Source organism: Engystomops pustulosus, chromosome 7, assembly GCF_040894005.1.
Source record: "Engystomops pustulosus chromosome 7, aEngPut4.maternal, whole genome shotgun sequence".
Classification (NCBI taxonomy): domain Eukaryota; kingdom Metazoa; phylum Chordata; class Amphibia; order Anura; family Leptodactylidae; genus Engystomops; species Engystomops pustulosus.
This window is the reverse complement of record NC_092417.1, coordinates 111831441-111954355: the sequence shown is the minus strand read 5'-3', so window position 1 is coordinate 111954355 and position 122915 is coordinate 111831441. Positions and strand designations below refer to the sequence as shown.

Sequence of the window (122915 nt, the reverse complement as noted above, 5' to 3'; positions counted from 1 at the left end):
CAATGTAAACGCCCCATGTGACCCTACCCTAAACATTCAGATAACACTTTCTTTTCTTGGAAGTATCATATCGGAATCGACTTCAAGTGATACTTTTCCGGGTATCGTATTGCACTCAGTACCCATCCACTTCACCTCTGGTGAGGAAAATTTTTTGTCAAAAACACTTTCGGAACAGAAAATGCCATAACTCTGAAAACGAGCAGAACAATGCCTACTTTGTGCTGCTTGTCCTTTTCTTTCCAAAAGGGGGAAATCATATAATAATTTTGTAAAATCACGATAACTTTAGTTACGCTTTAATAGTAGCTATAGATTCTGCTGTGGTCAGTCTGTGACATACTCGCCACACGGCTGTAGATGGCATCAGTGATATATGATGTAAGGAGTCCCTGCTAAGCTCAGCACAGACAATATAGTTAAGTAAGGGTTGGGATCAGACAACTGCATGTTCTAGTCTTCTTGTTAATAGAAATAATGGTTCTGCGAACTACTTAAAGTCTTTGTAAAATCTTTACTTGACATTCGTCCACTTATATTAACAGGGCCAAGCTTAAGAGCTCTGGTACAACATGTACTTGGTTACAACATTATTAAATTCCAGGAGCTCTCCATTTACAGAACATTCATCTATACAAACATTTCAAAAGGTAGTCAGTCAATCATCTTCGGAATGATATATAAAAGTTATAGGGACTAGTAGGACGCACATACCTTTATTACTATCTTACCTTAAAGTGAAGAAACAATTATGCAATCAGTCCTCATTTTTCTTAAACCAGTGATAAAGGTATGTGAATAGTCCACTCTTTCCCCCTACCAGACAATTCTTTGCAATTAAGAACCACTTACTACCTCTGGTGGTGGAGATGTAGTTTGCCAACAGCTGGCACACAGAAGGTTGGTCATCTTGACCAGAATGGTCCACCAGGTCATATCAAATTATAAACATAGTAAAAGACTTTCCAGTTCTGTAAATCACTGCCGTGTACACATTACAAAACTCTTTACGTTTACACCACCATACTGCATTAATCCTGTATCTTAACCAAATATTCTTTGGAATATAAATTAAGCCCTAAAAAGGTTGACATAAATCACAATTACTCGCAATCCACATTATATAAAGAAAATGACTGACCAGCAGAAGGCCACATGAATAGAAAACAATGCTCAAATACTGTATTTGTCTGGCAAAAATAGACATTTTGCAGTATGGTACAATTAGTTACAGTTTCTGCAAATACATTGATGTATAACTATAGTGCAAACCCTTTTTCCAAAGTGAAATGGAGCAAAACAGCATTTCAGGTGCCCGCTTGCTCGATAAGGTTACTGCAGCCAAGTCAATAAAGGTCGTGGCGATCCAACAAGGGCTGGATTGGGTGGAGTTACTGCCAAAATGGAACGGAATATCCCAGATGTGATAGATTAGTACCATAAGGGATAAATGTATTTCCCCATCATCGTGCAAATGCTCATATGCTGGATGTGTCCCACGCGATGGCATCTACTGTGTTTGCCAGCAGATGTTCTGTTGAGCTTGAGTTTATGAACGGAGCTTCTGGTCACTTACACACTGGTAGAGGATATGGCCATTTTGGCTCATCTGAAGCAAATACAAAATACTTGCAAATGTCTGCTATTTTAACAGTGTCTCGTTCTTTAAAAAAAAAAAAAAAAAAACACAAAGAAAATCTTCTTGCGATTCCTCCAGAGGTCAAGAGATGTGAGAAATTTGGCGGACTCGAGTCTTTATCTCTTGTCGACATAATGGACAAGTCTCCAGCTGAAGAGCACATTCCATGCAGAGATCACTAGGAACGATAGAAGAATTTCCATTATAGCCCTTTGTGTACCAAATATTACTGCCTATATTTACAGTTGTTGCTTAAGAGGCAACACAGGAGGTCCTTGTGACCCGTTAAAATGTAACTTTTACTTCGATATTCCTTAAAAAGGATCACTATATAATCATATATATGAGCCTTGACATAAAGAGACACATTAAAAGAATATGGCGGATGTGGAGAAAATCTCAATTGATATAGTATACTGGTATGAAAGGCTGGTGGAACAGTGTGACTCGCTAAGGAGTGCTACTATACCGATATACTATCGGGATGGACAGTTGTGAAGTGATCGCTGAAAGCAGCTGTATACCTTTCTGCGGTGGTGTGTGCCGAATTGTCTCTATAGGATATACCTATTCACCTCTGGGGACTAGTATATTTACACACCACAAGCAATAGCATACTTGATTTTAAGCTAAATCACACCATCCACACAACACATTCATACATTGGTAGTCGTAGGCATATATTACTGGACTAATGGTCTCTGCAGCACGACCCTAAGTCCTAAATGGGTCTCCAAATGAATCGCCATCAATTAAAATTAGGCTCAAGCAGCCCCCCCGACATGTTTCGCCATTGACATGGCGTCCTCAGGGGGTATCGGGGCTGAAATAGTGAGCTCTAGCGGTTCGTCCCATTCTTATCACTTCATGATATGATGTCATCGGGGGTGTGCGTCCTATTCACCTATCAGTAGACGATACGTCACCGAGTAGGAGGGACGGAATGTTCAACCTATCAATATCAAGTACGTCATCGAGTGAGGAGGAGGTAGGTGGGCGGGAATACCCAACCTACGAGTCCTCACTTCTGATTGGAGGATCTACGTGTCAGGGTGATAGTAACCCTTAGGATTCACTGCGCTTTTTTGGCGCAGGCGCGTGGACTTAGAAATGACTGAAGGTAAATTCTAGAGTTTCATACGCTTTATATGGCGCAGGTGCGTGGACTTAGAATGGCCGTGGTTGCCGACATTCCGAGGTAAGTAGATCGCTATCTCAGGATATTTGGATGTGTAAAGGTACCCACATTTGAGAGGAACAAATTTTTAGGAACCGCTTATGTGGGCTAATTGTTAATCGATTACTCGCCACTTACTGACCACTTGTATGGGCTACTTGACAATCGGTTGCTGAGCATAGTATCTTTATGTCTCTTTTTTTAGAGACCTAGAATATGATTTTAAAAAGTGGAAGGGAACGGTTTTGGCAAGAGTATCTTATATCAAGAGATACATATATCTAGGTTATTTTTCGACTATGTCTAGAAAGATTTTTCAAGAGTTGTATAGAGTTGCATTTTGATTTAGATAAAAGGTGTAAAGGTAAAGCCTTCATTTAGGCCTAGGGGACTCAGGGCTTTGAGTCTATAAATCCACCTCGCCTCTAGTTGCATTAGGCGACGGTCAATGTTGCCTTTTCTCGGGCCGTTTTCCAGGGTATCGATTCCCCAAAAACGAATATGTTCCATGTCTCCATTATGTTTTAGGCGTATATGTTTGGCCAGTGAGGTATCTTTACCTGTACGGGTAGCACTGAGATGTGCTGAGATTCTCCTCCTAAATTCTTGTGTCGTCTTGCCGACGTAGAGTTTGGGACAGTTGCATTTCGCCACATAGACAACGTTAGTGGTTTTACAGTTGACAAACTTTTTTATCACATACTTTTGATTGTCAGGCGGGTTAGTAAAAGTCTTTGTTTTGGTAATATATTTACAAAAGGTACATGTTCCACAGGGATAGGAACCCTTTACAATGCTCTGTAACCAACTGCTGCCTTTAGATATCTGATCAGTTAGATGGCTGTGTACCAGACGATCCCTTAAATTGTTGCCTCTTCTATAGGTGATGCTAGGGAGAGGGGGTAAGACAGATTTTAAGTCACTGTCATTACTTAGAATTGGCCATAGCATTTTTAGAAATGTCATTACATCCTGTGAGTGTGCATCGTACGTGCCGATGCATCTCACTTGGTGTGAGTTTTTTTGTTCAAGATTATTTGTTAGGAGCTTTTCCCTCTTTGTGGTCTTAGCTCTTTGGTATGCTCTGTGTAGCGTTTTTTTAGGGTATCCCCTTTCCCTAAATCTTTTGTATAAGCTGTACAAAAATCTTGAACAAAAAAACTCACACCAAGTGAGATGCATCGGCACGTACGATGCACACTCACAGGATGTAATGACATTTCTAAAAATGCTATGGCCAATTCTAAGTAATGACAGTGACTTAAAATCTGTCTTACCCCCTCTCCCTAGCATCACCTATAGAAGAGGCAACAATTTAAGGGATCGTCTGGTACACAGCCATCTAACTGATCAGATATCTAAAGGCAGCAGTTGGTTACAGAGCATTGTAAAGGGTTCCTATCCCTGTGGAACATGTACCTTTTGTAAATATATTACCAAAACAAAGACTTTTACTAACCCGCCTGACAATCAAAAGTATGTGATAAAAAAGTTTGTCAACTGTAAAACCACTAACGTTGTCTATGTGGCGAAATGCAACTGTCCCAAACTCTACGTCGGCAAGACGACACAAGAATTTAGGAGGAGAATCTCAGCACATCTCAGTGCTACCCGTACAGGTAAAGATACCTCACTGGCCAAACATATACGCCTAAAACATAATGGAGACATGGAACATATTCGTTTTTGGGGAATCGATACCCTGGAAAACGGCCCGAGAAAAGGCAACATTGACCGTCGCCTAATGCAACTAGAGGCGAGGTGGATTTATAGACTCAAAGCCCTGAGTCCCCTAGGCCTAAATGAAGGCTTTACCTTTACACCTTTTATCTAAATCAAAATGCAACTCTATACAACTCTTGAAAAATCTTTCTAGATATAGTCGAAAAATAACCTAGATATATGTATCTCTTGATATAAGATACTCTTGCCAAAACCGTTCCCTTCCACTTTTTAAAATCATATTCTAGGTCTCTAAAAAAAGAGACATAAAGATACTATGCTCAGCAACCGATTGTCAAGTAGCCCATACAAGTGGTCAGTAAGTGGCGAGTAATCGATTAACAATTAGCCCACATAAGCTGTTCCTAAAAATTTGTTCCTCTCAAATGTGGGTACCTTTACACATCCAAATATCCTGAGATAGCGATCTACTTACCTCGGAATGTCGGCAACCACGGCCATTCTAAGTCCACGCACCTGCGCCATATAAAGCGTATGAAACTCTAGAATTTACCTTCAGTCATTTCTAAGTCCACGCGCCTGCGCCAAAAAAGCGCAGTGAATCCTAAGGGTTACTATCACCCTGACACGTAGATCCTCCAATCAGAAGTGAGGACTCGTAGGTTGGGTATTCCCGCCCACCTACCTCCTCCTCACTCGATGACGTACTTGATATTGATAGGTTGAACATTCCGTCCCTCCTACTCGGTGACGTATCGTCTACTGATAGGTGAATAGGACGCACACCCCCGATGACATCATATCATGAAGTGATAAGAATGGGACGAACCGCTAGAGCTCACTATTTCAGCCCCGATACCCCCTGAGGACGCCATGTCAATGGCGAAACATGTCGGGGGGGCTGCTTGAGCCTAATTTTAATTGATGGCGATTCATTTGGAGACCCATTTAGGACTTAGGGTCGAGCTGCAGAGACCATTAGTCCAGTAATATATGCCTACGACTACCAATGTATGAATGTGTTGTGTGGATGGTGTGATTTAGCTTAAAATCAAGTATGCTATTGCTTGTGGTGTGTAAATATACTAGTCCCCAGAGGTGAATAGGTATATCCTATAGAGACAATTCGGCACACACCACCGCAGAAAGGTATACAGCTGCTTTCAGCGATCACTTCACAACTGTCCATCCCGATAGTATATCGGTATAGTAGCACTCCTTAGCGAGTCACACTGTTCCACCAGCCTTTCATACCAGTATACTATATCAATTGAGATTTTCTCCACATCCGCCATATTCTTTTAATGTGTCTCTTTATGTCAAGGCTCATATATATGATTATATAGTGATCCTTTTTAAGGAATATCGAAGTAAAAGTTACATTTTAACGGGTCACAAGGACCTCCTGTGTTGCCTCTTAAGCAACAACTGTAAATATATGAATTAAATCTAAAGGTCCGACCATAAAGTGGTCCTAGGACTATCTAAAACTACAATTTTGAAATATTACTGCCCACCCCATATGTGCAGATAGCATCCTGCTAGCCTATTTACCGTAGCTCTAGTTTATAAACCTGCGCCAACTTAGCATTTGCTCACAAATGTGCTTAATCCCGGGTGTTGGTGCCATTTTCCTGATAAAAACCTATGATAAGAGCGTGTCAGAGATACGAGGATGCTGTGAGTTCCACTCTCACCACAGGACTAACGTCCCATACTATGAAGCTGCACTTTACTGAATTTAGAAGACAAGTCTATGAAAGGAGACAGATATTTACCAGGGCTCCAGTTTTCTGTAGAACCACCAGTAATTGCGATTATTTCCCTCATTAAAGGGGTTTTCCCACAAACTAAAGTCAGGCCCTATCCAAGGGATAGGGCATCACCTGCTGATCAGTTGGGGTCTCAGTGATGAGACCCCGGCAGATCGCGAAAATGGAGAGTCCGACCAACCCCTTGCCACTCCTCAGACTAATGGAGCAGATGGCCGCGCATGACCGTTCTGCTCCATTAATCTCTATGGAGATCTCTCTCCGTCAGCTCCATAGAGAATAATGGAGCAGAACGGTCATGCGTGGCCGGTCATGCGACAGAGCGCGAGTGGTCCAACAGACCCCTTGTTATTATGTGCCCCTTTCTGCACACAGGGACACATAATAAAAATGGTAGCTTCTATTTGTTGAACACCTTACAAAGTAGTTTTTATATCTGACTGACCTGTGTCCACAAGGCTTAAGTTCTGTGTCAGCCACATCATCACAGCAAAGTGTACAACAGTTCTCACGTATGCTAACTTGTTTCAACAGTGCTAAGCGTCTGTGCCTGGATGAAAAAGGAAATCATTTATTACTTGCACATTATAATCAGCTGCACATTTCCTTATGTAAATTGAGATGAGATAATAAGAACCCATGTACACTAAAATACCGTATGTATGCCCCCAACTACTCTATATCCACCCCTTACTTCCTTCTGGTTATCACAGACAGTCAGTGATGGCAACTGTCTGTCTGCAGTTTTGCAGGCAGCTGACTGACGTCACTGGCTGTCTGCGATAATCTGGATGTAATATGAGGTGAATATACAGTAGGTTGGGGTGGGCATATTTTAGATGGTGGACCCACAAGGCGCTGAGGTGACATCAGGATCTGCACCTCTGACTCATTTACATATTTTTATACACTTAATTTCTCCAAAATATATCTATCCAGGAATTAATAAAAAAAAAAAAAAACTCTGCCATATACCCTAGAAGTAATGAGTAGGTCCTTTAATCCTTTGAGAAATACATTTCTGCCATACATTTAACCCCCTTTGCCCACTGAAGAAAAATGGTTAGCACTTCTGTAATTGTAAAAGAATTGTCTAATAACAAGAGCCAATAAGAAACTAAAGCAACTAATACTTAACTCTTTAGACCTTGCACATCACCGCCATCTGCAGCAGTGAGGTCACATTGACGTGACAGATCAACAGTGACCGTAGGAGAGTAAACCTCTTTCTTACTTTATATCAGCCCCTTATTTGATGTGCTGAGAAATCTTAGGATATATTATGTGGCTATGCTGTACCTCTACATGTAATGCAGTCTTTTGCCCTTGTTTCAGTAGACTAAAAATGAAATTCATATTATGAATTACAGAGGCATCACTTCCAATAGAGAGGAAGGGAAATAAGTTCCACAACCAAATTGTTGTCTATTTCTATCAAAGTCACCATTAGACAACCCTAAAACAGACTCCCCCCTCCCTAATGTTTTTTCATTACTCAAATGTCTTACCTTGGCAAAATGACCTTTTCTTCTGGAGCCAGGATGGCATATTCATTAAAAGTGCTAAATTTATTTGCAGGAGGATACTTAAAGGGCTTGGCTCCGAAATTAAACTCGCACTGCTGATACGACATAAAACTTGCTGCAGCAAAAAAACCAGACCTGAAGCAGAGTGTAAAAGGTTTAGTGATGCAAGTTGTATAACACAATTTTAAGATTCGTTATAGAAGAGCGCTTCTGTAGCTCATGCTTTGTGCATCTGGAAGGATCTATCCCCACTATTCACCAAAAAAACATAGCAGATAAGCTGCACTCCTTAAAGGGCTATTCCCAAGTGGGCATTTACATTTAATTGAATTCATTTTCCATATGTAAACATTTCTTCAATTGGATGTTATTAAAAAAAAATGTTCCTGTGCGAAGATAATTTCTCATAAATGTAGCCATGTTGTCCCTTAGAAACAAGATAGCTTCCTCAGATACGACCACCTCACATTTTGGTAGCGGTGACCAGACATGCACTATTCATCCCGACCTGACCACCTTGCTTCAGCGATCATTACCACAGGTCGGCTGTGGGACCTGCAAGAACTCCCAGACATTTCATAACAAAAACCTTTTGTTTCTTTGTGCAATTGCTCCAGCAGAGGTGGCCGTATCCAAGGACACAGTCTTGTTTCTAAGGGACCAGAAGACTACATTTATGAGAAATTATCTTCACACAGGTAAATTTTTTACAATGACATCTAATGAAGAAATGTTTATATATGGCAGATTAATGAATTTGAATGCCCAGGCGACAATACCCCTTTAAAAGAAGCTTGATAATGCCTTCATAGAGAGGGCGAAATGTCGCTTTTTTTTTAATCATGGTGGAATAAAAAATATAGTAGTTAAGCAGCTCTTTAAAAAAAGTTTCGTTTTTTTAAAGAGCTGCTTAACTACTATATTTTTCTGGTAAACTTTCGATGCGTCTGGATCAGCCGCTTTTGATGACTTGCACCCGACTTGATACCTACACAAGTGCTGCTCCAATTTTCTCGCTTTCTTCTCTATCCCCACTATTCATTTTACTGGCATGCTGGGAAATAAATAGGGGCGTAACGATCACAAAGGGTAAGACGGAGACCGGGCCTACAAGAAAAGTGAGGCCGCAGACCCCCTGATGCAGCAGTAGTGCAGTATCTCTTTTGCTCTAGCCAGGGCCGGTATTAGGGGGATGTAATCTTACAGTACGCTGCAAGCTGTCTGCACTAACACTCTGCTGCTGCTTCCTCCCGGGATCCTGCTCCAGACTCGTGTACAGAAAGAGGCAGATATACGGGATGGGGAGGGGAGGAGGAGGTGTGCAGGGACACTATGCTTCCCTGTGCTCCACAGCAGCTTTTCCTCTGATGCTGTAGTCTTTATTGAAAGTGTATTTTATTCATGTAGGGTGTAAATATTGTACATGCTGCAAATGTTTATATCTAAATTATGTTTTATATGGTCATGTGTATATTGAAAATTATGTGTACACTGTATTAATGCTTAATTTATAAATGTGTATTTTTCATGTATTTGCACATTAGTAAACCTGGGCCATTATATCCACATATACATATCCAGAGCGAGGCAGATTATAGAATACTGTTGCACGGTCTTTGTTAAAGGGGTTGTCCTGGGGTATAAAATAAAATTCCTGGGATGGCTGGGAGGAGGCGGGTTTACATGGGGCACAGACCAAAGAGATTGCAGGGCTGGACGCCAGAGGGTGCCGCAGAGGAAAGGACATTTTTATGTTTTTTAACCTGCCCCATCCTGGCCACCCGAGGGCTTTTTATACCATCTAACAACCCCTTTAATCTAAATTGAGTGCACCAGTTTTTTTCTGGTGTGTTCAGTTTAACAGGCGTGCGCCACACTTGCTGACATAATTATGGTGGTCGGTGTGAATGCACACTGCAACGCCGCTTTAGATGCACAGTTGTGTTATGGCGGATACAGTGCATCTGCAACACAAAAGTGGCGCAAACGCTTCATAAATACATGTGCAAGCAGTTATGTGCCCAGAATATTAGCATTAATAAAATAGAGTCATCAATAAATCTGGGCCGATGTATTAGTAATCCAAAATTTTTGTTGCAAAAGCAGCGTCAAAAAGGGAGTTTGGAGCTAAACTGTCACTTGAACCTGGGTAAATAAAGGAATCTACCTTTTCATCAAAAAATTTTGAGTTTATTCAAGTCCTAGGATTCTAACCTAGTTACGTAGTATGACACAGTATGGGGAATTTATCAAGACTAGCGTTTTAAACTTCATGTATAAAGTACAGCGCTCCGCCACCCCATATCTATTAAGGGCACGTTCACACGTGGCGCTAGCATTGCATTTGGAAGGACGGGCCTCGACCAGATTGCATATGCATTTCCGGGGATCAGTAGCCAGCACATGACATTACATTTAAACAATACAAGACACCAAGTGTTGGTTACCGATCACATGCGTTTCACGGAAATGAATTCAGGCTGAGGCCTGTCCCTGGGCGCTAGCTTTACATTTGCAGTCTGTGGAAAAGGGCCCCCATGTTGTATCAATCCTATGGACTGCACACATTTCTCAGGATGGTTACGGTCCGGGCAAGCATACGCTCATGTGAAAGAGGATTTAAAGTGCCATTGAAAACCAGGATTCATTCTCAATATTCTGTACTCAGGAATACATGCTATTCCATTACTTACAATATTTTTTATCCCATTGTGATTGTTGTACAAATTTGTTTAGGACAAAATTTCCAAAGAGGATATAATAAAAGCACACAAATCACACAGATCCAAACACATGTAGCAAGCAAAGCACTTACGTGGCGGAAGAGAAAACTTGCTTTTCGGGTGGAAGTTGGTTTCCGTTAAGAGAAAATATCATCAACTTTTTATGCAAATCCAATAAAAAGCCAACCGTATCTCCTGCAAGACAGACCACATAAAGTAGATTTAAAAAAAGGGATGTATAGGAACACATGTCCAAGAGATAATAGTGGACACAACAGTAAGTGTAACATCAAGAGTTAAACAGGTGGTCCCCTCCAGCCCCCCCCCCCCCCCGCTTAGAGCTTATCCCTGAATAGGGCACCCATAGCTCCTTGTGAGATACATGAGAAAGCCTCTCTTTTTACAAATCTATTATTTTAAAGTCACTGCATATCAATATGCAGTTTTGACTACAAGTTTGCTATAATACAGGGAGAAAAAAAAATACAAAGATCACTAACTTCATTTACATGTGTTATAGTTTAAAGCTGCATTCACACTACCATACATACGCCCCCCACCCCCACCCCATAGACAGCAATAATCCGTACACGGGGAACAGATAGGACATGTGCTATCTTTCCCCGTGTTATGGCCCGTACCCGATGCATTTCTATGGAGAGGGTCAACCCTCCTCCTCTCCACGACGCTGGACTTATGCCTGCTATTGTATAAAGGTTCCCACCTTCTTTCCAGCATGGATGTTGGTGAGCTTTACTCTTTGCGTTATACCAGATCAGCTGCCTGCAGCCATCATATGCACATGAATACTCATCATCCCCAATGCCATATCCTTCCTACAGATAAAAGAGATTGTAAGAAAAGCAATAATACGATACAGACTCATGTACCCTAGAAACTATCCACATTAAGAACACTGGCGGCTCCTTCGTCATCCCCGTACACTGGTGTCAATTTTATTGAAAAGTACTAAACCCCTTTGAGACTCTATGGGACTCACAGTGAGGCATCAAGTCAAGATAACGCCTCCATAAAAGAGAATTTATTTTCTCTAGTTCTTTAAACATATGAGACCCAATGTAGCATTAACAGTAATTTACTGAGTAACCCATATCAGGAAAGTACTCACATGATTGAGGAATTTACTGTCTTTGGTCGCCCATCCTATCTGCATAACTCCAGAGGTAATCACGGTTACTTCATAATACCAAACACCAGAGTCTACACAGAAGGTACAGCGGACACTCTCAAAGGAGGAAGCATCACACCGGGCCTACAAGAAGGTGGAAACACATAGAGGGCCTTCACACATGCTTACTGCAGTTGTAGCAAAATAATGATGTATAAAGCCCAAGCATATATTCTAAAAATATACAAACAGTTCATTGTTAGAACTTGCTCTTACCTCTAACCCATAGGGGGAGATCTTGAGGTACTCGCTCACATCATTGCTATTCAGCATCGCGTTAATAGGGGATAAATCCGCCTTTTCATAGGTCAGTTGTCTCCCTTCTTTTAGGACTGCAAAAGAGAATGAATTCATATGCAGGATGACACTGTGCGATGGGAGTGAATGTGGCTACAACATAAAACACTTACACAAATTGTCTAAGCTCCACTGGGCGCAGAAGCCCACCTGACGCTTCAGAAAATCACCGTTATTTGTCCACGTCTCAAGCAGGAGGAGACGATCGCTTATCTGAGACTCGGAAACAGTCATTTTATTTTCACCTAATAAAATAAGTCAATGATGATAAAAGTGATAACATTCACCACCTCCCACCACCAGGAGACCAGTCCTTACTTGTTTGTGAAAACTTCTCCAGTGCAATAAGTGCAAACAGAATGACCATGGGATGAAACCTGAAATTCTAGAGAACAGAAGAAGAATCACAATGACAATATTTTCATCCTTGCAATCTTGAAAATCTGCAATGGCAGCCATATTGTTTATTGCCAAGCTTTCCCTTAAAACAGATCCGGGGGAAGATATCAGCAGGTTTGGGGACAACAGATTGAAAAGGTAGCCCTCAGCAAGTTTAGCATAAGCAGGTTTGTGCATGTCTGTTCCAGGGGCATTTAGCGTTAATGTGCTATAGCTCTTCAAGAAAAGCAGGTGTTGGCTGCACACAGTCAGAGACTTCCTGCTGCATGTAAAGAGGAGGAGAGCCAAATACCGTCATCACCAGGATAAGAAGTTCTGCAGCCTTCTTCCATTGCCACACTGCACAAAAGGTGTTACAGCAGAAGTGCCCTCAACAACCACTGCAAAAACCTAATATTGCGGTCATTAACCCCTTAAGGACAGAGGCTTTTTTCACTTATTTCTCGCTCTTTAATTCAAAATTCCATAACCTTTCATTTTTTCCCATGTACAGAGCTGTGTGAGGGCTTATTTTGTGCGCAACAAATTTTACTTCTCAGTGACGTAATTTATTATTCTATGCTGTGTACTGGGAAAAAAAAATTCAAAATGTGGCAAAACCCGTCACTTTCTTGTGGGCTCAGTTTTTATGACTTACTGTGCGCTCCAAATAACACCTCTTCTATTTCACCATCTTCTAACGCCAATAACTTTTTCAGACTTCGTTGTACGGAGCTGTGCAAAATGAGCTAATGTTTTCATTGCTACCATTTTGAGGACTTTGCAACATTTTGATCACTTTTTATAAATGTTTTTACATTTGGGCGCCGTTTTCTGTTAAGGGGTTCACCGCCAATAACCATTTTTATATTTTGATATGTGATGATACCTAACTTGTTTGCCATTTTTACGTTTTCATAGGTTTATATCAGTTCTAGGGAAAGGGGGGGGGGGATTTAAACTTTTAGGTTAATTACATTATTAACTTTTTTTTTTTACATTAACCCTAGATGGTCTGATTGTTCCTACCACATACTGCAATACTACTGTACATCAGTAGATGGCATTTATGCACAGTATTCATTACAATGAGCCACTGATTGTAACAAATCTGCAGAAACCAGACAGCCTTCGGCAGATCAGCGCCCTCCTGATGATGTTCGTGGGAGTGATGATCGCCCAAGCGCCACCATCTTTTAAATGCTGTCAACGGCTTCGGAAGAGTTAATACCCGTGAGCAAAATACAGCAAAACCCACCTGTGTATGAAGAGGGCTCACCCTGTGACCCCTCTTCATAGAGTCCCCACAACTCTTCACCGTACATGTACGGCACGGAGCGCAAAGGGGTTGCAGTTATAAAAGGGTGTACGTTGCTGCATTTAGTAAAGTCTTGAAATAAGAGTCTGCACATAACCAATGCCACAATAAAACTGTTATACAAAGACTATTTCAGTAACATCACACGTCATTATTATACATCAATTATGTCACCCTCACACTTCTCTGTAGAAATTATTAGCAGACTTACCAAGCTTTCTAGCAAATATTCCAAAATCCCAGGGCCAAGCAGTGAGATACTAGCAGGACCTATACAAAAATAATATATATGTATTGCTTTAAATATTTTTTTTTTCTTAAAAAGGTGCACATGTAATGTTCATACAGCATGTGCACAACCTTGGCCTTCAGGGTACATATTGACTCCTGCCACAGGAACAGGCCCATAGTTAAAGGGAACCTGTAACATTTTCACAAATACTGCTAGTGGCAAGCTCCTATAGAGCCCTTGTAACAGACACCCTTCTTTTAGCAAAAAAAAGTTCCCCTCAGACTCCCATATATTCTGCTTCATAATTTTACCTGGTATCCAGAGATATCTATAGCTGGTCAAAGTAGGTGTGGCCCCCTAGGGCTGAATCCAGCAGCTCCTCCCCATGCAGCAGTAATGTCATGTGACCAGGTTGATATCATCGCAGGTCCTTTAGATTTCCAATATTAGCAAACTGTACACCAAGCATATACCCCATGAAATCAGAGCAAATCATATTGCATGAAATCATGGCAGCCTGCATGGAGGAGAAGTCCATGCAGTGTTTTTTTGTGTGGCCAGATATGTGCATGGTGTACAGTTTGCTAATGCCAAGAGGCTAAAGGACCTGTGATGATGTCACATGGCCACATGACATCAGACCAAATCCAGACTTGCTCTATAGATCCCTAGGTACCAGGAAAGTTTCTAACCCTGATTTTAAGGGGATCAGTGGGAAACAATTTTTAGCTAAAAGGAGGGTGTAACAGTTTCTATGGCTCTATAGGAACCTGCCATTAGCTGTATTTTTGAAAATGTGGTGCATGGTTCCTTTTAAGCACTTCTCTATAAAAGGAGATGTACAAGTGCTTCTCAATCAATCAGAAAACTTCACCTTAGACCATAAGCAGCTTGGATTGTGCCTCTCTATTTCCTCCAAACTTTGGGACCTTGATTTCCAAATGAAATGGAAAATGTACTTTCATCAGAAAATAACACATTGGAGCATTGAGCAACAGTCCAGTTCTTTTTCTTCTTGGCCCAGGTAGACACTTCTGTTGCTGTCTATTGGTCAGGGGTGGCTTCACACATTGAATGTGACACTTGTAGCCCATGTCCTAGATACATTTGTATGTGGTGGCTTCAGCAGCGGTCCACTGCTTGTGAATCTACCCCAAATTTTTGAATAGCCATTTCTTAACAATTCATCAAAGCTGCACCTTTTTCTACCACACTTTTTCCTACCTACCATTAATATGCTTGGATATAGCACTCTGAACAGCCAGCTTCTTTAGTAAGGACCTTTTGTGGCTTACCCTCCTGTTAATGACTGCCTTCTGGACATCTGTCTTGTCAACAATCACCTACCGAACCAGATTAAGGGACCTTTTAAGACGCCAAGGAAACACTGGAAAATGTTTACTCTGTTTGTAACGACTCTATATAATATAGACGTTTCACTGTTTTAATTGAATTATTGAACTAATTTATTGAGTAGCACTTGTATACATGAGGAACACAGATAATGAATTCAGGTCCAAACACTGAAGCACAGGTAGCACAAAGACTTTACAGCTTACTTTTGTATAAATCAACTACAGCGCAATATATCCCAGGGTTAGAATGCAGTGTACATCCATTTTTTACTCCTTTAAAGGAAATCTATAATCAAAATAAAGTGTGATAAACCAGGGACACTTACTTCTAGATACAGGCACCCATGACTGTGGTAATCCTTTTTATATTTGTAATCCATGGCTTTCTTCCTACTAAAATGAACATCAGGCAGCAGGGTTACCAGAGCCCTTACATGCTGTAGCTTCGGAGGCCATTACAGTCTGCAAGGAGCACTCCCCCCGTATTATGTGAGATCACAGCAGGCTGAAGGAGGGTGTTCAGCACAAAGGGGCTCTAGAAACAATCTAATTAGCATAACTGAAATGTTTATTTTAGAAGAAAGCCATAGATAAATAAGATTACCACAGTCACGGTGCCTGGATCTGCGAGTAAGTGTCCCTGGTGAATCATGCTTTGTTTTGATGGTAGATTTCCTGAAGACGCTGTTTTGTGGGGCATTACTTTTTTTTTTTTTCACAAAGCTTATTTTTGGCAGTATACATTTTTTTGTAATGACCTTACTTTAGTGCAAGTACAAGACATTTTTCTGAACGGTTTTCACCATTTTCTGCATTCTTAGCTTTGTATGCATCATTACAAATATGGCAATGTAGTAAATCTTATATTCAGTGGAGAAGGTAGAACCTAACACTCACCTGCCAATTTCTCAGCCAAGCATCCTAGAACAGCGGTTGTGTTACGGTGTTTGGCAGGATTACTGGCATCTTGGATTGCCGAGGCCCCACTTAAATTTAATTTCTCTGTCAGTTTCTGCAGGGCGTCCTGTAAAATACAATTCTTAAACTGTACTATTGCAAATCTAAGTGAACAGAGTTTTTTAAATAATAAGTGGCCTTCCGGCATCATGGCAACTGGTAAGAGTCATCAGACCACAGCAGTCTCCCAGGGTAACGAGTTTGTTTTTATCTATAAATTGTCATTAAAGCAGAACACTGGTAGAAACTACAAAAAGCACAAAATTTCTTTTTTTATATAGTTCCTGCTTGTCATCCTATTCTTCCTCAATACAAAAACCAAGACTGCGGTTATATTGGTTTTCATGGCTACACATATGGACAACCTATCCAGTGGATAGGTCATCAGCATTAGAATGGCTGGAACAGCGGATAAACACAGAACGGCTCCATTCTCTGGGTAGAGGGAAGAGGTAGATTACCTCTTATTGGAATGCAGTACACTGATCTGACATGACACAGAGAACAGAGCCGGCTGCTTCCTTTTTTCATTCTCTGGTTATAAGCTGTTGTGGGGGTGTAGGACATGCGACATCTATCTTTTTTCCTTCCACTGTGCAACAAACCCAAGGTCAGGCGTGTCTCCGGAGGTCTGGCCAACCTAGACCCCGTGGCCAAAATGTACACCTCCTAGTTCTATGCTCATGACTATGCTGCTTGTCATACCCGATGTTCACTTCAGACATGCCAAAAATGAATAAGCATTAACTTCTAGCTTCCAGGTTTTTGCTGGCAATTTTTTTTTACCCTTTGTCTTTGTGCACTTTTCCATTTAGGTTTCCCATTTAAGGAACCTCTATACCGTCATAAAAATTTTTTGTTAATGATCAAAAAAAATATGTAAAAAAAAAAAAAAAAAAAAAAAAAAAAAAAAAAAAAAATTATATATATATATATTTTCCCTTAGCCCTCCCAGCTGCCCTACACTTCCAACTAACCAATGACTTAATTTGCTGCATCGCTATTGGCATTCACTTGTGTCCCTGTACAGGTTTTATCATCATTACAGTACAATTTAGTGCTGACAATAACAGGATAACACTTACTTTTGTTGGCAGCGGACATTCATCTAGTAGCAATGTAATGACAGCTGGACCCAAAGGATCTTCTAATGGAATGACTCTAATGAGGGACTGCACCACATCCAGCCAGCCACTATCTATTAAAGGAAACCAGAGAGCAAGAGCACAAATGAAGAACATTATACGACAGCAGCCGCACACATTACCACAAGGCTGTATACAGGCAGTATCTTCTAAAATATGCTCCGCATCAGCCAGTGACCATGTTAGCCACATATGCCAGGCGGGCAGAGGGTAAACCTTATATTAGACAGACACTAATGGCACATGACTTGTAATGTGAGCAGGAATACATTAGGTCCAAGAGCAGCCCAGCCACTAAGAATGAATGCATGAGAAGTGACTTCTCACCAGCGTTGAACAACTTAGTTGGATGTTCAGTAAGGGAATAAAATAAACAGTAAGAGCCGCTGTACCAAATACCATATATAGCAGCAGAACAAAAGTATCCAATTGATGCGAACACCATACCAAATAATTATTTAACTGTGCAAAAAACAAACTTTAAAGGGAAATTGGGAACAAAAATTCATTGCCAGTATGTTCTGAAGCAGATTAACAGTGTTTTGGCATTATCCAGAAAATCAACTTTGCGACAACAAATTTACATCTTGCTACAGAGGCAAAAAGTTTAAAGAGAACCCGTCATGCAAAATAACCCCGCTAAACTAACTATATTTTCATAAACTGCCATTAGAGAGCATTGCCTCTATCCCTTCATTGTCCCTCTACATGCCTGTAAACCTAAGCAATGAGGTCCTAAAGCTGTATGCAAATGACCTGTGAAATGTCCAATGAAGCATTAGCATATTAAAGCTGTCCACTCTATTCATGAGTGGGAGGCACAGCCACACCCCCAGTGCATGACTGACAGCCTGTATAATGATGTGAGGCTGTATAATGATGTGCTTCCTGGGGCTGGTGGCCACGCCCCCTGCAGCCTGTGTGTGCATGTGTGTGTGTTTAGGAGAGATACAGCAGCTCCAGGCTGCAGCCATGTTACAGCAGAACATGTCAGATTCATGTGTAGCTGATGTCTGTGTCTCTCACCTGTATATTAGGAGGATGCAGCATGTCAGCAGATGCAGCACACATATAGCATCTTTACTATACATTACACACAGACATGAGCAGGGGGAGGGGTAACATGGGTGACATCACTGCCTCTGACCATGTGACCAGCCTCATTTACATGATAAAGAATAGATGATTTTACAATGAATCATGTAGGAAATAACTAGATAAAGGCTGGGATGGGATCCTTGTGAGCTGCTCCAACAGTTAGAGGTGACAGGACTAGTGGCAGAGACCTGATGACAGGTGTCCTTTAAAGGGAACCTGCCACCGGGGTTAACCCCACTAAACTACCAGTCCCCTCAGCTAGGGTATGAAATGTCCCTTCTAGAATTCCCACTTATGTGAAATTTCACCTGTTCACCTATTAAAAAAAAAAAAAAAATTCTCCCCAAAGTCATGAAACTATGACATTTTCACATGAAATGAGTCAAGTTTAATGGAAAAAGGGATAGTGTCACTTCAGAAGTCCCCATCTTCTGTTCTATAGTAGAAAACACACACCTAAAAATTCAGATTCCTCATTGTTCTTTGAGCTACAGAACTGAAAATACAGGAGGTTAAAAAAATAAGGGGCACCGTAATATGCCATCTACAGCTTAAATTTCCAACTATGTTTTTAACTGCCTATATCTCTGGTTCTGTAGTGCAAAAGCCATAGGGGAAAAAAAAAAAAATTCTAACCACTCCTCCCCTTTTTCCGAGTACCATATATACTCGAGTATAAGCCAAACCAAATACACCAAGGTACCCAATTTTACCACAAAAAAAAAAAAAAAACTGGGAAAATCTATTGACGGGTATAAGCCTAGGTTGGGAAACTCATTGGTCCCAGCCTCCCCCCAATATATAGCAAGCCAGCCCATGCTCCTGGTATTTAGCCAGCCAGGCAGCGAGTCGCGGTACATGGCCATCCCATGGCCCAGTACACCCAACAAATAAAAAAAAAAAAAAAAAAAAAGAAAGTTAAAACTCCCCACAGGTCTCTTCTTCTATCCGGCCACGGCGCACATGCTCTGACATCAGCTGCTGCTGCTATCATATTGTGTGTGCCTGCACATATTGATGTCAGCAGTGGCTGACGTGAGAGCCTGTGCACCACTACGTTGCACGAACCTGCCACGGCCGGATAGAAGAGGAGACGACCTATGGGGAGCATCGGAGGGATTGACTTTTTTCAACTCCGGTATATACGGTAATTATTCCTGGTGGTGCATGGCAAACAGAATATTAAATGGTGCCACTAAAAAATATAATATTACTCCCGGGTGAAAAGCCAGAATATAGCTTTGTAAACAAACAAAAATAAATAATCAAGACATTACGACTTGTGGAGGGAGCCGAGTGACAAACGGAAATGCAAAAAAAGCTTTGTCTTGAAGGGGTTAAAAGAGTATACACATTTTTGTCTGTTAAAAAAGTTGTTTGCACAATACAATCCTTAAACTCTTCAATTATTATTAACTAAAATATTAGGTCATCACCACTTGAAAGCCTTTGAAATGTTCCATGCGTCACTACGACATTTGTCAGGCAATAATACAGTAAATGGAATCATATATGACATTGTAACCATTATAAATATATTTCAGGTTTTACAAATGGAGTATACACTCCTGGAACAGATGCATGTATTTTGGGAGTTTTGAAAAACAAAACAAATACTGTACCTGTTTCTGCCATTTCATGCAATGTGATCATAGAATATGGGGGCTCCTGGTCACTGAAAGGCAATGGTATAAGAACAGTCTCAATGCGGAAAGGAAATGCAGTAACTTAGATTCATCAATAGAAACACTAAATGATTTATGAATCAGAAATATTACAGAGATAATACAAGACCAGATGCTGCACAAAACAAAGAGATAGGATTACGAGCAGTCAGATTTGTGATGGATCTGCATTACAGCACAAATACAAAGGGGGAGATTTATTGTGCCCCTCCACCCTGCTGGATACGTCAAGAGGGTTGTGCCAAGACTACTTCATCTGCTCTCTCGTAGTTATGTGCAAAAACCATGCGAGGATTCAAGGTGAATGTGCGCACAGTCACAGCCCTCCACCACAGGCCGCGCCATCCCTCACAGCCCTCCACGCCCAACTCCACCACAGGCCGCCCGCCACGCCCCTCACAGCAAAAGAGGCCACGCGCTACAGGCCGCCCGCCACGCCCCTCACAGCAAAAGAGGCCACGTGCTACAGGCCGTCCGCCACGCCCCTCACAGCAAAAAAGGCCACCCGCCACGCCCCTCACAGCAAAAGAGGCCACAGGCCGCGCCACGCCCCTCACAGCAAAAGAGGCCACAGGCCGCGCCACGCCCCTCACAGCCCTCCACCACAGGCCGCGCAACCCCTCACAGCCCTCCAGCACAGGCCACGCAACCCCTCACAGCCCTCCAGCACAGGCCACGCAACCCCTCACAGCCCTCCAGCACAGGCCACGCAACCCCTCACAGCCCTCCAGCACAGGCCACGCAACCCCTCACAGCCCTCCAGCACAGGCCACGCAACCCCTCACAGCCCTCCACACCCAACTCTACCACAGGCCGCACTGCCTCTCACAGCCCTCCACACCGCCTCCTCACAGCCCTGATAAAGCAAGACAAGGGATCTTTAGCAGTCCCACCGACGACCTGTTGTCAGTGATGGTCAAAAACGCAATCTGCAGATAAAACCTTGTTAGGATGATTCGTCTGAAGCCTTACATACATTACATAAAACATTGCTGCAATTCTTATTTTCGTGCATTTGGGTAGTTTCCAATCTAGGGAAACTTTATATGCTCATAAAATGACAAGGGGTTGTCCGGGAATTAAGTAGCTGGCAATGTGGCTAGAAGCTGTGACTAAAGCTCCCAATGAGACAACCCCTTTAAGCCCTGCCACAAGTTACAATCACAAGCCTAGGAGCTTTTATAAAGTTTAATCTTGAAATGAAGCCTATTATTGTGACTGTCCTCACAGCCAGGTTCCTCCATCCACCAGTTTACTCTATTGCACCTTTCGTTGCAATTTGTTTGCGTTACAGAGGGTTTTAGAACACATGCACGCTTCTGCAGAACCTTAAAGGGAACCTACCACCAGGATTCTACCTATAAACGTAGAACGGGTGGTAGGTGCATGTATGGGACGTGAGGATAGCCCTTTTTAGAGCCAATCCTCATGTCCCCGCTATCTTTTTGAAAACTTTATCGCCCTAATACGTAAATTTTGTAAAGCGGCTACTGGGGCGTGGAGTAGCCAGACATGAGGCTACACTTCGCAGCTACTCCACTCCCCAGTAGCCTCTTTCGCGGGCCTGCCTTCTGCGCATATAATTACTACGAGATGTCTTATTTTATTTGTACATGTTCCCCAGAATCTGTAAAGCACTACGGAATTTGATGTTGCTATATAAATAAAGATTATTAAGAAGAAGAACATTTACACAGACAGTGCCTGGATCTGTGTGTAAGCACCCCTGGTTTATCCTGCTTGATTTTCATGGTAGATTTATGTTAAAGGAAATCTCCCTGTAGCTATAAGGCAATTTACACTGAAAATACTCACTTACTCTTCTCTTCATCTTGATCCTGGAATTGGTCTTCACAAATCTTAACACACTGGGATCACCTAGGAAAAGAGCCTTTTAAAAAGCAAGTCTAAATCTGTGGGGGACGCGATGTCCAGCGCATCGGGGTGCCAATTATTCAGACCTCCTGTGTCACGGGAGAGAGAGGTATCTGGCATGCAGGAAGTGCGAGTTCACGCCTCTCGCGGGACGTCACCTTCTTCTCCCGGCATGGGAGGCGAAAATAATTAGCAGCCCCAACAAGTCCCTTTTTCAGGTTATCCTGGCGTGACAAGATTAGCGAAGACCAGCGCCAGGATCAAGATGCAGAGGAGAGTAGGTGAGTATTTTCAGTGTAATTTGCCTTATAGCTATTGGTAGATTATCTTTAAACATGAAAGGAGATTCTAAAGGTGCAGTAAATAAAAACAGACAGCACATGGATGACTGCAAGGTCTTTTTCACCATCCCATCTACTTGAAGGAGAATACAATGTAACTATACCAATTTTTTTAAATGTTCTGACCCCAATACATTGACTGAACAATAGATGGGTATCCCAGGAGTATCAATAAATCAAAAGCCTGAATCTCTTAAGAAAACAGACTCTCCACACAACAGCCGCCACAGTAGAAGCAAGATGCGAACAAACCCACATAAAACCCCCCCACTTACTTGTCAACAAGAGTCCTGATGACAGCCAAAGTATCCAGCACCAGGCCATCTACATTCGGCTTTTTTCTTCGTGGCTCGTGTGGTCCCCTTCCTCTTCGAGGAGGTCTTACTGGGTCTCTTGGACGGTTTCTAGATTCACTGGCAGGTGCAATACGGTTCTCAGTTTGCTGACTGGGTGAGTCTACAGTGTCCTCCCCCTCACTATCTTCTCTGCATACACAATTGTTCCCCATGGTACTGGTCCCCGAATGTTCATTTAAATGAACTGTATTGTGCCCAAAGTGCAACAGAAAACCTTGTACAAGGCCTCTGCTAGTGTAAAATGCAATCCAAGCGAGTACAATCATCTAGAACGTGGTACATGATGCAGCTGCATGATCAGGAAGCCGGCTTTTCTCCATCCTCCTCTTATATCTGGAAGTGCTGGGATGTCCGGTGTCCGACATTATCTGGGACAAGGATCCATGTCTCCAACACTCATCTAAAAAAAATGAAAAGATGTTCTTCCAACTAGAACTGTAATAAAACAGAAGAATTTTTATGGTACTGTATTATAAAAATCCACTCAAATGCCTGCAAATGACTGAAGTACATTTTATGAATAAACAACCAAGAAGCTATTGTCATTGTAACTAGTATTAGTATAGGCTTTCCTATACTTTGAGGAACATGAAAGAAATTACTATAAGGAATCCAAGCAAATTACAATTAAGGAAGAACATATTTCTATGGGACATTGGACCTTTACTTGGTGGTGATAGCTATTTTTGAGAGTGGTGTGATATATTTTTACAACTTTCCAAGGTAGGGAATTCAGCCTGTTATTGTTTTATTAGGCATAATTTATCTACGTGCACCATGGAGATCCTACCTGTTGTGGGGGTGATAAAGGTTGACAGTTCTTCCACCTTGGGGTTGAGCGGCAGCTTCATTATGTTGTCATGCATGGGAATTAATACTGGACCCATCATTCAACACCAAGAGGGAAGCATTTTTTGTAGGTTCATTGAGGAGAGCCAGATTAATTGCAAGGTTTAGATTAAAACCACATAAATGAGCTGTGGTAGCTGGATTTTTTTAATGGAACAAGCAATGTAAAAGGGAAGGGACTCCAAGCGTTATATACATAAGGGTGCCATACTGTAGGGACTATTTTCATCAAATATTAGGCTATACCTCAATGACCAGCGCACGTTTGTGTGTTGTTAGGCTTAGGAATGGCACCGCACCAGCCTTTATTCTTGTATATACTGGTATATCTATACCATCAAGTCTGTGTGATCCGCATTCAGTGGGGTGAGTTGAGTCATTTCTGCATCATCACAGGTGCAAAAATCCTATAATTACAGAGCCCGAGACATAACGGCCCTTATTGGGCATAAATGGTTTGTCTGGCTCCTTTGTGGGGTCCATTATGTTACCAGCAAATAAAGAAGACTTAGTTCCTCAGACTCCTTACATGACCTGCATGGATATGTCATGAGACATGGGCAATGCCTGTGCTGCCGCAGGGGTAGTCTACAAGGAACATGAGGGCGCAGGGTGCCCACCCTTACCTGGCACTTACTCTTCAAGCTTCCGTGGAGGTGGCAGCCATATGGGAGCTCCCCAGGTACTGTGCACACACTGCGTCTTCCTCCTTACATCTCACGCTGCATCTGCAGGACAAAGAACAATGACGGGGGCCGGGCGTTCGCCATGTCCCGCTGCACCCGCACACCCCCATTCACCAGCAGGTGCTATGTACATACAACCCTCTTACCGTTATAAGGCTCTCTCACTATAACGCACTTCCTGTTTCCTTCTCCTGTCTCTGTTGCTGAAGACAAGACCAATCGTGACACGACAAGCCGGGAAGTGAGTTGTGTTCTCTGCGCATGCTCACATTCTCCTGCCCTAACGTTCTCTGGGAAAAGATGCGTTCTGAAGCCTGGGCGGCCATCTTTATTTTGACTTGTGGAGATTGGTTGGACTCCATACATAGGCGAGCTTTCATTGGTACTTGGGTGATGTCAGAAAGGGTTTCATTGGTTGGAGCAGTGTAGTAAGCACCATGTTAATTGGCTATCACCGCTGTCGGCGATACAGTAGATTGTGTTGGAGAGTGAGCTGAGCGAAGAAAGGCATTGGTAAGACAGGGGTGTCTATGGAGGGGGACATGTGAGGGGCTGTGGGGGCGATGAGCAGTGACTCGGGGCGCAGATGTTTAGAAGAAATGTTCTTTCTTTAACTAAAGACACATTGTCATCAGACTGGGGCTGCCAATGTAGAACTACAAGTTCCAGTATATCAAACCTGGAAAAGTTTGTTGAAAACTAAGTCTATGCATTGTGATAGTCAGTCTGGATGAACTAAATAGATTACAAATGTAAGGTCACTAGAGGGTCATATGATGAGACCCTTGTACCCTTCAAAGATCATGAAAACAGGGGGCCCCAAGTCTTATAGAAATAAACACTAAGTGACTTGGAAAAACCTAGTTCACTTATAATTGGAGATCCCAGTGGACAGATCCTTGCCCCCTATCCTGGACTCTATGGATTCTTGCTCCATGTTCTGTGACAACTTTGAATTGTATTGGCCTCCTGTGGACACCAACACAGTTGAAAGAAAGAGGGAAATTTTGGATTATCATGGTAGCTTCTCTCCAGTGTCCCTCTGTAAAGGTAGAATCATGGGCAAAAGGAACCCTCCACAGATAATTTGGCCCTGTCCACACTCTCTTTCTGCAATCCCAAGCAGTCAAGGAGCTGTTGCTTTAAAATTGCACTGAAAGCAGCATTTTTAAGTTACTTGGAACTGAAGGAAGATTCCTTGAGTCCTTTCTGGTGAACACTGTGCTGGGTTATGACCTGGGTGCCCACAGAGAGGGCTCTGAGTGTCACCTTAGGCAACTGTGCCATAGGTTCCCCACCACTGATCCATCATGTTAATGCTGTGCATTTAAAGGGGCTTTGTAGTGTGTCTTCCTAGTTTGTGACACATTTACTGATGTCCGACACAATTCTGTCACAACAGCAAGAAGAAAAGTGCCCCAAGAAAAATAGGTTTGCACATCATGGAAACTGACCAGATTAACTAAGCCTGCAATACTATTCAGTAATTTTCATTAAAGCTGATCTTTTATTTTCATTTTGCTGCAGGTGTTTAGGATGGAAGGACAGGAAGGGGACCTTGTTATGAACAAAAGGTTTGTAACAGAGTCAGAACTTGAAGAAAAACGAAAGAAAAGGCAGGAAGAATGGGAGAAAGTACGGAAGCCAGAAGACCCAGAAGGTACTAATAAAAATGGCCTCCTGATTTCAACCCCACAGAGAAACCAGTTTAGAATTACTTCAAAATGCATGCTTGTATAGTAGTACACAAAATTACCAAATACACCCAATACCAGTACCATATATAACACTAGTAATGCCCACAACTGCAACTTATCCAATGACATCATTTACCGTAGTGAGTTGTTTTCCATGATTATATTGAAATGAGTCCATGGCTCCTGTAAATTCTAAAATGAACCCCCCCACTCTACATTGTAATCCTGTGAATTGAGTTAGCCATGTGTTCCTGAGTCAGGCTGCAACACCACTTCCTCTTGTATAAACTGCTAAACTGCAGCACAGAAAGGGGTTTGAGTGATATGTGCAGGGGGCATGTTTGGAAGAGGACAGAGGAAGAAGCCTAGACCCAGTAAAATATAGCAACAACCTGGAGGCTTAAACCTCTTACTCTTTACTAGGGGTCTCTCCAGAGAGACAGGTTGGTAACTGGAGAGCAGGGCTGTGGAGTCCAAACACACAAAGACATGGAAGAAATCCCAGAGGACCCCTTTCCTTAGCACCTTAAAAAGAGTTCTAGGGGCCCACTACAAGCTGGTCTGCAGATCACCATCAAGGGATTTGCATGCAGCATATTAGTAGACACAACACTAAATCCAGGCAACTCATGATACACTTACAACAGAGGATGCTTTCTACTGAGCGGGAATTCATCCAGAATCCCTCCCAGGCATTGGAAGCTAATTGGATTGAAGCTCAAACTTGCTTAAAGGAACATATGTTGAAAGTAGCCGAGGGTAAGAAGTTTTTCTTACTGTTACGGGGCCTGCCATGTTAGTGGGCCTGGCGGGCATGGACGAGTTATCACTTATTCATGCCGTGCTCCAGGGCCCATACCTCTATGCCCCTGCTGAGCATAATCCCTTATTAGAGCAGGGCTGCAGGCCTTGTAAGCGGCTATGCTCAACAGGAAAGTAGAGGGACGGGCCCGGGGGCACAGCATGAATAAAATATGACTTGGCCGTGCCCCCAGACCTGCACTTCTATGTCCTTGATGCACAGCTGCTGCCTGTTACACCCAGATTGGCCTGGCCAGCCCACCTCTGTGTCGGTCCCTTCACTTCTCTTCTGCCAGGCTGCGGTCACGTGACCCATACCCTGACCTGAAAATTTGAATAGAATTTGACATTTCTCCTGTATGTGATCTTGTACTGGAACTTACCTTGGCTGCCTTATCAATATTTTTGCAGAGTGTCCAGAGGAGGTATATGACCCCCGGTCTTTATATGAGAAGCTTCAGGAACAGAAAGAAAAGAAACAACAGGAATATGAAGAACAGTTTAAATTCAGTAAGATTCTTTTGCTCTTCTATATTATATATGCTGTATTTTAATCTGCAGTATATTAACTTTGCCCCTCATTTGGTATCTATGGGCATTACAGGGGTATGAACTATACATTTTATATTTATGATTAACAAGCTATAGAAATGCCATGATAGTCTACAGTTAGGAGCTCATCCCACAGTTATGCATGAATAGTACAACAATTCACATCTCCTTTTGTATTGTTTTGCAGAAAATATGGTCCGAGGTTTGGATGAAGATGAATCAAACTTTCTTGATGAGGTTTCAAGGAAACAGGAATTGCTAGAAAAGCAAAGAAGAGACGAAGAACGAAAAGAGTTGAATGAATTTAGAATATCCTTTCATAAGCTTAAGATTGTAATATTAGCACTTACTGGGGGTAATCTAATAAAATGTTGGTGAATATAACAGAGTTGGATTCCACAGATATGTCATGCTGGGTGATGTATCTGGGGTAGTTTAAAACTGGAATCATACTTTGATCAGCTATTAGTTAGCCTAGTTAAGAACTGAATTTTTTGTTGCAAAGACTGAATTTTCTACTGCTTTGTCCAGGTCATGCCCCTTTTTGGACTAGTCAAAAAATTCCCTAAAAATGGTCTATTATTATAATTTCTTTATAGAGCACAATTCCATGGTGCTTTTACAATCGGTAAGGGATTCACATACATTATTAAAAAGACAAGTACAAATGCAAGTACAAAAACAAAACTGCAGTGATCAGGAAACAAGTAGAAGGAGGACCCTGCCCGTAAGGCTTACAATGTATATGGGAGGGTAGATGGAGACATGAGGTGAGGGGCAGAGCAGTTATTGTGTGTGGTAGGCAATCTTGAACAGGTGGGTTTTCAGGTTGTGTTTGGAGGATTGGAAGGTGGGGGACAATCTGACACATTTGGGTACAGTGTTCCAGAGTATGGTAGAAGCACTGAAGAAGTCCTGGATACAGTTGTGAGAATAGCAAATGGTAATAGAGTGAAGCTGAAGGTCCCGTGTGGAACTTTAGGGACCAGGGAGAGTGTGGAAGCATTAATTGTGACTTATAGGTCTGGTGAAAGTGATGTGTTAGGTGGAGGTAAGAGAAGAGCGGTGATATATGAACCAGAAATATAGATGTACATGCCATCTGCATAGGAGTGGTGTTGAAAGCCATGGTACTTAAAACTTTGTTTTAAGAGCCCTAGATTGGGAAAGATGTCACCAGATGCTTGTTCCATTAGCTATTCCTAAGGTGACACTAGAAAGCGGGATTAACTTGCTTATGAATTTCAACATATATATTGTACCGCATACTCTGTTTGCTGCTAGAATGCTATTTATAAATCTTTTTCTAAAAAAGCACATCCTTAATTCTTTTGACATACAATGCACGGACAGTAGCTGCAACATCCACAGAACATAAGAAGAGGGATGCTGAGAAGAAACCACTGACAAAACCATCTGACAACAAGAATAAATTCTCTCAGTCAAAGTTGTTGGCAGGAGCAGTTCGGCACAAGAGGTTTGTACAACACATTATCATCAACTGAAAGGGAACCTGGCAGTGCGATTTGGGACACCTAACCATCCACAGGTCCTTATGGACCCAGTGGTTTACTGTTCCAAATCGCACATTAAATTTTAAGGCATTCCGTAAAAAACAAAACTTAATAATCACCTGGTCCCTCAGCGCTTGCCCATTCCCACAAGTGAGGCCAGAGTATTACACCCCCGCTTCACTGCTCAAGCATATCGCTGGCATGGTAGCGAGTCCGATGTTTTTTTTTTTTTCTTCATATGGAGACTTCAAAAAGTTTGATTTGGGACCCTAAACCACAGATCCATGTAGTTTGTTGAGGGTCACAAATCGACTTGACAGGTCTTCTTTAAATACATGTTTATGAGCTGTGTTACTAACTGGTAATGAACTGAAAACTTCTTTTAACCCAAGATCCATAGCAAAGCAAGTAATTATTAGGCCGTCTGAGCACACTCCATATTATGTGGAAAAGTTGTTTCATTCACTTTCTGTTCCTATTAGACTTTCATTACAGTTTAATTATTATTAGTGGAAAATAGATTCTACTAAACTTTCTTTCTTCCACTATTTTATAACAGACAGGGGAACAGAACCTGCCAAACACAGGTGTAAACTTAATCTGAGGTGAACAATTCATCCCGTTATAAAACATGGGTTGTACGATTTCTTTTTGAAGCAGCAGATGTGAATTAAAGGAACTATCCAAATAATTCATAATAAACCAAGGACACTTAATCATAGATCCAAGCACTGTGACTGGGGTAATCTTCTTATATTTGTTATCCAAGGCCTCCTTCCTTCTAATATCAACTTTTAACATTATACTAATGAGCTTATGGAGCTATGGGGGATATTATCAGAGTCCCTCTGTGCTGTAGCTTCACAGTCTGTTTCACTTTCTCCCCCAGTGTGAGAGAGGGCTCTGGTAACAACCCACTGAGCTCTTCAGCTCATTGGCATAAAAGAATTTTAGAAGGAAGGGCACATTGTAAACAAATATAAGAAGATCACCAAAGTCACTAGTAAGTGTCCCTAGTTTATGCTCGATTTTGTTTTAGATTTCCTTTGAAAAAGAGTAGCTTATGTCTTCTAAATACTCTCGCCCTTTGTGAATAAATCTCCGTTATTTTGTAAATCTCAGGAAAGATGATCCCATTATACTTTTTAGCTTCTCCATGAATTAAGTGTCTTTTTATTGCACTGTAAATATGAAGAATGACCAGTGTAACATTTCTTTTTCTCAGTAGTTCGGAAAGCTCCAGTGCAAAGAAACTAAAACTTGAACAGGAACATGATAAGTTAAAAGGTAAGTATTATTGGTCTTATGGTATAGGTTACGAATGGATTTTAGGTTATGATTGGAGCTGTTGCTTTTTCTATACATACCGTATTTACTTGCGTTTAAGCTGAGGTTCCTAAATTTCACACCAAAAACTGGCAAAACCTATGGACCTGAGTATAAGCCTAGGGTGGGATTACTAAGCCCATGCACCCTAGTATATAGCCTGCCCGCTCATGGTCCCTAATATATAGTCTGCCAGCTCATGCTCTTAATATATAGCCTGCCAGCCCCTTGCGCCCAGTATTTAGACAGCCAGCTCATGCCCCCAGTATACGTACAGCTGCCTCTGCCCGAAGTATATAGTCAGCCAATGCCTTTTCTTTCTTGCGATTCTCCAGCACCATGTCCATGCATGCTGCCTTTGCACGTACTATGAGATCAGCCAGTGGCCGACATCATGGTGCGTGCTGCAGCACCGCACAGGGACACCGAGCTGGAGCATCAGAAGAAAAAAAAAGGATCTGCCTGGGGGCGTTGTAAAGGTGGCTACGGAGTTGCTCATGCGGGTACAAAAATTGCTTTCACATTACAGCAGGCAGCAGGAGAAGAGAGACGGTGTAACAGCCTGTGATGCTACAGCACGGAGTTGCTCTAGTAACCCCCCAGAGCGCTTCTGTCTCATTGGAATCATTTTAAAAGTTTCTTTTAGAAGGACCGAGGCCATGGATAACAAACCTTAGAAGGTTACCAAGGTCACAGTTCCTGGATCTATGATTGAGTGTACCTGGTTTATTAGGCTTGATTTTCATGGTAGATTTTCTTTAAGCAGTTCATAGTTTTCTCTTGCCTATTACTGTAGTGGGAGATGTATTTCCACATATTAAATGCATGACAGTTTTTTTTTCTCTCCTCAGAGAGCCATTCTAGCTCTGTTGGAAGCTCCTCCACCAGTTCCCAAGTTCATTGTCCTCCAGCATCTGTTTGTATTGGAATCTTACCGGGCCTTGGCGCCTATTCAGGAAGCAGTGACTCTGAGTCCAGCTCAGACAGCGAAGCCACAATAAGCAATGTAGGAAAGATCGTCTCCTCCATATTTCGCTCAGGCACTTTCCTGGATGCACCTTAAAACCAGGGAAATCGATCTCTGTAAACCCAGCAATAGAACATGGACACATACTCTGAACATAAACTGCAGAGAGCCCAGACATTATATGACGTTATTTACCACCATGATAACTTCTTTCGTTTGTGCAGTGCGTTTTTAAGCCTTAGAGCTTATTAAAGAAATTAAACCAATGTCTGTTTGCCGTCACCTCAGAGGCCAATATGAGGCATTAAATCTACAAGCTTTCTGCCTGTCAATTGTGTAGATCAAATTATATCACTGCCAATTTATATCACAATGCACGTAGGTCTGTTCTAGGTCCATACAACCTCTGTTTTGTTCAGATATGTTGTGGGCCACTTGTACAGTTGTTTTATTTTTGGAGGCCACTAGTACCTCTTTATGACACCAATTTTATATACACTACCGCTGTAGCAGCCGTAGCGTTTGCTACAGCGCCCGTGAGGTTCGGGGGCCGGGGGTGCCTGCCGGATCGTGCCCCCGGGCCCCTCCCTCTCTGTTCAGCTACCGCCCACATCTCTCTTCGCCCGCCTGCTCATCTCCCTGACCCGCTCGCTCATCACCCTGCAGAGCTGTACAGTCGACGCATCTTAAGATCCTTGATGGAGGAGCGGCGGTTCTTGGCCAAAATCTATGAGTAGGCCGTGCTATCCATCTTCCCATGGATGCGGACCAGATGGCCAGACTCCTTGGCTGAGAAGCAGCCCCACAGCATGATGCTGCCACCACCATGCTTGACTGTAGGGATGGTATTCTTGGGGTCGTATGCAGTGCCATCCAGTCTCCAAACGTCACTTGTGTGGCTGGCACCAAAGATCTCGATCTTGGTCTCATCAGACCAGAGAACCTTGAACCAGTCTGTCTCAGAGTCCTCCAAGTGATCGTGAGCAAACTGTAAACGAGCCTTGACCTTACGTGCTCGTCTGGAACGTCGACCATTGCGGTGGAGTACGTTACTTATGGTATTGACTGAAACCAATGTCCCCACTGCCATGAGATCTTCCTGGAGCTCCTTCTTTGTTGTCCTTGGGCTAGCCTTAACTCTTCGGACAAGCCTGGCCCCGGCATGGGAGGAAAATTTCAAAGGCTGTCCAGGCCGTGGAAGGCTAACAGTAGTTCCATAAGCCTTCCACTTCTGGATGATGCTCCCAACAGTGGAGACAGGTAGGCCCAACTCTTTGGAAAGGGTGACCCTCCACGATCTTGTTTCTTATGGCCTTGGAATGCTCCTTTGTCTTTCCCATGTTGACCATGTATGAGGCTGTTCACAAGTTTGGGGAGGGTCTTAAATAGTCAGAAAAACAGATAATTAATCCAAACATGTGAAGCCCATTGTTCTTTGTGCCTGAACTACTTCTTAATACTTCAGGGGAACCAAACAGAATTCTGGTGGTTTGAGGGGTTGAATAATTATTGAATCACACTTTTATGTTTAAAATTTAAAATAGGCAGATACAACAGTGTAAGGAGTAGTTTAATACTGCCTCCTAGTAGCAAAGCAGTAGTATATGTCAGACATGGTGATAGTTTAATAATAGTAAATAAGTGCTGATTGGCAGTTGGATTATAATTTCAAATCCGTATCAAATGGAAGGATAACATTCTCACAGTCTCATAGGGGATCAACTATGGATTAACTATCAATCCCAGTGTAACACTAACTTACTAGCTGTAAACACACACATCAATTAACCCCTTAATGACCGCCCTATCGGGATTCTACGGCGGTCATTAAGGGTACTTCTTCTGATGCTACGCCTTTCTACGGCGGCACATCAGAAGAAGTTTGCAGGACATCGGGTCCTGCTTCTGCCGGGGTTCAGCTGTGTTAACACAGCCAAGCCCCGGCGCTAACACCCGGGATCGGAAAAGTTCCGATCCCGGGTGTTTAACCCCTTGAACACCGCGGTCAAACACAGACCGCGGTGTTTTAGTGGATGCAGAGGGAGCGCACTCCCTCTGCTAGCTATCGGCATCCTGCCGAATGAATCGGCACCCTGCCGAGTGAGTCAGAGGCACCCTGCATGAACCGCAGGGGGCTTCAGCCCCATTTTAACCCCTTAGACACCGCGGTCATACACAGACCGCAGTGTCTTAGTGGATGCAGAGGGAGCGCGCTCCCTCTGCTAACAATCGGCACCATGCCGACTGAATCGGAGGCACCCTGCATTGATTGCAGGGTGCCTATTAGCTTCTGGGGCATTGTAACCCCTTAGACACCGCAGTCACACACAGACCGCGGTGTCTTAGTGTATGCAGAGGGAGCGCGCTCCATCTGCCAACGATCAGCTGAATGCCGAATGAATAAGAGGCACCCTGCATAGATCGCAGGGTGCCAATGTCTAACAGGGGGCTTCAGCCCCATTTTAACCCCTTAGACACCGCGGTCATACACAGACCGCGGTGTCTTAGTGTCTGCTAACGATCGGCACCCTGCATGGATCGCAGGGTGCTGATATACATTTTATTTTAGATGCAGAGGGAGAACAATACCTCTGCTAACTACTAGCACCCTGCCATATGGATCACAGGGTGCTGACATCACTGAATATTCTATTCAAATAAGGGAGACCAATGAAATTGGTCTCCGACCATGTGACCACTGTGAAAACCAATCACAGTGGTCACAGCAACTTGTTGCTTTCCAGAGTTCTGTCTCTCCTCACAGTTGTTACTTTTTCTGAGGAGAGAGAGAAGCGGATACAGCGACAGAAGAAAGTCACCCCAAAACAGACACATATTCCCCCTTTTTTGTTAGCTAACTAGTGCTACGGTTAGGTTACAGTTAGGGTTAGGGTTACAAGTAGGGTTAGGGTTACAGGTAGGGTTAGGGTTACTGGTAGGGTTACAGTTAGGGTTAGGGTTACAGTTAGGGTTAGGGTTACGCTTACAGTTAGCACTCCTAACTGTAACTTTAACCCTAACCTTAACTGTAACCTTTACCCTAACCGTAACCTTAGCTGAAACCCTAACCCTTGCTGAAACCCTAATCCTTGTTGAAACCCTAACCCTAGCTGAAACCCTAACCCTAGCTGTAACCCAACCCTAGTTGTAACCCCAACCCTAGCTTTGTCCTTACTGTTGCATTTTGTTGGCTGTTTTTTGTGTAGTGTTACACTACTTGTTTTTTCGGTGTTTTTTACGTGTAATTTTTTGGTTTAAAAAATACAAAAAACGAAAAAAAGAAGAACTAAAAAAAATAGTGTGGTAGTGTCATATGTGTCATTTTTTCCGTTCTTGTGAGTGCAGTTTTTTTGTGTGTAGTTACATATCAGTTTTTTTGTGACAAAAAGTTTTACTACACGTGTACTATGGCTCGTCAAAGGTACACGGTGGAGCAAGCATACGCCATGTTATGTTCAGACTCTGAGAGCGACACAGAAACGGCGTCTGAGGTGGAAATGCTTTTTAGCAGTGACAGCGATGACAGTGATACACTCTCTCTAACTGCTAGCGCCACTGTAGCATCCACAAGCACAGGGCGTGTTGGAGGAGAGCCGCAAAACACAGATCGCTCTTCACAATATATGGAGTGGCTACCCACCTTATGCTTCCCCTAATATCCCTGATTTTACATCGGAAGGAGGGAGCCACAGCACCGAGGAATAAATTATGAAGAAGTCTTTATTGGTGCATCATCAAGGCATAAAACAGCGACGTTTCGATTCAAATGCGAATCTTTTTCAAGCATAAACAACATGACCATAACAAACATATATATAGAGAAACTAGTGATGACATCATTTCCTTTAGTGACGTGGACAAGGATTAAAAGTACATAATTGCCATAAAAATTCATATATATATTTTTAAAAAACAGTACAGAGAGACTATAGCATTCAAAGGTGCAATCTATTGTGCAATAAAGTGTAGAACAGATAAGTATATAGCCAAGATAAGGCTCCACACGTGTATCCCATTAATGACGTGGTTTTAACAATCCTCAGTATGATCGGAGCCAGCTGCCCCTACTGCGCATGCGTGGTTATTGTGGTAGTCAAGGCAACATCCTTTCTTATATGTTATTTCCGGATTCTCCGCCGGCTTCGTCCGTCCCTAATCACGTGATCTCCAATCACGTGACCCGAGCCCCAGTCACATGACTTTCTGAGTATCCGAAGGAGCGACCACCGCAGTGCCATCATTAAAGACTAGAGATGAGCGAGCACTAAAATGCTCGAGTGCTCGTTATTCGAGACGAACTTTTCCAGATGCTCGAGTGCTCGTCTCGAATAACGAGCCCCATTGAAGTCAATGGGAGACTCGAGCATTTTTCAAAGGGACCATGGTTCGGGAATAAAATGTGTTAATTAATTGAAAAAGAATGTCTTCTGATAAGTTATCAGATGTATGCAAACATCTGCAATCTATTCTTCACTGTTCCGCGCGTATATTATCTCCCGACAAGTTAACAGATGTGAAGAACAGTGAAGAATAGAATAAAAACAGTGACCACATGATCATTTAAGTGAAAAACACAGTGAAGAATAGATTGCAGATGTTCTGCACATCTGCTTACTTGTCGGGAGATACGCTGTCCCGGGATCCGCTGCTCTTCTTCCACTGAAGTCTCCCCGATGTCTCCGTGCCCCGATGTCTCCGTGCCCCTATGTCTCCGTGCCCATATGTCTCCGTGCCCATATGTCTCCGTGCCCCGATGTCTCCGTGCCCATATGTCTCCGTGCCCCGATGTCTCCGTGCCCATATGTCTCCGTGCCCCGATGTCTCCGTGCCCATATGTCTCCGTGCCCCGATGTCTCCGTGCCCCGATGTCTCCGTGCCCATATGTCTCCGTGCCCCGATGTCTCCGTGCCCCGATGTCTCCGTGCCCATATGTCTCCGTGCCCATATGTCTCCGTGCCCCGATGTCTCCGTGCCCATATGTCTCCGTGCCCATATGTCTCCGTGCCCATATGTCTCCGTGCCCCGATGTCTCCGTGCCGCTCCCCGATGTCTCCGTGCCGCTGCCCGATGTCTCTGTGCTGCTCCCCGGTGTCTCTGTGCTGCTCCCTTGTGTCTCCGTCCTGCTCACCGTGTTCTGCAATGTCTTCTTCACACATATATATTGTTCTTCACATACTATTTTGTTCGCACCGTTCCGCGCGTATCTTCCGACAAGTAAGCAGATGTGCCGAACATCTGTAATCTATTCTTCACTGTGTTCTTCACTGTGTTTTTCACTTAAATGATCCTGTGTTCACTGTGTTCACTGTTTTTATTCTATTCTTCATTGTTCTTCACTGTGTTTTTTTAATTAAATGCTCGATCTCGAGCAGGGGAAATACTCGTCCGAGCAACGAGCCGTCTCGAGTACCTTAATGCTCGAACGAGCATCAAGCTCGGACGAGCATGTTCGCTCATCTCTATTAAAGACATATTAGGTAAGTATATCATACAAATATATTGCAATAAGGATCACAAACATCTGAAGCAATTGGACAGTATATATCATAAGTCAAGTAATATTTAGATAATATCTTTATCTTTATCTTTATATGTAGTGTCCGATGCCTAGTGATCCATCGATTATATTTCTTAATCTGTGACTGCCACGTATGACATACCGTACGGCACACGATTGAATCCCCACAGTAGATAAAAAATAATTAGCAATGCAAAAATACAGTAAATTCGGAGGTCCACTCATCCATCCTATATATTCAATAATAGCTTATTATGTACCGCAGGGGATTTATAGCATACATAGACTATTCAGGCCAAATTTTAGCCAGATCATATAGATAAATATGTGCAACCCCTCAATATTTGGTACAGAAAGGAAATTAATCAGACCACACATAACGGACATATAAAGGCAAGTTCATATGGACACCGTAGGAATATATCACTACTTAGGTCAACCATATAGGTCCAAAACTTAGAGTATTCGTCCGAGTGTAGTATAATATACATAAGTGGTCACTATACAGTGGCTCTTTCAGAATAGACATACATGCACCTCCATGCTATGGAAAAAAAAAAAAAAGAACAAAGGGGGGGGGGTTCAAATTGATATGCCATACTGGTACCTGAATCACGTAGCAGTCCCAGTCAGAGGAGAGGATGGAACCGCGCAGACAAGTAGGAGGATGTCAAATATCGGTCAATAAGAGAATAAATTCATTAGATATATCTGAAAAGAAACATATATACGTGATTAAGTATGTGAGTGTAAAGTAAAATCATTTAACCTAAAAACAAGGAAGCATAATGTTCCGATAGTCACTGGGAATAGAAATTTAAATCGGTCAAAGTAAAACATATTTATTGCGAACAAGATGCATGTATCCTTCAAGGGAACCTAAATAACTCCTCCCATCTTAAATTCCCTGTTTAACCCATTTGGTTCAAGCGAGTCCAATTCATAAATCCACCTCAGTTCAAGTCGTTTTAATGATTTTTCCCTGTCACCTCCTCTACGGTGTTTTTGTACTCCGTCTATAATGCGGAATCGGAGTTGTGAGACATGGTGGTGGTTCTTGAGAAAGTGGTCTGGAAGGGGTAGATCTATTTTGCCAGTTCTGATTGTCGATTTGTGTTGGTTTATGCGTATGCGACACTCCTGTGTAGTCTCACCTACATACAGATAGCCACATGGGCATTGGATGAAATAGATAACGAATTTAGAGCTACATGTGAAGTGCTGTTTAATGTGATATCTCCTACCCGTACGTGGGTGACAAAATGTATCTCCTTTCAACATGTTATTACAATTACAACAGTTTAGACATGGAAAACTGCCAGTTCTCTCATTAGTCCGTTGACCCAGGCCTGCACAAATATCTGCGTGTACTAGACGATCCCCAAGGTTTTTTGGTCTCCTATATGCCATAATCGGAGGGTTTTGAAACTCTGTTATGTTTGGTAAGGAGTCCCTAACAATTGACCAGTTATTTCTCAAGATATTCGCCACTTTATTGCTTACAGAGCAAAAGGTGGATACAAATGGAATTCTATTGGATGCTGTTTTTTTCCTACTTTTTGGTTGTAAGAGTGTATACCTTTCACAGTCTCTGACCCTTTTTCTTGTATGGCTCAGAAGTGGTCGGGGATAACCTCTTTTTTCAAATTTTGCGCACATGTCATCAAGTTGTGAATCAACCCTATTTTCATCAGCGACATGATGTGCGCAAAATTTGAAAAAAGAGGTTATCCCCGACCACTTCTGAGCCATACAAGAAAAAGGGTCAGAGACTGTGAAAGGTATACACTCTTACAACCAAAAAGTAGGAAAAAAACAGCATCCAATAGAATTCCATTTGTATCCACCTTTTGCTCTGTAAGCAATAAAGTGGCGAATATCTTGAGAAATAACTGGTCAATTGTTAGGGACTCCTTACCAAACATAACAGAGTTTCAAAACCCTCCAATTATGGCATATAGGAGACCAAAAAACCTTGGGGATCGTCTAGTACACGCAGATATTTGTGCAGGCCTGGGTCAACGGACTAATGAGAGAACTGGCAGTTTTCCATGTCTAAACTGTTGTAATTGTAATAACATGTTGAAAGGAGATACATTTTGTCACCCACGTACGGGTAGGAGATATCACATTAAACAGCACTTCACATGTACCTCTAAATTCGTTATCTATTTGATCCAATGCCCATGTGGCTATCTGTATGTAGGTGAGACTACACAGGAGTGTCGCATACGCATAAACCAACACAAATCGACAATCAGAACTGGCAAAATAGATCTACCCCTTCCAGACCACTTTCTCAAGAACCACCACCATGTCTCACAACTCCGATTCCGCATTATAGACGGAGTACAAAAACACCGTAGAGGAGGTGACAGGGAAAAATCATTAAAACGACTTGAACTGAGGTGGATTTATGAATTGGACTCGCTTGAACCAAATGGGTTAAACAGGGAATTTAAGATGGGAGGAGTTATTTAGGTTCCCTTGAAGGATACATGCATCTTGTTCGCAATAAATATGTTTTACTTTGACCGATTTAAATTTCTATTCCCAGTGACTATCGGAACATTATGCTTCCTTGTTTTTAGGTTAAATGATTTTACTTTACACTCACATACTTAATCACGTATATATGTTTCTTTTCAGATATATCTAATGAATTTATTCTCTTATTGACCGATATTTGACATCCTCCTACTTGTCTGCGCGGTTCCATCCTCTCCTCTGACTGGGACTGCTACGTGATTCAGGTACCAGTATGGCATATCAATTTGAACCCCCCCCTTTGTTCTTTTTTTATTTTTTCCATAGCATGGAGGTGCATGTATGTCTATTCTGAAAGAGCCACTGTATAGTGACCACTTATGTATATTATACTACACTCGGACGAATACTCTAAGTTTTGGACCTATATGGTTGACCTAAGTAGTGATATATTCCTACGGTGTCCATATGAACTTGCCTTTATATGTCCGTTATGTGTGGTCTGATTAATTTCCTTTCTGTACCAAATATTGAGGGGTTGCACATATTTATCTATATGATCTGGCTAAAATTTGGCCTGAATAGTCTATGTATGCTATAAATCCCCTGCGGTACATAATAAGCTATTATTGAATATATGGGATGGATGAGTGGACCTCCGAATTTACTGTATTTTTGCATTGCTAATTATTTTTTATCTACTGTGGGGATTCAATCGTGTGCCGTACGGTATGTCATACGTGGCAGTCACAGATTAAGAAATATAATCGATGGATCACTAGGCATCGGACACTACATATAAAGATAAAGATAAAGATATTATCTAAATATTACTTGACTTATGATATATACTGTCCAATTGCTTCAGATGTTTGTGATCCTTATTGCAATATATTTGTATGATATACTTACCTAATATGTCTTTAATGATGGCACTGCGGTGGTCGCTCCTTCGGATACTCAGAAAGTCATGTGACTGGGGCTCGGGTCACGTGATTGGAGATCACGTGATTAGGGACGGACGAAGCCGGCGAAGAATCCGGAAATAACATATAAGAAAGGATGTTGCCTTGACTACCACAATAACCACGCATGCGCAGTAGGGGCAGCTGGCTCCGATCATACTGAGGATTGTTAAAACCACGTCATTAATGGGATACACGTGTGGAGCCTTATCTTGGCTATATACTTATCTGTTCTACACTTTATTGCACAATAGATTGCACCTTTGAATGCTATAGTCTCTCTGTACTGTTTTTTAAAAATATATATATGAATTTTTATGGCAATTATGTACTTTTAATCCTTGTCCACGTCACTAAAGGAAATGATGTCATCACTAGTTTCTCTATATATATGTTTGTTATGGTCATGTTGTTTATGCTTGAAAAAGATTCGCATTTGAATCGAAACGTCGCTGTTTTATGCCTTGATGATGCACCAATAAAGACTTCTTCATAATTTATTCCTCGGTGCTGTGGCTCCCTCCTTCCAATGTGCCACTTTTGAAGCTCTGAACGCCTGGACTTCTGGCTGCGGGCACCAAAAACCCTTGAAGGGATAAGTGTGGATTGCTGTCACTTCTCTTGTTTTCCTGATTTTACATCCACACCAGGGATAAATATAAATGTAGAAAATTTTACCCCCCTAGAATTTTACAAAACGTTTATAACGGACGAAGTTTTGGAGCATATTGTCATCCAAACGAATCTTTATGCTCGACAGTTCCTGACCGAAAATCCAGCTTCCTCCTATGCAAGAAACTGGACCCCCACAAGGATTGAAGCAATCAGAAAATTGTTGGGGCTCATACTGAATATGGGTTTGGTAAAAAAGCCCTCAATTCGATCTTACTGGGCAACAAACCCCACACATGCAACACCAATTTTTTTCTGCGGTAATGCCCAGAAGTAGATTTGAGGTGCTTATGCGCTTTTTCCACTTCAACGATAACCAGCAGGCCCCCCTTTCCAGTGATCCTGGCCGTGATCGCTTGTTTAAAATACGTCCCCTTATAACTTTTCTGGAGGAGTCATTTAAGTCGGCGTACATCCCAGAAAAAAATGTGGCGGTAGACGAATCCCTTATGAGTTATAAGGGTAGGCTCTCATTTCGCCAGTTTATCCCATCCAAAAGGGCGAAATATGGAATAAAGGTGTACAAGTTATGTGAAAGCGGTACTGGGTACACCTTTGCCTTCCGCGTATATGAAGGCAAAGACCGCGATATAAACCCCCCAGGGTGCCCCAGTGACATAGGTTGTAGCGGAAAAATCGTATGGGACTTGATGCGGCCTCTGTTAAATAAGGGGTATCATCTATACACTGATAATTTTTACACCAGTGTCCCCTTGTACAAGCACCTGCATTCTGCTGCTACAGGGGCTTGTGGAACTATCAGGAAAAATAGAAGGGGCTTGCCGCAAGAGCTTTTGAGAACGCGCCTAAGAAGAGGGGAATCAAGCGGTCTTTGCAGTGAAAACATCCTTGCAATTAAATATAATGACCGCAAGGATGTCTTTCTCCTGTCCACCCTCCACCCAGACACAAAAGTGACAGTGAGAGAACGTGGTTCCACCTCTGATAAAGAAAAGCCGGTCTGCGTCACAGAATACAATAAACATATGGGGGCGGTCGATTTGGCTGATCAGGCGCTACAGCCATACCTGGTGCAAAGAAAATCACGCACCTGGTACAAAAAGGTTGCTATCTACTTGATGCAAGTGGCTGCATATAATTCTTTTGTGCTGTATAAAAAATCTAACGGTCAGGATTCTTTTTTTAAATTTCTAGAAAATGTGGTTGAGAACCTTTTATTTCAATCTCCTGAGCCCACTGTCAGCCATGAGCCAGAAGACGTCCGACGTCTTGTGGAGCGTCATTTTATGCACCCTGTGCCAACAACCCCGCATAAGAAATATCCACAAAAGCGTTGTAGAGTATGCAGCAAGAATGGCATACGAAGGGAGACGCGATTTTATTGCCCTTCCTGCCCCTCTAATCCAGGTCTCTGCAACTATCCCTGCTTTGAAGTTTTCCACACTGTCCCACATTATTAAAAAATGTTTAATCACCGTTTACTTTTAGGGAGAGTTAAAGTTTTTTGGGTGCATTGGCAAATTTGAATTGTGGCAGAAATTTATCATTTTTAAAAAATTCCAAATATCCCTTATACCCCTTGATGAATACTATATGTGCACGGCATGCTGTGCACTGAAATTGTGCCATTACAGAAACATTTTTAATGTGCATAATTTCTTTCACATTGATTTTTGAAAAGCACATATTCAGTAAAATTAACTACACCTCTTGATAAAATTACACAAGGGTGTAGTTTTAATAACGTGGTCATTCAATGGGGAATTTATTTTTTTACATTTCGTCTCCCAGCCTTTGCAATAGCTTTTTTGGGGAAAAAAATGTTTCTTTCCTTTTTGTAGTCTAATTCTGCAAAAAATCAAAAGGTGAAAATGCTCAGTATACCCATTTATAAATTCATTTGGGGGTATAGTTTGCAAAATGGGGTCACTTGTTTGGTGGTTCTGCTGTCCTGGCATTCCAGAGGCTCTCCGAATGCCGCATAGCGCCTGATAACAGTTCCAGCCAAATGTGCTTCTGAAACTCAAATGGCACTCTATTCATTGCAAGCCATGCAGTGTGCGCCCCCGGCACTATGAAGCCACAAAAGTGGCATTTCTGTAAGCAGGAGAAATTGGGCAAACCATTTAGGACATATTTTGTATTGTAACCTCTTGTGAAAAATGAAAAATTTGGGGTTAAATTAGCTTTTTTGGGGAAATTTTTTTTTTTCCGTTTTGTAGTCTAATTCTGCAAAAAAGCAAAAGGTGAAAATGCTCAGTATACCCATTTATAAATTCATTTGGGGGTATAGTTTGCAAAATGGGGTCACTTGTTTGGGGGTTCCGCTGTCCTGGCATTCCAGGGGCTCTCAAAATGCCGCATAGCGCCTGATAACAATTCCAGCCAAATGTGCTTCTGAAACTCAAATGGCACTCTATTCATTGCAAGCCATGCAGTGTGCGCCCCCGGCACTATGAAGCCACAAAAGTGGCATTTCTGTAAGCAGGAGAAATTGGGCAAACCATTTAGGACATATTTTGTATTGTAACCTCTTGTGAAAAATGAAAAATTTGGGGTTAAAATAGCTTTTTTGGGGAAATTTTTTTTTTTTTTTTCCGTTTTGTAGTCTAATTCTGCAAAAAATCAAAAAGTGAAAATGCTCAGTATACCCATTTATAAATTCATTTGGGGGTATAGTTTGCAAAATGGGGTCACTTGTTTGGGGGTTCCGCTGTCCTGGCATTCCAGGGGCTCTCCAAATGCCGCATAGCACCTGATAACAATTCCAGCCAAATGTGCTTCTGAAACTCAAATGGCACTCTATTCATTGCAAGCCATGCAGTGTGCGCCCCCGGCACTATGAAGCCACAAAAGTGGCATTTCTGTAAGCAGGAGAAATTGGGCAAACCATTTAGGACATATTTTGTATTGTAACCTCTTGTGAAAAATGAAAAATTTGGGGTTAAAATAGCTTTTTTGGGGAAATTTTTTTTTTCCTTTTTGTAGTCTAATTCTGCAAAAAAGCAAAAGGTGAAAATGCTCAGTATACCCATTTATAAATTCATTTGGGGGTATAGTTTGCAAAATGGGGTCACTTGTTTGGGGGTTCCGCTGTCCTGGCATTCCAGGGGCTCTCCAAATGCTGCATAGCGCCTGATAAAAATTCCAGCCAAATGTGCTTCTGAAACTCAAAGGGCGCTCTATTCATTTCAACCCCCGCCATGTTCCCCTACAGCTGTTTAGGGTCACACATATAGTATTAATATATTAAAAAAAAATTGGGTAACAAACTTTGTTGTCCATGTTCTAATTTAACCTTTTGTGAGTTTGTAAATTTTCGGGGTAAATGAAAAAGTTGTTAAAAAATTTTGAAATGTCTAAATTTTATCACTATTGGGTTTTAACTTTTGTGAAATACTTAAAGGGTTAACAAACATTCTTTTTTTAATAGTTTAAGATGTGCAGTTTTGAAAAACCTTAGATTTTTGGGAAATTTCTGATATTTGGGCATTACAAATCACTTTCACAACTGCATTGTTCCCTATAAAAATGGCTTTTGAAATTTTATTAAGAATGTGGAAAATTTCTGTTCAACTTACATCCCTTCTAACAACCTCATAGGATAAATGGATAGTTGAAAAAGATAAGCCAACATAAAGCAGACATATGATAAATGTTAATAACTTAATTACTTGGGGGGTATGAATATTTGTGTGAAAAGCAGAAAATTTCACACTTTGAAAATAGCATTTTTTTCCAAATTTTCACCAAATTCACTCTGTTTTCATAAATAAATGTAAAATATAACGCTCATTTTTTTTTATGAACAGAAAGTTAAATGTGTCATGAAAAAACAATATCAAAATCACCTTGGTAAATTAAAGTGTTCCGAAGTTATTATCATCTAAAGTGATGCATGTCAGATTTGTAAAATAGAGCCTGGTCATTGAGCTGAAAACAAGTGTCGGTGATAAGGGGTTAAGGGTTCCTGCCTAGTTAATTTAACACTTAAGCCCCGGCTTTACCGGCTTCAGCAGAGGTATGGGTCTATATAGGGGATGGGATATGGCATGGCGTAACACAGGACTCTTTGTTTAACCTTACTTTACCTCATTTTTTTTTGTAATGTGTGTGTAAGTGTGGGGGGGGGGGGGGGAGGATTTTAGGTAATTTAGCAATATACATCCATTAAAACTTGTGTACCGCTTTCTTGATTCTTAATGTGAAGCCTCCTGTCTTTTACCACATCAGCCAGACATTCCTGACCATAAGATGGCTGCAGAGACAGGGTCATGTGACATCCAAGAACAATCACACCCCCCCCCCCCTTCTCCCAGGACCTTATGATAGCATTCATGAAGAACAAGGTCACGGAAGAACACTGAATGTGGTGATAACACCAGTGAGCTGTGCAAGCCACCGGTGGCATTGAAATCCCTATTGGCATGATGTCACCTGGGAGTGACTATCCATCTCCATGTCAACCATGAGTCTGTATGACACTCCAGGCATTGTCTTTTCTGATGATCTGTTAAATATATGTATATATAATACAATACATCTGTATCCCTTTTCCTTGAACTGATATACAAATTAGAAACGTGTTATGCATTGACGCGTCCCATTTTGCAACTTATGAAATTCAAATAAAAGTAAAGATGGTAGAAAAAAAAAAAGTTATCACGTCCTGGAAGTGTGTAAAAGTTAGGAAGACTTTTTGTACAAAAGGTTTTAATTTTTTTAAAATCTACTGAAACCTAATAAAACCTATATAAATTTGGTATCCCTGTGATTATACTGACCGAGAGATTAAAGGTGAGGTGTAATTTGAGCGCACATGGAAAATGATAAAGTTGAGGATTTTTAAAGGAGGGAGCAAAATTGGAAAAACAAAACCAATGGGAAGGAGTTAAAAAGAGAATTAACTGTGTGTATGTGTATGCAGTATATATATATATACACTCACTGGCCACTTTATTAGATACACCATGCTAGTAACGGGTTGGACCCCCTTTTGCCTTCAGAACTGCCTCAATTCTTCGTGGCATAGATTCAACAAGGTGCTGGAAGCATTCCTCAGAGATTTTGGTCCTGTTGGACAGGTGTACCTAATAAAGTGGCCGGTGAGTGTATATATATATATATATATATATATATACACTAGAGATGAGCGAGCACTAAAATGCTCGGGTACTCGTTATTCGAGACGAACTTTTCCCGATGCTCGAGTGCTCGTCTCGAATAACGAACCCCATTGAAGTCAATGGGAGACTCGAGCATTTTTCAAGGGGACCAAGGCTCTGCACAGGGAAGCTTGGCCAAACACCTGGGAACCTCAGAAAAGGATGGAAACACCACGGAAATGGACAGGAAACAGCAGGGGCAGCATGCATGGATGCCTCTGAGGCTGCATAATCGCACCATTATGCCAAAATTATGGGCAACAGCATGGCCATGACAGAGTGACAGAATGAAGCTAGATAGCATCTAAAACATGCAATAATTGACCCTGACACTATAGGGGACGGCATGCAGAGGCAGCGGCAGCAGGCTAGAGAGTGGCATGGCGACATACCCTAAATGGACTCAGGCTTCAAACCAATGGGTGGCAGAGAGGAACCAAAGGAGCAAGAAGCGCTCAAATAATATCGGTACATGATAAAAGTTTGCCAGTATATTTTGTGGATTACACAGCAGGGTGGCGACAAAGTTAACATGGAAGCCATGAAAACAACCCAAAATTCTGCCTGACACAGCTCGTTTGATAAGGGGACCATGTATGGAGGCAGTGAACTAGTAGTAGATTAAAGGTGCTGCAGTTAAAACTATGTTAGTTGGATCTTGGCATGGAGCTGGCGCTCCGCTGCCAGGCGAGCTTTCGCCAATCCAAGCCCCTGTCTCTAGGCTACTCCCCAAACAGCACTTCTAAGAACCTTTTGTATAAGATCAAGTGTAGTAGCGTTCTTATAAGTTTAGGATATGCCGGGTGAGGGGAATGTAAACAGATGCGCAAGAAGCGCTGAAATAATATCGGTAAATGATAAAAGTTTGCAAGTATATTTTGTGGATTACACAGCAGGGTGGCGACAAAGTTAACAAGTTTGATGTGGAATGCCCTGTAATAGCTCTTGGGCGGTGTGCCTTTTATCGCCTAGGCTCAGCAGTTTGAGCACCACCTGCTGTCGCTTAGCGACGGCACTGCTGCTGTGCCTAGAGCTACCGACTGATGGCGCCATGCCCACGGATGGTAATTCGGAGGAGGAGGAGGTGGAGGAGGAGGTATAGTAGGCCTTTGAGACCTGGACCGAGGTAGGCCCCGCAATTCTCTGCGTCGGCAGTATATGACCAGCCCCAGGGTCAGACTCGGTCCCAGCCTGCACCAAGTTAAGTGTAGTAGCGTTCTTATAAGTTTGGGATATGGCGGGTGAGGGGAATGTAAACAGATGCGCAAGAAGCGCATGATGCGCATGGAGCTGGCGCTCCGCTGCCAGGCGAGCTTTCGCCAATCCAAGCCCCTGTCTCTAGGCTACTCCCCAAACAGCACTTCTAAGAACCTTTTGTATAAGATCAAGTGTAGTAGCATTCTTATAAGTTTAGGATATGCCGGGTGAGGGGAATGTAAACAGATGCGCAAGAAGCGCTGAAATAATATTGGTAAATGATAAAAGTTTGCCAGTATATTTTGTGGATAACACAGTAGGGTGGCGACAAAGTTAACAACTTTGATGTGGAATCCATGAAAACAACCCAAATTTCTGCCTGACACACCTCGTTTGATAAAGGGACGATGTATGGAGGCAGCTATATGGACGACTTTTGGAGGTAGCAATGGAGACAACGTGTGGAGGCTGCTATGGAGACAATTTAATTTGGATAGTGCCTGTATGTGGCAGTCCCAAAAATTTTTCAAACCAGAGGAGCAGGTAGGTGGCCCTCCAGTAAAATGGAATAGATTGAGTGCCTGTATGTGGCAGTCCAAAAAAATTTTCAAACCAGAGGAGCAGGTAGGTGGCCCTCCAGAAAAATTGAATAGATTGAGTGCCTGTATGTGGCACTCCCAAAAATTGTTTAAAACAGAGGACCGGGTAGGTGGCCCTCCAGAAAAATTGAATAGATTGAGTGCCTGTATGTGGCACTCCCAAAAATTGTTTAAAACAGAGGACCGGGTAGGTGGCCCTCCAGAAAAATTAAATGCATAAAGTACTATAGCTAGAGCCAGTGGGCCCTGTCAAAAAATAGCCAGTTTCCTCTGCTTTACTGTACAAAGAGGAGGAGAAGGAGGAAAATGAGGAGGAGGAGGAGTGGATCAATTATTCAGGTTGAGCTTCCTTCACCTGGTGGAGATTGGAAATTATGAGAAATCCAGGCTTTATTCATCTTAATAAGCGTCAGCCTGTCAGCGCTGTCAGTCGACAGGCGTGTACGCTTATCGGTGATGATGCCACCAGCTGCACTGAAAACCCGCTCGGACAAGACGCTAGCGGCAGGGCAGGCAAGAACCTCCAAGGCGTACAGCGCCAGTTCGTGCCACATGTCCAGCTTTGAAACCCAGTAGTTGTAGGGAGCTGTGTGATCATTTAGGACGATGGTATGGTCAGCTACGTACTCCCTCACCATCTTTCTGTAAAGATCAGCCCTACTCTGCCGAGACTGGGGACAGGTGACAGTGTCTTGCTGGGGTGACATAAAGCTGGCAAAAGCCTTGTAAAGCGTACCCTTGCCAGTGCTGGACAAGCTGCCTGCTCGCCTACTGTCCCTCGCTACTTGTCCCGCAGAACTACGCACTCTGCCGCTAGCGCTGTCAGAAGGGAAATACTGTTTCAGCTTGTGCACCAGGGCCTGCTGGTATTCATGCATTCTCACACTCCTTTCCTCTGCAGGGATGAGAGTGGAAAGATTTTGCTTGTACCGTGGGTCCAGGAGAGTGAACACCCAGTAATCGGTGCTGGAATAAATTCTTTGAACGCGAGGGTCACGGGATAGGCAGCCTAGCATGAAATCTGCCATATGCGCCAGAGTACCAACGCGTAAGAATTCACTCCCCTCACTGGCCTGACTGTCCATTTCCTCCTCCTCCAACTCCTCCAACTCCTCTTCTTCTGCCCATACACGCTGAACAGTGAAGGACTCAACAATGGTCCCCTCTTGTGTCTCGCCAACATTCTCCTCCTCTTCCTCCTCATCCTCCTCCACCTCCACCTCCTCCGATATGCGCTGAGAAACAGACCTGAGGGTGCTTTGGCTATCAACAAGGGAATCTTCTTCCCCCGTCTCTTGTGACGAGCGCAAAGCTTCCGACTTCATGCTGATCAGAGAGTTTTTCAACAGGCCAAGCAGCGGGATGGTGAGGCTGATGATGGCGGCATCGCCACTGACCATCTGTGTTGACTCCTCAAAGTTACTCAGCACCTGACAGATATCAGACATCCACGTCCACTCCTCATTGTAGACTTGAGGAAGCTGACTGACCTGACTACCAGTTCTGGTGGAAGTTGACATCTGGCAGTCTACAATGGCTCGGCGCTGCTGGTAAACTCTGGATAACATGGTCAGTGTTGAATTCCACCTCGTGGGCACGTCGCACAACAGTCGGTGAGCGGGCAGTTGGAGGCGGCGCTGCGCTGCCCTGAGAGTGGCAGCATCTGTGCTGGACTTCCTGAAATGCGCACAGATGCGGCGCACCTTCGTGAGCAAATCAGACAGATTGGGGTATGTCTTGAGGAAACGCTGAACTATCAGATTTAACACATGGGCCAGGCATGGCACATGTGTCAGTCTGCCGAGTTGCAGAGCCGCCACCAGGTTACGGCCGTTGTCACACACAACCATGCCTGGCTTCAGGTTCAGCGGTGCCAGCCACAGATCAGTCTGCGCCGTGATGCCCTGTAATAGCTCTTGGGCGGTGTGCCTTTTATCGCCTAGGCTCAGCAGTTTGAGCACCGCCTGCTGTCGCTTAGCGACGGCACTGCTGCTATGCCTAGAGCTACCGACTGATGGCGCCGTGCCCACGGATGGTAGTTCGGAGGAGGAGGTGGAGGAGGGGTGGGAGGAGGAGGAGGCATAGTAGGCCTGAAACACCTGGACCGAGGTAGGCCCCGCAATCCTCGGCGTCGGCAGTATATGACCAGCCGCAGGGTCAGACTCGCTCCCAGCCTCCACCAAGTTAACCCAATGTGCCGTCAGCGATATATAGTGGCCCTGCCCGGCAGCACTCGTCCACGTGTCCGTGGTCAGGTGGACCTTGTCAGAAACGGCGTTGGTCAGGGCACGGATGATGTTGTCTGACACGTGCTGGTGCAGGGCCGGGACGGCACATCGGGAAAAGTAGTGTCGGCTGGGGACCGAATACCGAGGGGCGGCCGCCGCCATGAGGTTGCGAAAGGCCTCGGTCTCTACTAGCCTATAGGGCAGCATCTCCAGGCTAAGCAATCTGGAGATGTGCACATTAAGGGCTTGGGCGTGCGGGTGGGTTGCACTATATTTGCGTTTCCGCTCCAGCGTCTGGGGTATGGAGAGCTGAACGCTGGTGGATGCTGTGGAGGATCGTGGAGGCGATGATGGGGTTTTTGTGGCAGGGTCCTGGGCAGGGGGCTATCAGCTGACACAGGGGAAGGAGCAGTGGTGTGCACGGCCGGAGGTGAACGGGCTTGTTGCCACTGAGTGGGGTGTTTAGCATTCATATGCCTGCGCATACTGGTGGTAGTTAAGCTAGTAGTGGTGGAACCCCTGCTGAGCCTGGTTTGGCAAATGTTGCACACCACAGTCCGTCGGTCATCCGGTGTTTCCTTAAAGAACCTCCAGACTTCTGAAGATCTAGCAAGAGCCCTCGCCACGGGAGCTTCACTAGTTGACACATTTGGCGCTGATGCACCAGCTCTGGCCCTGCCTCTCCGTCTGGCCCCACCACTGCCTCTTCCAACCTGTTCTGGTCGAGGACTCTCCTCCGTCTCAGAAGCACTGTGTTCACCCGGCCTCTCAACCCAGCTTGGGTCTGTCACCTCATCATCCTCCGATCCCTCAGTCTGCTCCCCCCTCGGACTTACTGCCCTGACAACAACTTCCCCACTGTCTGACAACCGTGTCTCCTCATCGTCGGACACCTCTTTACACACTTCCACTACGTCAAAAAGGTCATCATCACCCACAGACTGTGACTGGTGGAAAACCTGGGCATCGGAAAATTGCTCAGCAGCAACCGGACAAGTGGTTTGTGACTGTGGGAAGGGTCCAGAAAACAGTTCCTCAGAGTATGCCGGTTCAAATGCCAAATTTTCCTGGGAGGGGGCAGACTGGGGGGGAGGAGGCTGAGGTGCAGGAGCTGGAGGAGTGGCGATTTCGGTGACATGGGTGGACTGCGTGGAAGACTGACTGGTGGACAAATTGCTCGAAGCATTGTCAGCAATCCACGACATCACCTGTTCGCACTGTTCTGGCCTCAACAGTGCTCTACCACGAGTCCCAGTAACTTCAGACATGAACCTAGGGAGTGTAGCTCTGCGGCGTTCCCCTGCTCCCTCATAAGCAGGTGGTGTCTCACCCCGGCCAGGACCACGGCCTCTGACCCCTGCAGTAGTTGGACGCCCACGTCCCCGCCCTCGTCCTCTACCCCTAGCCCTCGGGTTAAACATTTTTAAAATGAGAGTTATAGCTTTAATTTTTTTTTAACTTTTTTTTGTGTTTTTTTTTTTTTTTGTGTTTTTGAGTTTTTAAAACCAAACGATGCTATCCTATTGCTATGGCTATTTTCTAGCCAAGTATGAAAGCACACTACTATGCCAGATGAGATGACGCTGAGTTATTAAACAAAATAAACGTAAAATAAAAAAGGACAAATGGCAGACTGTGCCTAATTGAAATCCAACCCCTACTAAATTTTCCCACTTCGGTCTTTGCAATGGATATGTGCGTCACTAAGCGCAAAACACAGCGGTCGCAAGTCTCACTACAAATTGCTCACAATTGGCTAGTAGATGCACTGCAGCAAGTACAGCCACCAGCAGATCAACCAGAAATCAAATATATAACGCTACTGTAGGCGTAAGTAAGCCGTTTGGATTCTCCTATGGCTATTTTCTAGCCAAGTATGAAAGCACACTACTATGCCAGATGAGATGACGCTGAGTTATTAAACAAAATAAACGTAAAATAAAAAAGGACAAATGGCAGACTGTGCCTAATTGAAATCCAACCCCTACTAAATTTTCCCACTTCGGTCTTTGCAATGGATATGTGCGTCACTAAGCGCAAAACACAGCGGTCGCAAGTCTCACTACAAATTGCTCACAATTGGCTAGTAGATGCACTGCAGCAAGTACAGCCACCAGCAGATCAACCAGAAATCAAATATATAACGCTACTGTAGGCGTAAGTAAGCCGTTTGGATTCTCCTATGGCTATTTTCTAGCCAAGTATGAAAGCACACTACTATGCCAGATGAGATGACGCTGAGTTATTAAACAAAATAAACGTAAAATAAAAAAGGACAAATGGCAGACTGTGCCTAATTGAAATCCAACCCCTACTAAATTTTCCCACTTCGGTCTTTGCAATGGATATGTGCGTCACTAAGCGCAAAACACAGCGGTCGCAAGTCTCACTACAAATTGCTCACAATTGGCTAGTAGATGCACTGCAGCAAGTACAGCCACCAGCAGATCAACCAGAAATCAAATATATAACGCTACTGTAGGCGTAAGTAAGCCGTTTGGATTCTCCTATGGCTATTTTCTAGCCAAGTATGAAAGCACACTACTATGCCAGATGAGATGACGCTGAGTTATTAAACAAAATAAACGTAAAATAAAAAAGGACAAATGGCAGACTGTGCCTAATTGAAATCCAACCCCTACTAAATTTTCCCACTTCGGTCTTTGCAATGGATATGTGCGTCACTAAGCGCAAAACACAGCGGTCGCAAGTCTCACTACAAATTGCTCACAATTGGCTAGTAGATGCACTGCAGCAAGTACAGCCACCAGCAGATCAACCAGAAATCAAATATATAACGCTACTGTAGGCGTAAGTAAGCCGTTTGGATTCTCCTATGGCTATTTTCTAGCCAAGTATGAAAGCACACTACTATGCCAGATGAGATGACGCTGAGTTATTAAACAAAATAAACGTAAAATAAAAAAGGACAAATGGCAGACTGTGCCTAATTGAAATCCAACCCCTATTAAATTTTCCCACTTCGGTCTTTGCAATGGATATGTGCGTCACTAAGCGCAAAACACAGCGGTCGCAAGTCTGACTACAAATTGCTCACAATTGGCTAGTAGATGCACTGCAGCAAGTACAGCCACCAGCAGATCAACCAGAAATCAAATATATAACGCTACTGTAGGCGTAAGTAAGCCGTTTGGATTCTCCTATGGCTATTTTCTAGCCAAGTATGAAAGCACACTACTATGCCAGATGAGATGACGCTGAGTTATTAAACAAAATAAACGTAAAATAAAAAAGGACAAATGGCAGACTGTGCCTAATTGAAATCCAACCCCTACTAAATTTTCCCACTTCGGTCTTTGCAATGGATATGTGCGTCACTTAGCGCAAAACACAGCGGTCGCAAGTCTGACTACAAATTGCTCACAATTGGCTAGTAGATGCACTGCAGCAAGTACAGCCACCAGCAGATCAACCAGAAATCAAATATATAACGCTACTGTAGGCGTAAGTAAGCCGTTTGGATTCTCCTATGGCTATTTTCTAGCCAAGTATGAAAGCACACTACTATGCCAGATGAGATGACGCTGAGTTATTAAACAAAATAAACGTAAAATAAAAAAGGACAAATGGCAGACTGTGCCTAATTGAAATCCAACCCCTACTAAATTTTCCCACTTCGGTCTTTGCAATGGATATGTGCGTCACTTAGCGCAAAACACAGCGGTCGCAAGTCTCACTACAAATTGCTCACAATTGGCTAGTAGATGCACTGCAGCAAGTACAGCCACCAGCAGATCAACCAGAAATCAAATATATAACGCTACTGTAGGCGTAAGTAAGCCGTTTGGATTCTCCTATGGCTATTTTCTAGCCAAGTATGAAAGCACACTACTATGCCAGATGAGATGACGCTGAGTTATTAAACAAAATAAACGTAAAATAAAAAAGGACAAATGGCAGACTGTGCCTAATTGAAATCCAACCCCTACTAAATTTTCCCACTTTGGTGTTTGAGGTGGATATGTGTGTCACTAAGAGCTAAACACAACGGTAGCAAGTCCCCCTGCAAATTCCTCACAATATGGTACTAGCTGCAAATAAAAAAAAAAAAAAGTAGAACGTTATTGTAGCCCTAAGAAGGGCTGTTGGGTTCTTGGAGAATCACTCCTGCCTAACACTATTCTAATAGAACAGCCTAACGCTTTCCCTGACCAGCAGCAGCTCTCTCCCTAGCGGCATCCAGACACAGAATGATCCGAGCAGCGCGGGCAGCGGCTAGTCTATCCCAGGGTCACCTGATCTGGCCAGCCAACCACTGCTATCGACGTGTAAGGGTACCACGTCATGCTGGGTGGAGTGCAGAGTCTCCTGGCTTGTGATTGGCTCTGTTTCTGGCCGCCAAAAAGCAAAACGGCGGGAGCTGCCATTTTCTCGAGCGGGCGAAGTATTCGTCCGAGCAACGAGCAGTTTCGAGTACGCTAATGCTCGAACGAGCATCAAGCTCGGACGAGCATGTTCGCTCATCTCTAATATACACATACACACACTTAGGCAGCAGGTGAAATAAGTATTGAATACAACACCAAAAGAAAAGGTCTCCAGTTTTGTACTCCCCAATGATTGAAGAATTAATACCACACTGTGAACATTTTAAAAAGTAAAAAAGAAAGTCTGAATTGCATTTTTCTCCAATTTTGCCCTCCACAGGATATGGGATAGCAAGGTGATCAGTGAGGGTCCAACTGCTGTGACCCTGATCTTGAGAACAAGTACTAATATGTTCTACCTCATGGATATACTTCAGCCCAGTACCACCCACCTGACAATACAGAACCTAATTAGCATAGTTTTAGCTTTCAAACTGGGTGCACCACCCAAGGACTTCAATAATTTTGTACACCCTGCCGACACCGATTGTGCTTTAGCTGAGTGCAATAGTTTGTTTTTGGTGCACTCGGTTTAACAGGGGTGCACCGCATTTATGTCGGATTTTCAACATAAATGTTGTGCACAATCCAAATTGGCACCGGAACGCCTCTTTAGTTTTGTGTCCCACTGGACTTAAATACATATGCAAGCAATATGCTCATGTATTTATGTGTAAACTATGAAAGAAAATTGGCACAGCCAATGTGGCCCATTGTCTGAAGCCACCAAGCAACATTGGCCCACATTTATTAAAGTAACACAGTTTTCTTTCTGACTCTGCACTGTAAAGAATGTGCAAGCTGCTTGCTCATGTATTTAGAAAGTGTTTGAGCCAGTTTTGTGCCGCGGGTGCACTGTGTCCGACGCGCCACAAAATTCTGCATCTAGAGGAGCGTTCCAGTGCTAATTTAGACTGTGCTCCACATTTATTACTGCAACTCATCAGAGTTGTGTCACCCACTCTATGTTAGGTGCACAAAATTGCAGCGCAGAGAGCACCATATTAATAAAGACCATGCGCCAGTATTCAATACTCTGGCGCACTTTATACATTAGTGAGACAAACTCCAGAATATTTCTAGTTGCCCATGGCAACCAATCATAGCTTCCCTTTAAAATATTCATGAGCACTGGTAAAATGAAAGCTGAACTGTGATTGGTTGCCATGGGCAACTAGAAATATTATGACTTTCAGACAGCTTGATAAATCTGCCCCATAGAGTTTGCATGACTTTTGATAAATGTGGGCCATACTCACCTCTCTTAGCTATACAGAAATTCTGTCTATATACAATCCATAAGGGCCATGTTACAGGTTCATACACCTAATATGATAACGTTAGCTTTGCTAAAAAAAAAAACATTTGTAAACTGTATATACAGTTGATAATAAAAAAAAATTCTCTAATGCAACCATTGAAGCCAGTTGTGGAAAAATGCTAAAACATGAGAATGTTTGTAAGTTTTTATTAGTTTACTTTTTCCAATGCGCAAAATGCTAAGTGCATGAACAAAAAAATATTTTTTTTTGGGACCACTCTTCAAAAAGCATTATTCTTTGTAGGTAACTTGCTCACAGTATTTGTTGGAACTCAGCAGGGAGATTGTTTCAAGCATTTTGAAGAACTAACCAAGATGTTCAAATCATTTTTTCATGTTTTCCCAGAGTTGATGATATTGAGCTCAGGTGCCATATAATTATTTCCCTTCTGTTAATTGACTTTTGTTGATTGATAAAACCTATTATTACTTCCGTTGTGAGAGCATTCTTGCAAAGTAGTGTCCATATCTTCTCTTGAAAGTGCACACCTTCCCTTGAACAGCAATACAAAAGTATTTTTTTACTTATCGCAATAAATAGTGTTTTCACATAGATATGTTTCTTATATTAATGTGTTTATCTATGAATGATCATTTAAATTTTTTTTTCATAGGCAGTATAAAATCTTTTGACATATCCTTCTGCTCTGCCTCTGAATTCATAAAGTGGTACATAAAACTAGTCAAGGCGTCCTTGCATACCTCCTGTATTCGGCTGACTTTCTGAAAGGGAAGAATCGTTCTCCAAAGTTCAGATATATTTAGTGCATTTCTGGAAGTGGTTTCAAAGGCTTCACTTCGTTTTCTAGGTCCTTCACCATGAGTTATATTATGAATCCATTGTGTAAGCTGGTCAGTCAATTTTAAATTAACAAATTTATACATCTCCTCTACTTTACTTAATGGATTGCGCACCAAATCCTCATATCTGACCAACATATATTTATCTTTCAGGAATGGAGGAGCTTTGTAGCTGGCGGTCCTGTACATTTTAACATGGCTTGAACAGATTTTACCTAATACCTCATAGTTTGTGTCATTTAGTTTTGTGCCGTTTGTGTTAAGGACAATGCCGTTATCACCAGCAAGAGCTCTTGGAGCCTGTTCACGGGACTTCCCAACAGCTCTGGGGTCACGTACCAAATGTAGGATTTTGAGGTTTAGAGAAGGGTCTTTGAGAAGTGGATACAGTACTGTAATATCGAAGAATCGAACCTCTTTGACCACAATATGGCTGTACTTGTCACATAACTCTCCGACCTTACTAATTAGATAATCCCCACAAAGTTTCCTACAGGCAGTTTGATTTATGATGTACGGAGAAAAAGCATCACAGGCAGGAAGTGAACAGAGGGCCCTACTAGAATACCACTGGAACAGGTCTGAAACATTCTTATCACTTTCTATGTATGTATCAAATACAGACATATCACATTTAAAGATCGATCGAACCATGTCTCTCACCGACATATGAAGAACATGAGCACTGTAATGTGGCAAAGACCTCCACACATGCCAAGCTGGCTCCATTAAGTAGAAGACATCAGGGTGTTGACTGAAAAATTGACCAAGAAGAGAAGATCCTGATCTCCAGGTGGAAAGAATGAGAAGATGAACCTTTCTTGATTTTACATTTGGGATTGGCAAATTAACATTTGATCTTTGGTGCAAAAAAAACAAAAAGATGATTTGAAGAAATATCAGTATTGCAATGACTGAACCGATAACTCTTATCCTGGACATGGTCTCCAAATCACTTCTTACTGTAAAATAAGAAATATTAAATCAGAAACTAAAGGTTATAAACTATAAATAGATCAACTGCAATACTCTTGAAATTCTCAGTTGTGTAATACAGCGGGTACAGCAAGTATTCAGACCCCTTTAAATTTTTCACTCTTTGTTTCATTACAGACAGTTTATAAGATCAAAAAAGTTCTTAGTTTTGACTCATTAATGTACACTCTGTACCCCCTTTTGAAAGAGAAAAAAACAGAAATGTAGATATGTTTGCTAACATATTATACAAGGAAAACTGAAATATCACATGGTCATAAGTATTCAGACCCTTTGCTGTGACACTCATATTCAACTCATATGCTGTCCATTTCCTTCTGATCCTCCTTGAGAGGGTTCTACTCCTTCATTAGAGTCCTGCTGTGGTTTATTAAACTGATTGAAAGGCATGTCAGAGCACATTAGAATCATGAGGTTTAAGGAACTGCCCAAGGAGATCAGAGACAGAATTGTGGCAATGCACAGCTTTGGCCAAGGTTACAAAAGAATTTTGCAGCATTCAAGGTTCCTAAGAGCACAGTGGCCTCCATAATCCTAAAATGGAAGTAGTTTGGGATGACCACAACTCTTTCTCGCCTTGGCCGCCCAGCCAAACTAAGGGGAGAGAGCTTAAGAAGAACCCCAAGATCACTGTGGCTGAGATCCAGAGATTCAGTAGGGAGATGGGAGAAAGTTCTACAAAGTCAATTATCAATGCAGCCCTCCACCAGTCGGGGTTTTATGGCAGATTGTGCTGATGGAAACCTCTCCTCCGTGCCAGACATATGAAAGCCTGCATACAGTTTGCAAAATAGTACATGAAGGACTCCCAGATTCTTTGGTCTGATGAGATGAAGATGAAATTTTTTAGTGTTAATTCTAAGCAGTATTTGTGGAGAAAATCAGGCACTGGTCATCACCTGCCAAATACAATCCCATTAGTTAAACATGATAACGACAGCGTCATGCTATGGGGGTGAGGGGGTTCTCAGCTGCAGGGATGGGACTATTGGTTACAATTGAAGGAAAGATGAATGAGGCCGAATGCAGAGATATCCTGGATAAAACAAGACAATGATCCTAAGCACAAAGCTAAAATAACAACAGAACAACTCTGTGACCATTTTAGACTGACCAGAGCCCTGACCTTAATCCAATTGAGAATCTCTGAAGGAACTGGAGAGGATTTGTATGGAAGAATGTCAGAGGATCCCCTAATCCAGGTGTGAAAACTTGTTGCATCATTCCCAATAAGACTTATAGCTGTACTAGCGCAAAATGTGCTTTTACTCAATACTGAGCAAAGGGGCTGAATACTTATGACCATGAGATATTTCAGTTTTTCTTGTTTAAAAAAATTTGCAAAAATATCTACATTTCTTTTTTTCTGTTAAGATGGGTGAAGAGTGTACATTGAATGAACAAAAAAAACTTTTTTGATCTGACCAATTGGCTGCAAGGAAACAAAGACCATGAGTCGCCGTAAGACGAAACGCGTTGGTCAAATCCATGTTATCTGTATGCTGCTTATTCATTGATATGGAAATCAAATCAAGCTTTTATAAATCTTCTGTAATTGCACTGGGGTTCTTTGGTCTTGAATGTGCTATTTAAGTGGAAGGCTTACACCCTCTCTCCGTGCACTTGGAACATTAAAGGGGTATTCCGGGAATATGAACCTCTGACACAAAAACCCATGGATGATATAAATAAATGAATACAACAATACTCAATTTCATTAGTCACAAAATCAAGCTTAAATAGTTTGATTTTATCATTTACAAAATTTATGGCCTCTTTAAAGTAGGTGGAATTATCACTAAGATGGTCGCCACTGGAAACTACAAGTCCCATGATCCTTTAGTTCTCAGTAACTCCTCCCTCTTATGCTCTGCTCCCAGTGATAATGTAACAGACACCAGCTTTTTCTGCTAAGGGGAGCAAAATTTTTAATAACAACTAATTACACATTAGCTTATATTTTAATGACCGATTTCTATATGAATTATGCTTATTCCTGGAATACCCATTTAAGTTAACCGTTGGTGGTGAGATAGCTTTTTTGTTGTTTTTTCCTGTTCACAATGAAACAAAGAGTGGATAATTTAAAGGGTTCTGAATACCCGTAGAACACACTGTATACTATATTATCATTTTATGTACTGCACACAAAACTGAGAGGCCTGTTGACTATTTATATGTCAAAGGAAAATAAAACTGACTTACAATTAATAACGTTCACAATGGCTTGTTTAATACCATGTTAAGGAAAGTGTTTACCTGTAACTTTTTAAATCAATAAAGTCTTTCCCGGAATTGGATGATGAAGCAAATTCTGTCGTCTTCTTAAGGGCAGAGTGAAAATGAGAGTTTTTTTCGCCAAAGTAAGCAATATATACTAGCTGAAGCAATGTCGTTCCACTATGAACTTGGTGTGATGTAAAGCTAAATGAAGTCTGTGTTAACTCAGGTAACAACTTCAACAGTCCAAAATATGAGTTGGTGGATTTATGTTCATTAGCTCTGAACCGTATAAATTCCTTTTACTGATTCACTTAAAGAGCATATTCCTCTTTGTAGTCAATACCTGAGTTAGGATTACTTACAGGTCACCATAGCATCCAATGGGCAATATGTTCATGGTCTTTCCTGAAAACAAAACCCACTTCCAAATCTAACAATACATGATTGATCATACCATACCTCAGTGAACAATGACCGTCCATTGTACAGTACTGATGTACAGAACATAAAAGAGCAATGGTTTTTCATTATTCATTAGCCAAGTCATTGAAAATAGAACTAATATGTGTTATAGCCACGGTATATGTCTTATTGATGCAGGAGAGTGTGCATTGTCCATATTTTTATTTCATTTTTAAATTCTAAGATTTATTTAGTTTTTTTTTTAAATTATATATTATATATATCCTTGTAGATAAAGCATCATGGGCTTACTTCTCTTGAGAAAAGTTGTGTCGTCCTAAATGCTGGTGTCTAGAGGGGTGTCCTCAGGAGCAGAATTGTTTACATGAAAAAAAAAATTCTCTCATTCTTGGCCACACTGCTGACCCGGTGACAGTGTGTTGTAAAATATAGGAGAGGAACTTATAGTTTATACGCATGTAGGAATTATGTTTATTGTATATATGGATGGAAGCACAGCTTAATGGTCTACAGCAGTGATGGTGAACTTTTTAGAGAGAGAGTGCCCAGACTGCAGCAAAGAAACCCACTTATTTATCACAAAGTGCTGTGCCGACACAGCAATTTAATCAGCAAATTTTTTTGTTCCTTGCTCTGTCACAGCTTTCAGTCATATTGGCATCTTGAGGACTCCAGCACCATTGAAGGAAAGAGGGGAAATTTGGATTATCATTGTATCTTGTACCTTGAAATGGAAAGAGAGTGGAGCAGACGCTACAAAATTATTCCAACCCTGCCAACAGCTCAGGAAGCAGTCATAGGAAGCCCAGAAAATGTTGCTATAAAACATCACTGAATGTATCACATCCCAGGCTACCCAGGACTGCAGGAGGAAGCTTGGAGTCACTCAAGCTTTCTGTGGTGGGGTGACAGCCTGGGTGACCACAGAGATGGCTCTGAGTGCCACATCTGCCATAGGTTATACACTCCTGGTCCATAGTACTGGAGGAAAAGGGGTTTCATAATATTTAGGCATTATATATATATTTTGGGGGTAGAAAGGTCATAATATACAATACAAGTCTATAGAGGCAGGAGCTGAGAAATTTACACTGTATTATAGTAGGGCACAATGGGTCATAATCTATAGGAATGAGGGTACACATGGTAATAGTCATGGTAATAGTTTGATGTGAACTATGGGATCACAACCGATAAATTAATTAAGAAGTAAAAGTAGCAGTCGACAGTTCTTTGCTACAATATAAGACTGGTAAGGCATACTTTTAATTATTAAAAGTATTTATTATTAATAAGTATTTATTATTATTTAACTATTAATTGGTCCAGTTTACTGTGCCAGAATATAGAATTTTCTGGCACATGCACTATTTTCTGAAACGCAACACCACCTTTTATTTTTACCAAGGACATGCCCCTTTCTCAGACAAGTTAGAAAAGGGCCTAAAAAAGCTCTAAGACTAATTACACCAGTATTTTGGCGTGGGCAGATTGATACAGAGGTCAATTGATATAGAGGTCAATTCAGCTTTGATAAAACAGAAAGTATTTGCTCCTCTGAGTGATCTGTATTGGAAAGCCTTCAAGACATTACTGAAAATACTGTAGGGATCTTCCCGGGGGATGGTGTGTTAGGACACAGTTCACAGCAGACGTAGATGTATAAAAGATCAACTTGGCGTTTATTTTTAGCATAAACAGTCCAGCAAACATAAATACAGCAACACCGTGCTTTTAAAAGTTCAAACAAAAGACCTACCCGTCTGGGCGCTTACTAACAGGTTGTCTCACCTATCTAACACTCGTAAATACAGCGGCCGCATAGACAGGAAGATGCAGGGCTCCTCCAAACCCACATAGGCTGTTTCCTGGCTGATAGCCCAGACCTGAAAGCTTTGGAAAGCTTTTACCTTCACAGGCTGATTAGGAGCAGAGCTCACCTGATCCAAAACCCGAACTGGATCGAGGGGAGGGAGTGGCAAGTCCCACTACCAAACCTACCTGCCACTCCATGTAAATCCAGGCCCGGCAAGATTAAACAACAACTCAGCAGCATAATACTGCTGAGCAACAGATCAATCCTGGACTTACCATCTCACACTACGTAGCAACCTAGGTGAGATGTACACCCCCTCGAGCACTTCTCCAGTGAGATGTCTACATATCCCCCCCCTCTTTTTCAGACCGGAGGGCTGAGCATTTTGTCCCCACAGACAATGTACCCTTGACAGTGCATCAGCATTCGCCTGTAATTTCCCTGGTCTGTGTTCCACAGTGAAATTGAAATTTTGTAGGGACAGAAACCATCTAGTCACCCTTGCATTTTTCTCCTTGTTTAGTTTCATCCATGTTAGGGGGGCATGGTCTGTCACTAACTTGAATTTCCTGCCTAGCAAGTAATACTTCAGGGATTCTAGGGCCCACTTCACTGCCAGACATTCACGCTCCACAATAGCATAATTCTTCTCGGCCGGGGTTAACTTCCTACTCAAGTACATCACCGGATGCTCCTCACCATTCACCACCTGTGAGAGAACTGCACCTAACCCTGTGTTAGAGGCATCTGTCTGGACCAGAAATTCTCGCCTGAAATCGGGGGTAACTAGCACAGGTTGTTGGCACAGAGAAGACTTAAGGCTTTGGAAAGCCTTCTCGGCCTCTGGAGTCCACGTCACCATTGCTGACTTTCCGCCCTTTGTCAAGTCAGTTAGCGGGGCTGCAATTGAGGCAAAGTTCGGCACAAACCTACGGTAATAGCCCGTAATACCCAGGAAAGCTCTGACCTGTTTCTTTGACAGGGGTCTAGGCCAATTCTGTATTGCCTCAATTTTATTTAACTGTGGCTTAATCAAACCCCTCCCAATAATGTAACCCAGGTACTTGGCCTCTTCTAGGGCTAGTGCACACTTCTCGGCATTTATGGTCAACCCTGCATCCCTTATGGCATTCAACACAACCTGTACCTTACAGAGGTGACTTTCCCAATCGGGACTAAAAATGACCACATCATCGAGGTAGGCAGCTGAATAATCACGATGTGGTCGCAGAATCAAGTCCATCAACCTCTGAAAAGTCGCAGGTGCTCCATGTAACCCGAATGGCATCACTACATACTGGAACAACCCCTCAGGGGTGGAGAATGCAGTTTTCTCTTTAGCCTCATCAGTAAGAGGAATCTGCCAGTAGCCCTTTGTGAGATCGAGGGTGGTTATGTACCTGGCATTACCCATCTTTTCAATCAGCTCATCTACCCTGGGCATAGGATAAGCATCGAACTTGGAGATCTCATTCAACCTTCTGAAATCGTTACAGAACCTCCAAGTTCCATTGGGCTTTGGGATTAGCACAATCGGACTGGACCATTCACTCTGTGAAACTTCAATCACTCCTAGGTCAAGCATACGTTTCACCTCAGCAGACACTGCCTCTCTGCGTGCTTCTGGTATCCTATAGGGCTTGAGGTTTACTCTGCTTCTAGGCCCAGTTTCAATGTGATGACGGATGAGGTGTGTACGCCCTGGAAGGTCAGAAAACTTGTCTTTGTTTTTCTGCAAAAACTCCTTAGCCTCCTGTTTCTGTGACCCTGATAGGGTATCACCAACCTTGACCGAAGGGATTGGTTGCGACAAATTATTACCAGGATTTGTTGCCACCAAGGATTCCCTGTCTTTCCAGGATTTGATCAAGTTTATGTGATAAACTTGGAAAGGCTTCCTTCTACCTGGTTGGTGCACCTTATAGTTTACCTCACTGACCTTTTCAACAATTTCATAGGGACCTTGCCACTTCGCTAGGAATTTACTCTCTATAGTGGGAACTAGTATGAGAACCCTGTCACCTGGGTTAAATGTCCTGATTCTCGCAGAACGGTTGTAAATTCTACTTTGGCTCTCTTGCGCCCTCTGGAGGTGTTCCCTTACTAGGGGCATTACAGTAGCTATACGGTCCTGCATTTGTGCTACATGCTCGATAACACTTTTGTATGGGGTGGACTCACTCTCCCATGTCTCCTTTGCAATATCTAATAGACCCCTAGGGTGACGACCATAGACCAACTCAAAGGGAGAGAACCCTGTGGACGCTTGGGGAACTTCCCTCACAGCAAACATCAGGTAAGGTAACAAGTGATCCCAATCACGACCATCTTTTTCTACCACTTTCTTCAACATATGTTTGAGGGTTTTATTAAACCTCTCCACCAATCCGTCTGTCTGGGGGTGATATACAGAGGTGCGTATAGGTGTGATTTTAAATAGCTTACATAGCTCCTTCATCACCTTAGACATAAAGGGCGTACCTTGGTCAGTCAGAATTTCTTTGGGGATCCCAGTCCTAGAGAACATATAAAACAGCTCCCGGGCAATTGTTTTAGATGCAGTGTTTCTTAAGGGCACAGCCTCAGGATAGCGGGTCGCATAGTCTAAGACAACCAAAATGTACTGGTGTCCTCTAGCCGATTTTACAATGGGACCCACTAAATCCATGGCAATACGCTCAAAAGGCACCTCTATAATGGGGAGCGACACCAAAGGACTACGAAAATGTGACACTGGGGCGCTAAGCTGACATGTGGGGCATGACTCGCAGTATTTTTTAATGTCATCATAAATTGCAGGCCAATAAAACCTCTGGAGGACTCTCTCCCGCGTTTTTTCAGTCCCCAAGTGTCCCCCAAGAACATGGTTATGTGCCATGTCAAGCACCTGACGCCGGTACGGCTTAGGGACCAGAAGCTGTTCCACAATTTCATCATTAATTTTAGTGACTCTATAGAAGAAATCATTAGTCACGGAAAAATGTGGAAATTTATTCTCAGCATCTGGTTCCTGAGGTACCCCATTCAAAACAGTAACCTGCTCTCTCGCATTTTTAAGAGTGGGATCCTGCAACTGTGCAGTCCCAAAATTAACCCTAGACACCTCTAAGTCTGGTATATTTTGCTCAGTGGGAGGAGCTTCCTCCTCCTCTCCAGCCAGGACCTGTAAAGGAAAAGCATCACTTTCATCCTGCACAGTTTTATCATTTACAGTGGGTAATGCAACAACCTTAGGGGTATTCTCACTCCTTTCGGGGGTTTTTCTTTTTCCCCATAAAGCCCAGAACAACGGAAAATCTCGTCCCAATATTACATTATGCATGAGGTTTTTAACCACACCCACTTCATACTGTACGGAGCCTAGTTCAGTCCCGACTTTAGCCAGCACTATAGGGTAAACTTTTGTATCACCATGTATGCAAACCACACTCATGTGTTTTTTTGACCCAAAGTCCCCAGCCACCAGGCTGGCATGCACCAAGGTTACAAGGCTTCCTGAGTCCAGCAACGCCTTAACAGGGAAGTCATTAATGGTAATGTTGCAGACTTGCGGTTCAGTCTCTAGTCCAGGAACTGCAACACAAGATGGTTCCGCAAACAGCGACTGACGCCGGCTAGCGTCACACTCCATTGGCTCAGAGGTAAGGGGGCAATGGGCAGACACGTGTCCCACCTCATGGCATCTCCAGCACTTGATAGGGCCTGGTCTCCCTGGCAGGGAGTCCTTTTTAGGGCCACTTGGCCACCCGGGACCATCGCCAGTCTTTTGCCCCTGAGATACCTCTTGAGCCCTTTTCCCTCGATCAGCACCCCTCCACACTCCCCCAATCGATGGAAGTCTCTTACCAGGTGACGGCACAGACCTGGCACTCCGGGGAGGTGAAGAAGCTGCAGGAACATCACGGAGGTAGTCCTCAGTCGCTTGGAACCTCTCCACAAGGTTGACAAGTTCGTCTGCATTCTTAGGATCACCTTGTCCCACCCAGCGTTGCAGGTCAGCAGGCAGTGCTCGGAGGTAGCGATCCATCACGACCCTCTCTAGGATCTGTGCAGGAGTAGAGGTGTCTGGCTCCAACCACTTTCTTGCCAAATGGATCAGGTCATACATCTGGGACCTCGCAGATTTGTCCAGACTGTAGTTCCAGTTGCGTACCCTCCGGGCACGGACAGCAGCGGTAACTCCTAGTCGGGCAAGTATCTCTGCTTTTAGCCGAGTATAGTCCTTGATCTCCTGCTCACTGAGGTCATAGTAGGCCTTTTGAGGTTCACCTGTTAAATAGGGCGCAATGACCTCTGCCCACTCAGCAGCTGGTAGCTTCTCTCGCTCAGCCACACGCTCAAAGACAGTTAGGTAGGCCTCAACATCGTCCTCAGCAGTCATCTTTTGCAGCGCTCGCTGCACAGCCCGTCTTACATAAAAAGTCTCTGGAGCGGCTGCCACCGCTGGCTGTGGATTAGCCTCTGCAGACGCCTCTTGCTTAGCTATCAGGAGCTCGATGAGTTTCTGTTGTTGAGCCATTGCTTGTTCATGGCGCAGGTTAGCCGCTGTCTGAGCCTGCTGCTGTTGCAAATTCACTTGCATAAACTGCTTCCACATCTCCTCCATGGCGCTTGTCTGTTTTTGGAGTGAAGTAGCAGTCTTCACCCAGGACATAAGCAGCTGTAGCCAAGTTGATACACACCGTTGCCCCTAGCAACCGTTTTTGCCCGCTCCGCAGCACCAATTGTAGGGATCTTCCCGGGGGATGGTGTGTTAGGACACAGTTCACAGCAGACGTAGATGTATAAAAGATCAACTTGGCGTTTATTTTTAGCATAAACAGTCCAGCAAACATAAATACAGCAACACCGTGCTTTTAAAAGTTCAAACAAAAGACCTACCCGTCTGGGCGCTTACTAACAGGTTGTCTCACCTATCTAACACTCGTAAATACAGCGGCCGCATAGACAGGAAGATGCAGGGCTCCTCCAAACCCACATAGGCTGTTTCCTGGCTGATAGCCCAGACCTGAAAGCTTTGGAAAGCTTTTACCTTCACAGGCTGATTAGGAGCAGAGCTCACCTGATCCAAAACCCGAACTGGATCGAGGGGAGGGAGTGGCAAGTCCCACTACCAAACCTACCTGCCACTCCATGTAAATCCAGGCCCGGCAAGATTAAACAACAACTCAGCAGCATAATACTGCTGAGCAACAGATCAATCCTGGACTTACCATCTCACACTACGTAGCAACCTAGGTGAGATGTACACCCCCTCGAGCACTTCTCCAGTGAGATGTCTACAATACTAAAAAAGTGGCTTGCTGCATTCTGATTTTATCCATCATGAAATGTTTTTTGAGTGGCACCTTGGTTATGAGACCCTTTTTAGGACATGAGTTAAAGGATTGCTTTCTAGTTACTGTTATATTTCAGCTGGTGTCATGGCTTTCCATGGTTTTTTGCACTTCTCTTTTCTTCTTGTTCATTACTTTTACTGTGTATGATTTCTCATTATCTCACATAACTTAATTTATGGACAACTATGGCTTGATTTCTTTGCCAGTGTCTAATTTTTATTTCACCCACCACATGTCATATGATTCAAACTTATAAACTATGATAGTGGCCCACAATTTTCCTGTATGGGGTTCCAAGTTTCCTGATGGCAACCCTGTTTGTAGTCTTTTCACCCACCCTCCCCTGGCTCTCCGAGTATTGCAGCGACTGGAAGTTTCTAATTTCACTGGAACTGCTTTGGCCAATTATTAATGTCACTTGTTCTACATCTCCAGGTGCTGCTGAGCCAGTACCAAAGAACTGGAGACCACCAAAGCCCTGGAACCTGTTCCAGGGCAAGTACACTTTTCAATTCAGCCCATTTAATTTCCGTTCATTTATTCAGCCCCAAGTATCAAGAGACTGGTGGAGAAGAGATTGTGCCCAGATCTACTAAGAGGTTGGAGCTTCTTAGTAGATACATGATTTTAAGACTGGTGATTAAAATAAATTCTGTTAACATTGTCATAAAAGGCATTTTTTATTGCAAAATAAATTCAATTTTTAATGATGCAATTTTTATGGTAAATATTACATACTGATTAACATTTGTTAACTCTTTCTGATAGATGGGATTGAAAAAAGACAATTCATCCACTATATCAGTGGTGGCGAACCTTTGGCACGGGTGCCAAAGGTGGCACTCAGAGCCCTTTCTGTGGGCACCCAAGTCCTCACCCCAACACAAAGTTTGCCACATACGACTCAAAGCTTTCTCCTGTAGTCCAATACAGCCCAGGATGTGCCATGCTCAGCACTATTTTAAAGCGACATCCTTGGCTGCCAGCACTACAGGAGGAGCCAGAAGGTGTGGCTAGAGATGAATTGTCATTTGAGCTCCTGCTCTGGGTCCCCTGATTCTTCCTCTTCAGGGGCCCCTGGGGGGGGGGGGGGGCGCGAAGCTACAATCCAAATTTCTCCATCTTTCTATTGTATTGGTGAACTCAGGACACCGATATGTTTAAAACCTGTGATACAGCAGGGATCAATAAGTTACTGCTTTAATTGTCATGTTGGCACTTTGCGGGATACAAGTGGGTTTTGGTTGTAGCTTGGGTACTCTGTCCCCAAAATGTTTCGCAATCACTGCATGCCATGCCAGAAAACCCCATTATTTATGGGATACGGTATATTGCGCCTCCAACTTCCAGTTCCTTCCAACAGGCTATGAAAACACATCAGAAGGAAAGAGTGCGAAGTATTAGTTTTCCTTTTAATTACAGAAGGTATTCAGGCCCCTTTAAATTTCTCACTCTTTGTTCCATTGCAGCCAGTTGGGAAGATTAAAATAGTTCTTGTTTTGCTTATTAATATACACTCTGCACCACATATTGACAGAAAAAAACAAAAATGTAGATATTTTTGCGAAATTATTAAACAGGAAAACTGAAATACCCCATGGTCATAAGTATTCAGCCCCTTTGCTCAGTATTGAGTAGAAGCAGCTTTTGAGCTAGTACAGTCATGAGTCTAGGCTTTCTAGGGATCTGACTGGGCCTGTCAAGAATGGTCCCAGCTTATTTTAGCTGTGTGCTTAGGGTCATTGTTGGAAGGTGAACTGTGAGCTGTTAGGTCTTATAGACAGGTGTGTGACTTTCCTAATCAAGTCATGGAAGCATGTGAGCTAAATATAAGTGTCACAGGAAGGGTCTGAAGACCATGTGATTTTTAAACAGGGTTTGAATACTTTCTGTACCCATTCTATATATGTAGTGGGCTTTATTTAGTGTTTGGCCAGTTATGTCAGGGGTTGCTGCTGATTTTCAGTTTTACTCCTGTTTTCAGGGGAAGAGGAGATGAACCCGATGGCATACATTGGGATACACTACTGCCCTCCATTGTAAGGATATGTAGTGCTGTTCTGGAAATTAAACCCTAGCTTTTATAGAGCAGAAAGCAATTGTATGGCCCATTAATCGAAACTAAATAAAGAACACTAAACTAGGAATATACATTTAATTTCTCACCTTTTATACAGCAAAGAATCTGCTCCTCTTGTGAACTTTGTCATCGTTGGTAATGGAGATTCATTATTATGAATCTGTCTCTGCATGCCCTGTATAGACTGTATGCTGGAGAATATCTAATAGACAGGCATAGATGATGTTGCTGATGGTATGGGTGTGAGCAGCTCCCTGGAGTAATTGTGTTTGTTGATACAGGCAGCAGGTGAAAGGGGCGGTGACGGGATGTGAGAGACTAGTATAGAACTGCAAGGGACAGATGGCATCACTGTGCCCACGGGCAGATACCTGCTTCAAAAACACTGCTTGTTCTGTAATGAGAAGACTGCCCAGTTCTTATAGAGTAAGAGTACCTGTGTGACCATGGTCAGATTTCTGTCCACTGGAAGTAAACATAGAAGCTTTCTATTGGATGACAGCAAGAAGAGATCTGGAATTGATATAGGAATTGATACAGAAGGTGTATTTGAAAGTTGTATAACTTTTTATTATACAATCAATAACATCAATTTGCTGAAATGGAAATACCCCTTTAAATCACTAACAACACTGCAGGGACTGCACAGATCATTTTATAACTTCTACTCTCGGGCTTCGGGCTTGTTCAAATTAATATCCTAAGTTCCACCTAGAATCTGTTTAACATTTATTTCAATAAAGGCAGATTCACACTGCCGTTGTCAATCAGTGAACCATGGACGGAGTCCTGTGGAACGGACCAACTATACAGCTGGGGACAGAACTGCTTACATGATCGTGATCTATGGTGTAAACATGGTTAAAGTCTTGGTGTTGCTGTTTAGTAAAAGAAAGCAGACACTCCTTACATCATAGATCACTCGAATCATAATCTGGTATATCTATGTCCCATGTATTGTCCGGTAAAGTTACGGTGCCCAGCCATCACTAAGGCTATATGTCAATGGTCAGCTTCTGCTATTGAAGAACTTAGGGTATGTTTTGAACCGACAGATTGGAATTTATTTTTAGGTAGTTGTAGAGAAAACATTGACGGTTGTGTAGACACCATCACAGATTACATCAATTTTTGTGTAAAAACCATAGTTCCTGAGTATAGTTCTGCCATATGTAAACATTTCTTCAATTGGATGTTATTAAAAAAAATGTTCCTGTGTGAAGATAATTTCTCATAAATGTAGTTATTCTGTCCTTTAGAAACGAGATGGCTTCCTCGGTTACGACCACGTCACACTCTGGCAGCAGGGGTTAGATATGCGCTATTGAGTCCTGCCTGACCCCCTGGATTCAGCGATCATTACCACAGGACAGCTGTGGGACCTGCAGTAACTCCCGGACATTTCATATACAAAAACTTTTTGTTTCTTTGTGCAATCCCTCCAGCAGAGGTGGCCGTATCCGAGGAAGCCATCTCGTTTCTAAGGGATCACATGACTACATTTCTGAGAAAATATCTTCACACAGGAAAATTTTTTTTAATAACATCTAATTGAAGAAATGTTTATATATGACAGTTTAATGGAACAGAATGTGAATGCCCAGACGAGAATACCCCTTTAAATCTGTGGACTCCCTGGACCACTGCGGGAGATGATGGTACTAGCCGCAACCTGGGACCGGAATCTAAGTTGCCCCTGGTCTTCGCCAGAGCCTGCCGCAAAGCGGGATGGTCTTGCTGCTGGCGGAAGCCACCAAGTGCACCTAGGCCTGCGGTGGCATCCAACGTAGGGACACAGGGTAGGCAGGACCTCGGGAAGGCAGGACCTGGGGATGGCAGGACCTTGGGAAGGCAGGACCTCAGGATGGCAGGACCTCGGGATGGCCACCAGGATAGAGGACCGCCACAGGAATACAGGACCGCCACAGGAACACAGGACCGCCACAGAAACAAAGGACCGCCACAGGAATACAGGACTTCCACAGGAACACAGGAACGCCACAGGAATACAGGAACTTCACAGGAACGCAGGACCAACACAGGAACACCACAGGAACACAGGACCGCCACAGGAACACAGGAATGCCACAGGAAACGCTCAGGAGGCTTTCACTTCAGTAGAATGACTTGAAGATCCGGCAGGGGATGCTGGGAGCCGCTGGATCTTATAGCAGTGCCAGGAATGCCAGCGCCAATTAGGAAGACACTGGCCCTTTAAATGCAGAAGAATTGGCGCGGCTAGGGTGCGCGCGGCCTCGGCAAGCAGCAGGAGCGTGGCCTATAGAGAAAGCCGGTGTGGGATCTGGACGGGACCGAGGCGGCATCCAGAGCCAGTGGAGGTGAGTATGGGCCCAGGGGTGGGAGGGGCGCCACATCGGAGGACACGGATGTGCCCGCGATCCGAGACATGGATCACGGGGGCATCCGTGACAGCTGTGAAATTATATCAAAACAATAAACCATGGGTGAAAGAAACAACATTGGGACAAATTAGAAAATAAATTATCTGAGGGCGGCCCTAGGGAAGTATGGCGAGGCATAAGAACAATAACGGGATTACCGTGTAGGGCAGGTCAGGTTGGAGGAAGCGGAGAATTAGCAGCCAAATAGTTTTTTTAACAGATTTACAGCAGGAGGTGAAATTAGGGAAGGCTCCTGGACCAGACAATATCCGGGCAAGGGTTTTAAGAGAATGTAGTAAAGAATTGAGTATGGTGTTCATGAGAATTTTTAATAGTAGTTTAGACACCACTTATGTACCAAAATTATGGAAGACGTCTACGATAGTCCCACTATGTAAGGTCAAGAGGCTGACACAACTGAACGACTATAGACCAATAGCCCAAATGGCGCTTATTATGAAAGTCTTCGAACCATTAGTATTGCATAGGCTGAGTGCAGTTGTTTCCCCTCTCTTGGACCCACTCCAGTTTGCCTACCGGCCAGGAATTGGTAAGAATGATGCACTACTATATCTGCTAGAGAGAGTATATTCACACTTAGACATTTTAGGAAATTCAGTTCGTTTAATGTTCTTTGATTTTAGTAGTTCCTTTAATCGTATTGTGCCGGAACAACTAGTAGAAAAATTAGTTAAATTATCTGTGGACCAGAAAAATGGGTCTTGGATTTTGAACTACCTAGAAAACAGGCCACAAAAAGTAAAAGTTGGGAGCCACTGGTCGGAGGAAGTTTTGTCTAGTGTGGGAGTTCCACAGGGGACAGTTCTCTCACCATTTCTGTTCTTCGTATATACAGGAGATTTTCGTAGGAATAATGATGATTGTTTAGTGCAAAAATACTCTGATGATACTATCCTGGTTGGATAAAAGATAGCGAGGATGGGGGGTAGAGGACCACCGTGGGTGAATTCTGTGACTGGTGTATTGCAAGCAGCCTGCACTTACATTTTCTAAAAACCAAGGAAATTATAGTTGACTTCTCAAGGAAAAGGAACAATTGGATTGAACCACTGATTGTAGAGGGGGTTGAAATTGAATGGGTAAAAGAGTATAAATTTCTCTATTGCTCTATTGCCCATTCTCTCTCCCAGTATTTTTACTATGTTGGTTCTAATCTTAGAACCAGCATCCTGATTATCCATCATATTGAAACGGGCTATTTTCCTTATAAATTACTGCCAGTTTCTACATAACACATTTACTGACTCTGATGTCCTTACTACATATCAAACTTTCCCTCTTTCACATTTTATGCATTTATGAGTTTTTTCACTTGTATGTATTTTTCTACCTTTTGATACCTTGGACACATACACTCACCGGCCACTTTATTAGGTACACCTGTCCAACTGCTCGTTAACACTTAATTTCTAATCAGCCAATCACATGGCGGCAACTCCGTGCATTTAGGCATGTAGACATGGTCAAGACAATCTCCTGCAGTTCAAACCGAGCATCAGTATGGGGAAGAAAGGTGATTTGAGTGCCTTTGAACGTGGCATGGTTGTTGGTGCCAGAAGGGCTGGTCTGAGTATTTCAGAAACTGCTGATCTACTGGGATTTTCACGCACAACCATCTCTAGGGTTTACAGAGAATGGTCCGAAAAAGAAAAACCATCCAGTGAGCGGCAGTTCTGTGGGCGGAAATGCCTCGTTGATGCCAGAGGTCAGAGGAGAATGGGCAGACTGGTTCGAGCTGATAGAAAGGCAACAATGACTCAAATCGCCACCCGTTACAACCAAGGTAGGCAGAAGAGCATCTCTGAACGCACAGTACGTCGAACTTTGAGGCAGATGGGCTACAGCAGCAGAAGACCACACTGGGTGCCACTCCTTTCAGCTAAGTACAGGAAACTGAGGCTACAATTTGCACAAGCTCATCGAAATTGGACAGTAGAAGATTGGAAAAACGTTGCCTGGTCTGATGAGTCTCGATTTCTGCTGCGACATTCGGATGGTAGGGTCAGAATTTGGCGTCAACAACATGAAAGCATGGATCGATCCTGCCTTGTATCAACGGTTCAGGCTGGTGGTGGTGGTGTCATGGTGTGGGGAATATTTTCTTGGCACTCTTTGGGCCCCTTGGTACCAATTGAGCATCATTGCACAAACAATATCAGTCATTTACTGGAATGTGTTTAAAGTGGACAAACCCTCAATTATTTCAGAAATTTATGAAAAAAGTTATGTTTTGGAATTAGATGGAATTTTTGGATGGAATTTTTGCTTCCCAAATGCTTTAAGCATCCATGTCCCTGTTGCTAGTTTACCATGAACCCTGTCCTTTCTTCAAACACTGCAATATATACAGTTCATACAAGTATAAACATCAAGTCTTGTCAATGGTAAAATCCTTTAGTCAAACACAGTAAAAGTTGACAAAAACACAGAAGTAGTCAAAAAAATAAGAAAATACGCTTACTTTTAATGTTACATTCTTGTATTTATTTTGCTTTAGGATCATTTTGTAATACTGAGTGAGCACAGCTGAAACATTGTAATGCTGGGCTAAGGTCCAGCTTTATCTTCTACAAAGTCTTTTTAAGGAAATCCACCAGCAGATGATGAGGAAATCCAAAATCCAACTGGACTACTAAATAACCCTTTATCAAGAGGAAATAAAGTGTTGTGAGACAAAGAAATCTTGTACAAATAGCGACAATTATTTAACCTAAAATGGCATAAAATAAATTTCATCATTGTTTACCCAGAGGGGTTCTATAAAATAAAGACAACCTCTCCACAATCTACATTAGAACATATGGATATCATGTAGGAAGTCTATAAGGCAGTGAGGAGAGATAATCCTTGGTAATAATAATCTGGTATTGCTGCACATTCATTTATAAGTTAAACCATAATAACAGACACATAGCACAGGATGGACAAGAGTGGCACCGTCTTGTATCGTGTAAGACAAACCACTCTATTGCACTTACCTCATATGGAATTATCTCAGGATTTATAATTTCAAATAGTTTTAGGCCTTTACTGTTCATGAGAGTGGTCAAAGCTGGCTCCAGACCTGTTAAGACAACCCCAATTTACAGTTAAGATAATCAAAAGAAATTAAAGCAGATAAGGTTATTCATAGTGTCCAACCTATAAATCTACAGTGTTGATCCATGAAAAGGAAAAAAAACTTTGCCTATTAGCCCATAGATTCCTGCCTACAAATATTTCAAAATAAATCAATGATTTAACTTCATATATAAGAATACAAATTTCTTTATCATATATTTTCAATTTCAAGAAAGTCATTCAGGCTAATCGGCTAATATTCAACTACAGACATATAAAGCTCTATGTACAGATGGTAAATATTGTGTACATTTTTTTAAACAGTGCCTGGTGCAACATTCATGACATGTGACCAGTGACATCACTGCAGGTCTCTCAGCCTTCTAATAGCAAACCATGTATATGATTACCTGAAATCACAGCCTCCATGGACTTCTACTCCTCCCCTTCCTCCATGGAGGCTGTGATTTCAGGTAATCATATTGCTGTGACTTCATGTGGTCACATACATGCATGGGGTACAGTTTGCTATTATTAACAGTTTAAAGGACCTGAGATGACGTCACTCTGATCACATGACCTGTGACCATTTAGGAGGCATAAGGCATGGGAGGGTCTGGCCAAGCAGTAAACGCCCACCTATGATGCCAGTAAATATAAAATAAAAGGTGATTTCTGTGGATGTAAGCAAAATAATTTTTAGCTAAAAGCCTGTCAGTCAGGCTGACAGGAACCTGTCACTGGTTGTATATCTGCAAATGTGGTGACAGGTTCCCTTTAAGTTGAGCTCTGTCTAATACTGGTGCCTAATATTGTGTACAATACTCCATGTGTGGTCCAACTAGAAATTTGTGTAAGGGCAACATTATGCCCTTATCACGAGCATGCCTCTCTTAATAAATCACATAACTTTTGCCTTTGTAGTAGCTGTCAGGCAGTAGTTTTATCTAGTGTTTTAATACTGTATTTTATGTTTTAAAGGGAATCTATAATCAGGAAGGTCATTCATCTGCCACACAAAGCATTATATACAGGCAGAGCATTTTAAGTGCATTTTCCTACATTCTTAGTAAATGTGCCCCAATATGTATCTAATGGTGCACATACTCCATTCTTCAATGGGTCAGTTTGGATGCCAATGCCCCCTGGCACTGTGGGCCCCATAGCAGCTGCTATGGCTGCTTCCGCTGTAGTTACGCCCCTGGTTGTGACAAAGCTTCACCATAATGATCACAGTCACAATTCCAGTCGTGTGCACGGTGTCTTACATGAACAACTTTTACTCCAGACTCACGTTTTACTACAGCTGGAATCCCAAATTCAGACACCACAGTTTGTAGAAATTGAATCATCTGTTCTTTATTCTGTAGGTAAAAGAAACAAAGCAAATAGTTAAAAAACTGTCTACTATGATTCCATTCCGATCCTGAAAGTTGTCAATAATGTGGGGAACCCAGGTGAAATAAGTAGCAGCCAAGCAAACTCTAAAGTAAAGCATTACACTATGTTAGTTTTCCTTGCATGTGTTTTAACCCCTTGATGACCTGGCCCTTTTTTGTTTTTTTCATTTCCATTTTTCACTCCTCACAATCAAAAATCTATAACTTTTTTTTTTTTGCACGTAAAGAGCTGTATGAGGGCTTGTTTTCTGTGTAACAAATTGCACTTCATAGTGACGGTACTTATTCTTCGATGCCGTGTACTGGGAAGCAGGAAAAAAATTCCGAATGCAGTTAGGTTAGGTGAAAAAATGCATTTACAACGTTTTCTTGTGGGATTGGATTTTACAGCTTTCACTGTGTGCCCCAAATGACATGTCTACTTTATTTTTTGGCTAGGTGCGATACCAAATTTGTATAGGTTTTATTATGTTTTCATACATTTACAAAAATTAAAACCTCCTGTGGGTGGTGTCATATTTTGCGATTTTTGAAGAAGTTTTCAATGCTACCATTTTTAGGGCTGTACGACCTTCTGATCACTTTTCAAATTTGGCGCTATTTTTTGTTACAGGGTTAAACGCAGTGAAAAAACGTTATTATATTTTGATAGATCAGGCATTTTCAGATGCGGCGATACCTAATGTGTTTATGATTTATGTCAGTTCAAGGGAAAGGGGGTGATTTGAATTTTTAGGTTTTTTATTATAATTTTTTTTTAAACTTTTTTTTTATTTTTACTTTTACTATTTTTCAGACCCCCTAGGGTACTTTAACCTTTGGTTGTCTGATTGATCCTACCATATACTGCCATACTACAGTATGGCAGTATATGGGGATTTTCATCCTCATACATTACAATGTGCAATTAGCACATAGTAATGAATGGGTTAAATCCAGACAGCCTCGCGTCTTCGGAAGATCGCGGGTGTCACAGGTATGTCTTTGCTGCGATATGCAGCAAAGACTTACTGGCTACGGAGAGGGCTCAACCCGTGAGCCCTCTCCATGCACCCGCAGCCGACCCGTGACATGCTATTACGTAACGGGTCGTTGAAAGGTTAATATGAAAATGTGGCAGTTTATTTTACATTACGACCAGAAGAGTCATAATATATATATACAGGCGCTTCCCTACTTAAGAACACCCTACTTACAGACGACCCCTAGTTACAAACGGACCTCTGGATGTTGGTAATTTACTGTACTTTAGCCCCAGGCTACAATAATCATCTGTAACAGTTATCAAAGATGTCTGCAATTAAGATTTATTGTTAATCCCGGTTCTTATGACAATCCAACATTTGTAAAATCCAATTGTCACAGAGACCAAAAAACTTCTGGCTGGGGTTACAATTACAAAATATACAGTTACAATTTACATACAAATTCAACTTAAGAACAAACCTGCAGAACCTATCCTGTATGTAACCCGGGGACTGCCTGTATATAACAACTTTTTATTGACTATTTAATGTGGAGTAGGGAACATTAACATAAAATATTATCTGATTTTTACTGTTGTATAAATTTGGTAGTAGTTTCTAAGATACTCACCAGAGAAACTGATAGGGAGCTCCTCATATTTTTAATATATACTCTGATACATAAGAGAAAAAGAAAATTTGTATTAGATTATGCGTTAATGTATGTTAAGAGAATAGTGTAAATGTGTATGTGAATGTGTAAATATGCAGTGACATAATTTATGTTTTTGGAGTGTAGGAGGATACCGGGGGACCCAGAGGAAACCCACACAAACACAGAGAGAACATACAAACTCTTTTCAGATGTTGACCTGGGTGGGATTTGAACCCAGGATACCAGCGCTGCAAGGCAGAAGTACTACCCACCCTCTCTCTAATTATTTTGTTTTACATTCTCTTTATTTAAGATTTTTGGATACCAACCAACCCCCACTTTGCACCCTGCATGTGCATCTCAAGTTATGGGAGGAAAAATTTTTACTAAAAAGGGAAATTGGGCTAAATAATAACTCAAAAGGGCAAAACACCTGATACTAAGGGATCACATCCGATAACAATTCCTTTAGGTACCAATTTGAAAATTCAATTTGCTGTTTTAATACCATTGATAAATGGCTAATATATGGAGCCCACCCGATTTAGTCAATCTTTCCTTATCAGTAAAAGCATACAAGCACTCCATTTTAAATAGAAACTTTACCTTTTATTCGAGAGAAATAGGTGGAACAACTGGATTCGACCAATGCTATAAAATGCTCTTATATCCGCAGCCCAATGACCCATAAATTGTGATACGGTAATTAAAATTATGGTAATATGGTTAAATAAGGAATGTAAATAAGGGATAGGAAGAGGCCCCTAGTAATTTACTACTGAACATGTCTGGGCTCAGTGATTTCATACGTTTTAGACATTTTATTATTTTATTGTTGGATTTCCTCTACACTAATAACTGAGTTTAAGGTCTCATTGTTTGTTAGTTAGCCAGGTAGGATCTATGATTTAACTTACAAAGGATCAGATGGGTGCAACATCAGCTTCTTATCTGTATATGAGGCCTTCATATGAGTAACAGTTTCCTACAATGCAAAGAAACAGTGATCAATTTATTCACTTGCCATATAAAACAATTTTTTTCTATTTTAATAAATATCCCCTCTTGTCCAAAAATTTTTGCAATTCAAAGTAAAAGGAAAATGATTGTAATTTGGGCATCTTATATCTAGATGTTTAGTATCTCATTACATGTCTGGATGACAAAAAGAAAAACTACATGTACTTTGTGATGGTGTCTAGTAATGTAGGCTCTGCCTTAACTTCAAATGTTGTACTGACTTACTATGGTTATAAGTATTTGTGGTCTATAAGTTACTTGAGTATTACATCAGGTTTGATCCTCTTTATTTGAAGGAACAAAATTCACGGTCCAGCCGAGCTGCAAATACGTATCTTCTTTATTGAAATACAATCATGTATACAATACCAAGGTGACATGGACCGATGGCCGACGCATTTCAGACGGTACAACCCTCCTTAGTCATGGCTAACAATTAATGAAACAGACAAACATTTAAACTTTTGGACACTGTCCCCAATATATCAACATCATTTCTGGTTCTAAAGCTTAGTGGTAGCATGTATTCTCAGACATAATAGCGTAAAATATTGATTCCACTATATGTGACATCAATGTGCAAGATCTTTTATACGGACACGGATATTCAATTGTCTTTAACATCTGAATGAGTTTGTAAAGAAAACATGTTTAAATCTCTGAATTTCACTTAGCAGATAACCCTTTTGAATTTGATAGCATTAGATACTGAAGGGATAACCCCAAATTGAATTAAGAACCCTGGTTTCTATCCTATTAGCTCACGAGAGAATAGAAAGGGATTTAAAGATTCTTAAACATTCATTATCACATACTAATAATAACCTTTCTTCTCCCCTGAAGGAGGCACTATAAGAGGTAATGAGCTGGCAGGATACTATTGTGAAAATGTTTGCTAAAGGGGGTTCACTAGTGGTTATGGACAAAACTATGTACCGGACCAAATAATGCTATTGTTTAATGATTCAACTACTTGTAACCCCACACCATGCTTTAGTGAACAACTGTCCAAGTTATTGAATGATGATCTGGCACTTGTGGTTCTTACTCAGGCACAAATAGATCAATTATTTCTAAAGAATCTGATAAACCACATCATCCATGCATTGCCCAAAATGCACAAGGGGCAGACACCACCACCTGTGCGTCCTATCATTTCAGGCATAGGCTCATTAAATGAAAATCTTTGCTGGCGCTAGATTGGGTGTTACAGCCTTTTGTGCCTGGCTATTTGCAGGATACGCGTGATGTGTTGACTTCTTTCTGTGATATCATGTGGGAATAATAATAACAATTATTATTATTATTATGTTTTGACTTCTTTTAGTGATATCAAGTGGGAACCCGGAACCACATGCAGTGGCATTGATGGCTTTACAATTACACCTGAATAAGTATTTTAAAGAATTTTAAAGAATTTGTGATCGAGACATGTTCTTTTCTTATCACACATAATTTCTTTATGTTTGACAATACATTTTTTCATCAGCATGGGGGCAAAATTTTCAAAATCAGTGGCAAATCTCACCATAGCATGGCGGAAAGAGTTTAATGTGTTCTCTGAAAACAATCTGTTTCTACACTGTGTGGAGTGGTATCGCAGGCACATCGACAATATACTATATACATACTGGAGGGGCAATGTGCCTGCCATACCACTCTTTGTGGAGTATTTGAATGGTAATTCTTATAATTACATTTTTACCATCCGTCCCTCAACACTGGCATTCATTGATCTTAGTCTTACGAGCATCTTTGACCGTAAGGTCATCACGTCTACCTATCAAAAGCCCACAGAAGGCAACACAATCCTGCATGCCAAATTAAAACACCTGAGCCAAACTAACAAGGATCAAACAAAACTGTAGTGAACCATCTACATATACAGAAGAAGCTAATAACAAATGCCACAGAAAAAGAGCCTCCCACACTCCAAAACATAGTGGTAGGTTGATTAGATTGTGAGCCCCATTGGAGACAGGGACCAATTTATCAAGCTCTGTGCAGCGCTGCGTAATCTGTGTGCGCTATATAAATAAAGGAATTATTATTATAAAGAGAGGGTATGCTCAGTAGACCCTCACCAGTAGTAGGGTGTGTAGAAAAGACAAGGATCTACTTATTAATCCCCAGAAATTGCCAGACGTTGCTAAAGATTCAAGTACAACACCTTTTGTTGTTATACAGTACAGTCCACAATTAAGAGCCATCTCATCGTTTATTCAAAAACACTTACATCTGCGGACCCCATTTTAGAGAAAATCCTGTCAAAAGAATGTAGGGTCGTCTCACGTAAGGGGCAAACTTTGGGGAACCTTCTGTCTCCTTCCTTTTATGGTTCAGGGTCAAATCAAACATGGCTATCCACAAAAGGATTTTACAAGGGTGGTGCCGCCCAATGTATCACCTGTGATTTTTACAATTACTAAAAAGTTTTTTCTAACAGTGATGGATCAAAAGGATTCCCCACTAAGAATTTTATCAACTGCAATTCTACGAAAGTAATCTATGTTTTACAGCTTATTGAATGTAATTTAATGTACATAGGTCAAACCATACGCAAATTCAAAACAAGATCTCTTGAACATTTATGGGATATTTCCAATCCGGAGGGTCGCAGCCTCTCTGGTGCCTCAAGGCTCTTTTTGCAAGCACACAACGGTAAAACTAATAATCTATGCACTTATGACGTTGAGATTGACAGAAAAAAACATGAGAGGTGGTAATATTGAAGCCAGTTCGGGAGGCATTTTTGATATTCAATCTAGATACCCGCCACCCACATAGTTTTAATCTTAGAAAGGAAATGATTTATCATTTCTAAAAATTTGAGGGGTATGTAGTTCTTGTTTTCCACCATTGCACTTTTGAATCATATAGGGGGTCATTTACTAAGGGCCCGATTCGTGTTTTCCCGACGTGTTACCCGAATATTTCCGATTTGCGCCGATTGTACCTGAATTGCCCCGGGATTTGGGCGCACGCGATCGGATTGTGGCGCATCGGCGCCGGCATGCACGCGACGGAAATCGGGGGGCGTGGCCGAACGAAAACCCGACGGATTCCGAAAAACCGACGCATTTAAGAAAAAAAATGTGTCGTGAAAATTACACTTACCTTCACCAGGTATAGGCCGGTGAATTTCAGGGCATTCCAGCGCGCCTCCGGGGAACTTCAGCGCAGCAACGCCACCTGGTGGACGGCGGAGGAACTACCTTAGTGAATCCCGGCCGGACCCGAATCCACCGCAGAGAACGCGCCGCTGGATCGCGAACGGATAAGGTAAGTGAATCTGCCCCATAGTGATGATAATCATGAAATTATTTTGATATCTGAAAACATGTCTACATTACTATTGCTACTTTATCAGTATGTTTATATATATTCTCGGGATGCGGTTTTTCAACATATACATGCAGAACATTTGGGTTACATGGATATATTTGTTCAATTATGCATTCATATTTGTCCCTTTATTTTTATTTTTTATGTGACATTTAACATTTTTTAATGTTATACCAATCGTGACATTTGTCTCTCTCTTTTGTCCCCATTTTCTACTAGATCGCTGCAACATACTTACTATTTGGATGGCTTGGGAACCGGTTGTCTTACAAACTCCCCTTGTCATACAAACTCCCCTTGGCTTTCCCAGTCATGGATAGAGGCACCTGACCCTTGACGTATCAGGTTTCCAGTCCCAGCTCGACACAAATGGTTCCCATGGCAATCATGATAGTTTAATCTGGTCACGGGGTACTATACCCTTGACAACTGAACGTTTACACAGTCATTGAGTATCACATGATCTGGTCACATGTTCCGGATCACGTCATGCAACTTTTTTTTATATAGATACCGTGATTAGGTGCCATTCCCTTATATCAGCTATTGCACATAATCATATCATAAATAAGAGTAAATTTGTTGTATAAGGGGCACATTTACGTTTTCTAAAAATTTTACACTATTATGTCTGAGAAAACTTGCTACCACTATGCTTTAGAACCGGAAATTATGTTGATGTATTGGGGGCAGGGTCTAGTTTTCCAACTGTATAAATGTTTGTCTGTTTCATTAATTGTTAGTCATGACTAAGGATGGTTGTGCTATCTGAAAGCTTTGGCCATTGGTGCACATCTAGGTGTTATTGTATAGATCAGTGGTGGCGAACCTATGGCACGGGTGCCAGAGCAAGCACTCTGAGACCTCTATGTGGGTACCCAGGCCATTGCCCCAGCATAGTGTTCACAAGACAAGACTTATGGTCTCTTCCCGCAGGCCAAAGCCACACAAGTCAGTGCTTTTAAAGCATCACATCATAAGCTACCTGGGACTACAGCAGGATGGAGAAGGGATGGACAGGTCTGGATTATCATTGGAGCTCCTGCTCTAGGCCCTACAATTCTTCCTGTTTGGGGATACCTGGAGGGTGGTTACAATAATAATCGGAATTTCTCCCTGTACTTTCTACTGTATTGGTGTCCTTAGGATGCCAATACAATTGAAAGCTGTGAAGTTATTGATTAAATTCCCGTAGTGGCACTTTGCGATAAATAAGTTGTTTTTTTGTTGTAGTTTGGGCACTCACTCAAAGTTCGCCATCACTGGTATAGATGATTGTATTTCAATAGAGAAGATACACATTTACAGTTCAACTGGACCATGAATTTTGTTCCTTCCTACAGTGACTCTCGCCCTTGCAGAATATGATACTGGGAGTAGGTGAGCTGGTGTTTTCTATTTCCACATTAATCTTCCTTATACTCACTGTTTCAAAGTACAACTCTGCTGAGGAACAAGTCTTAATCTGAACAGCAACAGAGGAGGTAACAACAGTGCCCCTTGGAGTAATTTTGATCCTTGGGGCTGTGAGACTCCACACTTTTGCAGCGGTATGGTCTGTTGACTGTTCTTCTAGAATCTAGAAAATAAAACTAACACATTATTCAGACAAAAGAAAATGCATCCCAATAATAAATCACATATTCATATCTACTATACTAATGAGTACTATAGGGGGTTCCAGTGGTGTTTTCCATTGAGCCTTCCCTTTAAAAAATACAATGTAAAAAATAGATATTGTGCCAGACCTATTAAGCTGCCCCAGTTTCCTGTCGGACTTTGCACTAGAAAGAACGTCTCGACTAGACAGAAAAAAATTGTGCACCTAGAGGGGTGTGTTTGGGCGTAGTTGGAGTTTGTGACACATATAATACAGCGACTTGACAGAATTGTGTTGCACACTATATTAACAGTGCACCAAAAAAAATGGTGCCCCCTCAGTGCAGTGCAGGGTGCGCCAGATAATTGAGGACCATTTGCCAGTATTTAATAATCTGGCGCACCCTGCACATTCGTGAGGCAAAACACTTTACCCATATCTGGGCCATTGTACAGAATACATTAATGCACAAAATATTGCACTTTGCATGTTTAGTAGATTACAGCCAGTTCCTACCTAGAAACAGGGCACGGCTCCCAGAGGACATTGCATAGACTGGGGTACTTGTCAGAACTCAGGGCTGCTACAAGAGGATCGACCGCAGGGGGGGGGGGGGGGGGCCATCCACATCTATAGCCCATTAGACGCCGCGGTCATGCTTGACCGTGGCATGTAAGGAGATAACACCCATAATCGCCAGATGCTATATGATTAAGGCCACATGAATGACATGCCTCTAATGTTGTATATGTTTTACAGATTTTGTAAATTGTGGACATAAAATTAAGTTCATAAATATTCACTGTAATTTTGCATACACTCTTTTTACCTCTTGTAGGATTTCTTGATGAGATTCTGACTTATCATCCTGTAGAATATCCTAAATACAATGAAAAATAAAATGTTAAAATGTTTTATTTACCCTAAAACACGGTTTTATGATGTTTTGTTTTTATTTTGACCCCTTTCAGACCTTAAAACACTTTAAAGGGATCATGTCACCAGATTTCACTAATAAGCCTAAAGACAATAGCACTATACTAACTTATGCCCATATTGTTTTTAGCTAAAGAATGCATATTTAATGCATACACTCTCCTGTGTTCATCTGGCTCTTTTTGTATGCACAGAGACACAGGCCGGAGTTCTAAAGTGCACGGAGCGCCGCTTTTCATGGCCAGCACCCAGGCACTGGCATGCTGCTGCTGACTGATTTTTGGTTAGGTGGGTGCCCCAGCAACTTTGGGCCCCTGCACTTGCCCAGGTATTCCTCGTGCTGGTCCAGCCCAGTGGTTAGTATGATGTCAGCAACCAATGTGTATTATTGTGAAATAAACAGACTTTTGGCTTATTTCCATTTTGATATAAAATATGTTTTGTCTCGGGGAAACAGGGTGACTATGGTGATGTTTTTTATATTAATATTCTGTGTGTGTCTAATAAAAGGACTCCTGGGGAGACATTTTCACAGTTCACTCTTGCAGACAAAGCTATCACGTGACCTCTGGGTCTGCTATTCACAGCATAATGGTACGTCAGCATTTTGCAATGAAGAAAAGAGAAGGCAGAATCGGTAATTAACTGTTTCTTCCTTCTTCCAAGCGTCGCTGGCTGTGCCTGTGTAGAAGAATCTGCTGCAACGACAAAACACATAACTGTAGACCCCTGACCCGTGCCAGATGACGTCTTTCATTTGTGGGCATTTGGGGACGTGCTTGTGTTGTCTACTTTAGATTGTCTAGTTTTGAACATGGTTCACCTGGTTTGATGGGATACCCATAATAATACAGATAACACAAGCCGAGGTATTGTGGCACTGTTGTGATTAAGCCTTTTATAACATAGCAATAAATAAATAATATTTAAATTTAAAGTAAATCTACCACCAGGATCCAGGATTGTAAACCAAGCACACTGACATACTGGTGTGTGCCCCCTCTGGCAGGATCTGCTCCTCTTTAAGCTTCCTATGAACTTCTTTTTAAGAAACTTATTTTCATAGTTTAAAAGTCTTTTATTTGTAAATACCAGGATATAAGAAGCTTAAATAAGAGTGGATCCTGCCAGAGGGGACACGCACCAATATGTCAGTGTGCTTGGTTTACAATCCTTGATCCTGGTGGTAGATTTCCTTTAATGAATAAATAGTTTCACTAAATCTCCTGATTTGTGAGTCTATAGAACACAATGGTGTTCATACAATAGGTGGGACCTGGATTACACATAGGTAATTGGAAAACTGCCATTGTATGAAACATTGTAATTTCTGTATCTAGGAAAGTGATGTGAAAGCAAATATGGCTGCCAACACAGCATCTAAAAGTGGTTGCCAGTCATTTTTTCTTTGCCTCCAAGTCATATTGTACTTTCTTGTGTTATGTCTGCCACTGTTTATATCTGTGATTTTCTTTGTACTCTGCATACCTGAGCTATGTACACTACAATTTTCTCAGGGATCAATAAAGCTTTATTGTATTGAGGTTTTTAGTAACATTTTGACCAAATTGCATACGCTCCTAACCACTTCACAGTGACCTCATTATAGTGAGTGCATACACTATTGGGTGCAGCATGACATGGCGTCCACCATCACTGCAACACAGCGTGGCTCTGGACACCGGGTCCACAACAGCACAGTACCACCGAAACAGTGGACAATGCAGACCTGCACCACATGAACAGGTCTTGAATGCTCACGATTCCAAGTGGCCTCAGAAACTGGCGGAAAGCAATTAGGCGGTCACCATATGCAAATCAAAAACACCTGGGCCATAATGTGTGGATGTGCGGTCCAGATTCCTCTCTCCAAATGTTGGGATGTATTTGTGTGATTCTTCTGCTATGGACTTTCTGATATATATATATATATATATATATATATATATATATACTACACCATGGTAGTTAATTAGGGTTAGGTTCTCTTAAAATTTACCTTTAGCTCAGCTCTAGTAAGATTCAGTTCTAAATGGTGATCAAGAAAATACGCCAGTACTAAAGAGTCGAGAACCTGCTCTGAAAACCAGAAGTAGAGCATCCTGTTGGATGTTAGAAGTGAAGGGGAGAATGTGGAGGCATTGTACGAAACAGGAAGGTTCTTGTAGGCAAGAAAACCCTGAGGAAGAGAGGAAAACACATATGAAATATCCTGCTTCTTATATATAATTTTCAACAAAGATATTTTTCTTGACTCTTCTTTAGACAATGATCTCTCAATGGCTCATAGCACATTCCCACGGCATTCTTCTATAGAAGAAATTAATCTTTACAGCCACATATGATCTATGTGGCTGCTATAAAGAATCCTCTTGCCCCCCATATATACAAAAAGCTACTGTTTTGTATACCACCAGCTACCCACCAAACCATATTACAAACTTTCCTGGGCCCGTCTACCCCATGACAGTGTCTGTTTTTGGAAAGACTAATATTTTTGCCCAGGATAAATTTTTTTGAAACCTCGCGCCCTATCAATATTTTATCTGCTCATATATGTACTAGGATCTATGAATGCTTTAACTCCACCACGTGGTTCTTGGAACAATCTCTAATGTGACACGGCCTCCGGGTACTGTCCAAACTTTCTGTCCCAGCTGGTGCTCTTCTACTGGTTGTATAAGTGTATTCTGCATGTCCCCACATGTCCTATGAACACCCCTACTCCTCCCCCTTCCTTTTTCCTCAACTCACTGCACTCACTCACATTTGTGGACTAATTGACATCCTACAATTATTAATCAAACAATATCTCCATGGATACAGGACTTATGTAAGGACTTTATCAAATTGACCTGCGAGCATACTTCTAGGACTGTGTATTAGCCCAAACCCCTGATGAAGCCAAGTGTACTGGCGAAACATGTCGGGGGGCTAATGTTTGTCTAATTTTATTAGCAGTGTGGTAGAGTCATAGCAGGCAGTGGCAACATCTATCTTAGATACTATCCGAGATAGGGACATACATAGTGACTTATATGAGTCCTTATAGTCTATATAATCGCTGTCTGTAGGTCTGACGCCTATATGTAATACACACTATAACAGCGGTGGCGAACCTATGGCACGCGTGCCAGAGAGGGCACGCAGAGCCCTCTCTGCAGGCACGCGTACCATCTCCCCGGTCTCATCAAAGTCGGAGCTCCGGCAGCCTGAAGCTGATCGGCTCTGCTCTCACTAGTGATGCCTTAGTGAGACAAGAGCAGCCGATCAGTGTCAGTGCCCGCCCCTCCTCCTCTTCAGCCCGGGAAACAGTGAGAAGAGAATGGAGTGAGGCAGCTCACAGAACAGAGCTGACAGCAGCAGAGCAGAGCAGTGATACGAGGTCAGGAGCTGCTGGGGCTGCTCACACACATGTGCACACTTACAGAGGTCCTGGCAGGTGACACTAAACCAACTATACATACTTGTGGTTTAGTGTCCCAAATCCCCCTGTATGACAGCTGTCTGTGGCCACATTGCCTGTATCTGAAATGCTCATCACATGCACAAGGCGACCAGTGAAGCCAGGACAACCCCACAGTAAGCACCCTATGCACAATGTAACCGGGTGCTATGCTGCATCACTGGCCGGGTCGTGCAGGTGATGAGCGCTGTGGACAGAGGCAAGTGTATACGTGGCCATGGACAGCTGTCATATGGGTGATCCAAAATCCACCTGTGCATCCACCCCACAACAACCACTTTGCCCTACAAACCACCTCCCGAAATGCCACTTTTTTGCCATTTTGCAACATGTAATAAAATGTTATGAAAAGTGGTCAAATGGTTGTACAGTCCTCAAAATGGTAGAACTGAAAGTGCATCTCATATCACAAAAAATTACACCACACACAGCTCCGTACACCAAAGTATGAAAAAGCGCCCAAAAAATTTGCACCAGAAGATGGCAAAATGACTTTTTTTTTTAGTACATGAGGTTTTAATTTTTGTAAATATATACAAACATTATTAAACCTATATAAATATATTATCCCTGTGATCGTACTGACCTACAGAAAAAAGTAGACATGTCGTTTGGGGTGCACAGTGGAAACTGCAAAATCCAGGCCCACAAGAATATGTCACAAAGGCATTTTTTTAACCAATTTTACTACATTTGGAATTTTTTACCACTTCCCAGTACAGGGAATTGGATATTAAATACAATCACTATGAAGTGCAATTTTTTACACAGAGCTCTTTCACGGTGGGGAGTAAAAAATGGAAACGCAAAAACAAAAAGGGGGTAAAGATGGCAATATTTGGTCCATAAGCAATCTAACTTATCACAGTCCCCCAGTCCCTGCATGTACTCAGGACTACTGTCACTGTATGGGGGTAATGATAATCAGTATATGGCGGTAATATGATATTCATCACTATATTTGTATAGCATAGTATAGCAGTACTATGGGTAACATTGGCCTTTCTATAGTCTTTATTACCAGAATGATGCTACCTATGTGGTTGTAAAGGTGGCAGCATCATATGGCAGTATTATTTGTCTTATTGTTAGGTGGTATTGTGGCACCATTGGGCTAAATTTGTGTGTTGGCACCTCGTGATAGAAACGTTGGCTTTGGTTTGCAGTTTGGGCACTCGGTCTCTCAAAGGTTCGCCATCACTGCACTATAACATATGCCTTACCGCAATAGCGGCCCCTAGTGGGGCAGCTGAGGCAATACTCGAGCCTCTCAGCCTAGGGATCCAGCCTAGGGCTTTAAATCATATTATAGGCATGGGCGGAGGAGTAAACCTTGTATTATCACTAACCTTGTGGTAGGATTCCATGTAGTTCTCTTTTATGACTGGAAAGGATGTGACATCAATATTCACTCCAATATCTCCATTACTCAGAAAGTTTTCTAAACAAGGATTTGAGAAGATGTGTCTCTGAAGTAGTTAAATATGCTAAATAATGTAGTTTAACTATACTTTGCAACCATATCTAAAATAAGCAACTAAAGTAATATAGAGCATGGAGCATCTCAATTATGAGCAAATGTTTAAAAAATTCTAATGATTTAGGCAAAGTTCACACTTCTGCTCAAACCTCTGTTCCTTACCTCCCTGAAAATAAGTAAAGAATCAAGATTTAATGGGGCTCATTTACTAAGGGTCCAAACGGCGCACTTTCGTCGGGTTTCCCAAATATTTCCGCTTTGCGACGAATTGCCGAGTTCTTGGCGCACGCGATCGGATTTTGGCGCCGGCTTGTACGTGACAGAAATCGGGGGCGTGGCCGTCGGACAACCTGATAGATTTGGAAAAGCCGCGGAATTTAAAAAATGAAATGTGTCACAAGATCAAGCACTCACATGCACCAGGAAGAAGAAGGTGATCTCCTGCGGACCTTGGCGCAGCAGCGACACCTGCAGAAAATTGGATGCACGGACCTTAGTGAATCACGCCGGACCCGAATCCACGTCAGACAATGCACCACAGGATCGCGACAGGACCGGGTAAGTAAATCTTCCCCAATATATCTATCAAAAATCCCATTGATCATAGTAAATTTTATGTCATTCGTTATGCTCAGTTTAGGCAGGTATGAGTTTTTGGACAGAAAAAAATTACGGCGGCTGCAGTACTTTTAATCTGTTTGAAAAAGACGAATGCATAAGGGATGCCTACATAATTGACCATGAAAGATGACATAAAATTTACATTTATGTCAATGGGATTTTTTAACTGGTACTCTAAATTCTTTACTTTTTTTAATGGAGGTAAAGAACAGAGGTCTGAATGTTATTGTAAACTTAGGCTTAGTCTTAAGAAGAGAAGGATATCGATTATCTCAATTAGTTAATATGGCCCTATCAAATTGTTACATGATCTTTACAGATCTTTACTACACATTATTAAGATCCAATAAAACATACCTGCTTTGTCTTGGATGAAATCAGCTAGTAGGTTAGCCACATAATTTATCTCTTTACAAATCTGCAGAATAAAAAAATATGTAGAATTTTTGAGTGTAGAATTTTTGCCTACAATTAATAGCACACAAAGAACTTTTGAATGTAAAAAAAATGGCAAACTTTTGCAAATTTTCACATATTAAAAACTGAAAACTATGGTGTGCATATGTGTTTAGCCCCTTGATTTTTGACACTCCTAAAAAAAATTGAGTCTTGATTAACTCTACAAGTCACATAATTAGTACTAGAGAACATTATTATGTCATTTCTTATTAGTATAAGTACAACTGCTATATGAACACCTCAGAGGTTTGTTAGAGAACATAAGCAAACAAACAGTATAATGAGATCCGGGATAGATTTTTGGCAAAGTATACGCCTCAAGCATTGAACATCTCAGGAACCACTGTTCCTGTAAATAAGAGTATGGCCCAATTTTTAACCTGTAGTATGAAAACATGGCCGTCCATCTATGGGTGGTGTCACGCGTGGCGTTCTGAACCAGTTTTTAGTCCGTTTTTAAACAGTCTGTTAAAAAACCGCATTTTTAAAACGCATGTGTTTTTTTTAACGGACTGCTTAAAAACAGACTAAAAACAGCTTCAAAACACCAGGTCCTAACAGGTAATTATTCAGGGGGGTAAATACATATGCATGCCACACTTTTCACTACTTTACTTTCAACACTTTTTGTTGCTCTATTCAAAAGGTTCAAGGGGCAATGAATACTCATTGCTCTGAGCTACTTACGAGCTACTTACATGTAAATCAATCAAAAGTAGTTAGTTAGAAACCCATAACTGGTAGTTGCCCAAACCCAGCCAAGTGCAACTGACCATCTGTGTGAGCCTCCTAACTTTTCATCTGTCTGATTCTTTTGTTTTCAATGTTATTAGTCACCACAAGTGGTGGATAACAGTACACATACTGTACATTGCTTGGTTGACACAAGCATACATGTATATAGGGGAAAAGATGAGATAAATGTTAAATAAGCAGAAATACAATGGATTTTGAAGGGGGAACAGGATAAGTTTTCTTGTGGTCAGTGGAAGTCCTAATGAATCAGATTGATATCCTGTATCCTTGTAACCTTGATACTAGGTCTCCCCGTTACTAACTAGATCCTAGAGTTTGCAAGCAGGAGAATGTTTGGCCAGCAATTATAAAGTCTATTTTTAGCATCATTTTCACACAAAGAAAATCACAAACTGTGCTTCTTCATCCTGCTGCCTGCTGTAAATAATATATCTATTTTTGAGGCTATAATAACCTGGGAAACAACAATTCACTGCTTGCTGCTGAAGATCACTGGTCCTCCTGCTTTCGGTGGAAGGAGGAGGGCCTGAATAGGAGGACACGTTTGTTGTCCTCCAGACATATACTGATAATGCAGGGTAAAACAATATATGAACACAGATGAGATCTGCGCAGATACAGTCTAGATACAAAGGTAAAAGTAAGAGGAAATAAACATCTATCCTCCCCTGATACAATGTTTCGGGGTAGATGAAATGTGTCAGACAGTGTTTAGCAGTATAAAATCAAACTGCACACAATTCACAATAAGCAAAATCACACACACATATAAAAAAAAAGATTAAACCAACAAAACCTGCATTGCTTACCTGACTTTTAAGCACAAGCTTCAAAGTGAATGAAATGAAATCTGTAAAGATCTGCTTAAACCAACTAGGTCTGCAAACAAACAACAACAGTTTTCCAAAATTAAGAAAAATAAATATATATTTTGTCTTATAACATCCTGATCACTTACTGTTTGTTCCCATGAAGGTGTAAGAGCAGCTTATGAAAAGTCAGGTAACAGTCAGATGTATCAGCAGCAACACGATTATTTCCACAAGCTGTAAAACACAAGTTCTGAGATGTAGTAAAATTGAAATAATGTTACAGTCACAGATTGCAGGAGATAATATGGCAATATCACTTATAGGACATAGAGAAATAGTGCATGTTCACTGCCACATTAAGCCCTACTTGACCGATCCATTTCTTGACATCATATATCAAGATTATTTTCTAGTTTTTCATCACTGAAAGGGCAGTTGCACATATGAGTGAAAAACAGATGTATGACATCCATATTTTGAAAGGGCACAAAATAATTTATTTTCAATGGATTCAGTCAAATGACAGTTATTCGAATGGACTGCGTGTTCGCCCCGCCAAAGGATAGAGCATGTCCTAGTTTTAACAGATACCTCCATCCAGTAGAAGTCGGTTTTGGGGTGTGAAAATAAGTAAAAAAAATGTTTACATTTTTTTAAAAAAGTTAAAAGAGAAATTTAAAAAACCCTTAAAATTCAAATAACCCCCCCTTAACCTAGAACTGATATAAATATAAACATTAAAAATCATAATCATGTTAAGTTTTGACGCTTCCTAAAATGTCCGATTTATCAAAATACAATAATAGTTATTCCCGGCGTTAAACCCCATAAGGGAAAATAGCTCCCAAACTGGAAAATGCCACTTTTTCACCATTTTGCAGCATGCAAAAATTTTATATAAAAAGTAATCAAAAAGATGTGCAGTCCTCAAAATGGTAGCATTGGCAACGTCATATTGATGAAGCCCTCACACAGCTCTTTACATGGCAAAATAAAACAGTTATAGATTTTTGAAGGTGGGGAGTGAAAAATGAAAACTCAAAAACAAAAAAGGACCTGATTGTGGGGGTTAAAGTCACTAGAAAGCCTTATCACCTCAAAGAGATGAATTATCAAGAGAAGGAGGTAAAGCATTCCTCCGTCAAGGAACTGAACTGTTAATCTATTTACATCTTTTTTATCTTTTTCTAAGCATCATCTCCCCGAGTAAGAGCCTCAGGGGAATTAAAATTCCAAACTAAATCATAATTCAACACTGGACAGGGGTAAGACACAAAAGGGAAGAGAGGGGTGTATTTCTTACACCTGGTTCTTATATGGATAAGACACCATGTGTGTCATTGATCATTCTTACTCATTTAAAAGTCGTCCCATGGGGCCCAAATTAGGTCAAACTGTTCTAATTTGTTGTTTAGTAGAACCTTCAAATGTTCCATACTACGGACATCTTGTATTCTAGCACCCAAGTCCTCCTGTGGGTGGGGGAAGGGTTTGCCTGCTTCCATCTAGCGGGAATAAGGCATTTTGCCGCTGTAAGAATGTGTAGCAGTAGCTTCGAGTGATGTTTACCTATGTTTGTGGAGGTGACATTCAGGAGGTAGACACTAGCGCAGTAGTCCCCAAACTTTTTGCGCAGGGGGCCGTTCTCTGCCCCCCCCCCCCCCCAGATCGTTGGAGGGCCGGACTAAATTTTAAAAATCTGTAATACAGTGGGCCCCCCTCAATTAATTAGTTAATATACTGCACCCCCTTGTGAACTTTTTTATATTTTGGCCCAATTAATTAATTAATTGGGTCAATTAATTATTAAATATACTGGGAACCCTCTCCATTAATTATTGAATATGCTGCCCTCCCCCATTAATTACTAGACTCCCCCTCATAATTCATTATTTCCTATGCTGCCCCCCACCATTAATTATTTCCTATGCTGCCCCCACCATTAATTATTTCATATGCTGCCCCTCATAATTAATTATTTCATGTACTGCACTTCATAATTAATTATTTCCTATGCTGCCCCTCCACCATTAATTATTTTCTATACTGCCCCATAATTAAACAAACTTTTTTTTGCTGTTTTAAAAAAATAAAAAACCCTGTACTCACCTCTGGATCCCGTGTCTTCTTTCGTCTGGCTGCTGCTAGACAGGAAGGGCCGCACATCCAGGTTCAAAGAGCGATGAGCAGTTGTCTGACCAAGAAATTCCCCATGTATTGTATTCATGTCGGAGGTGGATAGAGGGTTGGGGATTGCTTATCAATGTATATGGCGGAGATAAGACCCTTTGTTACTGTTCACTCTTTACAGATAATCTCAAATGGTGTAGGTTGTGATACCATGGGGGAGTTATATAGGGAAAGCAAATATGATTTGATCTGCAGGTAGCTATACTGGGCAGTGAGAGGAAGTGAGAATTTGTTTCTCAGTTCCGTAAAGCTCAATAACTCCCTGCTCCTATAATCAGCTATGTCCGCAAAGCTGATGCTGTTGAGAGATTTTTAAGAAATTTTAGGAAACACTGCACGATATAGGAGGAAGCTTTTTACTTAATAAAGTATGTTACAAAGTTCACTATGTTTTCTCTAATTGCTGCCATTCATTAAAAACAGATGCATAGAATAGGTCAATATCAGAATGGTGGGTACTTAGCACCCAGCACCCCCACAAATCAGCTATTCTCAGCAGTTGATATACAGATAATAGAGCAGGAAACAGACAGCTCTTTTCTCGATTCATTGGTCACACCAGATTAACTCCTATTCATTTTAAAGGGAGCTAACTTGTGGTCACTCAGTTCAGCAACTACACGGATAATGGAGCTATCTACTACATGTTCCATTAGCTATATCAGCTACTAAGAACATCTGATCCGTAGAGATTACTGATCACTGGTGTAATGCATTCCAATATTTCTGTACTGCAGTTAATACGTCTGTCAGTATTACGATGACTGTAATAATGGTTATGCTACAGGGGCAATGGGATCGTACAGCTGGTCTATTGAAGATGGTATCTCTGGGATTTAAGAGCAGCATTTGAGGCTTTCACTACACTAACTATAATCCACTTCTATGATGTATAATGTACTTGTAGATGGTATGGAGCAGGTTGGGAATTTCCCAGGAGCCAAATTCACAGCTTCCTTATTTTTGGAATGTGGTATTGCTTGACAATTAGGTCTCTAGAACTTAGGTGATTAGAACTAGCTAAGCAAGAAAACATCATTTTTAACCACTGCAGAATCTGCAGGCTATCCACAAGGCATGCACAGATACAAATTTGGAAAAAAATATATGGTATTCAAGGATATTCCATTTTCTTCACTTACTGAGTTTAGTGTTCACTTGTAAATCAGTGGAGGAAAAGATTTCAAAGTCAACAGCTTGTTCCACCTTAACACTACAAAAGAAAGATAGTGAACAAGTTTAGCTACAGAACGTGAGTGACTTACACAGTGTTTTTATTTGCACACTACATATGTCATGAATGTACATACTGCATACCCTATTACAGCATATGGGCATCATTGATGGGGCTCTGCTGTGTGTGACACCCCTCTAAAAACACTATAAATATAGTGAATAAATAGAAGTATATACTGTATGTAGATATAGTACAAAAACACATCTTCTAGTGTACCTTATATAATTGAGAAGTGTGAATTATATTAGCATAATTGAAAACCATGTGTTTACTTACAACCAGGTACTATATCCATAGTTCAGAGTTCCTGAAAAAGATGCGCTCACGTTTTTGATCATGATTTCAACAGCATCATCCTCCTTCAGTTCCACTTCACTGTTCTCTATTGACAGATTACTGACCTGGATACTAAAGCAAATACATGTCTTACTGATTGGCGCATAGCAGTCTATAAACCAGACAGAAATTTAAAGCAGAACATCCTCCCCATAATACTGGTGTAGGCTTAGTGTGGCTGTTACAAATACATTCCAGTACTCAGCATCTTCCACTAGGTGTCACTGTAGCACTAGAATGTCATATCAGTCTAGGGAAGAAGAGCCTTATACAGGACTGACATCTAGAACTTTCTTCCTTATCGGTACAATATTTTAGACCTAAAAACATAATGACATGACTGTCAGTGCAGTCCATTCTATTTCGTTTGATTTAGAGTCTGTTTTAGCAAGGCTAAATACCTAGCCTAATCTTGTACTGCTAAACCCAACTGATGGCTTGCAGAATTTATCCTATAAAAATTGCATGTGTGAAACTTCTTTCATATCTCTTAGCAATCCTGTGATTCTTACTTTGTTAAACCATACGTCACTTTTCCCAGAATCTTGACCGATTTTTCTCCGGTGATGTTAGGGAAAGATGCATGTCTGAAGGCCGCCTGGATAACTTCAGAAGTCTTCTCATTTACTTAAAAAATACGTAATTTAGAAGTCAAGAAAAATATATATAACACATAATAACTTTTAGCCTGATTGAGACAAAAGTGTGGGCAAAAGTTACCTCAGTGCAGGAGGACCAGTGATGGTCAGCAGTGAGGTGACCATTAGCCCTACTGTGAACAATAGTCTGTGACAGGGCTGTTTTTTGGGGACAAAGTGGGGTCCCAAAATAAAACTATTTTAGGAACAGTCACAGTCAGTAGAAGACTCCCTTTAGCCCTGCACAATGATAACACTTTGTAGTTACACGCAGTAGTATGGTAAATATCTGTAACATGGGGCTGTAGGAGACTATTATACAAGATAAACACATGGTAGGTAGATTGATGATAGAAGATAAATAGATTCCAGAGATAGATACAGTAGAAGAAAGATAGAAGATCAATTAATAATGGATAGATACTATATAGGAAATAGATAGGTAGATAGAAGAAATATAGATAAATAGATAGACAAAAAGCTAGATAGATAAATGGTTACATAGACAGATATATAGATAGGAAATAGGCAAATTATAGGCGATGGATAACTAGACAGATAGATGATAGACAGGAGAGAGTTGATAAGCATCTTCACCAGGGCATTTAACCAAGGGGTATTAAAGGAGCAATAGATCCTCTTCCCACAAAAGTCCACATGCAGGGGGCTCTTTAGGACAGGGGGTTTTGGGCAAATGCCCAGTTTGCTAGCCCTGTTCTGGTAGAGACTTCTTTGTAGGAATGGGGAGCCAAAGGCGTGAAGAACACTGACCCAGCTACCTAGGGGATTTCCAGGTAAAATGGAAAACTGCTTTCAGTCTTTTTTTACACATTAAGGCTACATTCACACAAACGTATGAGGGACATATATATGGCGTATATACGTCCCCTGTACACTTCTATAGCCTCACGGCGCCGTACGGGAGCGGTATGGTGCCGCACATGTTCCGTAGCCCGTAGAGAAATAGGACATGTCCTATCTTTCGACGGAATATGGCGCCTTGCGCTGTGTATCCCTATGTAGAGGGGCGGGGTGAGCAGCGCTCTCCCCGGCGCCGATGTATGCCCGCCGTACCGTAGTACATACATCGTGTGAATGTAGCCTAACTGTGATCCCCCAGAAGTTCCAGTCAGCTATGAAAAATGAAAATACTGGAGTTGGACTGCTTTAAGTGGGTTCTTTATTTCTCCCACACCAGCCCCCCAGGTGTTTTCCAGATTCCCCTTTAAGGCTGTGTTCACATTTCATTTTTACCCTCCATTTTAGGTACATGTGAACAGGATACTTGACGAATACTGACACTTTTCTCCCTGTATTCTTATACAGCAGGATACCTTCTCCTGTTGACCCCCTCACACCTGATAGCATGAGGAGGAGGTAATATCAGCAGCAGGCAGAGATTTGTTGCTGGTAATGGACACGTTCATTGTGTACAGTACGCCAGGAGCTTTCCAGGCAAACGTACTAAATGTGTTCAAAACCTAAAATGTGAACATAATCTAAGGAGTTACTTAACATGAAACACACTTCCTCATACAGGTAGAGTAGGAGGTGACTTAGCAGTAGGTTTTGTCCTTGAAACTTTTGGATAAACATTAAATGCTTATCTGTAATTGAGTGTAAACCTCCGGTAAATATTAATATACCAGGCTACACCGGGCTGCAGGAAGAAGTGACTTCATCTAAGAGAATGTTTGGGGATAACTATAGATTATATTCCAAAATTATGTAAGGTTTCTGTCATGGACACGCCAGGCTTAGTGTATATCCATTGAAGAAATGTATGCAGATAGGGTGTATTTTCTGCATTTATACAATGGACTTGTAGCAGCCATGAACTGGTGTGAAAAAAATCAAAGGCCTTTATGTTTAACATTGACAAATTGATTATATTGTTTAAAATTTTGTGATATATATATGTAATTCTAGATAAAAATCAGCTTTTATCATACAAATGAACTTATCAGTGCACTAGAAACTGGTCCATGCTTGTCCTACCTGGACAAATAAAACTTCAATATTCTCCAGTACAATTGGAACGTATGGATGAGTTTTAGCTATGATGAATATAAGTTCAACATTATACATGGTTTTAACATGCATAGCTATTGAAACTACTAAGGAAATAATTACTCTAAGGCAGTGGTGGCGAACCTATGGCACAGGTGCCAGAGGCGGCACTCAGAGCCCTTTCTGTGGGCACTTCCTGCAGCTGCAAGCCATTTAAAAGATGCTGCTTTCAGATGTATTTTGAAACTTGATTCTCTACTTAGAAGTGTAGGAAGAGGGAGAATGAGTAGACAAGGCCGGATTATCTTTGGAGGACCTCCTGCTGGCACCACAATTCTCTGTGTACAGAGTGACACTGGAAAGAAGCTACAATGTTGCAAATTTTCCATCTTTCTACTGTGTTGCTGTCCTCAGGAGGCCAATATGATTGAAAGTTGCTGAAGAACAGGGAGCAAAAAGTTACTGCTTTAATTTTTGATTGGCACCCCGCGATAAATAAGGGGAGGTTCGGTTTGCAGTTTGGGCGCTCGGTCGCTAAAAGGTTCGCCATTACTGCTCTAAGGCCTCATGCAAACAACCATAAATGGTGGACATGAACTGCCTGCAACTGTGGCCACTTTACGGCTGCTATTGACTTGCATTGTGCCAAATTAATGATTAGTCAAGTCTATTTAACTATATCTATTACCAAACATAAAGATTTTTTGCAACGGGGGGGGGGGGGGGGGGGGGGGGCAACATTCCAATGACTTTAATCATTGCAATGCTGGATGCGCCTGTGTCATTCTTCGCATCCCAAAATACCCTAACTCAGCTGCATTTATTTTGCACAGAGAAGGTGTAGAATGAAGAAAACAGGTGGGTCAGCAGACATGATACAAACTATGGGGGGCATTAATCTTTATGCAGCAGTTTGCGCCAGTTTTCTGTCCGACTTTGCACTAGAAAGAACGTGCAAGCTCCTTGCACATGTATTTATAAAGTGTCAGCGCCAGTTTTGTGTCACGGCTGCACTATGTCCAACAAGACAGAAAAAATGTCTATCAAAAGGGGCTGTTACTGCTTATTCGGACTGTGCACCACGATTCTGTCTAACGAATTCTGCAGCATGAGCGCCAAAGAAAAATGGTGCACACCTCCAGAGCGGAGCAGGGGGCGCCAGATTAATGAAGAACGTGCACCACAATTCCTGAATTTGGCGCACCCTGCACACTTCACAGGCTAACTCCACATAGTGCAGTTTGCACTGTTTTTGATAAATGTGGGCCTAGGTGTTACACTGATGGGTTTCCAACAGTGTGATTTATAGTCCAGTGTTAAATGCCTTCCAATGCGAATATCAGCTGTGCGTGCACTGTGTATATGTTTAATCTCTCTCTGCGCAATTTGCGATTTTTTTTTCTACACAGAAAATTTGTCATTGATGTATTTGGCTTTGCACTGCATTGCACACACAAGTTGGTTGGTGTATGCCGCTGTGGAATTTTTTTCCGACATGACAAAAACACAAAGCAATGTATGCAAAAATAATTGTGATAATTATATTCCAAAAAGCAAGGTACCACGCCTGATAAATGCCCCTCCATGTGTGTATCTGATCACAGGGAAACACAGCATGCCACCATGGAGGGTGGGGAGGAGAACATGTACATGGTGGCATGCTGTGATTTCATGTGATCACATACATACATGAGGTAGATTTGGCAAAAGTAAGTGGGTAAAGGACCTTAGATGACATCACTCTGGGGACATGGGGAGGAGCTGCTAGACTCGGCTGTGCAGGGCAGGCCCCGCCCTTTGCTGCTCTGTCTTACTGTATATCAAGTACGATAAGATAATTAAGTTGATTTTATGGAGATGTGAGAGAAACAATTTTTAGATAAAAGAAGGTTGTCACTTAGTTAAAATGGGGACCTGACACTAGTTTTAAGTGTGAGAAATGTGTCATCTTTAAAATCCTTCTTAATTGTCTCTTCAAATCATACACTGTGGGTTGTCTATTCTCAACCCTACTCCGTGCCCAGAATTTCCACTAATTATTTTGCACCCAACTCCATTGCAAACCCAATGCACAAACCCTTAAATTGTTAGGAATCACTACCTCCAATCTCTCATTAATACATTACAATTTACATATCTACATGCCCAGTGCATAGGTGTTAGATCTGCTAGCTGCTCCCCTCATTTTGCACAGCTTGAATCTCAGGACCTATTCCAGCTGTCTATCTGGGGTTTAATAAATTCTATTGCGTTATTCATAAATAAGGGTTAAAAGACAGCTTATGTATTCTCCCTATAATCAGTTCTTCATCAAAAAGTCCAAAATCTATTTCTCATCTTGCTTTATAGAGCTGCAAACTGTTTTTTCATGAATTTATTGTATGTATATGACAGTCTCCCCATTTTTTTTCATATAAACCACACATTTCTATATTACCAGCTACAATTCCTATCCCACTTATTCCAAGTGTTTGTCCCCATTGAAAGTACCTAAAACATCTTTTAAGTTTAAACAAAATACCTAGTTTTGTGCATCCCATTAATCACTTTCCCCTCAATTATGTGTCCAAAGGTGGATATGCCACTTTATTCCAATATGTACAGTATATTCCCTTATAAAAATTCATCCCTGAATTACCCAGATTGGTGTGGTTACATAAAGTGCTCTGTACATATGTACTATTAAACAGCGCTTTTTGAGAAGCATTCATCTCGCCTTTTCAGACGGACCATTAAATACACAATCACCCATTTACATCTTCACCTTTGCCAGTGTTGATGGGTCATATCTGCATGGAATGTGTGTGAATTTTACAAATCATCTAAACATGCAGCAGATTTATGGTATGAAATCTTCTGCATGGTAGTGTACATATTAAGAGTGATATAATATCAGCTTGCCTTGCCAGTCTAGCATCCATACTCATGGATGTGGATTGTCAGTAATTTATAATGTGATGAAATGGAACATGAAAGATTTCCAAAGATGAAGCAATAACTTACGCACTAGGGCTGCCGGCTTTGTCACCCTGCAGACTATGCCAGTCTCCTGGGAGGATGATGGCGTAAACTCACAGGCTGATGAAATTCTCAGAAAGTAGAGAGACAAGAGGAGCAGTGGCCACATGGTGATGGTTCTGCACAACTAAAGCTGCTGTGATCTGGTTCTGGGTCCATATGAGTTTCATAGAGAAGCAGCACAGGAAGCAGCAGACTCCCTATGTCATCTATTTCCTTTGTGTTTAGAAAGGGGCATCAGGTTATCTATTGGTAACAATTGCTGGAAATGGGCCACACAAAATAAGATTGAAAAATGTTACACATCTGCACAGTTCACTGAAGGTTAACAACCCAAAAACACGTAATGGGGCAGTTGAGGTTCAGACGGTTTTTAGTTTTCCTTTCTAAGAAGGGTCATTCATATTCCCAGAACTATTGTACTAGTCAAGGAAATCCACTCCCCGTCATAAAGTTAGGACTGTTGGGTTAACAGGGGTTAATGACCTGCTAAGCAATTTAACATTCATGATATCAGTATGCAAATTATTAGGTGCAGAAACACATCAGGCACTACTTCATCCTAGGGTTATGTCCTTACTGGCCTAACAAAACAGTCATCACAAGCTTTCAATAAAATTCACTAAAACACTTACTTGCTTCATGATCTTCATTTTGAGGAAGCACCAGATTTCCCAGCTTGTGCCATAGTATATTAACCTGACCCAAGAACCTGCAGACATCACACTTATACAACACAATGTGGAAAGGACGCAGCGTTTTTCCGCTCCACACCTTCAACTCTAAAACGTTTTCATTTTTTCCGTGTACAGAGCTGTGTGATGGCTTCTTTTCTGCATAACAAAGGTTACTTCTCAGTGACGTAATTTATTATTATATGCAGTGTACTGGGAAGCTGGAAAAAATCCTAATGTGTCACTTTGTAGGCTCAGTTTCTACGATATTCACCGTGCGCTCCAAATTCGTCTACTTTATTCTTTGGGTCAGTATGATCATGGAGATACCAAATTTTGATAACTTTTTATACATTTTTTTTATGTTATGTAAAATGGTGTAAGTGTAGCGTTTCGGACATTTGGGCAATATTTTCCGTTATGTGGTTCAGCGCGGGGAATAACCATTTTTATATTTTGATAGGTCAAAATCAGATGTTTATTTTGTTATATATCAGGTCCAGGGAAAGGGAAATTTGAATTTGAGTTTAATTTTAACTCTCCCAGAGGAGCTGGAGTGACACTCAATGCTGTTTCTCACATGTGGGATCAGACTCATTTATCTTATTTCCCCCTTCTCTGCGCTTGTTATGAGTATTTTTTACATCTCATTTGTCTTTGTGGCTCTTAGTCTTATTAGGCACAAATTGAAATCCGTAAAATCCAAGCCCACAAGAAACCGGCGCAAATGCATTTTTCACTAATTACACTGCATTTGGGATTTTTCCCCCCACTTCCCCATACACGACATGGAATAATAATTATGGTCCTTATGAAGTGCAATTTGTTACGCAGAAAACACGCCATCGCACAGCTCTTTAAGTGTTAAAAAAAAAAAGTAGATTTTTGATTGTGGGGAGTGAAAAATGGAAATGAAAAAACAAAGGGCCAGGTCTTAAGGGTTAAAAGAAGTCTGGGAAATATGCAAATACATTTTACAGAACACCTTAATTGGCAAAGTCTCCTGAAGGAAAGCTCTTAACCATATGCCAGTTTCACATTAGACCATGTTCACGGACATGAAAAGTGCCCTACTACGAACTGATCTCCTTGTAGAATATTGCGATGTAGCAGAGCAGCCGCTGTACTGTTGGCTCTGCTGCATATCGGAGAAACAAGAACTGCAACATATCATCAATATTATGTAAGCAGTTCAGTTGCCAGAATATTGATATGTCAGTGGCACGGCACTTCTCACACATCTGAGATCACTGACTAATGTGACACCGGCCTTAGTGTGATGACACATGTGGCGTTTTGAACGCATTTTTTTGGCCCGTTTTTAAGCAGCCGTTTAAAAAAAATGCATGCGTTTTTTTGAAAACATCCGTTTTTGACAGGTTTGACCAATTATCTTAACTGAAACTGGTCAAAAAGCATGCGTTTCACGGACTGCTTGAAAACGGGCCAAAAACGCCACACCATCACCCATAGACTGACTGCTGTATTCACCAGATTAAGGTACAAGTGCTGGTGTAAAGAAAGTATGGATTGAGCCTTCTAATTCCCAAGACAAAATCATGGCAGACAACTAAGCGGTTAGCTTTACTGACTCCAGGCAGGTCTGACCTAGTAACATGCCGCAAATTTGAGGGGTTTCTAGGAAACTCCTACCAACAGCAATATCCATTGTGCACTCCAACTAATATAATCTTTCAATATGCTTTAGATATTTTTGCTGGAGATGACTCATTTTCATAGACAACCCACACACCAAGCATGTATGTCTGGGGGTTACCAGCACCTATTAAATGTGTATCAGAACCATCAAACTCACTTGGGACACACATGAAGCTGCAGGGAACAGCAATTATAGGGTTACAAAGCATCATGCAATGTGCCTGGAGAGATATCTACTTGTAGAACCAGTCAGACCTGTTGTAGTAGGCAACTACCTTGGTAAGGAGGATTTGGGATGCCTTCTGCAGACATTTGTTATTAACAAAATGAATTAACAGTTACAGGAAGGAAACTGGTCCCTTCCTCTTCCTGGGATCCCAGAACAATCCGGTTATATTAACTTTTCAGTGGAAATTTCTGCCATTTTAGTCAGTCAAAATGTGGTGTTCCAAGGATATTAAAAAGTTTGTCAAATATATTTCTTCATATCTACAGAATGGGAAAGAGGAGGAACACACTTATCGCTGCGTGTCTTGAGCATGCTGTTGTGACATTGATGCAGAAACCCATCTTGTTTAATCCCTGAGCTGAGTGGTTCTGCTGATACAATGATAAAGTTCTGGATAATGAGATTGTGAATCCTGTGGCAGCCCTGTAGTTCTCCTCTTGCACTGTTGTGCCCGACAGGCAGAAGTAATCAATCACTGCACCACCCCCCCAGCTGCTGTATATGAGTCATCCAGCTCAGCTTGATTAGACCTTTCTGGATAGTTCAGGAAGCTCCATGAGCTTATTGGCAGCCATAATGAGCTTATTGGCAGCCAGCATGCAAACCAGCTTTCCAAATGGCCCTGAATTTTATCATTGTTTTTTGAAGAAAAACCACTCAGGCTTCTGCATCAGTGTAGCTGCAGCATTCTCAAGGTATGTCTGGTTCATAATACAAATACCGTATAACCTTGGCTTATACTGGAGTTTATACAGCATTTGTATTATGAACAAGAAGTGCTGAAAAAACCCACCTGGGCTTCTACTAGAGTCAAGGGAAAAAAAAAAAAAAAAAAAAAAAAAAAAGTGTACTCCCCTTCCAACACCTCCCAAGCAGGTCCTTTTCTATACAACGATTCTCCAGTATCGGCTCAGTTTCCCCGGGTTGTCTGTTGCAGGGATCATGACGTCAGCCGCTAGCTGACGTTCTATGTGCACACTATGGGCCACATTTATCACTCGTTTTTTCGCCTTTTCATTCAGGCGCACCGTTTTTGCGCCATTTTTGCGATTAAACGCCAAACTAGCCGCACAGCAAAAATAAGCAGCTTTCCCTCATCTATCTTACCAATCCAGATGTTTTGCTGCGCCTAATGATATTCATCACTTGCAACGTTCTCATTTAGGCGCAAAAACACTCCAGCCCGAAGGTGGCGTTATCTGAGAAGAAAGCACTGAGCCCCTTTGCAGAAGAGCTCATTTCTAGCAGCAAAGCTCAGCCAGACACTGGAACATATAATAGATACATTACAGACAGGAGCTGCAGACTCTATTTACAGTTCATCACCTTCTATTTACAAAATATTCTGCAAAACGCTGAGCTCACAGCAAGAGAGCAGAACTTTGCACAAGTTTGCAGATGCTACAAACAAGTGTCCCCCATGTAATTCTGCACAGTGTCTGAGGGGGATACTGTGCAGAATTACAGGGGTGCAGCAGGAGACCAGCACTGGGGGATCCCCCTCCAGGAGAAGCCACTGCTGAGGAGGTCACTGGGTGCAGGGTGTCACACACCTGGGTGCTGCTGTGAGTGTTATCTTCATTCTGGGCTGTGGAAGAAGCAGAGAGGATCTTGTAGCAGGATCACATGTAAGAGCCTGAATCTAACATTGCGCCTAAACTGCGCCAAAATTGCGCCTAAACTGTGTTAAAGTAAAGTGATTAATAAGAGGCAGAAAATATACTTATCACAGATGGTTGTAGCTTGTGATAATTCTGGCAAAACACTGCGCCAGAATTTAGGCGCAACTACTACACTTCGGCGCACAAAAGTGATAAATGTGGCCCTATGATTTCAGCGAGCGGCTGGTACTTCAGTACTGGAAAACCACATAAAGTATTGAGACCCCCCACCATCAGCAAGCTATAACCAGCATTGGTGAATCCATAGCATTGGTGAAAACCTGGTGAAATGTGTCAAAAGAGCAGTGGTCCATAGAGCACATTTACATAAATTACACCAATTAACACACCATACAAAGCATTTCAATTTATTGAAAGTTTTCACTAAAGTGCAGACTTGTGCATGAAATATACGCACAAAGATTTTTTTTTTTTTGAAATGCAAAATAGCATACCAGTTATGGTAAAAATCTGCACCACAGCAGACAGAACCCAAAGCAAGACAGACCAGTATGCTAGATTTTTTACTGGTTGTAAACTTTAACACTACAATTAGTGTAAATTATCCAGATATTCCACAAGGAATCAAATGACATGAGCAGAGGGGGCTCTGCTCAGATTTATAATTGCATACACATCTTTGGACTGGAAAATAAACAGTATGCATTATGTAGGAAATCCATCACATAGATAGTCTTCCTCAGAACACTACAAAGCATCAATTCCTTTCTTCGGCTGATAATTGGCCTTTTAAAGGATGGAAGACTAGAAGCATGCAGTTCAAAGTCCATATCAGTATTCCAAAGGTCTCTTTTTCCACCTTCACTGAACCATGGCTTGCGGTCCTTCTGGGATCAGAGATGCAAAAAAAGTTTTGAAAAACACCCAGGCGGTGGATACAAATGAATATGTTGGAAGGGTGACAGCTGCAGCTTCATTGGGCACATTTTCTACAGCTGGATCATTCTCCTGCAAAAAGAGAAGACCATATTACTTGACTACAACATAGGGCATTGAACATCTTCTACTGAGCTTTAAAAAAAATATAAAAGCACATACTCGATAATCCATTTAAATCCCCTTGAGGGAGGATATATCTATATCCAAACCTACAGCTAAGAAGCTCACCTGCAAATTGTTGTTAGGATCCTGTTGATTTAGGATTGGTTGTTGGGCAGGGGCCGCAACTTCCTGTGGTGGTCTTTGTCTAAAGGGAAACCATCCTGCTGTGTGCCTAAAATAGAAGCAAAAGCATCAGCATCAACCTCTAATCCATACTTCACACTGCATCCATTATTTCAGTTTCAGTTCTAAAATTACAAAAATGTAAAAACACTTACAGGTGTGCACCACATTTGTAGCAGTCAATAGAACCAGAAGGGGGTCATGGTGGCGAAGGAAAGAGTTCCATTTTATTAATAAAACTTAATCCTTCAACAGTTTTATAAAATATAACTTGCCCCTTTCCTTCTCCACCCTGACACCTACTGGCGCTTTAGATTTTAGAACCTCTAACTGCCAGTGATTTGATCCAAAGTATATATTTCATTCGTAGGAGGAATAATAAGCAGAGCCATTAACACTTTCCGTCTTGTTGAATTGTCTACATCGGCATGACACCCAGTAGCCCTATAACATAAAACCTCACTACTAAGCAGAATTATCACTTTACAGTTTAGTTGCAAAGCTCTTTCTATAGGATATGCCTTACAAGGTGATGGATACTCACAGGTACATCAGAATCATGGCCCCAAGGACCATCATGAATCGGCTTAGGCTGGAGTAAAAGTAGAGGATACTGAGGAAGATGGAAAAGCGTGCAGCTGTGTACACCCAGTCCAACCAGTCTCTGTTCAAGTCATCTTCTTCCTCGACCAGGCCTCCTTGAGCATTCATACGCAGGTTCTGGTTAGCTACTGGATTGACTGGGGCAGGAACTTCTGGATTGGGAGCCTGGTTGGCAGCTGCAAAAGGATGAGGCAAAGGGTCTGGAGCAGCAGGAGGTACAACTGGTATTTCCTGTCTTCTCTGGGATGGAGAACTGGAGGCTGTGGCAGCAGCGTAGCTAGAAGGGGTCAAATAAGGGATTAGAATTGGAAGCACATTTATGCATCAGGTTTTCCCTCAATGACATTTATAAATGGGAGGTGGAATCCCTTTGAGAGCCACGGCCCATGTCCAGGACAGAGCTCTCTCCACCCTCATTCTTCTTGGTGACATGGCTAGCTTGCAGAGCTTCCCATTTACTTCTATGTGAGCTTCCAATAGAGCCAAGAACATTATCCTAACATAGGAGTCATTTCTATCATAAATCTGTATATAACCTTTTATAAAAAAGTAAAAAAAACTTACTATTGCATGTAGTACTGTCTGGCATACATTTGCTGCAGCCACATGATCTGCTGGGGGCTGTATATAGAGTATGGAGAAAATGCAGAACTTGTTCCTTCAGACCTTGGGAGGAGTATAAATATAATGGTTAGTTCAGTTATAGAAGGTAGCAGTAGCACAAATGTGTAACATGTGTCATGTGTGGCAGAAGTACCTGGGTGTGTCCATTTGTGCTATAGGAGACCTTGGAGGGACATTCCGTTGTCTTATGCCTTCTGCCTGAGGAGCGGCATCGGGTGTAGTAGTTGTAATACCTGCTGCCTGTTTGCCCTCTTGAGCCTGCAAACAAATGAGTAAAGGTTTATAAGAAATATCTAAATGACCCTGCTATACCTATTAGTTACATGCAAAACTACTGCAATACATTGTCATGGCATGGTGACAAGGTGCAATGTAATTGTGATAGCAGTGATCCCGTGAGGCAACCAAGGAGAAAAAGGCTACACAGACTTTTTGCAAACCATCATAGTAAACAAAGGGGTAGTAAACAAATACAACATGAAACCATTGCGATTAAGGCAAGAAATTTGGGACACCAAACCAACTACAGGTCCTTATGATTTAGTGTCCAAATTTGACATGTAGCCACTATATAGCAAAACAAAAGATACACATTGGAGTTCTTAAAGGAAGTAGAAGTGCTTGGGTTTATCTCTGGTGTTCCTAGCTTCATTGTACATGTACTGTACCTGCAGTCCAAGTGCAGTGAAGCTGGGGTGTACTACACCTCACTGACCAACTGTGCAGGTGAGAAGAGCTATGGTTCAATGCAAGTATAACTCATTTTATTCGTCATTACAGCAGTAGGGAAAAGGGGTTTGTACGTATAGGAGGTTTACTGCTGAAAGTGTGGACAACAAGACCTGTGTCTACACACATTAATGTAGCCCAATATGGGACACTTCGCCACCTGTCCACAAGGATCTGTGGGTGATTAGTGCCCCAAATCACCCCAACAGGTTCACTTAAAACATCCATATCCTCAAATTAGTTGAAGGTTGTGCTATACTGCAATTTTTAGCCACATTATTTGACTGTCAACGTCACACTGTGGCCTTATTGTAATACAGGGATAGACAAAAAAAAAAAGTTAGTTTTAGAGCTAAAGGGCCAACAAGCTGTACCTGATTCGGCAGAGTACTTCTAAAGGAGCATACAAGATGCAATACATGGCGCCTTTCCTACAAAACAAAGAAGATTATGGGTGATGTTGCAAATTTCTCCAGTCTACAATCAATAACTGGCCATTTCACAGTGAGCAGATCTTTACCTTGGATAGGACCTCATTTAGCTTCAGATGGTCAGGCAGCAGCTTTCCTGAATAAATCAGCCTCTGTTCATGTTCCATCTGCAATGGAAAACAAGAGGGTTATCAATGTATCACCTAAGAATGGCAATTCATCACGTTAAAGTTTTCACATCATTGTTCAATAGTATGTACAGAATAGCAACATGGGGTCCAACAATTCAGGTAAACCAAGATTATGTGACTGCTGATCCTCCATTCTCACATCCACAAAGCTCTGCATCTATACCTGAATGGAGATGGTAGAACCAGTGGAGGCCAACTCGTACTGGCCTGTGGTTATTCTAAGGAACCCAGGGTTAACATGCAGTGCCAGCCAGCTAGGTGTCTCTTCTGTAACCTCTTCATTCTTTGGATATCAAGTTTTATAACCAGCAAACAAAGTTATCAGAGTGGAGAGAGAATCCAACTTGACATATTGCAGTTACATATGGTCCGCACATCAGTCGTCTGTACTTTGTATACCGGTCTGTTTGTTTATCAAGCTTGTTGTGCAGGTTTTAGAATCATCAATGCCACGTCTGTCCAGAACAAGTGACAAAGGCAACGTGGCAATTGTTGCCAATACATAATTGGATCTCATCTCTGGCCAGTAACTATGGAAATTTCCTCACATGGCTCAGGACTTCTGACAGGCAGAGAGGAGCAGTTATTCCCATTTGTTATGTTAATGAAGTGGTAGATTACCTTTAAGAAGCCAAACTAACAGCTACCCTCCATCTTGACAGGCGGGATCCCCTAGAAAAGAGACTCCTAAAAAGCAGACAGGAGTAGGTGGCAGAGCTGTCCGACACGCTGGTCTGCTTTTAAGAAGTCTCTTTTCTAGGGGATGTGTCAAGATTAGCAAAAACCACCACAGGGATCAGGATGAAGAGGATGGGTGAGTATCTGTAGAGGTTTGTAACTTTGGTAAAGTGGTAAATTTCTTTTAGTGTCATCTGTGAGTTTCAAATCCAAAGCAGACATCTTCCTCTGATCATCCCATAGACTTACGGCTGAGCTCCAATTAGCCGGGGATGAGGTTAGTGGAAACTCTTGCATCATCCTAAACTCTGTAAGAACACATCCCTCCTCCAAGGGCTTAAAGTATCCATAGAGACTAGACATCTACAGGGGGCCACAGGGCTGCCATCTGGCCATGCAACTCTAGCCTAAATGACTTGGCCACAAAATACATTACACACATCGGCACAACATAGCTAAAGATCATGATGTTGTGGCAGCTGTATAGTATATGCCTTAAAAAGACTTTACAGGCAAACTATTCGGTATCTATCCCAACAACCACCTAAGAAGACACTAGGAAATGGAGAACTGAACAGGGAGTGGGGAGGACTATTGATATTATTGGATCCCACAGTTTTAATACATTTTCATTTAGTTATAAAATCCTTTCAAGCAGGGAAACAAGTGTCACCACTAGCAGATACAAACTCTGGTTAAGTGGGAGCATTTGATTCAGTTACATACTAGAGTACAATGAGCAGTTGTTTCAAAATCTCTGCTTCCTGTCAGAGCACATTCAGAGGCTGACAACCAGTAGACTAAGGACTCTGTCAGTGCAGACATTCCTCTGTATGCAAACATTCACTGACAACAAGTAAATCTATAAAGTATTACTGACAGCTTCATCCAACTCCTGGAATGGCTGATAACAGAGGGCAGTAGACTGTACTCAGCGTCACGACAGCTGGTTAAGTCTTTATGAGCAGGTCCAGCTGGGACAACCAAGCATTCATCACATTTTGGATTTTAAGAGGTTTTGTTGGGTTGATGTTACATCATACAATGTATAACAATACTGAATCTTGTAAATAGAATTACTACATAATACATTCTGTAACATGATAAAATCAGCTTTTGTTTCACAATCTTTGCTTCCTGTCAGTGAACACATTCCGGTTCACACTTAGAGGCCGACTACCTGCAGAAAGCTAAGCAATCTGATAGGGTGGACATTCACTGACAACAAGCAGAGCCATCACCCGGCAGAAAACATGGCAGGAGGCCGGTTTTCATGTAGACTGGAGATTTATGGGGATATCATAGGGACAGATGAGACACCGCCATGAAAGGCAGTACAGTCAGCTGGAGCAAACGATAAGAGGGACTACTCAGCAGCACAGCAGATGCTGGGACTTGTAGTTCCATCGCACACTATGACGCAATGTGTCAGGCCCTCCCTCGGGGGCACAGGGGTCTGGCTCTTACCGGATGTCCCGGCAACTCGCGCCTCAGCTGCGACTTCAGGTCCCGCACAGTGAAGGTACGAGGCGCCGTCACCTCCCGCTCCTCCTGCTTCAGGCTGGGGCTGCGTATTAACAATGTCACTTCTCCGTCCGCCATTATAGATCAAGGACACGCCACTTCCGGTCACACAGTCCTCACCCGCTATTTCCGCTATACACAGAGCGCTCAGAGACAGGCAATAACCCCGGGGCTGACGCGTTACTGCTTTTATAGCCACGTTCTGGTAACCAAAACAGTGTGTGGCTGGCGAGGATTGGCCACTCGTAGGTCTCGTGGCCACACGTGTACCAATCAGCTAGGATAAGATTGACAGTAGGCGGGGCGTATCTGATGCAATCCAAAAGGAAAAGACCAGAGCAAAGAAAATTCCGGAGGTGGCTCTCGTCACGCACGCGTAGTGGGAACAAGAGGCTATTGCGCCGCCATGTTGGATTTGATTGTTTACAATGCTGTGGCCTCTGGAGAGGGGAAAGGAATGTAGAACAGAACAAGTATTAATCTTCCTGACTGAGAAGGAATTTAGCTCAAAAGCAGAAGTCTGTGCATGTTAAATTGTCATGCTACTTTTACATTGTAATAAGAATATATTCAAAGTAAGATTAAAGCTATCACATATCCATTTCACAGAACCGCCAATCATTACACTGCAAACCTTTACTTTAGCAATGTGGTAACCTAGCCAATCCTGGCTAAGGTGTAGGACCCACCAAATAATCTTAAAAGAGCAGTCCTAGGCTCCACAGGCCTCCAAAACCACATGTGTTACTGTTTGGATCAGGTACTGTAGTACTGTTTGGATCAGTATACAGCCTGCCAGCCCCCTGTAATATATAGCCTGACAGCCCCCTGTAGTATACAGGAAGCCCCCAGTAGTATATAACCTGCCAGCCGTAAAAAAAATAAACTCAGTACTCACCATTCCGACGGCCTGGGCAGCTCAGCTTCCATCTTCATGTTTGTGGCAGGTCCGTGCAGCTCCGTCTGCAGCGCCTCTTTTTTCTTCAGGCCAACGCCAGGACCGCCACATCTTCTTTCTTCAGGCCGGCGCCAGGATCGCCACATCTCCGTGCGCATGGCCCGGCCGACGCACTCTGTGATGTCTGCACGAATCATATGAGGAAGTAGCTCCACCCCCTCTGCGAGTCAGTCCGAGCCCAGGACAGGAGAGAGATGATGCAGGGGGGGGCAAGTAAGGTTAGTTATAGGGTTTGTGTTTAATACCAGGGGACAGGGGGCCACAATATGAGGAAGCTGGAGACCAGAAGGAGGATGCTGGAGGAGAAAGAGGATAGAGGACAGGGGGGCTGGGGGACAGGAGGATGAAGAGGATACTGGAGAAGGCTTGGGGACAGGAGGAGGCCTGAGGACAGTAGGTGGAGTCTAGGGGCAAGGAGGAGGAGGCTGGGGGACAGGGGAATACTGGGGGGACAGGAGGAGGATACTAAAGGAGGAGGAGGCTGAAGCACAGGAGGGGGATAGAGGACAAGGGGCTGGAGGATAGGAACAGGCTGGGGGACAGGAGGAGGCTGGAGGACAGGAGGATGAGGCTGGAAGACAGGAGGAGGCTGGAGCAGGTTGGGTGATAGAAGGAGGAGGTTGAAGGACAGATGGAGGTTGGGGGGACAGAAGGAGGAGGATGCTGGAGGAGGATGGAGGACAAGAGAGGCTGGAGAACAGGAGGAGGCTGGGGAACAGGAGGAGGCAGGGAGACAGAAGAAGGACAGGATAGGAGGAGGATAGAGGACAGGGGGACTAGAGGACAGGAGGATGCTGCAGTAGGAGGAGGACATTTTTTATTTTTACATTTACTTTCTGTTTTTTTAGCTGTTACAGGGGAAAAGATGTTTGATCAGAGCGGAGTCTAGGGGAAAGGAGGAGGAGGCTGGAGGACAGGGGAAGACTGGGGGGACAGGAGGAGGCTACTAAAGGAGGAGGAGGCTGAAGGACGGGTGGAGGATAGAGGACAAGGGGCTGGAGGATAGGAGGAGGCTGGGGGACAGGAGGAGGAGGCTGGAAGACAGGAAGATGAGACTGGAGGACAGGAGAAGGCTGGAGCAGGTTGGGTGATAGAAGGAGGAGGTTTAAGGACAGGTGAAGGCTGGGGGGACAGGAGGAGGAGGACAGGAGGAGGCTGAAGGACTGGAGGATGAGGCTGGAAGACAGGAGGAGGCTGGAGCAGGTTGGTGATAGAAGGAGGAGGTTGAAGGACAGGTGGAGGCTGGGGGGACAGGAGGAGGAGGATGCAGGACAGGAGCAGGATAGAGGACAGGAGAGGCTGGGGAACAGGAGGAGGAGGCAGGGAGACAGAAGAAGGACAGGATAGGAGGAGGATAGAGGACAGGGGGACTGGAGGACAGGAGGATGCTGGAGCAGGCTGGGGGATAGGAGGAAGATGCTGTAGGAGGAGGTGGACATTTTTAATTTTTACATTTTTTTTTTATTTTCTGTTTTTTTAGCTGTTACAGGGGAAAAGCTGTTTCATCAGAGCTGACAATCCTATGGCTGCCAGGTCTGTAGAGCTATCGGCAGTTCCAACTCTCCTCGCCACTGCATTGCATTGCTTTAGCTTGTTGCTTGGAGGATCGGGATCTCCCTAGGGTCTTCGGTTGCATCGTGCTCCCGCACTGCAAACTTGGGAGCAGCACCCGCACCCGTGGTCGGTTGAGAATGATTTCTGAGAATATTAGAGTCAACACCTTGAACTCTATCGTGGTTTGAAGAATTCTCTATGTCTTGCAGGATTTATATTCTGCTGCTAGGGGAATGCCATTACCTTCTTTCAGGTTTGACTGGTGTCATATTTACATGAGAAAATGCTCGATGAGCCATTTTGTATATTGATCCAGTACGGGCAGTGCCCTACTTAAGGACACCCGACTTACAGACGACCCATAGTTACAGACAGACCCCTCTGCCCACTGTGACCTCTGGTGAAGCTCTCTGTATGCTATTTCTATAGTCCCAGACTGCAATCTTCAGCTGTAAGTGAAGCTGTGGTGGCAACCTTTTACAGTCTGCCGTAAATTCATAAAGGGGCTATGCCCACTGAAGGGACGCCCCATCGTGTCGGGGGTAGATAACATCACCTAAAACTTGGGAGTATATTTAGACAAGGTACTAAGGGATTTTGTGGTCGCACTCCCTTCATATACTAGAGACACACTGGACTTGCTGTCCAAGCTAGAAGGGATGACCTTGGAGAACGAACATCTCCTAGGTAGCGTGGACGTCGAAGCATTATATTCGTCCATACCCCACGAGATGGGCCTGAAAGCAGTGGCCCACTTCCTGAGGTCCCGAGGGAGGCAACATGAAGGGCATAACAACTTCATCCTTAAGGCCCTTGAGTTTTGCTTCACCAGGAATTTCTTTTTATTTAATGGACGTTTCTACCACCAGCTCAGGGGCACGGCGATGGGTTGGCCGTGTGCGCCAACCTACGCCAATTTGCTCCTGGGCTGGTGGGAGGAGTCGGGCCTGGATACTACAAGGGTGGAAGCCTGGTACAGGTACATCGATGATGTACTGGTGATCTGGAAGGGCTCCCCCATAGATTTTGCAGGGTTCGTGCAACAACTCAACACTAACCCAATAGGGCTACGTTTTACACACAAGAGCTCTACGCGGAATCTCCCCTTTTTGGATGTGTCCATCACCCAAGAGGCTGGAGGTGCCCTATCAACAGAGGTATACAGGAAGGCCACCTCAACAAACTCACTGTTAAGATGGGAAAGTAGCCACCCAGTTCCTCTGAAACGTGGCATCCCTAGAGGGCAGTACCTCCGTCTTAGGAGGAACTGCTCAGACACCAGAACTTTCCTTAAACAGGCAGGGGACCTACGCCAAAGATTTAGGGATAAGGGCTATCCTGACAAAATTCTGAGGTCTGCCTTTCGGGATGCTCTCCATAAAGATAGGGGGGACATTCTGAGGAAACAGATGAAAACGAATGAGGATAAGACAATCAGACTAGTTACCACTTTCAATAATGGGGCAAGACATTGGAAAAGCACTGGGATATTCTTTTGATGGACCCTGACATTGAGGATGTTATCAGTTCGAGACCTACAGTGACATACAGGAAAGGTCGTTCCCTCAAAGACCGTCTGGTCCGGAGTCACTATAGTGAAGAACGCGAATCTACCTGGCTAGGAAGATCAATTGTTACAGGGAGTTTCGGATGTAATGGCTGCATCGCCACCAGTTTCATGGCATTGAGGCAGTCCCGAGACCCCCGAGGGGGGGGGACTGGGACAGAACCATCCTACAAAGGGAGGTTAGATGGATTTTCCTCTTAGACACGGTGGCTCCTAAAGGTTTGAATGAAACCCTTAACTTTGCGAACTTTTTGTAGTCCTTCTACCTGAGGACACGCTTCTCCCTCCTATTTCCAACTAATAAAAGCTGTCTACCCTACCGGCCATTGGTCTACTGCAAGAATTTCCGATTATTATGTGACTACGCCACCTTCTTGCCTTCAAGTGGGTGTGGAGGAGAGCGGCCAACAGCGGAGTGGGTGCGTACAGTCTGTACCTGCCCCGCGCCTGTGTTCTTTTCAAAACCCTGGAAACTTTTGTTTGAAGGTTTTTATGCAAAAATACTTTGTGTTTATAATGTGTATGTACTAGGCAGAATATGTGTATATGATGTGTATATACTATATGTGTGTATAAATGTATGGAGGTGTACATACTGTGTGTATATACTGTGTAGTTTGTATATAATGTACGTATAAATATATATAAGTACATAAATGTGTACATATGAGTTTGTACATGTGTGTAAGAGTGTATTAATCTGTGTATGAGTGTAGAACTTTATGTGTGTGTATATAAGTATATAATGTAAATGAGTGTATAAATATGTCTGACTTTTAAAATATGTATATTTTTTTAAGGGAATGGGGGCCCCATGCATCATTCTGCTAAGATCCCCAGTTTCTTCTAGTTACGCCCCTGGATGCAATCATACACATATTACTTTACAAAACAGTCACATGTCCCCATACATTGCCAGCCACAGTACCAAGAAAAGTGCTCCATAGCAGATCCCATCAGTAACCTAAAGTGCAGTCATAATGTCCCCAAATAATGCAGATTCTCATTAGTACGTATGGTTGCATGGCACAGTAAAATACTTCTTTAAAAACAATCAGAAAAGGGGTAACACATGGAAACATTGCATGTGTCCACTTATATATTACAATGACTGCTGTAACACTTCTGTGCTGCTGTGTGATTAAATAATCAGAACGGCTGAGGAATATGCAGAGGAGCCATTAACCAGAACAGATTGTAAACAACACTAAATGATGGGAGTTGTGGCCCATGGAGGACCACAACCTAATGAACCATAAGAAGACAAACCCCCATCACCACCAGGGATCTCAGTCTCAGAGAGAAAAATTCCTTCCTGAACCCTCATATGACAATCAGTTATCACCTTGGATCACATCACAGTATATAAAATTTACCTTGTTAAGTACGTAGATTCTAGGTCAGTGATGGCTAACCTATGGCACTGGTGCCAGAGGTGGCACTCAGAGCCCTTTCTGTGGGCACTCAGGCCATCACCAGAGATGACTCCAGGTATCTTCCTGCAGTCCCAGACAGCCCAGGACTTGCTGTGCACAGAGCTATATTAAAGTGACAGCTCTACCTGGGACTATTTCCTGCTTTATTGGTGTCCTCAGGAGCTGGTATCAATGAAAGCTGTGACAGAGAAGGGAGTATAAATCACAAATTACATTTCTGTGTTGGCACTTTGTGATAAATAAGCAGGTCTTTGTTGTAGTTTTGGCACTCAGTCTCTTAAAGGTTCGCCATCACTGTTCTAGGTGATAGATTTCCTTTAAGAAATACATTTAATTATACATTGCATGTTATATACTATAGGCCCAATAAACATATGCAATAACAAAAATCAATGCACATATTGTTAAAAAAGATAAAGCCATTGTGTGGTAATGACATCTAGTTTCTCTAGCAGGTGCTGATGACAGTTATGCAAAGTATTGCAGTGCAGTCTCCTGAGAGATCTCTAAGAGCCTTCATAGTGTAACCAGTAGCGGAGAGATTACACTTAGTTTACAAACAACTCATCCGAGTACAATAATAGAATTTAGTAGGGGAAAGGCAGAGAGTGCTCTGAAATTGCTGATAACATAGTAATATCGACCTCTATGTTCTGCATTAGATGGAATGTGTAATAACTGTTCCTTGATCTCTTCTCACATACATCTCACATTCTACAGCTGACATGCAGGTACCAAAACATATTAAGGGTGTCCCACAATGTCTCCTGAGACCATGGGGGACATTTATCAGGGCTTCTATGCCAGAGAACTAAAAAATAATTGTAAAATAATCAGACTTGTTAGTGAACTGCCAGTAATTGTGATTATTTCCGCCTTCACGTGGCCAGTTGAGGAGAGGGCCGACAGGGACGTGCTAGACCCGTGCCTGTACACTTGCTACAATTAATGACTGTTCTAGCTGAACTGTCGCTAATTAATTGCACAATTCTATGCCAGGTTAGACCTAGCATTGAAATACGCTGTGCATCTGACCACCAGATACATGAATAGGCTGGAACCTCTTCATGTATCTAGTGGGACCAGAGAGGTGAGGTACGCTGGTGTATGATAAATGTCCCCCCTTTATCTTATGCCATTTCAATTTAGGTCCTTGAAAAAAAGCCATATGAATGGTTATACTAGTGTAACCCCTGCTAAGAGCACAACAGGTGAACAGGACAATGTAATTGCTGGGCAGCAGGGGTTAAGTCCAGCAGCTAGCAGCACCTACTCCTCAGGAGCCGACTGGACTACATCTCCCAGCAATCCCTGCTGCTCTGTGCCACTGACACTGATAGGAGGATTTGCTGGAGAAAGTGCTGATGGGAGAGAGATTGTGGGAAGGAGAAGGGAGAGAGACACAGCAGAGGACTCGAGACAGCCCAGCAGCTCAGCCCCAGAGGAGAAGAGGACCTGCTGGAGGGGTTTCACCTCTGCACCACAGCCTGATCACCACGAGGTCTCCACATCCACCACACAGGAGGTTCCTGCCTGTCCCTCCATTACCATCCAGGTGCCTGGTCCCAGCCACAAGCAGAATCCTGGGTGCAGTTACTCAGAGTTGTGAGTAGACTTTATTGTTAGTAAGGAGTTTGCAAGAAAATAATTTCCAAGAGAACTTAGAGTATTAAGTGCACCAACTTTACAGAAAGTGCGCCAACGTCCGCGGCATCAGGGCCCCAACGAGTGGACTGTGTAATATGCATAGCTGCAGCATAAGAGTGTAATCCTGTGCACGTAGAAAGTGTGTGTTGTCACCTGCAAAGTGTGTGATAGTGACAGGTGTCATTTGTGTTGTGTTCTGATTTATCCCATTATTGCTCACAGAGCTCATTAGTTAAAGGGCACCCTCTGCACCATTATCCCTCCCAGGCCTGGGGAGTGCAGTGACCCTTTATTGCCACTAGCAGTACATTATAGTAGAAAATCTGCATCTGCAAATACGTTATCCTTGTTTATGCTTTTCCCTGTTTGCATTCATTGCACTTGGCTCATCCCTAATTCCTTCCCTCACAATAAACCTGCCAAGTTGTTTTACCCTTACCTATTGTGAGTGTGTATTAAGCTTAGGCAGGGGTTTCCCGAGTCAACCCCTGGCAGAAGAGGAAAGCCCTCCTGCTTATCTACAGAGCTTCAAGCAAGATTCGGGTGGAGGCACTGCGCCATATTGAGTTTGAAGTCACCATACACCCTTCCTGCAGAGGTAGGCTTCAAGGGGTGTTACACTTGACATTGCCGAATGAACATATGTCCAGGATCAATACTGATAACAAAAAAAAAACCTATTTATTTTCTTATGTATACAAATCAAAGGTGTTTTCTCATAAATTACATATATCCTTCCCACAGGTATCATCAAAAACTGGTACTGTGCTCACTTCTATAGGACTTCCAGATTGGCTTATAGGATGAGATGATGCTGGAAGCCGGCCTTGCAGTGAAGTTAAAAGATCCCCCTTTTCTGCTGATCATGAGGGATCTCAGCAGTCAGACTCCTGTAACCAGATATTTATGGCTTTTCCTGTGGATAGGGGATAATTGACATTTATGGGAAAACCCCTTCAATAATCATTTGACCACAGCAAATCTCCTTGTGTAAATGGATTGTGTGGTCACAAATAATGTATTTGCACTACCGCTAAAAAGTTTGGGGGTCACTTAGCAATTTCCTTATTTTTCAAAGAAAAGCACATTTTCTTTCAATGAAGCTAACATTAAATGAATCATAAATAAAGAAGGATAATGGATGCTCAGAAAACCCTTGAAATCCCTAGGCTAAGTATGCTAGCACAGCTGAAAACAGTTTGTCTCATTAGAGAAGCTATAAAACTGACCTTCATTTGAGCTGGTTGATTCTGGAACATCAGTTTGTTCTCTGAAACTCTCACAATGACCAGAAAAAAAGAACTTTCATGTAAAACTCAACAGTATTTTCTTGTTCTTAGAAATGAGTGCTGTTCCAAGCATCAAACTGCCAAGAAAATGAAGATTTCCTAGAACAGTGTGTATGGTTCTCTACTACCTTCAGAGGAGAGCCCAAACAGGCTCTAACCAGAGTAGAAACAGAAGTGGGAGGCCCCACTGCACAACTAAGCAATAATACAGTCTCTAGTTTGAGAAACGGACGCCTCACAGGTCCTCAACTGGCAGCTTCATTACATAGTACCCGCCAAACACCAGTGTAAACCTCTACAGTGAAGAGACGACTCCAGGATGCAACTTCAGCGCAGAGTGGCAAAGAAAAAGCCATATCTGAGACTGGCTAATAAAAGGAAAAGATTAATATGGGTAAAAGAACACAGACATCTGACAGGAAGAATGGAAAATAAGTGCATGAACTATTTAGAGAAGAAGCAGCAGCTGGTATTCTATCTGTAATGGCGTGGTTGCCCAGTCACCAGATCTCACCCCCATTGAGCTGTTGTGAGAGCAGCTTGACGTATGATACGCAGAAAGTGTCCATCAAGCCAATCCGACTTATGGGAGGGGATTCTGGAAACATGGGGGGAAATTTCTCCAGATAACCTCTGCAAATTAAAGAGAACCCGTCAGGCAAAATAACCCCCTAATCTAAATATATTTTCATAAACTATCCCTTCATTGTCCCTCTACATGCCTGTAAACTTAAGCAATGGCGTCCTAAACTGTATGCAAATGACCTGTGAAATGTCCAATGAGTCATTATCATATTCAAGCTGTCCAGCTTATTCATGAGTGGGAGGCACAGCCACACCCCCAGTGCTTGACTGACAGCCTGTATAATAGTGTAATGGCTCCTCCATGTGCTCCCTGGTGCTGGCGCCCCCTGCAGCCTGTGTGTGTGTGTATGAGATCCTCCTATACACATGACAGACAGCCTGTATAATGGTGTGAGGTATAATGGTGTTATGGCTCCTCCATATGCTTTCTGGTGCTGGCGCCCCCTGCAGCCTGTGTGTGTGTATAGGAGAGATACAACCGTTCCAGGCAGCCATGTAATAGCAGAACATGTCAGGTACTTGTGTAGCTGATGTCTGTGTCTCACACATGTGTATTAGGAGGGAGAGCATGTCAGCAGATAAAGCACAGACACTAGCAATGCTTTACTATACATTACACACAGATCTGAGCAGGGAGAGGGGAGGGGTAACAGGGGTGACATCACTGCCTCTGACCATGTGACCAGCCTCATTTACATAATAAAGAATAGATGATTTTATAATGATTAATGCATGAAATAACTAGATAAAAGCTGAGATGGAGGTGATAGAAATAGTGACAGAGACCTGATGACAGGTGTCCTTTAACAGCTACAACACCAAAGGTCAGCAATTTGCAGCAAAGGGAGCATGCTTTGATGAAAATTATTATTTGAAATGAAAAAAAAAATTGAAACCTTATCAATGTCTGGACTATATTTTCTATTAATTTTTCAACTCATTTGAGTCTGAGTTTTCATGGAAAACACAAACTTTTCAGCAGTAGTGTATTTTAGAAGAGAAAATAGAATGAAAAAGAATTATCTCCATTTTTTACTCCATTGATTACTGACAAATCATATTAGAAGGGTTCTAACTTCCTATTTTATCTGACACTTGTTACAGCAAGCTTATCATCGCATGTAAAAGGTCCCTGATATGTCACCTTTATATTTGCCTACTTTTGATGAATAACTGCAGATTTGTTGCGAATTTTTGGTTGCACATTCCATTTTTGGCAAAACATTTCTAACCATTTGCAACACCCCTTTATATAAAGGACCCTAGAATTGTGCTCACAAGAGTACCCCTGTAATAGTGACTAAAGAGCATCCATGGTGTTCCTTCTCTGACCTGAGGCAGAATGGGCCTGTGCGTCTGCTTTACAGTCTAGGTGAAGGCAAGTATAGGTACATTATTGATAAGGATAATCACCTATAAACAAGGAAACTGTCAACATGTTCTTGTAACTACAGATGTTTCAGTTTCAAAGTTCTTCTTTCAGTAGTGACCATTTTTAGATGTGGTATTTAGTCACAACCAGCTGTTCCCTCACGAGGTCTTGTCCTTTCTTTTCATGTGAAATGTTCTTTTTTACTGGAATATAACCATGACTGCCATCATATTCCACAGCACTTCCTTACAAATCATCTGGTACATGTACAGACAAAACAAGACTTTGCAGTGTAGTTACATGATTAACAGTTCATGAAATAGGAGCAAGGGCCCGGAGCTTACAATCTATTCGGTAGAGGTAAAAGTCCTGCTACAATGGTCCAGTCATTCATTATAAGGTAACAGAAATAATAAACGCTGCATGAGCCAGTTACCAGCTGGTATCTAGAGCTACAGATAAAATGTGCAGGGGAAGGAAGGGGAACTTATAGGAGGCTCCTGAGGGACAAGGTAGACAGAATGAAGGAGAAGTCTGATTCAAACAGAAAACCACCCTAACAATCTGGTGCCTTG

The 122915-nt window shown here is 42.3% G+C and overlaps 6 protein-coding genes across 11 annotated transcripts; 2 read left to right on the top strand and 4 right to left on the bottom strand.

Moving 5' to 3' along the window:
• Positions 1 to 494: 494 nt before the first annotated feature.
• RSPRY1 (ring finger and SPRY domain containing 1) lies at positions 495 to 24585 on the bottom strand. Of its 5 annotated transcripts, none has more exons than XM_072117582.1 (16): positions 24428 to 24585; positions 24222 to 24323; positions 22666 to 23181; positions 20112 to 20164; positions 17332 to 17444; positions 16187 to 16313; positions 13914 to 13972; positions 12325 to 12391; positions 12120 to 12251; positions 11926 to 12041; positions 11650 to 11793; positions 11245 to 11356; positions 10613 to 10715; positions 7780 to 7932; positions 6717 to 6821; positions 495 to 1817 (listed from the first exon to the last, which is right to left on the bottom strand). In XM_072117582.1, exons 3-16 carry the CDS (start codon positions 23010 to 23012, stop codon positions 1721 to 1723), a joined length of 1728 nt encoding a protein of 575 aa, XP_071973683.1. In that variant the 5' UTR covers positions 23013 to 23181; positions 24222 to 24323; positions 24428 to 24585; the 3' UTR covers positions 495 to 1720. The 5 variants fall into 5 exon arrangements, with proteins under 5 accessions (XP_071973683.1, XP_071973679.1, XP_071973680.1 ...); XM_072117578.1 differs by having other exon boundaries at positions 22666 to 23146; XM_072117579.1 differs by having other exon boundaries at positions 24233 to 24323.
• Positions 24586 to 24679: 94 nt separating this feature from the next.
• On the top strand, positions 24680 to 31404 carry PSME3IP1 (proteasome activator subunit 3 interacting protein 1). Of its 2 annotated transcripts, none has more exons than XM_072117585.1 (7): positions 24680 to 24794; positions 25809 to 25941; positions 27191 to 27289; positions 27519 to 27641; positions 28673 to 28808; positions 30074 to 30132; positions 31023 to 31404. In XM_072117585.1, exons 2-7 carry the CDS (start codon positions 25818 to 25820, stop codon positions 31232 to 31234), a joined length of 753 nt encoding a protein of 250 aa, XP_071973686.1. In that variant the 5' UTR covers positions 24680 to 24794; positions 25809 to 25817; the 3' UTR covers positions 31235 to 31404. The 2 variants fall into 2 exon arrangements, with proteins under 2 accessions (XP_071973686.1, XP_071973685.1); XM_072117584.1 differs by having other exon boundaries at positions 24681 to 24794; positions 30071 to 30132.
• A 9639-nt stretch (positions 31405 to 41043) lies between these two features.
• On the top strand, positions 41044 to 42201 carry LOC140070201 (piggyBac transposable element-derived protein 4-like). The gene has a single exon (XM_072116550.1). It carries the CDS (start codon positions 41044 to 41046, stop codon positions 42199 to 42201), a length of 1158 nt encoding a protein of 385 aa, XP_071972651.1.
• Positions 42202 to 55894: 13693 nt separating this feature from the next.
• Positions 55895 to 69533, bottom strand: LOC140068929 (carbohydrate sulfotransferase 5-like). Its single transcript, XM_072114278.1, has 2 exons — positions 69404 to 69533; positions 55895 to 57402 (listed from the first exon to the last, which is right to left on the bottom strand). Exon 2 carries the CDS (start codon positions 57380 to 57382, stop codon positions 56231 to 56233), a length of 1152 nt encoding a protein of 383 aa, XP_071970379.1. The 5' UTR covers positions 57383 to 57402; positions 69404 to 69533; the 3' UTR covers positions 55895 to 56230.
• Positions 69534 to 74201: 4668 nt separating this feature from the next.
• Positions 74202 to 101909, bottom strand: CETP (cholesteryl ester transfer protein). Its single transcript, XM_072117577.1, has 16 exons — positions 101730 to 101909; positions 96591 to 96705; positions 96019 to 96150; positions 95648 to 95718; positions 92462 to 92549; positions 92313 to 92382; positions 90646 to 90706; positions 89537 to 89628; positions 86721 to 86900; positions 84615 to 84665; positions 83612 to 83764; positions 78738 to 78805; positions 77797 to 77839; positions 76095 to 76164; positions 74719 to 74804; positions 74202 to 74382 (listed from the first exon to the last, which is right to left on the bottom strand). The coding sequence occupies exons 1-16, from the start codon at positions 101851 to 101853 to the stop codon at positions 74308 to 74310; spliced, it is 1479 nt and encodes a 492-aa protein (XP_071973678.1). The 5' UTR covers positions 101854 to 101909; the 3' UTR covers positions 74202 to 74307.
• A 4410-nt stretch (positions 101910 to 106319) lies between these two features.
• On the bottom strand, positions 106320 to 112120 carry HERPUD1 (homocysteine inducible ER protein with ubiquitin like domain 1). The gene is made up of 8 exons (XM_072117576.1): positions 111876 to 112120; positions 109629 to 109706; positions 109483 to 109539; positions 108513 to 108637; positions 108320 to 108421; positions 107697 to 108032; positions 107096 to 107201; positions 106320 to 106936 (listed from the first exon to the last, which is right to left on the bottom strand). The coding sequence occupies exons 1-8, from the start codon at positions 112008 to 112010 to the stop codon at positions 106790 to 106792; spliced, it is 1086 nt and encodes a 361-aa protein (XP_071973677.1). The 5' UTR covers positions 112011 to 112120; the 3' UTR covers positions 106320 to 106789.
• Between the last annotated feature and the right edge of the window lie 10795 nt (positions 112121 to 122915).

Coding starts and splice junctions, on each gene's coding strand:
- HERPUD1 (XM_072117576.1), bottom strand. CDS start 112,010: ATGGCGGACGGAGAAGTGACATTGTTAATACGCAGCCCCAGCCTGAAG. Junction 109,540..109,628: donor TAAATGAGGTCCTATCCAAG/GTAAAGATCTGC, acceptor TTTGTTTTGTAG/GAAAGGCGCCATGTATTGCA. Junction 108,033..108,319: donor AGACAGTACTACATGCAATA/GTAAGTTTTTTT, acceptor GACCCCTTCTAG/CTACGCTGCTGCCACAGCCT.
- CETP (XM_072117577.1), bottom strand. CDS start 101,853: ATGTGGCCACTGCTCCTCTTGTCTCTCTACTTTCTGAGAATTTCATCA. Junction 90,707..92,312: donor AGCTTGTGCTTAAAAGTCAG/GTAAGCAATGCA, acceptor TTTATTCTGCAG/ATTTGTAAAGAGATAAATTA. Junction 77,840..78,737: donor TTGCACCCATCTGATCCTTT/GTAAGTTAAATC, acceptor CTTATGTATCAG/AGTATATATTAAAAATATGA.
- PSME3IP1 (XM_072117584.1), top strand. CDS start 25,818: ATGGAAGGACAGGAAGGGGACCTTGTTATGAACAAAAGGTTTGTAACA. Junction 25,942..27,190: donor GAAGCCAGAAGACCCAGAAG/GTACTAATAAAA, acceptor ATATTTTTGCAG/AGTGTCCAGAGGAGGTATAT. Junction 27,290..27,518: donor TGAAGAACAGTTTAAATTCA/GTAAGATTCTTT, acceptor ATTGTTTTGCAG/AAAATATGGTCCGAGGTTTG.
- LOC140070201 (XM_072116550.1), top strand. CDS start 41,044: ATGCCCAGAAGTAGATTTGAGGTGCTTATGCGCTTTTTCCACTTCAAC.
- RSPRY1 (XM_072117582.1), bottom strand. CDS start 23,012: ATGATTGTACTCGCTTGGATTGCATTTTACACTAGCAGAGGCCTTGTA. Junction 12,392..13,913: donor AATATTTGCTAGAAAGCTTG/GTAAGTCTGCTA, acceptor TCTGTTCTCTAG/AATTTCAGGTTTCATCCCAT. Junction 7,933..10,612: donor CAAGTTTTCTCTTCCGCCAC/GTAAGTGCTTTG, acceptor ACTCTGCTTCAG/GTCTGGTTTTTTTGCTGCAG.
- LOC140068929 (XM_072114278.1), bottom strand. CDS start 57,382: ATGTCCAGGATAAGAGTTATCGGTTCAGTCATTGCAATACTGATATTT.